This window comes from Danio aesculapii, chromosome 10 (genome assembly GCF_903798145.1).
Source record: "Danio aesculapii chromosome 10, fDanAes4.1, whole genome shotgun sequence".
NCBI classification, from domain to species: Eukaryota; Metazoa; Chordata; class Actinopteri; order Cypriniformes; family Danionidae; genus Danio; species Danio aesculapii.
Window position 1 is genome coordinate 19,180,572 of NC_079444.1, and position 144,179 is coordinate 19,324,750.

General features: G+C 35.7%; 2 protein-coding genes across 3 annotated transcripts; both read right to left on the reverse strand.

Moving 5' to 3' along the window:
* Positions 1–27,152: 27,152 nt before the first annotated feature.
* On the reverse strand, positions 27,153–39,088 carry prkab1a (protein kinase, AMP-activated, beta 1 non-catalytic subunit, a). Its single transcript, XM_056467546.1, has 8 exons — positions 38,966–39,088; positions 33,423–33,627; positions 33,165–33,334; positions 29,924–30,017; positions 29,731–29,845; positions 29,487–29,620; positions 28,338–28,406; positions 27,153–28,245 (listed from the first exon to the last, which is right to left on the reverse strand). The coding sequence occupies exons 2-8, from the start codon at positions 33,567–33,569 to the stop codon at positions 28,168–28,170; spliced, it is 807 nt and encodes a 268-aa protein (XP_056323521.1). The 5' UTR covers positions 33,570–33,627; positions 38,966–39,088; the 3' UTR covers positions 27,153–28,167.
* Positions 39,089–54,908: 15,820 nt separating this feature from the next.
* Positions 54,909–110,974, reverse strand: phf24 (PHD finger protein 24). 2 transcript variants are annotated; one of them, XM_056467320.1, is made up of 9 exons: positions 110,608–110,974; positions 85,205–85,614; positions 77,367–77,552; positions 62,788–62,866; positions 62,419–62,621; positions 60,002–60,168; positions 58,869–58,904; positions 57,856–57,945; positions 54,909–55,585 (listed from the first exon to the last, which is right to left on the reverse strand). In XM_056467320.1, exons 2-9 carry the CDS (start codon positions 85,610–85,612, stop codon positions 55,489–55,491), a joined length of 1,266 nt encoding a protein of 421 aa, XP_056323295.1. In that variant the 5' UTR covers positions 85,613–85,614; positions 110,608–110,974; the 3' UTR covers positions 54,909–55,488. The 2 variants fall into 2 exon arrangements, with proteins under 2 accessions (XP_056323295.1, XP_056323296.1); XM_056467321.1 differs by lacking the exon at positions 58,869–58,904.
* Between the last annotated feature and the right edge of the window lie 33,205 nt (positions 110,975–144,179).

Consider the following 144,179-nt stretch of genomic DNA (forward strand, 5'->3'; position numbering starts at 1 on the left):
AACAATTTTTTTTAATAAAGCCATCATACAACTGCATAGCATTGATAGGGTTAAATGATGATCCCACCACAATGCATGACTTGGCCAGTAGGTGTGTGAGTATGTATATATATATATATATATATATATATATATATATATATATATATATATATATATATATATATATATATATATATAGATAGATAGATAGATAGATAGATAGATAGATAGATAGATAGATAGATAGATAGATAGATAGATAGATAGATAGATAGATAGATAGATAGAAATATATATATTTATATGAAAATGTCTTATATATATACATATATATATATATATAAACATCATCATAGCGCATTCACTATAGTTTAGTAAATGGTAATAAAATATGACAAGTAATCTTCACAATCTTCATAATTTCATGTTTGTCTGGCAATATGTAAATAAATCAATATTTTGTTGTTTCACCATTAGCCTCAATGTCAGCCTGTAGTCTCTGCTGTCAACCAGCTTCATGCAAACCTAAAATTCAGTATTTTCGCAGACTCACTGCAGCAGATTCTACAGCGCCTGTTGGCTTTTAGTCCACTGCATGGAGAATTTGGAGATACAATATGTCACTCATTCCAAAATGATGACATCAGTTCAGTTAATTAGCTATGTAGGAAACATGAGAAGATATTGTTAGATTCATATCTTTATTGTTTTTGGAACAACATGTTAATATATTCATTGCTGTTGGGTTGAGGTCAGAGATTTACACTCACTGAAAGAATGTTGTTAGGGTTAAGGAAAAATCATGTCAAATTTATAGTAAACAACTGGCTGCTGTAGTTGCCATAAAATAAATCAAGATAACTTTTCTGTGGTGGGATGTTACAGTTTTTTTAACTGCATGTAGTTATAACCACATTACTGATACAGAAGCCTGGACGAGACCAGATTTAGTGGGGAGACCGTGATCTGCCAAAGAGAATAAAGGAATTGCTGCAGTTTAATAAACATCTCGATTTTTGTTACTCAGATGTGTATATCTAAATTAATCTCTGCATAAAAGTCTTCCAAATGTTCTAAAGTTGAAATCACTCCTACTGTATATGGTTTTTATTCAATGTGAATCAATGTGGCATCACATCAGTACTTTTTTTGCTCTGAGTTGTATCAAATAAAATAAATGATCTAAAAATAGCAAAAGGCAGTGCCATTATCTCACTTATAGCAACCTCTTGACCTCCTAAGTGCACACCTAAAATAATGGTGCCCCTATAAAAAATGTACAATGTTTATTTAGCTAGCTCAAATTGTTCTTCTTAAAGTGAATAAATCGTACAAGTTAATATACTGAAAAAAAAGTTGCTTTGGTATTCTTTTAAAGTCTGACTATTTGATTCCATATTTGAAATGACGGTCCTTCTGTTGACTTCAACTTGATAGCTCTTATAGCAGCTGTATACTGAAATATATTGAACATTCTGAAATAAAAATCGGTGGAACTTCTGGTTCACACAGGTTTAAAGTTTCCATGAAAACATGTGAACTTTACCATGTGAAATTGCAGCCTTGATCATATAGACCATTTCAATGTGGTCATGTCATTGGCCCATAAAAATTTCCTCCTTGTTATCAAACTATTTCATAACAAGAGGCAATATAATCATAACTTAATGTTGAAACAGCTGTCATTACCTTATTTGTCAATATTTGGCTTTTTTGGGGGGTTTTCAGAAGCTATAGAAATTAAAATTGCAAAACAAGAAGTATATTGGGACCATGTTTTTGTTTATATCCTTCAATACGGTCTATATTGTATATATTGTTTATTTTTTCCCATTTTCTGCATTGATAAATGTTTTAATTATACTGTGATTATACTGTGTTATCCAACATGAGTAAGAACGTGCTTCACCATTTAAACATTTTTAAAATGATCATATTATTTGATCTGCGATGGGTTAATCTCACGACTCCATTTTAACAGAGAGATAAGAGCTAGATTTCAACATGTTAATTCATTAACGTCTCCATAAATACATGAAAGCAAGCAGCTGCACTAAATGGGAGAAGATTACAGTAAACATTCTAGTGACCTAAACAGTGTATATTTAAAGTAAATAAAGCACACCGATTATAGGTAAAATGATTATTATAGCTGTTTCCATGGATTTCAGCATATATTTATGAACCATAAATGTTGTGTCTTTGCAAGTGCTTACATTATGTTTGGAACGTAATCCCTCATCATGTTTTTTTTCTCAATTAGGAGGCATTGACTTTCTATTAATGTGCAATTTCTTAATTAATAAACTTTCTATCAAACTTTCACATTTTCATCAGCAAATGCTTCTGGCTCGGAAACTCAAGCACATTTTCTCACCACACATTTGAAAACTGATACATTCTACATAAGAGTGAATCTTTATTTTTTTTTTAATAATTGGTTCAGTAATGGAGTGATATTCATAGTAATTTATTTACTCTGATTTTACTTTAAGATATACCCTGCCCATATCTAAAAAAGAATTTGATATATTTAGTAAGGCCATCTCTTTCTAGATTTGTATGCTTTTTTAGAAATAATATTAATGTTGATTTTTGCATGTCCCACCAAGCCTAAATCTACTGTTGGATTCATTTGTTTCTCCAATAATAAAAAAAAAAAAACTTTATTAACTTTATTTTTAGATCTTGTCGTCTAAAGTCCCTCTTATCTTTTTTATTGGAACAACCTTTTCGATGATATTAAATGGTCTTATGTTTAGCCACTCCCCACATTTTTTAACAAATAAAATTAAAGAATTTATTTTTATTATTCACAGATTTTATCCTGTTAAACCATTTTTACAGAAATTCTAAAATGACATTGACGTCTCTTGCTCTTTCTGTGAGACTTCTGAGTCTGTTGCTCACTTATTTTGGGATTGTCCCTTTGTTAAAATGTTCTGGTCTGATGTAAATACTCTAATTGTCCAAAATATTTGTGGTAATTTTTCTTTAGCCTATATACATGTTGGTTTTGGGGATTTACATTAAAGAAAAATAATTCCTTATTTCATGTTTTTGCATTACCCTAATATTATTTATTAGAAAGTTTTTTATGCATAAGTGTAAATATACTAAATGTAAACCATTTCAGACCATCATTCAAACCATTTTCTCATATAAAGAAAGCAATTAAAGCTTCAAAAATATGTTCTTTATTTAATATTCTGCATTAATTTGTATTTTTTTTCATGTGCCCTCTCTCTCTCTCTCTCTCTCTCTCTCTCTTATATATTTTTTTCTCTTTGCCATACTATTGTAATACTTCTTTAAAATTGTCATTCTCTTTTTTGTGCAAAAAGTAATATTTGCTTTGTTTGTATTATACTTATTCTATTGTATTTTCATTGTAATTGCCTGTTCTTGCATTAAAAAAACTTACATTGTGTATTTAAATGTCTGAAACCTAAAATTATTTGAATTTTGCAGCTGACAAATTGAACATTCTAGTCATTGGTGTGATCATACACTTTGGGTACCAGACCAGGCTGATCACATCAGTGTGGTTGTGCACATTAAATGTATAAATTATATTAATCCATAAAAGTTTTAAAACCCAGGAATCACTTTAAAGACATTTTTGGCCTGAATGACTTTCCATATTAGGCTGCACGGGGTCGTCTTAAACAATTTGTGTCCTGAGAATACCTCTGCCATGAGTCTGCCCTCAGTCACATTCTTTCCTCACCAGCATGTTCTGTTCTGAGGTAATACCAAGAGATGAAATACCACAAGCACGGGAATTAGAGGTTTCATTAACTGTGCTCAACGCCTTTCTCTGTTCTCCACCTTGACCTCAGCCCCAGCCTTGATATCGTGATCTTGTGTGATTTATCCAGCCCAGAGGGAGTGAGACGAACGCACACACTGGAATGCTGGAGGTGTGATGAGAGTCTGTCATCCAAACCTGTCACTAGTTTATTGTGTCTCTTACATAAAAACCAGGTCACACTCTTAATTATGTAACAAATAAACCGGTGCCATCTGCAATTATTATCTGCCACCTCATTTCACCTCTGAGCACGTCAATGCATACAATAACATTAGACTTATTAAAAATAAAAATGCTTTTCTTAATCAGAGGTTTTTGTCTGTCTAGTCCAAATAATTTGTATTAAATCAAGAAGCATTTTCTAGACAAGAAGATATTGTCTTGTTTTTAGATGTATAATATGTCGAAATTAATTGAGTTTTTTCTAAAAACAAGCTAAATAATCTGCCAGAGGGGTAAGCTAAATAATTTTTTTTCAAAACTAAAACAAGCTTACCCAAACTCACAAGATGCACTCCTTGAAAATATTCTTTTGGCCCACGCTTGCACTGAATAATATACTGACACAACCCAGATAAGCCATTAAAATAATAACGATAGCCTATAGATAAATGATCGACCAGGTGGTTATGATGCTTGTTAAAGGGTTATTTTTTACATTTTATATCTGAAAACAAGACAACATCTTCTACTTGTCTAGAAAATGCTTCTTGATTTAAGAACTTTTAGATATTTGCAGGGCTTAATTTGTGCTGGAACAAGCCGGATTCGCCACCTCTGAAATCTGTTTCAGCACCTCATTTTACCAATTCCCTTTCTCACACGTACCCACGTTCTTCACTTTCTTCAACACTCCCCAACCCTCTTCTTTTTTGCTGTGTAAACTGTAATATAACATAGATCATAACGAGAAAGTTGGAGACAATTCGTCACCTTGGAATTGTAAGGTTCTATCTGTGTTCTGATTTTGAGATATTTGGCTTCATAGCTTTTGCATTCCTTATAGCAAACAATAGATGTGTAAATTTACTTTAAATGTAAACTATCAAAATTCTCTTACATTTCCAAATTTGGGTAAAACAAACAGGGCAAATGCAGATAGAACCATCTTATTCTAAAAAGTCATTCTCCGCTTGAAATTATAAGGTTCTATCTGGCAGATCATTAATTGAAGCATTACTTTTCAAGAAATACAATCAGTCTGTGTTTCTGGGTGACTAGTCCTGGGTGACTGTCCTCCTTGGTGACTAGTATTGACTAGTAAGGCTTTCTATTCAACTGCTTGAACAAGTTGCTGGTCGAGTTAAAAGCATTTGAAAGTTCTTTAGACTGGAGTAACTGGACAAAGACTGACTTTCACAACAATATTTTTGTTTTTATGCTTTATGAAATCAAAGTATTGTCTGTATTTCCACTTGAAGAAGCAACCGCTCTCGACAGTAGCTATTTCAGCTGGCGTTCTACAGCAATTTAAAAGCGCATGCTTATTAACTGACGCTGCAGCAGAAAACATGATTTAAAAGAAGCATTTGTTTCTTCTAAATATTATATTTGTAACGTAAGTAACGCAAGTAACTTATCCACGCAGTTTTACGCAGTGGATGCCCTTCCAGCTGCAACCCATCACTGGGAAACATCCATGCACACCTATTCACACACATACAGACAATTTAGCCTACTCAATTCAGCTGTACTGCATGTCTTTGGACTTGTGGGGGAAACAGGAGCACCCAAAGAAAACCCACGCCAACACGGGGAGAACATGTAAACTCCACACAGAAACACCAACTTGAACCAGCGACCATTTTGCTGTGAAGCGAATGTGCAACCCACTGCGCCACCATGCACCCCTTAAATTACATGTAAAATGTAATTTGTTACATTACTGCGTTCCTCAAAAATGTAATTAGATTGCAATAACGCGTTACTGTGGAACGCATTACACCCAATTCTGTATCTGATATTATCAAGATGAATTTGTTCTGGCCATGTGATACAGTAATGTCCTTTACTCTTCACAATGAGTAGGTCACAGTAAATCTCACTTTCAAATGGGATGTGAGTCATTCCAAGCTAAATTGTGGGCTCTGTCTGCTCAGCCAGTTTTCATGACTGGCAGCAAAACCAGCATTCCTGCCTGCAAACAGTCACCTAATAATGTGAAAGTGAGTTCTTAGAAAGAACATATACATCCAGCCTACAACACGTGACTTACTGGGAGAGTCTTTTAAGACAAGAGAAATAAACTTTAGTCACCATAGTCACCCATTTATTTTGACCAAGTAGAATACAAACATAATTGAATAAATCTTTGAAAGCATGCATTTATTTTCCTTCAGCTTAGTCCATTATTTATCAGGGGTCGCCATATTCTGCTTGAAATTTTGGTTGATACTGATAGTGAATAAAAACAAATCAAGATCAAAGTAAATAATTACCAAGAATTTATTTTCATATTAAACTGATAACCATAACATTATACACATCAAAGCATTAAGAAATATATATATATATATATATATATATATATATATATATATATATATATATATATATATATATATATATATATATATATATATACAAACACACACACAGTTGAAGTCTTTCAGTTGAAAGAATTTCTGTTTAACGGAGAGAAGATTTTTCTTCAACACATTTCTAAACATAATAGTTTTAATAACTCATCTATTAACTGATTTATTTTTATCTTTGCCATGATGACAACTCATAATTTTACTAGATAGTTTTCAAGACACTTCTATACAGCTCAAAGAAAGTGACTTTTAAAGGCTTAACTGGGTCAGTTAGGTTAACTAGGCAGGTTAGGGTAATTAGGCAAGTTATTGTATAACGATGGTTTGTTCTGTAGACTATCGGGGGAAAATTTAGCTTAAAGGGGCTAATAACTTTGACCTTAAAATGGTTTTTAAAAAATTTAAAACTGCTTTTATTCTAGCCAAAATAAAACAAATAAGACTTTCTCCAGAAGAAAAAAATATTATCAGACATACTGTGAAAATTTCCTTGCTCTGCTAAACATAATTTAGGATAAAAAGAAAAAAAACATTCAAAGAGGTGCTAATACTTCTGAATTCAACTATATATATATATATATATATATATATATATATATATATATATATATATATATATATATATATATATATATATATATATATATATATAAATAAATTATGTCAATATTAATATGGTCACCAATGTAATATAATATACCACTTTATTATTGTTCTTGTTGTTGTTACCACTACTACTACGACGATAACGACGGTGATTTTAAAAGTTAGATTTATCTCCATCATAATATATGTCTGTAATTAAATATATCTGAAAAATTGCCAAAAGCTGAGAGCTATTCCTCTTCAATTCACATATGTAAATAAATGGCTATTCATGCTAATCATGTTGACTACCTACTAGCCTTTTTATAAATTAAAAAAAAATCAACCCATAAAAATGTCTTTTACACGAGTCTCTCCTGTTTCCTCTCCTTCACACTATGCACAGAGATATGGCATGAGAGGGCTAGCCCACTCGACTCAATAGCAATATTGCGTAAACAGATACTGCAGGCGTTTGGTGTCTGGTTGGTGTGAATAGAGCTTCAGCGGGGTAAACGGCAGGGAAAGCCTCTATCTGTTGTCAAACACCCACAGATCAGCCTTGATTTCATGCTGAGTTCTTGTGATTCATTCGGTCCGGCGGACTGAGGCCTCCAGGCTGGAATGTGCTTGTCTCTGTGGGAGTTTGTCATTCATACGTCTCCCTTGTCATTGTGATGATTGATGTATTTCAGGGGTGTCTTCCCTACAGCGGGATGTGTGTAATGAAGAACCAACTTGTTTGCTAATACAACACCTGTATCCATAACTGCATCCGTCTGAACTGTCACCCTTGCATGCTTTGTTTGGGTGTCTACCGTTATACTGTGCACATATACGCCCTAAAAAATGTTGGGTTGTTTTAACCCAATGCTGAGCCAAATATGGACATATCCAACTTTATTATATTTGACCCAGAAATACACTGTAAAAATGTGGAAAAACTTTCATGTTGTATCAACATAAATCGATTAAGTTAACTTAATTGTTTTTACAAATGTAAGTGGATTGAATTTAAACAATTAATTTGTTCCCTCAAAAAAAAAGAATTGTGTTGTTTCAGCTCATTTTAAACAAACAGAACAAGCAGCAAAAAACATTTGAGTGTACTGCAGGTTAAAACAACCCAGAATTTTAAAGAATGTACTCTTCAAAAAAGGTGTTTTCTTTAAAAATACAATGGAATCAAATACTGAGTTGCTCTAATCCGATGTTGGATCAAGTGTGAACAAACCTAACCATTAAATTAAAAAGGGTCATTTTAACTGAAACAAAAGTAACGGAACTGAACTAACTGAACTAACTAAAACTGAACTAAACTGAACTTAACTCTGAAAACTGACAGTTTCAATTCACTACAAATATGTTAAATTTACTTGAACTAATCTGCGTTGACACAATCTACATTGTAAAAGCGCTATATAAACAAACATGAATAAATTTTTTAATTGACCCAACTGTTGGGTTTGTTCATGTATGACCCAACATTGGGTTGCACACAAATTTCTAGAGAGAATATTTAACCCAATTTTGGGTCAAATATGAACCAAACCAATGATTCATTCAAAAAAAAAAAAGAATCTATTAAATTTAAATTATCATTTTACCCAACTGTTGGGTCTGTCCACGCCTGATCCAACAATTGATTAAAACAACCCAGCTTTTTTTTTTAGAATTTTAGTGTCAAATATGGGCAAACCACTTGACTTAAAACTATTAAAATATGGTCAAACAAAACAATGAGTTAAAACATCCTAGGCTTTTAAAGAGCATAAGTTTTACCAGAAATTGTCTATATATTGTGATCCAAAGACTTAATGTTTCAAAGGCATTTGTTTATGCTTTCAGATTGCATTACAAAAGTAATCAGAGCTTGTTTTCTGCTCTGATAACCTTTGTTGTTTTGTAACCTGTTAATGTAACTTTTATAAGCTTTATATAGTTTACTATGTTATGTTATGTTATGTTATGTTATGTTATGTTATGTTATGTTATGTTATGTTATGTTATGTTATGTTATGTTATGTTATGTTATGTTGTTATTTGGTTTTGTACAAATAAAATGGATAATAAGCTGCCAATATTTTTTAGAATTAATAATTTTTACTATAGCACAGATGTATTAAATTGATCATGTAATTGATCAACTAAACCATGTCTATTTCAAATTTATTTTGTTTATTCTTTTTTTTTTCAAAATATCTTGAAAAAGTGCATCATGGTTCACATCTTAAACAGAAGAACATTAATACTATCATAAAATGTGTTGGGCTGTTAATGTTTAATTGATTCTCATTGAATAGCTTCTGTTTTTAATGTTAGTAAACAAATAAGCAGAAGAAAAAGAAGAAACAGCCTCTAAAATTCCCATATCTGGACAAATTTGTCCAGAAGCTCAAACCCAAGTCACCTTTGTCTCATTGCTTTCTCTTCCTGTCACGCAGTGTCTGTGAGTTTGATCTGATTCACATGCTAATCATCATGACATGACATGATCCAAGTACATTCCTGCACACGAACACCTCGTCTACTCTCGTCATTGTGTAATTTAATTTTTTGATGGGGATCAGCCAACATTAGGCCTCATGATGAAACATATCCGCTCGTCATTTCATTCCACAACTATGACTAACATGTTGAAATGATATGTGTGGATGAATTAGAATGCAAAATTTGTGGATCCTGTTTTTTTTATGATCAGAAACATTGATAAGGGCCCAAACTGATTGTGATTTCACCCATTCAGAAGAGCAACAATTTTATGTGTAGAGAAACTAGAAAAAAGATCCTGATGAATGATCAGATATGTGTGAGGATTTATTATAGAAGCAAGAGTTGTCAATCTGAACAATCAATCCAATCCAAAGGCTATGTGCTTTAAAACAGTCCCTGAATGGCCTTTACTCATTAGCCCTACTATAGTGGCAGGGAGAGCTCAAACATGCAGCATAAAACACACGCAAATAGAAAACAAACAAATTGAGAAAACACCATCAGACTGACAACATACTGCATGAACACAAAAATTCTGACAACACATGCAAATTTAGAAATGTGCTGCAAATAACACTGAATGAAATGGGGGACCCCAAAAAGTGACGAGCCGGGCTGCTTTCTTTTGTATTTAGAGAGTTGTCTGAGATCTAAGAGGACAGTTGTTTGTCTTAATCTCCTGCTCATAGGATTTCTTGACGTTTGTATATTTTAAGACCTTGATGAATAGTTTGGCACATTTCCCCTGACACATTTACAGTATGTTTCTGTATTTGCATGTGTTGTGAGAAATAAGTGTGTGCTTGTTTTGTTAAACTGATAAAGATGTTTTCTCAATTTGTTAATGTTTTTTAGTTAGTGTTTACATATTTCTATGTTTTCTTAACTTTAGATTTAAGCTCCTTCAGTTACTACCCACTATCCCACACATCATACCAAAGATTCAGTTAGATTCAGTCTAATACAGGGGTCACCAAACTTGTTCCTGGAGGGCCGGTGTCCTGCAGATTTTAGCTCCAACCCTTATCAAACACACCTGAACAAGCTAATCAAGGTCTTACTAGGTATTCTTGAAACAATCAAGCAGGTGTGTTGAGGCAAGTTGGAGCTAAACCCTGCAGGGACAGCGGCCCTCCAGGACCGTGATTGGTGACCCCTGGTCTAATCTATTGATAAGTTGATCCAAATGGGTTCAACAAAAAAGTGCTATTGATTAACAACCTCAGAGTTCACAACATCCCTGTTTGTAATTGTTACGACTTTATAGTTTTGCTCTAGGGTTTAAGAGGTAACATTTCATGTGGTTAAAATTTGTGGTGAGTTGGTGGCAAAATATCAAAACAACAACCAAAATACTGCAAAAATAAGTGAATTTATTTACAATAGTGAAAGAAGTCAAACAGAAAAAAAAATATATATATATGTTACAAGATCTCACAAAAAAGAATAAATCAATGTATATTATTATTGGGGAAACGAGAATTAAAAGGTTTGTAAAGATTTACTAGTTATTGTTAAAAATGTATTTGAAGTTGAGAAAATAAAGTTTTTATCTCCAAAAATAGACTGTGATTGTGCTCTATTCATATAGCGTATTTCACACTCATTACTTTTTTTTTACAAAGGTTTATAAAGAAGATATTACTTAGAAAACCGCTGTAATTTTGGTTTATTTTAAATGTTTCTCCTGGTTTCTCTAAATAAAATTTAATATAAAGAATAAAACTATTAATTTTGAGCTACCAGAATATATTTCTATATTTATAAATACATACGTATAGAAATAAATTAATCATAAGTTGTATGAATTTATAAAAGCTATATAAATATATAATTTAAGTTAAAATGTGTTTTATAGATCATTGATTTATTCATTTTGCTTTAGCTTAGTCCCTTATTTATTACAGGTCACCACAGCAGAATGAACCGCCAATTATTCCAGCACGTTTTATGCAACGAATGCCCTTCCAGCAGCAACCCAGTACTGGGAAACACCCATACACTCTCACATTCACACATACACTACGCCCAATTTTGTTGTTCTATTCACTTATAGCATGTCTTTGGACTGTGGGGGAAACCAGAGCACACGGAGGAAACCCACGAGAACATGAGAACATGCAAACTCCACACAGAAACAGAAACTAGTCCAGCCGGGACTCGAATCAGCGACCTTCTTGCTGTGAGGCGACAGTGCTAACCACTTAGCCACCGTGCCACCCTTTCATAGATCAATGCAACATTATTATACTAATAATAATTATTACTATAGTAGTGGTAGTAGTATTGTTTGCAGTGTTTTCAAAATATTTTATCATCGAATGCTTTATTTTTCAGTCAACTATCATACTGTCATTAGCTTTAGAGTTGTTCTTTTTAACTCTGGTAAAGCTCTCATTCGCCACATTCCTCTCTCACAGTCATTCCTCCACCTCCTCATACTCTGATTTCACCACAGGTTTTTGAGATTTATTCAGTTGAGTGGATGAAGTAAGTGAACAGGAATGTGTGTGTGGTTAGTCATTCATTTCCACATCTGGATTGATTTATATCATTCAGATGTGTCTCCCTTCCAAACCAGCTCACGTTTTAATGTTTAGTCTCTGTGTGGACTGAATTAAACACCTCATTAAATCTTATATGCCTCATGATATGATGCATCTGAGCAACAGCTGCACTGTGCAGATTCTTAGTCAGAAACATCTTGTCTATTCTTTATATGTGTAATGCGTTTCTTAGACAGAGCTTCATTGAATATTGCGTGATGTCTTCTGCACTCAAAAAAAGATATAAATTATTGGTATGACTAAATATAATTAAAACACAGTTCTACATATTCGGATAGTGTTATTTCAACTTTATTTAGGCAAGTGGAACTCAATGGCAAAAACAATTGACTCAATAAGATTAGCTAATAAAATAAGATAAGTTTCATATGAATTATTTTGTGAATTTAACTTGAGCACAGTTTACTATTGAGACAAGTAAACCTATTTACTTAGCATATTAGCATATTTCAGTTCATTTAATAACTGCTTTAATAATGTTTATTGTTTTTACATGTAACATCTGAATCATACAAGAATGGAGGGAACATTTCAAGCATTTTCCTTGAACTGGAATGATATGCAACGAGTAAACAGGTGAACAATTTACAGTAAACAGGAAACATTTTTAATGTAAAATGTAAGAGCAGTAATGGCTAGAGAGTTGAATGGTTAGAGAGTTGGATTTATACCGAAATGTTGGATAAATGTGCCTGCTAAATGTAAAAACTATTTTAAAAATGCTGACATGTGATGGGGAAGATTTTATTCATAATTGTTGTTTAACGTGTTGCTAAACTATTTAAACTACTTATACACTTGACTTCTACCATTTTGTGCATTAGCCTAAAATGCTAACCTCAAACCAAGCCCATGTGGCATGCTTAAAACCAAAACTGATGTAGTTTCATCATCATATTATAAAGTTTTTAAATGAATTCACTGAAATATCACAATAGCAGAGTTGACGAATAATCAATGTATTATTGGTGTATCCTAAAACCTTTTGTGCAAACGAATGAGAGAAGAATAATGACATGCATCAATGCCTACCAGAGTTTCCTGCCAGAGGAAGTGACATCACTTGGAGCAAGTCACATGGTTTTTCTATCATTGCTGCAAAGATTGTTATGCCTTTTTATAAAAAAATGTAACAGGGTTGACCAGAATGTATAGGGTCAGACACAAAATGATTTTTATTTTATTTCTGAAATGACAAATAATACAGAAAATGTATTAAAATGTATGAAAACACATCAAAAAAGATAAAAATTGGACTTAATAATTTTATGATAAGTGAAGTTGAATGCAAGTCAGGGGGCAGAAACAGTTCAACATAGTTATAGTCAGTGTTAAGGGTAATGTGAGTAACACGAGTTACGTAATAATGTGAACTTCAACACTAAAAACTGGACTGACACAATCTACATTGTAAAAGCGCTTTAGAAATAAAGATGAATTGAATTAAATTGAATAATATTAAAAAGTAAAAAGTAAAGTAACGCATTACCTAAAAAATTAAATAATAATATTTTCATTACTTTTTTAAATATGTAACATGAGTTACTTTTTAGCTTAATTCATTCATTCATTTTCTTTCCCACTTTTCGTCCTTTTATTAATCTGGGGTCGCCACAGCGGAATGAACCGTTAACTTATCCAGCATATGTTTTACGCAGCGGATGCCCTTCAAACTGCAATCCATCACTGGGTAACACCCATACATTCTCATTCACACACATACACTATGAACAATTTAGCTTACCCAATTCACCTGTACTTCAAGTGTTTGCACTTGTGGAGGAAACCGGAGCACCCGGAGGAAACCCACACCAACATGGGGAGAACATGCAAACTCCACACAGAAATGCCAACAGACCTAGCCGAGGCTCGAACCAGCGACCTTCTTGCTGTGAGGTAACAGCACACTGCACCACTGCGCTGCCCTTAGCTTAATTAATTAGCTTCGGAAAAAAATTATTAAAATAAAATGAACATAGTCAAAAACAGACAGAAACCAAGATGGAAGAGGCGTACATTTCTGCGATGGTAGTATTCTTATTATTTTGAACACATCAAAGAAAAAGAAAAGGGGATTGTCTCTTTATTTAACTAGAAAGTCAAAAAGTAAAAACTTTCATTAATCTTTACAGCACGTATAGTTCCGATGCCAGGAAGTTCTCAAAAGATAACAATATCTTAAATTATAATTTGTATGTTTATTAATGTAAATGAAGGTATAGGTAATATTGTGTGTTAATTGCAGAGCTCCTCTGTGAATTAAAAAACAAAACCTGCAAGATCTGAAAGAGATCAAGCCTCAGCCAGGTAAGTCATGCAAAAGTAACTCAAAAGTAATGTAACTCATTACTTTTTTGGTAGTGTAACTCAATATTGTATTGCATTATTTTAAAATTAAGCTTGCCCAAAACTGGTTATAGTTAGTTATAGTTTTTTCATGACAAAATGGCCCTGAATACACATACAATCTTTATTTTAAGAGATGACTTGATTTTCCAAAACCACCTTATGAACTGGGAAGGTAAAAAAGAACTGAAATTACCATAGTTATTGCGACTGAATGCTGTTCTTCTACATTTGGTAACTTCAAAACTTTATCTGAAACTCTTCAAAATCTCCAAACTAAATGAAGCTTAAAATTTAAAGACTTGCTCTAACTGTCATTTTTCCCCTCTTAATGCAATTCCACAGTTAGCATGCTGGAAACTATCCATCCATTACTCAGATAGTTATGTGAACTAAACGATTATTGTAGTTCCAACACAAAATAGTTACTTTTTAAAAATTAAATGAGCTGAACATTCATTCGTTCATTTTCCTTTGGCTTAGTCTTTATTTCAGAGGTCACCACAGCGGAATGAACTGCCAACTATTCCAGCATATTTTTTTACGCAGCAGATGCCCTTCCAGCCGCAACCCAGTACTGACAAAGTGAGCTGAACATAATACAAATAAATTGTAAAAATATTTGTTGCTTCAATTCGTTTAAACATGTAATTTGAACAAAAATGTTTTCTTAATTTTAATTGTGTGTGTGTGTGTAGAAACTGAAAATTATTGTCTATTTAATATTCCTTAATTTCTGAAGCAATAGGGCTTATATAGACAAAATTATATATTATCTCGTCTGGAGAGGAGAAAGTACTGCTGACGATTCTCAGGTGCTTTTAGAAGATCACGCGGGGATTTTGACGTTCTCTGGGTTTCATTCAATTCCCCTAAGACTTCTGGCCCAGAGATGAAGCTTCTTTCTTCATCTTGGCAAACGTGATTCCCTGAATGAGGCGTCTCTGTGCTTTAGGAATTTCCGTGAAAAGAAGAGGCTCTCTTACGCGTTCAGAATCAGTAACCTGATCACACGTGGGAATGCAGGGCTTTGTTTTCATAGATGCAAACAAGAAAAAGAGGGGCACGGAAAGGGAAGCTGTCTTTGTTGGTTTGTACACGTGCTCTGAGAATGTACTAGATGACCCTGTTACTATAAAACAGGATCACGTTGTAAGATTTGTTGTTGCTTTGTTTTTAAAGATTTTAAAATTTTATGCAAGAATTGTCTATTCACGGAGCATTTTATTTTTATGCTTGTTAGCACTTTTAATTCTCCAACAGTTCAGACATATAAAAAGAATATCGAAAGAGTGTGTGTGCATCTGTACAATTATTCTATATATTGCTTATGGCATTATTTCAGTTAAAAAAATGATGATGATAATAATCAAAGAGAAAAATGTTGTCATTTTTTTAACTTTTTATTTTTATTGAAAAACATTCATACATACAGTACTGCTTAAATCCTTACAAGAAAGAGATGAACCATACCCCTACTCAAAAAAACAGCTTAAACCAGCCTATGCTGCCTATGCAGCTAAGACCAGGCTGGAAATGGCTGGAAACCAGCCTGGAAATGGACAATACCCCTCTAAAACCAGTCTGGTTTACCAGCTAAAACCAGCCTAGGCTGGTTTAAGCTGTTTTTTTCAGTAGGGACATCAAAGTTCTTTTGGAAGTACTCACAGTAAATGTAACTTACTACAAAAAGAAACTCAAAACCCTCCCTCCCACCAAACCCATCTTACATTGATCCAAATATTTATGGAAGGTTGATAAAAAATTAAATAAAAGGCAAACATGAATAACATTTACAATCATAATATGGAACTGGCTGGGACAAAAATAAAAAAATGTAGCAAGGTGTACATGGACAATGAAACCAAAAGAGACATTATAAAATAATTATAAGATAATTATAAAGGCAGCATGGCGCAGTGGGTAGCGCAATCACCTTACAGCAAGAAGGTAATTGGGTAAGCTAAATTGTTTGTAGTTTATGTGTGTGAATGAGTGTGAATGGATGTTTCCCAGTGATGAAAGTAAGCTGAAAATGAATGAATGAATGAATGAATGATAATTATAAAATAAAAAATGAAATAAAATAAGCTAATTAATTATCATACAATGTATGTTATTGTGTATTGTAAAAATCCATCAGGTCAGTCTATCTGCAAAAATAATATGAATGGTTCCCAAATCTTGTTAAAAATTGACAGTTGGTCATTTAGTGTGAATCTCAGTTCTTCTAAGTGTAATATATTTCCAAGTTCTCCAGCCCACATTTCAAAGGGGGACAGCATCAGATTTCCACATTTGTAAAATTAATTTTTTGTTTGTTTGTTTTTTTGTTTTTTGCTAAATAGAATTGCTTGTGTTTGGTTTCTACTGCAAGAACTGCCCTCTGCTCCTAAAAGTCCAATAGGGTCAGGTAAATTCGTTGAATACACTACAGAAACAAAGGTAATATATTTTTCCAGAATGATTGTAGTTTACTGCATGATCACAAAGAACAAACAAATTCCTGTTGACACGTTGCACTTATTACAACTTTAAGAGATTGTTGGGAATATTTGAAGAGTTTAGATGCAAAAACCTCTAAATGCCATCTGTAATTTTCTTCTAAAATGATCATTTTTATCAGGCTCCTGTGTGTATGTTCAGTAATATCACTTTTATGGCAAAGAATAAGTCATTTTCTTGGTCTTTAAAGTGAAATATCTCAACATAAACAAATGAGGCTGAGAAAAAATGTTCATTTTTGATGGAAATTTCAGATGGCACTTAGAGGTTTTTGCATCTGAATTCTTCATTTTATAAAGTTTTGATTTAAAATAATGGAGCCTATGAAGACATATTAGATAAGATGATGTCCTACATTTACAGAAATTTAGACCTCTTTTAAATTACAAGGAATGTGGCATTTTATATGCATTTTTAGACAACACAATAACTTTGCTGCAATTAAAAAAAATAAAGATACCTGCATTTTTCTCGAATACCCTGACTTTCAAACCATCTGATATTTTAAAGATTTTTTTTCCCTCAGTTTCCTATGTTTATATTCAGATATTTCACTTAGAAAATAAAATAACAATTTTCTTTGCCATAAAAGTGTTCATTTTAGAGAAAAGGCAAATTTTAGACGAGAATTTGAACTCTTCACAAGCACACACACGCACACACACATACACTCTCACTCATTCATTCAACACACTCAAAAAACATTAACCCTATATTGGATTATCTTTTTAATCTTCCTTAGATGATTTTGTTAATTTTAGATAAGAAATAAATGATAAGGATAAAGAAAGAAAAAATACTTCCAGACAATATGATTTAAATTGAGGCTGAGCAGTGGTGCAGTGGGTAGTACGTTCGCCTCACAGCAAGAAGGTTGCTGGTTCAAGACTCGGCTGGGTCAGTTAGCATTTCTGTATGGCGTTTGCATGTTGACATGCGCTATAGGTGAATTGGGTAAGCTAAATTGTCCATAGTGTATAAGTGTGTATGGATGTTTCACAGTGATGGGTTGCCGCCGGAAGGGTATCCGCTGCATAAAACATATGCTGGATAAGTTGACAGTTCATTCCACTGTGGCGACCCCTGATTAATAAAGGGACTAAGACAGAAAATGAATGCTTTAAATTGCTCAATATGTATTTAAAGCATGTATTTTTGTCACACTCACCTCTGGCCAGATTGCAGGAGTCATGAGTCAGACGCTGTTGCTAAGGAACATATTTGTCTGATTTATTTTCTACCTCACCTTTTCCTTTTGTTATGGGACAATATCAATTCTACTTTGAGTCTGTTTCTCTTCTCCACCTTTTTTAATAGAAACTCATAAATTTACCCTCCTCAGGAATGTCACTGACGCAGTTAGAAAGGTTATTCATAAATTCAAATGTTTTATTAAGGTCAGGACATTTATTTCTGAGCAGTAAGCAACGTGACTTCTGACTAAATACAGTATAATGGCTGACGCTGAAGTATGCAAACTCACAACAAATCAAACTAAGTTAATTAATTATTTCATATTATTCGGTTAATTTACTCACTCTTAGACCATCCAAGATGAATGTGACTTTATTTTAGTAGAACGTTAAAGACGTTTTAGTTGAAATGTGGACCTAATATTAAAATATACATTAAATATATATTATATATTAAATATTAGTTGTATGTTAAATGTTCATTTGCTGCTTGCAGACTGGTCGTTTTTTGTTTTCTCAATGCATAATACACTCAAAAATTATGTTTTATTTTTGTTCAAACAACTTATTTTAAATGAGCTGGAACACAATGCTTGATTTTGTGGGGGGACAATTTAATTGTTCAATGTATTTTGATTCTTTGTAAAAACTGATTACAGTAAGTTAACATAACTGCATGTTGTCCCAACACAATTAGTTTCAGTCTGTTAGTTTTAAGGATGTCTATTAGTTGTGCCCCAAAACAGGGACAAATTTTGCATTGAGAAGATATGAAACTGATATAAACATCCAAAGCTTGCAGTTACAGTTACTTCCACCTAAATCGAGCAACGGGATAAAAACAAAGTGCTTTTGGCTGTTTTTTTAAAGAAGAGAAGCTACTCTATGTCCCACCCTCTCTTCATTGTTTGGTTAGTTAGTTTTCTTTATTTGTATATATATATGTCTACTAGCCATCAACTGAGGGAGGAGGTTTAAAGGGAGGAGTTCTAAAAGCTTAATTGTTTGGGGTGTAGTTGAAATTATGCCAGACATCGAATAAAAATTGCACATTTCACAGCACTTCACCGCACTAACTCCGCCCCTAACCCTACCCCTCAAAGTGATGTCACTAGCACCATTGAGTGCCTTGTGTGTGAGATTGCATGTGCAAGTCTGCAGTCAGATACTATTGGGCTCTGAAAATGCCAGTAGAACTGAGTTAATAATATATAAAGTAATCCAAATGATACATAAGTATAAAATCTAATAATGTCTTTGTTTGCAATATTTATCGAGTTTACTTGAATTTATTATTATTATTATTATTATTATTATTATTATTATTAATTAAAATGTTCTTTTAAAATTTGAATATGTTTTGCTTGCATTATCTACATATTTAAATCAATAAGTGATTATAATTAGCACATAAATATTTGAAATGCAAAAGCCACCACCATTTAAGGCAAAAGTATTCCTGCTATTTCTTTCCAAGCCCATGTCTTATGGGCAAATACCTTAGGACAAAGCTAAATAAGTGCATGACATTTTAACCTGAAGTGTGAACTCTTGCATTACTGTAGCTCCTTTCAACATCTCAAGAATGTTGATGACTCGGTAACAGCAAGTGTTTGTTAAAAACAGTTCAACATTATCAAATGTCAGACTGGTTAACTAATGTTTTCTTCGTAACAATCACTTCTTTTCTCATTTTTGGTCAAAGTTTAAACAATAATGTCAGAATAATGTATGTGATTTATTTGATCATAATTTAATTTTGAGTAACTTACCGAATAGCTATGGGAGTACTGTAGGTCAGTGTTTCTCAACCACGTTCCTGGAGGCAAACACTGCATGTTTTGGATGTCTCTTTGGTCTGTCACACCCATCGCAGGCCTTTCAGTCTCTGCTAATGAGCTGATCATCTGAATCAGGTGTGTTTGGTCAAGGAGACCAAGAAAATGTGCAGAGCCGGTGGTCGTCCAGGAATGTGGTTGAGAAACACTGCTGTACTTAAATAATTAATTTTATCCAATCTATTAGGCCACAGGTGTCAAACTCAGTTCCTGGAGGGCCCTAATTAAACACACCTGATCAAACTAATTGAGTCCTTCAGGCTTGTTTGAAACTTACAGGTAAAGCTGCGGTCACACAGTTTTTGCATGCAACATTCTGTAATATAGCGCTGCGAGAAGGGGACAGGATTGAACAAGATGATTAAAAATTTTAAAAAGCGAGTAATTGGTCCATGTTCTAAATTTCTGTCCAGAGAGGTCACGTTTTGATCTTTGATTGGTCTCACGCAATCATGTGATACGATTTCGCAGGTCAGAGTTCACAAAGCTTGAACTTTTCAACACAGCAAAATGCGAATCTTGTCGCATGAGTTTGCGTTTCCGATCCTATGCATTCGCGTGCATATGAATGGAAGTCTATGGGGAGAAAAGTGCAGTGCGCTTAAGTGTGTTGAAGCAGGGTTGAAACTAAACTGTGCAAGGCTGTGGCCCTTCCGGAACTGAGTTTGACACCTTTTTTTTTTCTTTATTGGTTTCAAAAACAATTAACAATAGATTGCAGAAACTTAGAACATTAGAAAAAAAGATGTCGTTACAATCTGCATGATACATTTTAAAGAAGGGAGAAAGAATAAGAAAAAATAAAACAAATTAACATAAATTAAAAATAAAATAAAAACAGAGACCAGAGAGGAAATTATATAAGGTTATGCATTGAAATACATTTTTTATTTTTTTTATTTTTATACAATAGTCAAATAAAAAATAGCATAAATAGGATTTTTTTCCCCAAAAGTTTACACTTGTAAATAAAAACTTTAAATAAAAAAGTAAATAAAAAGATTAACAATGTACTGAATGCAATATTTAGAGTTATAATAAAATAAAATTATGTCAAAAGTATTTAAACAAATATCAACCTTTGTCTTTTCTGAGATAAACACATCGTTCTGTCCAAAATAGTTTCACACAAGTACATTCACTAAAAACATGAACAATGGTTTCTTCCAAGTCACAAAATGTGCATTTGTTTTCAACATCTAGCATATATTTACCAAGTGAACTATCACAATGACAGCTACAGTATGAAATATTTAATGAAGTAATATCTTTTACTTTGTTAGTTAGCAAATACTTATGTGGAAGATTCCAAAACAACGTCCCAATTTAGGTAATATGTGGCCAGCCATTTAAAAGTAAAAGCTGGAATTGGTTTAATGGTTAAAGTTTGACACCCCTGCATCATGCCTAAATATTGCTTGTCTGTGAACCTGTCTTCATATAAATAAAGTTGATAATGGCGTCTCCTAGTGGTGGCATTTGAAACAAACAACATCAGAGAATCTGAGAATGAACTTAAAAAAGATTGCATGGATGTACAATAAAGATATATAATAAACTAAAAATCTAAATTGGATTAAAAAGGAACATTTTTAATAATTCTTATTTTTCTTAAATATTTAGGTTAAGAAAAATACTAAACCTTTTTGAAATAGTTCACCCAAAATGAAAATTATTTCTGTCATCATTTACTCACCTTCCACTTCTTCCAAACATGTACAAGTTTCTTTAAGCACATTTTTTCCTACTATGGATGTAAATGGCTACCTCACAAAGGCTTAGTACCACTTGGCTTTGAGTAAACGGTGAGCACGTGTTTGAGTGAACTATCCCTTTAAATACAGCCATGACTATAATATATTACATTATCTACAGAAACTAATCTAATATGTATCTATTAATAGTTTCTTTAAATCATTAATTAACATTAATGTATTTATTAATTGAATGTGTAAAGTAAACGTGTGAATATATAAATGAACAAATGATTGCACATTTATTAATGGGTCTACACTACACTGATGAAGAAAGTACACTGATTAATATGGATGCTGGCAAATCTGGTATGACTGCTGCAGAAAACTGAACAACACAGCACTGTCTGCAGGACAAATTTAAAAGAACAGATCAAACATCTGTAAAAAAAAGTCTACACAGAAAATTAATTCATATTAATACAGGATAGATTTTACAGTCAGATTTACAAATATGCGTAAGTAATAGATCATTTTGCATGAAACTCATATCTGGATGATCTATCTCTTTAAAGAAGAAACATAACAAGGACTAAAGTTGAGTTCTGACAAATTTCAACATCTAATGTATTTTCTTTCTTTGCCATGCAATGAGTAGAATTTGACACACATATGCAGTTCCTCTATCAACCTACTAACCTGATTTTAACACTAGAAATGAAAAGATTTCCCAAGTTAGATCCCAAACTTTCACTCTCGCCATTTACTGCAAGTACATTGAGTCCTTGGCACAAACTTTGACTTCTGCAAAACTGACGCAAGAGATGTTTAAACAATTAAAAAACAAAAGCTTTTAATGCTCAGGAATCCAAACGTTCCTGCTGATCTTGACTTTGTGAGTGGCTTTTATGTTGTAGATCATTTTAAGACGTCAATTGCATGTCACTGGGCTTTATAAAGCGTTAATTGGGTAATTATGCCTATATTACTGCAGCGACAGCTTCCTCTCTGTCTTTACTTCACTGAAAGCAGAAGACAAGAAAGTCTATAATCAGGTCAAGGTCTGTCCTGTGTTGGTGACAGGAGGTTTGTTCGCACGCTGGAACCCACAATATTGTGTCTGAATCCTGTAATGTGAGGAACACTCTGACATTGTTTTTAAATAAAGGTTGAAAGGCCCTAAAAACATATTTAATAATGCATTTCTTCTTCTTCTTTTTTTGAGTACCATGAGAATTGATCACTATTGATCAATATTGATCACTTAACAGCAAGAAAGGTTTAATAATAATAATTCCTTACATTTATATAGCACTTTCCTGGACAGTTTTGAGGGGAATCTCCTCATCCACATCCAGTGTGCAGCATCCATCTGCATGATGTGATGGCAGCCATATTGCACCAGACTGCACACAACACACCAGTTGATTGGTGGAGAGGAGAAGGAGTGATGAAGCCAATTATAAAGGGGGATGGTTAGGAGGCTATGATGGACTGAGACCACTTGGCAAATTTGGCCAGTATGCCAGTCTTTTTCGAAGGACATCCTGGCACTTTATTGACCACAGAGAGTCAGGACCTCGATTTAAGGTCTCATCTAAAATAGTCCTCATCAATATACTGGGGCGTTAGGAACAGGGTGCAAATTTCAGTGGGGGTTTGGGGGGACTGATCCCCTAATTAACACTTGATCACCCTGAAGGACATCACAACAAGATGTATGGGGGGGTCAGCCCTTTAATAGAAAAAAATAGCTTGCTCTGATATCTGATCTATATCCTAAATATCAATAATAAAAAACTTGTATTATAAATATAAGAGCCGAATGGCAAACTGAAGGTGGGGGGGCAGGGGTTGAAGATGATTGTGAACTGAAAAGTAGGGGGCCAGGGGGGACGAGAGTGATGATTATGATTATGATTATGTTCATGCAAAGTGAAGACCGGGAGGTGGGCGGAGCCAAATGTCGTGGGCCGCAGTTTAAGACCCCAGGTTTGTACCATTGTGAATGCATTAATCAATAGGACAAATATCATTCAACAGTCTGAAGCTGGCAGTTCTAGAGTACCGATAGACTTCTTAAGTATTCAAAAATAAAACGTTTCTGGTAAAATAGGTGTTTATATCGGCATGTAGCCTAAAAAAGGAAACATAATTTGTATAGTTTGACCTACAGTAACCTCTAAAATAGTCTCTAAATATCCCTCAAAACACTAAAAACATATACGTTTTTATTAATAAATTAGATGTAATTTAAATACATTCATAGACCGCAGGTTGAGCGCCCCCTGCTGGTCTCCCTAACACCACTTTCGGCAACAACCTATCTTTCTAGCCTGATCTCACGAGAAAACGTAAGTATTTTACGTTTTGACAGTTTAGTGGCTAATTTATACGAATTCGTAGGAGTTCAGTTGTACGAAATTGTACGATTTTAAAAAGGAGGCGTGGCACCTAACCCCACCCCTAAACCCAACCGTCATTGGGGGATGAGCAAATCATACTAAATTGTACGAATTAGATTGTACGAATTCGTACGAATTAGCCACTAAATCAAAAAGTTACGAATTGCTGTGTGTTGATCTTTCCCTTGTGGTCTCCCATCCAGGTACTGACCGGGTGCAGCTTTAGTGGGCGACCATGTGAGAGTTGCAGAGGGTTAGCTGCCGAAAGTTTACCTTAGCATTTAGATGAAAAGACATGCGAGGCAAATGTTTGCACAACTAGAATGTGCCCTCTTCTGTTTTTTGAGCTAATTATATAGATCTACTGTACATTATATGCCTATATAGTTTGTAACGCACACCCACTAAAATCTAATTCAGTGTAGTTTATATACCAAAAACAAAGCAATCCAGACATAAGAAAAATCATTCATTTTCTTTTCGCCTAAGTCCCCTTAATAATCGCCAACTTATCCAGCATATTTAGCTTATTCAACTCACCTGTACCACATGTCTTTGGACTGTGGGGGAAACTAGAGCCCCCAGAGGAAACATGCGTGAACACGGGGTAAACATGCAAACATCCACACAGACTGACCCTGAAAGGGTTCGAACCAGCGACCTTCTTGCTGTGAGGCGATTGTGCTACACCGTAATGTAATTCACCATGACGCCTGAAAAATCATTATATTATATATTAATTAACTCCCAGTCTAATGTAATCACATACTCGTTTATTTAATCAGTAAAAGATTGAACGGAATATTAATATTGTTATAAATGTTTGTATTATTTTGCTTCATGTGTATACTTTTCTTTATATAATAAACAACACATTTTGCTTAACATATATAACTTCTAAAATTGTTTTACTACACTTTGGAACTTATTGTTTAACAGTATTAATATATTAAATAACAATAATTAGTGCATCTGTTACAGTATTTATTAACCTGTGTTAACATTAATTAATTAATAGAATGCAGTTGTTATTTATTTTTATGTTGCTTTGGGTCTATTTAAGATATCATGCAACTTTTAATTGAATAATTCTGGTGTATTGGGTTAGTTTAATGATATTAAGATTAATAAATGATATAAAAGTATTTTTCATTGATAATTCATGTAATTCGTCTAATGTAGGTAACTTATGCTAACGAGAGGAACCTTATAAATTGTACATTTTATAATATTTATTTATTTATTTATTTATTTATTTATTTATTTATTTATTTATTTATTTATTTATTTATTTATGCCTTGCTTGTGATATGCTTGTCTCTTAAGTTTAAGATTTTATTTACTGGGAAAATGTTCACATATTTCTTTTTTGTCTAAAAAAAAAAAGTCATTTGCGAAATAAAACACAGATTAAACACAATTAATTCCAATTAACAATGCAACATTCCATAGTTTGGAGTTTTGCTTCATGATTATTGATCCCAAATCCTCTTTTTAAACTGTAATTTTCATTTTTGACCTACACCTACATTGCAGAAAGACTTGTCTTCACTGCACAACTTGCGTCACGGGTGACCTAAAAATGAGCAGTTTATGTACATCATCCATGCTAATATCCTAGAACCCATTATGACTGTAATTTACTTAAGCCTTTATATTACTGTTCAATTAGGCAAGTAATTGCTGAGTAATGACAGAGATGCTTCACGTTTTCCTTAAACTAATAACGTAATAAGTAGAGCAAGACACGTTGGTACTTGCTGCAGGTGACCTGAGGACACGTTGGTTGTGTGTGTGTGTGTGTGTGTGTGGTCCGCAATGTATATTGAATTTTATAATATTGTGATAAATTGATGCAATCTGAGGAGAAAATTTGTTGATTTACCAGCAGCATTAACTTGAAAGTCTAGTTGATGCTGGGAGATATGACAATAATCCTTAACATTTTATGAATAAAATTTAGATAAAGTGGTCCAATTGGATAAAAAGGGATCATTTAAAAGTTAAAAAGTGATTTACTCTCCCTCATGTGGTTATAAACCTTTATGGCTTTCTTCTTTTTAGCACAAGAAAGCTGATATCCTAAAAAATACTAAAAACAACTTTAAAAATACTATGGAAGTCAATGGTGTCCATGCATTTTTCAAAATATCTTCTTTTGTTTTCAACAGAAGAGCTCAAATATGTTTTGAACAAGTGAAGGGTGAGAAAATGATGACGTTCGATGATGAGTTTTCTTTTTTGGGTGAACTATATAAAGGAACACTCCACTTCATTTCAAAATGGGCTCATTTTACAACTCGCATATCAAACAGTTGAGAATTTATACATTTTTAAACCCATTCAGCCAATAGTCTGGCACTGGAAAATGAGACCTTATTTTCTAGGCCGATATATCTATATAGGAACTATACTCTCATTCCAGCTAATAATCTGCTGCAGCCATGGTATATCAACAAAGTTCCTTGAGTATTACTCCAGAATGAGAGTATAGTTCCATATCATATAAGTGGAGTGTCCAGTTAAGTATTATTAAGACAGTTAAGTCAGTCAATGAATAGATTTCAGCACATATATAAATAAAATATGGCGTCTGCAAACAAATTATGCTTTACAAAAAATACGCTTTGATGAATTTTAAAGTCTCAAACCTATTTTTAACAGTTCTAAAAGAGAATAGTTTAGTTTAGAATAGAGATAGTTCACTGGAAAATTTAAATTAGCTAAATTTTCAAATATTTGCAAGTGATTTAATTCACTTACCCCGAGGTCATTCAAGATGTAAGTGACTTTAATTCTTCAGTTGAACATTAGAGAAGATTTTTAGCTGAAACTGTGGTCCTTGTTGAGTCAAATTAAAATCAGTCACTACTAAAACTTTTGGGGGGGAAAACATACTAATACTAAAGCAAACAAAATACAAATGGCTCCTGATGATAAATTGAGGTCTTATAAAGTGAAACCAATGAACCAAACAAAGAAATATTCCTACTAACATAATACATGTTTTAAACTAAGTGTATAGTACCTACTATTCAGTATGTTATACTGTGTAATGTACACACTAGGACATTAAGCTTTCATTTCAAATAGTAAAGCTGAAAACCAAGCATAAAAGGCATTTATGATTTAAAAAGCGAGAGATCTTCATCCTAAAAAAATACACATTTATAATTGGGTGAATAATTTATTCAAAGTGATATTTAATATCAGAGAGCATGACAGATTAAAAGTCAACATGTTTGCAATATGTATTTGGTTCTGATTGAATAATATTGCAGAACATCCAAATATTAAATAAAAAAATTATACTATTTTCAAGTAACTAAAAAAAACTGACTTGGTTTCCTAAATGAAACATGTTTTCTTTAACTACATTTTTTACTATATTTGGCCCCCAAATACTGTATATCTGCTGATAACAAAACTGTTTTCTGTTAAATAACAAGAAAAGTCCTGCAATACTTAATAAAATAATATATTAATATCTATCTACACAAGCATAAAATTCAACACAAAATGAAACAAAAATAATCGCTATGCCCTATTTACTCTCATCCCTGCAGGCACAGGATGTCAACATGACGTCATATTGACGTTGTACCCCAACGTAAACCAACATCATGAGGACGTTGGATTTTGTTTGGAAATGAAAATCGTGTTGACGTCAGAACCCAATGTCAAGCTGACGTCAATGTCCAACGTCCAACCAAAAAACAACCTAAAATCAACCAAATATAAATGTCTAATCATATTACACCTTGACGTTGTCTGGACGTTATCACTATGACATCTGTCAGACGTTGGATTTTGATCATTTTCCAACACAACCTAAAATCAACCAAATATCAACGTAACATCAAAATAACGTGGTACTTAGACACTGACTAGATATTGAATTTTGGTCACTTGATGACCTAAATCTAACCTAATATTAACGTCTTATGATGCTGTGTGCCTGCTGGGATTTTTCACATTCAAAAACCACCTCCGCTGGTTCAGATTCTGTCAATTTGTCCCAATCCCACTGATAAATGTGTATCAAAAAAGTTTGCCAGACTAAAACTAAATAAAAACAGATATGTCCTGTACCTCTACGCTATTTCTATCATTCTGCTCTGATTTTTATTTCTCTAAAGTGCATCTCTGTACATCCCTATTTACATCAATACCTACTATATTAACAAAGTAGACAGAAGTGCTGTTTCTCAGATTGGCTTGTAAAGCAGGGTTGTGACATATTTCTTCTTATAGCGATGGGTGGCGCTGAGAACCATGACGCCATCCTGTCAGAAAGCCAGAGATACAGGAAGTCATCAGAACAGGTTTTGGAACAACATGACTTCCTCTGAGAGAGCTCTATAAGATGCCTTCTTACCTTAATGGACAGAGCGTACAGGTGATTGAGCATGACGTGATTGGGCTCAGGGAGCAAAGCTGGATCACACTGGTGGAAAACAAGAACCAATGTCTATTAGCATGAAATTATTTGACTGACAGCTTATTTTGACCTTACATTTAAGTTTAAAACTAAGATGTAGTAGTGTAAACGGAGCAGTGTGCTCTTAGTGTAAAATTAAAATGACTTAATCTACTACTCATTTTAAAAAATATGGGTTTCAATCTGTGTGTATGGGCTATTTTATTGTAAAATGGGCCTAAACATTTTTTTTGACAAGCTCTGTGACTTTTTCACCTAATGTAAAGTAAGCAAAACATGAGCAAGAAAATCCTTTTAAAAAGTGACTAGCACACCAATGGCATTTGTCCATGTTGTATGTACAAAATGCAATGCAATTTTGACCCAGATAAACGTAGAATATATTTAAAGAAATGTTCAGAAAATCATGGATTCTTAAGGTTTAGATAGGGTTACACTGAAATTAAAATTCTGGAATGAAACTGAACATTCTGGATGCACTTGGCTGAATCCGAAATCAAAAAATGCTCTGGAGTATTTACAGACTATTTTGTATGTAAAGTAATTTTGTGAGACTTTTAAAACTTAACTCAAAAACTTTAATTGTACTAGATTTATAAAGCACAATCCAATAAAATAAACACAGTTTGTTGACATTAAACATCGAGCTGTAGAACATATATTTCATAGCGCAGCATTTTCCGCATCAGGTGTGAAAGCCATGCAGTGACTATAGCTGGAGGAAGAGTTTTTCTCTTTAAGATGAAAATGAGCATGATTTTCAGCCAATCTTTTTCAGTAGCCGAAAAATCACTGTTCAGTTATAGAGCTCTTGAATGCATTTGACTACAGTATTCATCAACATGATTATTAATTCCTTTACAAAAAGAAAATAGTAATATATTCCATTCACAATTACTTTAAATTAAACAAACGACATCCAATATTTTGCCGTAAATTGAATTTTTATGAATGAATTCTACAATTCCATCTGCATTTTATATACAAAAGGTCATAGGCCAAATCAAATCGAACTTATTAGAGAATTAAAATAATAATTGTTCTACTGACAGCACTAATGCACATCGTTTTTTTGTAGATACTCACAGAGATGCCTGTGTCCTTATTGAGGATGACCTGAAGGAGGTGAGGGGGCAGAATGGGTGGAGATTTAAATTTCTCCTCCTGTTTGGGTGTGTAAGCGTCCTGATGGTACGGGCCTGGAGGAGAGCTGGACAGATCTGAAATCAGTCAAGACAACTCATGATTGATCATGTTCAAAACCATTCCTGCATATCGCCGTGTTATGAAGCAGATTTAAGGCGAAATTGAGCAGATATTATGCTCATACCAGACATATCAGAGCATTTCTGCGAATCCACCATGAGTGCATCGAACACTTCGAAGTCTGTCTTCTTCACCTGGATGATGTTGTTGACCGTGCCAAGCTGGTTGGTCACCACAGGCTGAGGAGAAGATGTTCAATGTTATGATGGTTTACTAGAAGTAATGTTGATGGTGATTATGATTGAGGTCTCAGTCACCTCTGTTGGGTCGTGTGTCCACAGTCCATCCACGTAGAATTTATACTGATGCTCACCCTCAGGTAAATCCACAATCGCCACAAAATTATTTTGACTATTAAAGAAAGCAGAAGAAAAAAATCTAATGATTCAAATGAGTCAAATGAACTGGATTTGATGTGTATCTTAGGGCATGTGTTGTACACACTGCACCTGTTCGTTCCTTAATTTTGTACAAAGTACAAAGAGTTTCTGCCTTGTTTCTTGCCCAAATAACTAAAAGTTCTTCAATCCAAGCAAAAAATATAGTTTTGCTTTCAGAAATTGCTTTCAGAGTTTTTTTCTTAAAACAAGCTAAATAATCTCCCAATAGGGTAGCAACATAATCTAGTTCTTACTTTAAAATAAGATTATTTTGCTTGTTTAAGGAAAAACTCACTTATTTTTCACATATTTTTGCTTGTTTAGAAAATGCTTCTTGATTTAAGAATAGGGATTTAATGATTCACCGTGAACCAGTTGAAAATTGTTTCAAATATGTGACGATTCAAACTGGTAGAAAAATGTAACGAATCGCAATATATTTTTGAACAGAGGGAGTGCTGTGTTTACAGGCGCAAGCTCGCTTTACCTGCACATCAGCGGCGAGCAAGAGGTGGAGCGGCAGAGTAAAATGACAGCAGTGAAGTGCGCCAGACAAAACAAACTCTGTGTAAATACTGTGAAAAGATGTTTACTTACGCTAACAGAACAACGAATATTATGCACATAAACCTCCAGAACAGTGAAGAACAACTATAACAGATGTCTATACGAAAAAAAATATTAATAAGCCAAAACCACGCAGACCAGATGATTTGCAGCTCTGCTTGCCCAGACGAGTGCTACAGAGATCACACGATGCATCAGTGTTTTCATAGCAAAAGTGTGAAGATGTTTTTCAGACTGGAAAATAAAGTTGTTCTGTTACAGAAGTCGGTATTAGATTATTTTACCCTCTACTTGTCAAATTTGTTTATGCATATTGTAATAATTTGCTTATTATCATTCAATATTTAGAAATGTTTTAGATTATCTCTTCTTAAGCTCATACTTCACGCTGATACTTATACTAATTAATTATACAAGTAATATTAATTATTCAACTTTATATCACTGTTCAACTCAAGTCTCTATCCTACTATATAATTAGTAATATTATAATCCGCTTTCTATGCCAGTGGCCAGTTGCCTGGACCAGAAGTGGATCTATTGACCACCTCTGTACACACTGCTCTCTGGTTTAGGAAAGGCTTTCCTCTTCACACCAGCCATCTCAGTCCCCAGTAAGAGTTTTTTCAGCAGGGGACATTGTAAATGTGCAAAGACCTCAGCTTATGCCTGAAAACAGAGATATGCTGATTTTTGTTTTTTAAATATGTAAAATTGCAGCACAGTCACAGTATTTCTTTGTTTATATCAGGGGTCACCAAACTTGTTCCTGGTGGGCCGGTGTCCTGCAGATTTTTGCTCCAACCCTAATCAAACACACCTGAACAAGTGACCCCTGGTTTGTATTAATGAGTCTTCTTTAGTTTGTATTATTGTCCTTTTTTTGGAATTTATTTGTTTTTAAAATAGCAATTTGGTTATGGCAGAAAAAGTATTATTTTGCAAAAAGTGTGCAGCATTTAAGAAAAGAATGAAAGGGCTAGTTTAGGATTAGTATCGTAAATCACATCATATCGTGGTGAATCGTCACATCCCTATTTAAAAATCTTAAGATATCTGGACTAGAAAAAAGAGAAAGTATGAAAACCATTTTTATAGTGTACTGGGTATATTGGGGTGATTAATGTTGCCAGATCTTGTTAGAAAAAAAAGAAAACAGTAAAAAAAAAAAAGCCTTGAAGTCAACACAAAATTTCACAACCATAAACACAACTCCATACGCTGAAACAACAGCCATAAATATAATTATTAGGGTTGGGTCGATAGACGATGACATCGTCCATCGCCAATGGCCAATAGACATAATGATGCTGAGCCGGCATCGCAATCCTCTGCCCCACCTCTGTCACAAACCCGCTCGCAAAAAACACACATTTAGGCCCCGTTTACACTCCTACATCTTAGTTTTAAAATGGCATTTTAGAACGAAAACGATCCACATACACACTGGCGTTTCATCTATCATTTCTGAAGAGCCCTCCATCCACACTTATACTGCTGAAAATGCACATCCCATGACCATACACACACACACACACACAATGTCATGCGCTTTGAGCACAAAACCCCAGAGAGTAGTGCACGTTGGACAATTTATCAAGGATGTACTGCTGGATCGCGTCTCACTATAGTTGTTAAACATGATATTTAATTCATGTTGTCTCTATATAACGACTCTTCAGTCTTTTGAATCTATCAGGTAACGTGTCACAGCGTCAGTACACTGCTTCAATTCTTCGCTGTCACGCTTGTATTTATTAATTTTGGCGAAAACCTCAGATACTGTTGGTTGGTTGCTGTTGGTTGTGCACCTTTTTTACCAACCAAGTTTGTCAACGCCATTATAACGACACAGATCACTCGGCCTATTCATGCCAGAGTCCTGCAGAAAAAGTGATTGACAGGTGGTAGTTTGTGTGTAACTTATCTTTATTTATTTATGATTTGGTAATGGGTAAAACAAAGACCATGCGGGTCAGGTAGTTGAAACGGTAGGCTACAAATAATTAATTCATCAAACAAATTTTTGTTCCGTTTTTTGTTTTTGTTTAGTTTTGTTCTGCAAACTACTCATGATATTTCTTGTCAATTTAAAATAAAATGTCTGTAGAGTATAAAATGACAATTGTAAAAAATAACAAAAATAAATTGTAGTGTTTATTTGTTTATATGGTTTGTTTTATTGTCTCTTTTATTCTTGTTTATGTAAAGCACTTGAATTGCCACTGTGTATGAAATGTGCTATATTAATAAACTTTCCCTGCCTTGTCTTGCCTTGTTAGAAAATAGATAGAATTTTTGTTTCTATGTAATTTTATTTTACCTAATTTACTGTACATTTTTACTTTATTTTAGTGCATTGTGAAGTGTAGAGCATTTCATACACATCCACATCCAGTATTAGTGAACACAACTAAGATCAGTGGACATTTAAGACAAAATCTTCATCAATTTATACTGATAATTTTGAAAAAAATCAGATTTTTCATCAAATGTTGACATTTTTCTTCATTTAAATGAGCGGAAATGTTTACCATAAACATTCACGTACCTTCTAATCAGAGGAATCTTATTGGTCCAATTATTAAAAGACCCAGAAATATACACTTCCTTTCCAGCTCCTGTCCAGCGAAACACAGTGGGTCGATCTAAAGTGTCAGTCTTTTCGCTGCTCTCCAGGTCGGGTCTCCATTCAATGAATTCTTCCTTTTCCAACGGTGCCTAACAGAAACCAAACACATGATCACCACATCAAAACCACAATTAAATCTCTTCACAAGCAAACCAATAAATGCCATCCAACAGACACCTTCATGTCCTCCCCGTGAAAAATATCAGCATCTTCAGGGCTGTCCATTAGGATTTTTGGACGATCTCCTTCCTTAGTTCCTCGACTGTCCCTTCGGTTGGCCTTTTCCTGGCCCATGCCTGCCCTCTCACTGCTTGTGTTCCCCATAGTGATCTAAACAAGAGGTCACACAGGACGAGCGGCCGCTGTATGGGCTTTAAATGATCTGTAAACAAAAAACAAACATCACAATGCTGTAAGAAACAGTCTTAATTTATTACACAGTTGCATGGAATACTTAATTCTGATTGGGTTAGTCACATTGATTCCAAGATAACATCCTTTGAAACTAATAACACACACTCATCTGGGCACTTCAAATCATCTTGACGGTAAATGAATACAGTCACATCCATAATTATGTAAACCATGGATGGAGGTGGACAAAAGATTAAAATTTGAACAGGAATGTGTCTTGTTTATGATCCGATCGACTAAAACACATCTTATTACCTGGTGTAAACAAGGCAGCAGTACTAGTAACAATTCCTATTTCACTAGCTTTTTTACTCGTCTTATCTTATGACTAGTCCAAATAGAAGAGTAGAGTTCAATTAAACATTTTACTAGTAAAATAAAGTTTTTTACTAGTAACATTTCAAACAAGTACTAGTATCTATTAAATATATACTAGTATCTAATGAATAAGGACTAGCATCAAATACATTTGTACTAGTACTCTAATTTTTAGGAACTATTATCTAATTAATAAGTACTAGTACCTAATGATTATCTACTAGTACATAAAATATGTACTAGTCCCAGCTGGAATACATACTAGTCAAATCGGAATAATTGATATCTCATGACAGATCTCATAAAAATCATTGGAAAAGTTTTAAATTTGTTAGTAGTAACAACAAAAAAGTTACTAGCCACTATTAAAACTCCTAATATCTAACAAATAAGAGCTAGTATCTATTTAATAAGAACTAGTATCTAATGAATAAGTACCAGTACCTATTAAATAGATCCAGGTATCTAATGAATTCGTACTAGTATCTAATGAGTAAGTACTAGTATCATACATAAGTACTAGTATCTATTTGATAGGTACTAGCATCTAATGAATGAGTACTACTTTCTAATAAAAAGAACCAGTGTCTTATGAGTAAGCACTAGTATTTTTTATAAAGCACCAGTCTCTAAAGAATAGACATTAGTATCTAATGAATAAGCACTAGGATCTAATGAACGAGTACTAGTATCTAATGAATAAGCACTAGTATCTAATGAACAAGCACTAGTATCTAATGAACAAGTACTAGTATCTAATGAACAAGTACTAGTATCTAATGAATAAGATAATGAAAAAGATACTAATATCTAAAAAAATGAGTACTAGTAACATGAAAATAGATACTAGAACAAGGTTATTGCTAAAATGTCAAAACGGCTTGCCATACACAGTGCGTGATCAACATGGGTTACAAAATAAAAACTGCGCATTTCTGCACAATTAAGGAAACTGACTGAATCAAAAAGTTATTCAAACTGTGTAATGGCAAGAAACCAAACACATTAAAACAAAAGTAATAAGTCTGCTTCGAAAAGTTAAGAAATAAAAAGTACAGATATTTGTGTCAAAAATGTAATGAGTAAAAGTTGTCAAACAAATAAATAGTGAAGTAAAGTACTGATACCAGAAAAATCCAGTTAAGTACAGTTACAAAGTATGTGTACTTCATTGCTTCCTTCCCATCTATCTCATTATATGCTTGCCTGTCATGCTGCTGTTTTTGCCTGTTTGGCACAATTCTGTTATTGAATAAAACATCATTTAAGAAAAACATATTTGTTTCTGTCAGCTTTTCTTTAAATTGAGAAATTAATCAACTATCACATCTCCGAAGAATGTGTCCCAATTTTAACTTTTTGTGGCAAGTAGCCATGTAATAAGCTACCTACTTTGCTGATAAACCTGTCTGGCTTTATTCTGTGATAACAACCATCTGAATGTACTTTATCCCTAATGTAAAGCATCACTAATTTCCAATAGATGTTGAGTCTCTTTGCAGTTCTGAAAGTTGATCATAGTTTGAACTGTGGATGCCAGTGATTAATTGACAATTAATTCATTTATTGATAAACCTTCTAACTGATACACCTTAAAGATGGTTGATCAATCAAGCTTTTCAATAAAAGATTTGAAAATATAATCTCCTCACTCCTGTCAGGCCCGTAGCCAAGGGGGGGTTCGGGTTGTTCGAAAGATCCACCCCCCACTGACAAAGGTTCAGAATTTGTCCCATACATGAGCTCATTTGTCCTATTTTGAGCATAAATTGTGAAAATAACCCATCGAAGAATGCTTTAAGACCAATTGGATTCCTCTGTTGGCTGTCATGACTTCAGCTTATTAGTTCTGGCCAATGGAAACAATTATTTTTGAGTTCAATATTTGTGAAAGAAAACATAGCCTGCAATCTGACGAAAGCGAACTCATCTTTCACTACTGACCTTCTGTATTGTTGTTAAATAGAGAAAACATTTTACAAGTAACTTTTAATCTAAATCTTGGACCTTAGTCATGAAACAAAACATGATCATTACAAAGGTGTGAAGTACCAAAGGCGGCCCATATTAAAGTTAATTTTAATACTAATCAGGCTATTGTTATCCATGAATTGTCAATTTAACTTTTCTTACAAGAAAAAAAATCTAGAAAAATTGTGAATCTCTACATTAATTTTTGTTTATTTATTTATTTGTTTGTTTGTTTTTTATTCAAATGGCCAAATTCTAACTAAGGAAAGTTGAATGTGCTGCAGAGTTTGTTATTTGCCTAAATAAATGAACATAAGCTACAGTTTTTAACTTAAAATAAATTAACAAATCCTATTTTTTTCTTAATGACAAATCATGTAATAAATTAGTATTTTAAAGTTGTTGTTTTTTTCAAAATCTTTAAGGAAATGTTTTGGTGCATCAAACAAGGCAAAAAAGGTGCCTAATATGTTATTAAAATACAGTATTTAAATCTCATTATTAAAAAAATGAGGCGAATAACTGCAAAAAGGTCCACTTTTTGAGAAAAAAGAACCACCCCTTTCACCAGGCTGGCTACAGGCCAGCCTGTGTCATCCAAAATGTTCAAGTCTTAAAACCTGAAGTTGATATTCTTTTTTAAATAAAAGCTAGTCTTGCGCTAGCTCTGGGACTTTAAGCAAAACTTAATGTCAAAAAGTCATGGGCGCGCATCGCAGGGCTAGAGCAAGATTAGAATTTGCGTTTAAAAAGTATGTCATTTTTCATTTTATTTTAAAAATGACCAATTGTTTCACTAGATCTGACCCTTTATTCATTCTCTTGTTTATAGCCCTAAGCTGCACTGAAACTACAATTTGGACTTTCAACTCTTCATCTGTTTGCTAACATGGATGCACACACCGTCTATTAGTCATTGCATTTAATCATTAAATAGTTCTATTAAAAGATCAATCATTTATTGTTTTTTTAAATCCAAACACCCTTTTGATTAACAGGTAACAGTGCTTGAGTTTTGAAGACAATAACAATGTGAAGCAATCCCATCTAGCATTATTAAGGTTAAAGATTAATCAATTAATTGACTGCGGCAAATCATAGTATTTTGTGGTAATGGCCATGCTTTATTTTTGAACTCACTCACACTGTTTTCAACGCCATTTATTTTGCTGTTTAACCATATTAAAGGGTTATTTTACCTCAAAATGAACATGGTAACATAGTTTACTCATCTTTGTACTTTTGTTCATCTTCAGAACATGAAACAAGATTTCCAAACCTGAGATTTCTCTGCTCACCCAAAAAGTTTTGAGTTTCTAAATGGTTGAGAAAATAATGTAAGATTAAGATGTATGTTTAAAGAAAGAAAAAAGAGCAAAGTAAAACAGTTAACTTATATATAAACAGAATCAGAAACAGAAAACAAAAAATATACTGTAAAAATAAATATGGATATATCAATCAGTCAAAATAAATGCAGAAACAATAAAAGAGATACAAAGGACTAAAAACTATTGCATGTTACAAAACGATTAATTTCACAGTTTCGATGATTATAAAGGAGAGATTTTGCTCTAGATTTAAAAACTTCATGAACCAACATGTTTAGTCTGTTTAGGTCAGGGGTGCACAAATTTTTCGTATGAAGGCCCAAAAACCAAATATCATTGAGAGCTGTGGGTCGAAGGTAAATACACCAAACTACATTACATTAAAGTTGTCATGGGTAATTTCGGAATTTATTTAAGAATATTTCAAAATAAATATAAAACATTATGTACAATGGTATTAACTAATGCAGTATAACTTTTTTAAATAATAACTTATTGCAATAAAAACATAAACAATCACATTCATAACACAGTAAAGTTCAATGCTGAATACACTAGTCAAGCAGAATCTGCCTTTGACTTGACTTCCTCGGCAAAGTCTCTGCATTGGCTGGTGACAGTATGTACATTTTTTAAAAAATCTGATTAATTTACACCATTGCATTGAAACATTTCATTTCAGTTCGCCTTTAAACAATAAAACAAACAAAGGGTTACATTTGACATACTCAAAAGGAATCCCATCCTTCTCCCTCTCTTCTCAGATGGGATGGCTCATCATAAAATGGCTTACCATTAAAGGTTACCATTGGCCAACTTTGGCCAGCGAACCCTAGTTTGGGCATAGTTAGGTTATAACCTCCCATTTCTTTAAACATTTTTATTACTGTATATGTATTCTACTATTCAGCATTAATGGTAAATATAATAGCCATATAATAGCCATCCCCTTATGAAAACAAATGGCTTTATTATAGTAATAGGTCATTCATTGATCACGTATTACTAGAAAACCCATGCTTATTTTATGATTACCTTGGCTTTAAACATTTAAGTTTTTTGTAGTTGTAAAACTATAGATAACTGTGAGGTTCAGGGTACTTTAATATTTCAATAAATTTCCTCATTCAATTATCTGACATAGTTATTTCATAGTTATGGAAATAATTGTCCATACTTGAGAGTGTTGACAGCTCCATTAATTTAACTGCGTATTTCATTGCTGAAGCTTGAGACCTTATAACCTCGAGGCACAGTTTCTATTGCTCTATTTTTCAGTATGCTTTTAGAAAACCCTGTAACGCAGTCACAGGATCTCATAGGAAGTCTGGCAAAAGAGATAAACGACAAGCCTATTCAGCTTCAAACGTCTGAGATCTATCGTCCTGATATTACATGCAAACCATGTTTTCTATGTTTGTTTATAGTGATAGCAAGCCTTCATGTCAATGTTTATTGTGATGTTCAAATTCCGCGACCCCATTCAACGATGCTACTATGCAAACACTATTAATGTGACTCTGACTGAAACTGATACAGCATTCGCTATTGCGCGCTAGGGTGCAACAACACACTGTAATAGAATAAGCCATATCGAGCATTCTTACAGTTGCAAAATATTCACAAATATTTCATTCATTTAATTATGTCGTTTCAGTCGTACAGTTTTAATGCGACAAGACTTACAGGCCCTTTTGCGCAGTACCGTACGAACTGGCGACCGCTACTTGTCCTCGATCACAGTTATTTCGTCATTTTTTTTCTCATTCCCGTTGCTTATCGTCACAAACTCAACATCCTCGCATCCACTCCGCCCACCATATCTACAGCTACAATGCGCATGCGTGTCGTTAACTGCACTATGCACCCACCAGAGGGAGACAAACACGAGGGTTTATTTCCGCAAGAGAGCTTGCGTTGTTTAGTTAGGTATTAGTTAGGTTAGTTAGTTAGGTTAGTTAGTTAGGTATATATATATATATATATATATATATTTATTATTTTTTTTTTTTTTTGTTCGAGAAGTTTTCTAGTCTTTCAGATGCCATGGACCCGATGAGCTACAGTACAATCATCATCATCATGAAACGTCCATCCTAAAAGGAAAGGGTATCTATATATAGTTTCTTGTGTAAACAACAAAATCTTTTTATTTAAACGTGTAACTGTATAATTTTATAATCATTTAATCGTATTTATTTATTTGTTTGTTTGTTGTTTATATGTTCGTTTTCAATCAATATAATATTATTATTGTTTATTATCATCATAATCATTTTTTCCCCAGAATAGATTATTTTTATTTATTGATTCATCTGTTTATTAATTTTACAATATGTCTACTGATATTTATGTATGATATGTATTTGGGAATTGTTTTTTATTGGATAATAAACCTGTATATATTATAAATTATAAACATAACGTTTTAGTCTTGTTTTATCTATCAATTTAATTATTTGTTCATTATTTAGAACATATATATGGAGGACGTAACCTGCAAAAACAATAAATAAATAAGTACGCAAACAAATAAAGGAATGAATAAATAAATCCACAAATGCATAAATAAAACAATAAATAAATAAATAAAAAATGAACAAATAAATAAATCCATTCATTCATTTCTTTTTGGCTTTGGCCGCCAACTTATCCAGCATATGTTTTACGCAGCGGATGCCCTTCCAGCTGCAACCCATCAGTGGGAAACATCCATACACACTCATTCACACACATACACTACGGACAATTTACCTTATACTTATACCACATGTTTAAGGACTAGGGGAAACCAGAGCACACGGAGGAAACCCACACCAGCACTGGGAGAAAATGCAAACTCCACACAGTAATGCCAACTGACCCAGCCAAGGCTCGACCTTCTTAAATAAATAAAACAATAAATAAATAAATACGCAAATAATAAAATATTAATCTACAAATTCCTGCATAAATAAATACATAAATAAATAATAGTGCGGGCAGATTAATAATTAAATAAATTACAAGAATGTTGGGGAATAGTATTTATTTATGCTGGAATTTGTGTTTTTATTTATATTTGCATATTTAATTATTAATTGTTTTATTTATGCAGGAATTTATAGATTTATTTACTAATTCATTTATTTGTGTGAATTTATTTATTTATTGTTTAATTTATGCAGGAATTTATGGATTTATTTACTTATTCATTTATTTGTGTATATATTTATTGTTTAATTTATGCAGGAATTTAGGGGTTTATTTACTTATTTATTTATTTGTGTATTTATTTATTTATTGTTAAATTTATGCAGGAATTTATGTATTTATTTACTTATTCATTTATTTGTGTAAATATTTATTGTTTAATTTATGTAGGAATTTAGGGGTTTATTTACTTATCTATTTGTTTGTGTATTTATTTATTTATTGTTTAATTTATGCAGGAATTTGTGGATTTATTTATTTGCATTTAAACAATAAATAAATAAATACACAAATATATAAATAAATGAGTAAATAAATCCATAAATTCCTGCATAAATAAAACAGTAAATAAATAAATATGCAAATAAATAAATAAATTTATATAAAAATCAAAATGCTATTGTTTAATTATTTACCTGCCTGCACTATTAGTTTTTATGTGTTTATTTATTTATGCAGAAATTAGTGAATTTTTATGTACATTTATTTGTTTGCATATTTATTTATTATTTTGTTTATGCAGAAATTTATGGATTTATTTACTCGTTTATTTATATATTTGCATATTTATTGTTTTGCAGGTTTTGTCCTCCATGCATATAGGCCTTTATTTGGGATAAATAATTTATTTATATAGTTTTGGTTATTAATCCTTGTCGCACTTAATTTGAGGGACGTTTCACTAATTAGACAGACATTTTAGCTCAATAAACTATTAATATCCTGCTTATTAGCGTATGTGTATGATATTATAAAATATACATTGTATGAAAGTATGTGTATTATAATTATATACACTCAAAAAAATTTTTTTTTGCTTGTTCAAACTACTTATTTAAAATGAGCTGAAACAACAATTCTTGAGATTTCATTGAAAAACTTATTTTTTTTATCTTCAATCCACATAAATTTGTTAAAAGTGTTAAGCTAGCTAAATCAATTTGCGTTGGAATAACATGGATGAATTGTGTGGAACCTTGCCATTTTTACAGTGTATTATAGTCTTGTTTTTATCTTAATTCAATGATTTATTTCTTATTTAGTATTTAGCCTATAGTTGGGATAAATTATTTATTTATATGTTTTTATTCATTTATAACTATAATAATATTAGACACATTTTATTTTAAGGTACTAGCCTATTCTCGTTGTTAACAAACCATTAACTAATACTTATAGCTAAATAAACTACAGGTGCAGCTTATATATATGTGCAATATGCATTTACCGCCAGAGGATGGAGACATTTTGCCTTTATTGCACCGCCACTGTTCCAAATAAAACAATACAATAGATGGTAATCTCGGAATTTAAAAAAAAATGAAACTAATTTTACTGCCAATTGACTTGAGATCCCAAAGATCTCAATGTTTTATGTTTAAAAATCGCGAAAGTAGAGTGTGTGTGTAGTTTGCATATAATAGTTTTCGCTTTCAGAGCTTTTCCTCAGTCACAGTGTGTCATCAGATTCATTGTGTGTGTCATGCGAAGTGGAATTACTCCCCCACTGGCTTTCCCTCTGTCACACACACACACATACACACTCACACACACTAATCTTTCTCTCGTTTCTCACCCACCCACTTAAACATTCAGCGATAAAAATGCTGTTCCTAGTGCATTAAAAAGGAACACGTTGCAAAAAAACAAAGAATGTGCTGTATACCTTAACATCTTTCACTTTTACACTTTAGAGGTTGCCTTATAATCTGACAAAGTGTTTTAGGTTTTCAATATTTGAAAATCTGAATTTTCAATCGTGATCCTCTTCAAGTTCATCCTAATAGACGACACAATTTTGTTCATACATGCACGAGGAAAGACTCGGGGAAAGAGTGCTGGATGTGTGTGATCAAACCATCACAGCTACAAGCTTAACACTTTGAAAATTTGCACGTTTGAGCTCCACTGCATAATAATTCCATGCCGATAATTCCCAGAAGCACAGCAAATGTTATTTTAATACTTAACCTTTTACTAAAACGAAAATTGGCTGCTGATTTACTCGCCCTCAGGCCACCCAAGGTGATTATTTTCATTAGAAGAACAAGAACCGTTTTAGCTCAAACTGTGGGTCTTGGTGATTCATAGAAAGTAAAAGGGATAGTTCATCCAAAAATTAAAAATGGTTATCTTCTGCTGGACACAAAAGAGGAAGGGGGTAAAAAGAACAAGAAAAAAGTAACATTTTCATCAACTTCATTTGAGACTTAAGGTCTTTGCACACTGACGTCAGCAATTTTCGTATACATTTTATTTGTATTCATATGTGAATAATTCGTCACGAAAACGTATTAATTAATCCATTATGAAAAATCAATCGGTAAAATTGGTTGGGTTCAGGGAAGGAGGAGGGTGATTGGCCGATTGGCCGGTTGCCCAGTCAACCATTTAGCCAGTTGGACAGACGGTTGTTGGACAGCGGCCTCTGGTGGGTTTACACGAGAACAGCATGGGCGTGGGTGCGAACGGCACTCGCGCGAGACATTTGAGAAGCGAAAAAGCGCACACAGCGGCCTCTCGCGGACTTGCGAAAAAAAAAACTGCAAAAATACGTACCTCCCGGGACGTATTACGCGGTCTCCAGAAACGTCCGCGGGACTATGTTTTCAGAATGAGCCTGGGTTGCTACATAGAGAGGAAGAAGAGTTCTCCTTATCAAAGAGCTGCACTACGATTATCCTGAAATGCAAAGCTTATTTCAGGATATCTGAATGGATGAAAGTTTTGGAGGCAGTGTCAATACGATTCACACAACGTGAGGTCGAATATATTTTTTAACATGCAAAGTTTATGGATGAAATTTTTGCATTTAGTGTGCAACAACCTTAATGCTACAACCTATTTTAAAGAATGTCGGAAACCTGTAACAACTGACATCCATAGTAGGAAAAACAAATATATGGGGGTCAATGGTTACTGGTTCTTGAAATTTTTCAAAATTTCTTCATTTGTGTTCAACCAGCCTGACCTCACAAAGAAACGTAATTATTTTATTTTTTCTCAGTTTAGTGGCTAATTCATTAGAATTCATGAGTTCAGATAAGAAAATCATACTAAATTGTACAACTGAGATCGTACAGATTCGTACAAATTAGCAACTAAATCAAAAAGTCACAAATTGCCATGTGATTATGCTGGTTTAACAGAAAAAAGAACAAGTCTAGAGTGAGTAAATGATGACAGAATTTTCATTTTTGGGTGAACGATCCCTTTAATGGAAAATTTCAACATAAGCTCATTCTGAAAACATAGCCCTATATAAATTTCTGGAGATCATAAATTATGTAGCCAGAGGAATGTATGGCTGCATTTCATCTTTAACACGAATGCTACTGGCGGTATGACGCTGTTCCCTTTTTGCGCTTACCAGCTGACCGCTTACCTTTGTGTGGATTACTTTTCAGCTGTTTCATGATAGGGGTCGAATCTGGTGAAAAACAGTTCCAGAGACGGTTCCAGAAATCTAACGACTCGTCTGTCTTTTGAATCTATCAGGTAACATGTCACAGCGTCAGTACACTGCTTAAATCTTTCGCTTTCATGCTTGTATTTATTCATTTTGGTGAAAACCTCAGATACTGTTGGTTGGTTGCTGTTGGTTGTGCACCTTTTTTACCAACCAAGTTTGTCGTCGCCATTATAACGACACAGATCACTCAGCCTATTCATGCCAGAGTCCTGCAGAAAAAGTGATTGACAGGTAGTAGTTTGTGTGTAACTTATCTTTATTTATTTATGATTTAGTTATGGGTAAAACAAAGACCATGCGGGTCAGGTAGTTGAAACGGAAGGCTACAAATATTTAATTTGTTATGAATTAATTAATTATTCATAAATAATTAATTCATAGATGCCATCGTTCATCATGATGTTTCACATTAGACATACAATGCCAAATTGGTCGACATCGCCCAACCCTAGATTAAAGGTTATAATATATGTTGTGTTTTTTGGTTGTTGGTTTGTTTGTTTATTTCAGACCAATTGTTTCACATCATTATAACTCAATGTTTCATTATATATATTTATCTTATTTTGGTTGTAAATGTTTCGACTTTTACAACTCTGATAGATGTTGACTTGCAGTTTATCATAACCACAGTTTCAGCTGAAAATCTTGTTTAATTCTCTACTGAAAAACAGTCACCTACATCTCGGATTGCCCCAGGGTCAGCAAATGAAGAGCACATTTTCATTTTGGTGAACTAATAGCCAAAAAAGTCTATGTTATTTTTATAGACAGAGCAGACTGTTTATTGTTGATGATGATAATCTATCTTACAATTCTATTTACACAACTGCATCTCTTTGTTTTTGTTGTACATTAGCAAAATCAAATTATAGTGGACTTGACTGAGGAGCTGGGTTTGGTCTGGAAAATGATCTAATGCAACTCCTGAGGTAAAACTGTTATGAAAGAGGTGTCGGATGATTCTGCATAAGGAAGGAAATTATAGACAGATCCCTGCGGCACTGAATTTATGATCAGTATGTGAAGGTGGAGAGCATTTTTTTTCCGGTTACTGCGTCATATACGCTAAAGGGGGTCAGGAGAGTGCATTACAGCTGAAAACACTGAAAGAATTGGTTGAATATTTTATGAAATGTGCTTTTAAAAATAGAGACAAAGATGTGAGGCGAGACCACTAAGACTCCATCAGCAGTGTCTCTGCTCTGTCGGCTTAGTGTATGTGAAACTAAATGTAGTCCTAAAAGAGGAACTGGAATTAAAAATAAAAATCATTGAATGAACAACAGCTTACAAAACAACATTATTTAAAGGGCAGCTATGATGAAAATCAACTTTTGGAAGCTGTTTGGACAGAACTGTGTGTATTGTGTGTTCACAATCATATTGGAGTGAAAGAAGCACAACAAGTCTCTTTTTTAAATTGTACTGACGTTAAAATAGGATCCACTCACTCCCATTTTGAGGCCGACCGCAACATGACGAAGGAGTGCGGTTTCCCCGCCCACCAAATTGATTGACAGGTGCCATGTCTCCATGATAACATGTATACATATGTCCACAGGGCATTTTTTGCAAAGAAACTAAAATTAAAACAATGTTACAAATCTCTATGATCAGAAGCACCTCAATAATTCATTGAACAAGTTTAAAATGTGTGTGTACTGCAAACAGCATTTGTGTGTGACTCCACCAGAAATACATCAAATAAACTTACTTGGTATTTTTGACTAGTGACCTTATTTCAGCTTTATCTGTGTCTGTCTCTGTCACTGACGACAGTTTATCTGATGTAACGCAGGAGAAGCAGACATACACGTTGGAGCGGTGGGTGAGGAGAAGCAGCTCATTTAGATTTAAAGACAGGTTACAAAAACAGCTACACTGAACTCAGACAGCAACATGAGCAGGTTTTGGAGGCTATAATAGATTATCTGATGAGTATTTGAGTTGAAACTTTGCAGAAACATTCTGGAGACACCAAAGTCTTATCTTACATCTTGTAAAAGAGATAAAATAGGAGCCCTTTAAGATCAAAATGAAAATGCTCAATTCAGAAGCAGTTCAGAATGGAATGACACAAAGGTGAAAGTGCTGAACTAGTCAAATATATTTAATATTTTGTATAAACTGCTTTCTTGATAATGACAGCAATTCAAGATTCCTCTTGTATGGAGAATTGAGACGCATGTGTGATTTTTTTTTTCACAGACCTAAAATCTTGATTCTTGATTCTGGCGGTCTCCTCTATCAACTCTTTTCTTTAGTGCTCATTTTCTATTGGATTCAGGTCAAGTGATTGTCTGGGCCATTCTAGCAGCTTTATCTTCTATTCTTTAAAAGTTTCCTTGGCTTTGTTTTGTCTTGCTGAAATGTTCACCCTGGTTTCATCTTCATCACTTCTGTAATACAGGTTTTGGGAATGAAGCAGCTAATATTAATGTACACTGACAAGGGGCAGCACTGCATGTGAATTGTACCCTCACTTTCAAGAACTTAGCTGACAGGAGTGGCTCTTCTGCTGCTGTAGCTCATCTGTTTCAAGGTTTGATGCATTGTGTGTTCAGAAATACCCTTCTGACCTTGATTGTACAAAAAAAATTGCTTAATATTGCCTTTCTAATAGCTTGAACCAGAAGCATTGACATTGTGCTCTGGCATCAACAAAGCATTGTCACCCACATAACATGTTTTCACTTTTTGAGCCATTCTCTGTAAACCCTAGATATAATCAATATAGGCTCATTCTGAAAACGTAGCTCTATATACATTTCTGGAGATCGTGAATTATGTAACCAGAAGTACAGATGGCTGCATTTTGTTTTTAAAATGAATGCTACAGTGCAGTATGACGCCGTTCCTTTTCGCGCTTACCAGCTGACCACGTACCTCCGTATAGACGGCTTTCCGCTGTTAACAGTTTGTCCAGTAGCTCGCCATGTACGTCAGCGGACTTGAGATGCAGAGAGGAGTTGATGTTGACGACGGGTTTCGAGACCAGCTAAGAATGCTTCCCGAAAGCAGGAAAGACAAAAACAGAAGCCAAAAAATAAAATAAACAAGTAAATAACAGGGTGAGAATGTAGTAAAATCTGAAAATGTGGTAAAAATCAGGCAAGGGCTTTCCTTTTTCTGGATTGCTTTTTCGGTGGGTGGGTCAATCTGTGCTTTTAAAAACACTATGGGTTTGGGGAAGGAGGAGGGTGGTTCAGTCGAGTGGTCAGTCAGTCGACAGCGGCCTCTTGTGGATTTACGTGAGAACAGCATGCGCAAATGGCACTCGCGAGAGAAATTTGAGATCTGAAAAAACATACAGTACACAGCGGCCTCTGGTGAATTTGCGAAAACAAACACTGCAAAAAAAGTAGCTCCTGGGATGTATTTGGAGCACTCCAAAAATGTATACAGCAGTAAGTTTTGAGAATGAGCCTGGGATGGATTTGATTGTGGTTGAAAATCATAGAAAATCAGCAAATTCTAGAATACTTCCCAACCAGTCCATCTAGCATCAACAACCTTGCCATGTTTCAGCTGACCTTTCCTCCCCTTTCTAATGCTAAGTTTGAACTTTAGCAGATTGTCTGGATCCCGCCTACAAAATGTGCCTAAATGCATTGAGCAAGCTGTTGATTATTGACACATTTTTTTTGTTTTAAATGAACCCTGTTGGTTTTTGATGCTGTTACTGTATGTTAAAACTTCAGCTACTGATGTGCCAAGATGGACTATAAGTGCATCAGATGAGGGGTGAAGAGACACTGATGTCCAGCCTCACATAATGATGTGGGTCGGCAGTCTGCCAGACGCTCTTCCTCCTCACTGTCAGAGCAGCTGATGAGTGATGGCGTCTACAGTGATACGTCTTTACCTCAATGGATCACCGCTCATGACACAGCCTCTTCTGGGAATCAAAGGAAGGAGCTGTCAGGAACTGCCAGATTCCAGACCAACATCACCAGAAGCACGAGTTCGCAATATTTAATGTGAAAAACTCTGGACACAACAGTGGTTTGGTCAACTTGACCTTGCATCTTGGCTAAATTGGAGGACTAATTTGTAGTCCAGAGCAGCATACCCCATGGATTAGTATTGGGTGAAAGAAAAAAAATAACTTAAAACACCCTAAGCTAAATTTGTTTACTTGGAATGCTTAAACATATCATTCCAAATGGCTGCCTGATATTTCCTAGAGAATGTCAGATGTGGGACAGGCCCCATGGGACAGCAGAGGCAGTGGCACTGCATTCACAGATGTGTAAAAAGCTCCCTGCCAGGGGCCATGTCTGTCACACCTGCTACTGCAACTTCCCCTTAGTGTTCTGAGCTAAAGTTGTGTTAGCTTTATTAAGGCCATCACCATCCCCAGATGTTTAATTCTGGCAAATACTCAGCCACGACAATCACACCTAACAATTTATAATGACATGTCACGTGATCAGAAATGTAAATATGTTTTGAGTTCCCTGTAGGAAAGAGCTTGCAAAAAGCACCACTCATGCCAGCAACCTTTCTTCATTCCCACAGGTCTCGTCCCTGAACTTTCCGCCCCCTCCAGTAATGGAGCAGACGGCACCTGGATTTAAGGACATCTGAGGTGAGAGAAAAGACGAAAGGATGTAGTGAGATATATTTGCGATGCCAAGCGACCCTACTGGACATTCCTTCGTGGACAAGTCCAGACTTATCCACCCCCATTTTGGTCAGTAACGGCTCCTCTGTTTATGGGTGCCAAGAAATGAATCACTCGATTCTCATAAGGCCCTGCTCTACTTCAAGCGAAGTTCTATTTTCTTTGTTTGAGGTCAAAAAGCAGTTAGAAATGGCTGGGTGACATAAACTGTTTAAGAAATTTCCAACACCCCCATGGTGCAGTAGGTATAGTGTAATGTGTGTTTATATAGTGCATTTATTGTGTATGGCCATACACCCAAAGCACTTCACAATCATGAGGGGGCTCTCTCCACGCCACCTCCAGTGTGCAGCATCCACTTGCCAATTCAGTGGATGGGGATGATTGGGAGGCCATTATGGGTAAGGGCCATGGAGGAAATTTGGCCAGGACACCGAGGTTACACTTCAACTCTTAACGAGAAGTGCCATAGGTTTTTTTATGACCACAGAGAGTCAGGACCTCGGTTTAACGTCTTATCCAAAAGGTGGCGCCCACAGACAGTATGGTGTCCCCTTCACTTTAATTGGAGCATTAGTACTCGCACAGACCACAGGTTAAGCGCCCTCACTAACACCACTTCCAACTGCAATCTAGTTTTTCCCATGTGGTCACTCATCCAGGTACTGACAAGGCTCAGCCCTGCTTAGCTTCAGTGAGTAACTGGTCTTGATATGGCTGTGTGGTTGTAAATATGCCACGCCACTCAAGTAGACTCCTAAAAACAACAGTAATGGCAGATGTGAGAGAATAGCAGTTTCAGTCATTCATTCTTTTTCTTTTCAGCTTTTGTCCCTTTATTAATCTAGGGTCGGCCACAGCGGAATGAACCGCCAACTTATCCAACATATGTTTTAAGCAGCGGATGCCCTTCCAGCTGCAACCCATCACTGGGAAAAACCCATTCCCTTCCACTCACACACATACACTACAGACAATTTAGCTTACCCAATTCACCTATAGTGCATGTCTTTGGACTTGTGGGGGAAACCAGAGCACCCGGAGGAAACCCATGCGAACACGGGGAGAACATGCAAACTCCACACAAAAATGCCAACGAACCCAGCCGGGGCTCGAACCAGCGACCTTCTTGCTTTGAGGCGATAGCAGTTTCATATAAGGCCAAAGTGAGAAGCACCCCCCCGGCATGCCACACTGCTTTTGATTTGACACAGACAGACAATAGAACAATGTTTACTATCAGACATGGCAGGATGTAGATGTGCTTATCTTCCAGTTTGAGACTCAGAGTCTTTAAAATATCTCAGCGAGCGATAGTACTGGTGTGAATACAACTGCACCAGCTCTGCTACTTGACCCTCCAGTTCAAGTTGCTTACTTGATGTTGTTGTGCTGGATGTTTTTCTGTTGTCTGACTCTGAACTTCGTGGATATGAAGCACATCAAAAAAAGACTGAGTTTGCAGGACACACTCTCTGTTTGCATGATCAGGCGTTTACAAACTTTAGGATGAGTTAAAACGTGTTAAAACTCAAAAGTAATGTTTGCTTTGGTGAGCTTTTTCAAACTTGTCCCAAATGACCCAAAATGAACTTCATTTTAACTGGATTTTGTTCTAAATTATGTAATTTCATTTTTTTTCTATTTCATTTGAAGCAAATCTGGGCCTTTTATCTGCTCCTCCCCATCACAGCTGACAACAGCAGGTTTTAGCATTATTTTGCTCCATTCATTTTTGAACAACAGCCACTACTTCACAACCTGGTGCCGACAATGAGTGAATCTCCCTCCTGCCATGTGGCTCCAGCATCTCCACCAGCATGTCCTCCCAGGCCTCATGATTCTTCTCAGCAGTGATGGTCTTGTTACAGTATGTTCCATCTTTCTCCTAGGTTTGGCACCAATGTAACACAGTTGAACACTGAGAAAAGAGGCATGAACTGTGAAAATAAGGGTAAAAGGACACCATGGTTTTCTTCATCAATTTCAACTTATCTCGATCTAAGAAAAAAACGTACAGGAGTTTGTACGACAGCAAAGATTTCACCATGTATGGCCACCTTAAAGTACTTCCATTCATAAGCAACAAGGTCACTGGTTCAAGTCTCGGCTGGGTCAGTTGGCATTTCTGTGTGGAGTTTGCATGTTCTCGCCATGTTCGAGTAGGTTTCCTCCGGGTGCTTCGGTTTTCCCTACAATCCAAAGACATGCGGCATAGGAGAACTGGGTAAACTCAGTGTATGAGTGTGTGTTTGAATGTGAGAGTGTATAGGTTCCCAGTGCTGGGTTTCAACTAGAAGGGTATCCGCCACATAAAGCATATGGCAGTGTAATTGTCAGTTCATTCCGCTGTGCCGACTCCTGATAAATCAGGGACTAAGCCAAAAGATAGTGAGTGAGTGAATCGGTTCATGCATTTTTGTAAGAAAAAATATCCATATTTAAAAATTATAGCTGTCTCTCCTCGCATCACTTCCATGTTGATTTAAGCTGTGCATGTGTTTCACATTCAAAAGAAGAAAAAAAGGCAATACTGTCAAGTGGATGGCAATAATGCACCTCAAAAAAGGAGAGAAAAACAGTAGTAGTCAAAGTAGTCACCAGAAGTTACACTAAACAGTTTTATTTTTTTATTTAGACATTTTTCTTACCAAAAAAAAACATGGAGGCTTGTGAGAGACCTTATTTTGTAGAAGTATATGCTTTATTAGACTTCTTTTGGACTGCTGAGCCAACCAATGCTCTGTTTTTTTTAATAACTCAGATTTGATTCAACTGATAGCTGAAAGTCAATTATCCATAGAATGCCTTGAGGATTATTAAATTGTGGTAGAATTTCCATGTTTTGAGCCATCTAAACCTTAAATGGTCCAGACCTGGTTCCTTCTTGACCATCACTGTCATTGATCCTCCTTGTATCCTGCCGAAGCTCATCTGTGGGACTCAAGACAAGAGTGGTATACAGGTAACACTTGTGCCCCCAGCCTTGCTCCAACAGCTCTCGGCAGACAGACAGACAGACAGACAGACAGACAGACAGACAGACAGACAGACAGACAGACAGACAGACAGACAGACAGACAGACAGACAGACAGACAGACAGATAGATAGATAGATAGATAGATAGATAGATAGATAGATAGATAGATAGATAGATAGACAGATAGCAGGGGCAGACTTAGTGATTTGGGGGCCCTAAGCAATTCCAGACAAGGGGCCCTAGCATTAACTTATGTACAGTTAATTAGCCATTGTGATTTAGCCATTTTAATATAAATAATAAAAATAAAAACGTTTAAACAAATTTAGTTCACACTCAAACTAATTTTGTCACCATTTTTCATATTGGATAATATCGGTGGTCGTTGCTTTTCACTGGGAAATTGTATATTATTTGGACAGGCCCTCTCTTAACAAACTCACAGCACTCATCTGACAGGTGTTTCGGCCAGAAAGCAGGATTGTGGAGAGTTTTTCCCCAAAAATGTTCTCAAAATTCTCACTCCTCTACCTACCTAAGCTCTACTCTGATCACTGACAGACTGGCGGTGTCTTTGAACCACTCACACCTCGCACATGTGAGGTACAGAAGGAACCTTTCATTTTCATGGGGGCCTCTGTTTTTGATAAGTAGTAATAATGTTTAAATCTGAATGGCTATTGACAGATTTTATAACATTTGCCAGAAAATTTATAAAAGAGCTATACAATTATTATAGGTTTCTTGGTCAGGAGCCCCTAATTCCCTGGGGCCCTTAGAGGCTGCTTACCTTGCTTATTGGATAAGTCCACCCCTGATAGATGGATGGATGGATGGATGGATGGATGGATGGAGAAATGACTCACACAACCCGGCTGTAGTTTTTGGAGTTAACATCATGCGTTTATTTCCAGCACTATCAGCAAAACTCAGAGTATTGCACGGTCCCTTGAAATAACTGCCTTGAGCAATCCAATACAAACTTTCTATAAGCAAATACAGTGTATATGACCATATAAACCAGTGGATTTGTATTTACCTCTCATACAGTTTGATATAATGAGTGTAAAACCAGACGCCATATTACAGGAGTGTGCGTTGATTTATGCTTAAGAATTAAAAAAAAAAGGTTTTAGATATTAGAAAGTCCTTTCATCTGCACCAGATCTAACAACAATTTCAACATAAATACACTAAAAAACTAAAGGAGGGAAGCAAGTCAGTTTGTTTAGGCAGTACGATTTAAACCTGCTTATGAACATTTTGAGGGCTCTTGCGTTTAAATCAGCATTTCAGTGAGTCTGTTGGAAGATTGTATGTTTGCATCAGCTATTTTAGGTAAACACTGAGCAATGTGACCCCTACAAGTGTTACACTTTTCACAGACCCAGTAAAGCGTAAAAACTCAGACACTAGTCAGTTTTTATAAAAACATAGAATCAAAAATAAAATAACATGTCATGGCACAAGGTAATGAAGGAAGGATTATGGTCCTGCTAAGCCCCATCTGGTTGGATTTTTGAGGGAAGAACAAAACATATTTCTCATGATATCTAATTAGAACTTTATGTTCCACAATGGCCACTTAAAATCACATTTTACATCAACCTAGTGAGCTGCTTTGTTCTATATTGCCAACATAGCTGTTTTAAGACCTGAAACCCTTAAAGTAACCAATTTGATGAACAGTGATGATGCTTTGATGCTAAATCACACAGTATAGGTATATGGTATACTCTAATTGATACACTCTCAAAATTAAAGGTACAGGAGCTGTCATTGGGGTGGTACCTTTTCAAAATATACATATTGTTACCCAAAGAGTCCATAGTGGCATATTAGTTCCCAAATGTACCTAAAAAGTACCTTTGAGGTACCATTATGAATCCTTCAGGTACAAATACGTACCTTTTGAAAAGGTACTGCCCCAGTGACAGTTCCTGTACCTTTATTTCTGAGAGAATATAATAATATAACAAAAAAAGTACCTTTAATTGCAACTTTTACTTTTCTGCAGTTTTAGATTAGATTAGATTAGATTAGATTAGATTAGATTAGATTAGATTCAACTTTATTGTCATTACACATGTACAAGTACAAGGCAACAAGATGCAGTTTAGGTCTAGCCAAGAGTCTACCCAGTACCCAGTTTGTACTTTTAGTACTGTAAAATACAACTCTTAGCATAAAAATGTTTGTGGAGTTGTTGTTGTTGTTGGAAATGTTGTTAAGCTAACAAGGAAAATTATAATAAATAATTTAAAATATTGGGTAAAATAACACATTTTAATGGCAGAATTTATTTGTATAAAACTCAACAGGCTATATGTCAACATGAATAGGCTAGCTTTTAGAATAAGCATGTTGCTAACTTTTGAAGCAATATTTCAATGACCCTAAATATACACTAAAAAGGATACATTTACATTTGAATCATAAGTATTATAAATCAAAACGAGATATCTTAGAATGTATCTTATCATGAGACCATTTATTTCAATATGTTAGCGTTTGGTTTTAGCATGTTGCTGCGCTAACAATGCAATATTCCAAAACTGCAAGGTACCATTCATTCATTTTCCTTCAGCTTAGTCCCTTTATTTATCAAGGGTCGCCACAGCAGAATGAACCGCCAACTTATCCAGCATATGTTTTACGCAGCAGACGCCCTTCCAGCTGCAACCCAGCTCTGGGAAACATCCATACACACTCCTTCACACTCATACACTACGGCAAATTTAGTTTTTTCAATTCACCTATAGTGCATGTCTTTGGACTGTTGGGGAAAACGGAGCACCCGGAGGAAACCCAAAGTGAACATGGGGTGAACATGCAAGCTGCCAATTGACTCAGCAGGGACTCGAACCAGCAACCTTCTTACTGTGCAATATACCAAAACAGACTTTTTTTTTCATTCGATTGCAATTATGTTTTTAACCTCTCAATTCTGATTTGCTAATAACAGCTTTTGCATGAGTAGCACTCCTATGGTCTCTTAAAATACAGCTAAAGTTGGCAGCTCACTAGGTTTTAAATAAACATAAATATCATATTCACAATTCATTCCTCATACAAGAGATAAAATCAAAAACCCTTTTTTTTCTTATGAAATATCCTGTTTCACTCAGAAATTCAACAAGGAAGTAAAAAACTAAGAAATACAACTTCTCTTATTTCTATCTTGTCAGTGCAAGAAAAGATAAATCATTGTAAATCCTTTTATTATAGTATCTTCATTTCAAAGCCCACCTGTTAGTAAAGTGTTAGATTGAGGCAGTCTGGAAGCTCATGTACTGGTCCATAATCCATCCCTGAAGGTATGGGAATAAATACAAGTACAATAATTTGTATATAGGTATATAGACTGTATATAATATCTATATATATATAGCATCTCACATTTGAAGCCTCATTAGGGTGTTTTTGTAATGACGATTCCCGTGTGGCGCCATCGTTGCCCACTATATTTATTGTATATTCATATTTTGTGGTGACTGATTCAACCACTGCCCTCACTTTGATCTCAAAACTAATTCGGCTAGAACCGCAATCCCAAAAAATGGTACGACACATTAACATCAAAAACACTATGCAAATACGGGTGCTGTAATTTTGCTAATGTGTGACAGTGTTTAAATCGCAGCAGGTTCTCTGATCAGAACAGTTACTTGGTCACAAAATACAAGCTCGTCAAAGCTTAACTCTGAAGTGGTGATGGATGTGCAATTGTTCAAGAGCATTGGATTTGTCAGTGTGTTGCTAGACTGTGTTTTTAGAGGAAGGATCCATCAATGGCTTGTACGATCTTTGAGTGTGGTGGGGTACTCATTTGCTTTCGACTTTCGTGTGATTCTCGATTAAGTCCTCACCACCGCTTTCTCGTGAATCTGGACCCGGGAAGCCCCTCTAGAAGTCTCAGGCTGTGTGGCCATGGTTAGAGTGGCAATCGGATGTGCATGGCTGAGCTGTTGGGCCTTGCTGCCAGAATGTAGATAGCACTCTCCCTCAGGAAGTTGTCCCAGGTAACAGGTCTGGATAAGCATAACCGTATGAGAGGGTTAACAGAGACAGCTAAATCACTATTAAGCCAATCATAAAACCAAGAATCAAGTGACCATTGTTGGGAGGAACGCATTACAAGTAATGTAAGTTATGTAATAATATTACTTTTCTATGTAACAAGTAAAGCATTACTTTAAAAAAATTAAGTAATATTTGAGTAACTTTTTTAAAAAATGTAATGCGAGTTACTTTTTTTTTTAATTAATGTATACTAATGTGTACTTATATACAGTGTGCTAAGCACTATCAATGGACAGTTATTTCACTTCACTAATACGACAAAAAGTAGAATTTACTTACCCTGAAAAGTAACTAAGTAAGCAACTAGTTACTTTTTTGGGGAGTAACTCCATATTGTAATGCACTACTTTCAAAAGTAACTTTCCCCGGCATTGCAAGAAACACTACTTAAAAGTTGTTTAAATGTTAGCAAATAATGTTATAAAATAATGTTTTTGGAATGCTGCTTGAAAAATTTCCTTAGAACATTCATACAATGTGGATGGAATGCTATAATAATGTTTATAATAACGTTCTGATGGCATTAATATAACATGAGACTGAAACGTTCTGAAAAAAAAAAATTCAATAACATTATTAGAACCAAAAACATGAAACTTTATTGACAGGAAATTTGTTATGGGTATCACCCTATTGCTGCAGACATTCCATAAAACAAACAATATTGTGTGATAACTCAAGCTGGCATATATAAGGCTTCTCTTTAGGTGTGTAAGCCACTTTATATGCATCATGTGAGATTATTGCAATGCACAGTCAGCCACAGAAACCACAAAACAACACTAGAAATTCCAAAAACATTGCCACAAATTTTGAGACGTAGAACTGCAAAATCAGTCATTTTAGCTTGCAATAATTAGACATTTTCCACAAAATCCAAGAGGCACTGAGCAGAAATAGCCACAAACGTATTTTAACAGGTACAGCCTCATGACTTCATTTGATTGTGGGTTGACAAGGGAAATTAATTTGCCCAGTCTCTTTCTTAATCTGCGGTCACACTGGGCTTTGTGTGTGCGAAATTCGTCCGGCGCCGCGAAAAGGGGCGGGATTAAACAAGATGATTACACATTAAAAAAAGCGAGCGATTGCTCCATGTTTTAAATTTTTGTCCAGAGAGGTCATGTTTTGATCCTCGATTGGTCTCACGCAGTCAAGTGATGTGATTTTGCAGGTTAGAGTTCACCAAGCTTGAACTTTGCACCGCAGCGAACTGTGAAACTTAACGCATGACCCTGCGTTTCCGGTCTGACGCATTCGCGTGCGTATGAAAGGAAGTCTATGGGAGGAAAAGCCCAGTGTGACCATAGCTTTATGGTGGAGTATTGAACACACCCCTCAACCAAAACAAGTGAGGCCTGCAGGACTTTGGATGTTGTTATGGAGTCTTTTGTGAAAATTGCAGTGAAAATAGCCTAAACATAACAATATGAAAATCATGTGAAACAATGTGATAAAAAAATCTGTACAAAAAAATTGCTAAATGGTAAGTAAAATTTTAAATGACAAACGAAACCCCCTATATTCCATGACTTGAACAAAAAGTTTATAAAATTCCCTGACTTTCAATATCTAAAGTAGAATTCCATAATAATCCAGAAATTCCATGACCTGTGGGAACCCAGCTAAGCACATATCTCAAACTTGATTCCTGGAGGGCCGCAGCTCTGCACAGTTTTGCTCCAACCCTAATCAAACACAGCTGATTCAACTAAATAAGGTGTTAAATACTACTAAAGACTATTAAGCAGGTGTGAGTTGAAGGTGGTTGGAGCTAAACTATGCAGAGCTGCGGCTGTCCAGGAATCGAGTTTGAGACCACTGCTGTTAAGACTCTTATTATTAGTACATTAAGTGTACATATTAATACCTAAAAAGTTACCACTTCAATGATAGCTTCATACCTTTATTTTAGATAGAGTGTATATGTGTACAGTATCCACATAACTTTTTCCACCATTGTCTCACAATTGGAATATTATTGTTATTCCACATTATTATCATCATAACTTGTGGAGAGAAAAAGCATGTACACTGTACACTGCACACATCAACTGCTATGTTACAGCACACCGTCAAATATAGGACACTTTAAAGTGACAGAGCACAAATGCTAACACATGTGTAAACAGATGCTAACATTTGTGTAAACAAAAAAAAAAAGAATACTTTTGAACTTTACACAACCTGAAATCGAAACTAACACACATATACCCACCTGTTGTCATTCTCCACGGCTTTATCCCTGCTTCTCTCACTGCTGGAGCTGGCAGGACTGCTTTCAGATATTGGCCCAACATGGCTGATACTGCAGGTGAAGAAAGCAAGCTGAAAGACATGCTGTTTCATTCAATCTCTCCCACACAGACACGCACATCACCGGACAGCTCACAGCAGGCGGCACTTTTACAGCCTCTGGGTTTTCAAACTCTAATTTGTTGTTCTCATGACACCTCAGAGCCCAGAGAGACAATACCCAGCCACCGGCAAGACACAACTAGTTCACTCATGTGCAGAAACATGCATTCAGGACTTGAATTGGAATCGCAATGCATTCTCAATTCAATTCTGAATGGCCCGCAATAATTGCACGTATGGAAGTCTCACAAACTCCAGACTTTGCACGCCATTCAGAACACGAGAAATGATTTGACAAACTCCGTTGACTAAAAAAAATTCATTTGAAACCAAAACATCCTGTAGTTAATTTCAATGACTAGCGTATGCAACCATGACCAGAGCAACCCAAACATCTCCTGCAGAACTGGGACGGCTCAGAGTCGAGACTGTCGGCTTTGATCTCAAGCCCTCAGTTGATTTTAATGAGCGTAAATTAGGATGCAAGCTTAGTCATGCCATGAATGTGCCAAACACACACGCAAACACCCACAACCCCATGCACCCGCACACTCAAGCAATCGTTTAACCTGCTGTGCCCCTTAATACTGATGAAAAATGTCCTTAAGGGTTTCTCTGAGGGGAACAAGAGCCTCTTTTTTGATCCCGATAATGGGAGAGCAAGGTCTCATCTAATAAAGCCATAGTGGCAGACCGAATGAAACAGCCAGATACTACCCAGTTTAGCTTTGATATATTTAGCCACTGATATCTCAGCCTGCATTACAGAATACTTATTTAGGTGATAATGATTATCATGAGTATAATGATGGAGATGACAGGGAACGGTGTATGGTGATTTCAGGGGAGGCCCATGCAGATCGAGTGACTTACCCCATACTGAACAAAGGGGAACACAATCCCATGAGTCTGCAGGGCAAATGGACATTCAAGTGGTGAAAATGATGGGATGAATGGTTTGGGGAAAAAACAATAAGGCATGTAGGATGATGTCAAAACAGAGTGTCCCATATACTACATACACAGATTCAACTGAATTGTTCAAAATATACATATTCGAAACTCGAAGGGCCAGTGTCCGAGAGTTTAGCTCCAACCCTAATCACACCTAAACACACCTAAACCAGCTAATCAAGCTCTTACTAGATATACTAGAAACCTCCTGGCAGGTGTGTTGAAGCAAGTTGGAGTTAAACTCCGAAGGACACCGGCCCTCTAGGATCGAGTTCGGACATCCCTGACATTTTGCATGATGCCACTCCAAAGGTTTGGGATTAGTATGATTTTTTTATTCAACATGAATGTTTTAAACTGATCAAAAGTGAGAGTAAATACATTTATAATGCGTCTATTTCAAATAAACGCTGTTCAGTTGTGCTTGACGAATTCAGGATTTAAAAGGAGAAATGATCCAAGCACCTAGCTTCATTTTACCCCAGAATTCACAGCAAATACTCATCATTCTGACTTCTGGGTTTAAAGCGAGGTTTGAATTATGATGCGACTGGCACGGTGTGCTCTGTCAAAGTCAGTCTGCATCCCTGATCTTAGCCTGTCATTGAGAAACTTTTTCCGCTTTCCTTCCACAGACGACTTACTCTGACGGTTATATCATCTAATTTACGCTATAAACATTAATCCCAATGTCAGAACTGTCAGCATGTGCACTACTTAAATGATTCAAATTCTCTCGGCAGAGTTCCTGAATGCAAAGTTAGCCCGTAATTCCTGAGAAGAGATGAGGGGATACATGCTAATAAAGTGAGAGCAGTTAGCATTGGCTAGCAGCTCGTGCAGGGACTGGCAGCATGACATCGCTATAAAAACTGCCAAGATTGATCTGATTTGTTGCTCACCTAGGCCAGGCAAATTGGACGAGTCACCGAAATGATTTTCAAGTGTTTGTCCGATGCTTATTGTTGATTATGTAAGTGGTCGTGATTGAGAATCGTTTAGGAATATCACGCTAACTGTGATTAGCCTCAATGACTATATAATTGGCTCACCTGACATTGCAGGACTGTGATTCTTTGTTAGTCTTTTGAAACCAGGAGGTTTGAGCTTTTCTGGCTTCTCCGGCAGTAATGATGGCATCTTTGTCCTGATCTATACTCTGGAATAGAGCCCGGGCTCGGTCCCTCTCCTTTGCTGTGAGGATTCGCACCAGTGAATTCTGGATTGCAAAAGAAAAACAGAATAATGTGTTTTGATTGTTCAATACAATTTACCCATTATTACTTATTACTAATACTACAAATGGAAAATACTTGCAAAACCAATTTTGTGATAAGTAAAGCCATATTCAAAGCTGTTTGACTTTACATTTTTATACCTTTTTTATATAGACTTTATGTTTTATAAACATTTATACTGTCACATGTGGAATCGTCACATGCTGAAATATTTATTTACCTATGTAAATGTGTAAATATAAATTTATTCAGTTTTTTTCTATTAATTTCAGTAATATTATTGAACAACATGCACATGTTTGCATCATGTATGTAGAATACAAGTTTTGAAGTAATATTTTCTGTCTTTTAGTAGATGTATTACATTAGAGATCTGCTGTAGATTTAATTCCCAAACATTACTTGTTGGATTTTTAATTGTAAACCAAAACAAAACAAAATAAAACTACAATAAAAGTAAAATTATATGATAGGATTTCAGCATTTACACTCAAAATCATTCTGCAAAAATAGCAGAAACATCAAAAAAATAAGTCTGTTAAGTGGTTTTAAACAATAAACTTGGGTTGAATTTAAACAAACAAATTAATTTGAACATTTCTAAATTTAATTTGTCCATTCAAACACATATAACACATATAAATTGTTTACAACTATTTTGCAGATATCATTTTTTCAGTGCATAGTGAATAAATAAATAGCGAATAAGTGCAAAGTGTATAGTGACAATAACTAAAGCAATCAAACGTAAAAAGTCTTTAAATGTCGTATGAAATTTCCTTCTAAAATTATCATTTTCTCAGGCTCCTATGTTCATCTTCTGTTGTTTCACTTTAAATATGAAGTTTAAAACCTATTATGAGCCATAAATGTGAAATTACTGAACTTACACACAGGAGTCTGAAAAAATCTAAATTACAAAGGAAAATTCCAGATGGCATTTGGAGGCTTTTGGATCAGAACTCTTCAATTTTATTCTTTTGAAAAAATGTTTCATACTTCTTTAAATAATAGCTTTATTGTCTCCTAGTAAGCACCGAAGACATCATGTGCATGCATGTTTCATGTTCAGACTATACCAAGCAAGAGTGTTTGACTACAAGACTTCACTGTAGGTGCATCCCAAACTATTCTACACCATTTTGTAGTATAAATATTAGTGCGTTTACACTAAAAACTCAAAAAAATAATAAGTGCACTTTAAATACCCAGATGATGCACTTCACGAGTTCACACTTGCAATAGTTTCAGAATAAAGCGTATTTGGCGTGCTGTCCGGGGAGAGAGCTCTGAGCTCGGGGAAGACACCCAAACTCGAGTTATTCCTCTTATCAGGAAACAGAGAGGAATTGGGATTCGAGCGAAGTATCTAGCCCGGCCCCAGAACGCTACCCCCGGGATTGTAATGCTTAAGAGGTGAGGTGACGGGGTGGTGGAAGGATGCTAAAGTCGTAAGATGCTGCAGGTAAGACAGCTTTGGTATATATAGGGGTTTGGTCAAGAACTGATTGGATAATAGAATAATTGTCAATGACGTATTTGATACTGAAACTTCAGCGCGTGCTCCTCCCGAAATTTGTTTATAAAACATCACTTATTCAACCGTTAAAATGAAGTGTGCAATGATGCACTCAACGACCACAGCTTTGCTCACGTAGCTTGTGAGCGCTCATGTTAGATTACATTTATCTATTTTGGACTGTGAAAGCAAAATTCTCCTATGAGATTGATTATACCGCCTCCCGATGGTGAATGCGGTTATACTCATGACAGGTTTTATTTGGTAGTTTGGTCATTTATTACACTAATTTGGCAAAAGTCAAACGTCATCAGGAAAATCGTTTGAATTTCCGCTTAGTAAAAAAACGTTAGTGCTCCATTTGGGACGACACTACATACATATACTATGCCGCTGATTGTGTAAGTGCATATGTACATAGTGCATAGTGTGCCATATGCACATACATAATGCAAGTGTTTTGTTTCTTTATAAACTGACATCGCTAACTACTGGCCTGGCAAAGATAATGCAGCTATGTTAGTCATTTTCATGGATCTATCTGAATGACGTTCGTTCTGACAACACTATCTTAGTATGCAACACTTTGCAAAAATACAAATGACACACTTTTTTCTTTCAGTATATCCCTGTTGTGTAAACATACACTCGGATACAGTTTCAAGGGTGCCCTTTCTAATAACACACAGCTAAATTTGTTGTCCCACATTACCTCAGTCCGGAACTTCTGCAGCACTGAAAGTGTCTCATGGTAGAGAAAGTCAGACCACTCAATCTGACCCTTCTTTTCAGGATCCAGAGCTGCAAACTGGGCCAGAACCTCCTCTTCCTCCTCATCGGTCAAGTCTCTTTCAAAGAGTTGCTTGGTCACAAAGTGCCTGTACTGCAGGAGTTCATCTGACACCAGACACGACTCTGAGCAGAAAGTAGGTGAAAGGGAAGTTACTGCATCATCAATCAATGAAAACAGGTCAGGCCTAATTACAGTACTGATGTGATAAATTAGAGAAGCTTTAATTAGCTTCCTAAAGGCACATATTTAAACCACATCTCTGTTTTAAAAAAGCACTGGGAGAAACACCTGGAATGATCTTGCACTGCTTGAAGGTTTCCATCAGACTGTACATCTCTTCTTCAGTGAGCAGCAGGTTCACATTATCCTGAGGGATGTAGAAAAAGAGTCCTTCAGTCTCTGGAAGAGCAGCCACTTCACTTTAAAGAGAATATTACATTACACTGCTTCCTTGCTTCCTGTTTCAACAGGAAATTCAATTTCAATAATTGAGCTAATACAGTACAATGAAAACTATTATTTATTTATGAAACGGGCTGTAAGTAGAATTCAGAAACTCTTGTTATCAGTGACATTTGTGCATTATATACTCATTCATTTCATGTGTCACAATAAATTATTGTTATTGTTTGTACTTGTGTAACACGGGGAGTGACAGAGACAACTGAAGTTTAGGATCCACGTGCAGGTTTATTCAAAGTCAGGGAAGCAATGGTCAACACAGGTGCAAACACATGTATAAAGGCAGTCCAGAATCGTAGTAAAACACAGGCGAGAGGTCGGTAGACAGGCGGCAGACAAGAAGAAAGGGAAAACAGGCAAAGATCAAAAAGGAACAAGACTAAGGGAAACACGTTGTAATGTCACTTTACAGCTAACAAAACTCGGCAATGGAAATGAGAGTGTGTGCTGTTAAGTAGTGTCTGTAATCAGTCTTTGACAATGCTCAGGTGGTGCGAGTGTAATCAGTAGAGACTTGGAGCAGGTGTGAGTACGTGTGTGGCATGACTGAATATGTAGTCCATTAATGGAGGAATTGTAGTCCATGTGTGTGAGATCCAGCGATCTGGGAGTTATGATCGCTGATGATCGTGACAACTTGCATAAACATCTTAAGGCTTATAGCTAATGCTATAATTTGCTATAACTGATAATGCAGTAAATACCATAAAATAGCAACAAGCAATATTTAACCATATTTATTGATCCTTGTTTGTTAATGAAATACAATTCACAGTTCATTAAGTAATCTAAGCAGATACAAATATTAAGAATTAATTTGGTAAATGGCACACTGTAAAACCGAAAACGTTAAGGGAACTTAAACAGTTTGAGGAAACCAATTGCAACAAACCATCTAAGTTCAAAAACGAATCCTAATAAGTACTGTGAACTTAATCCATTTGAGTAAATGAAGCAATTTGAGCACAGTAAAACCCAATAAATGAAGAGAACTCAAACCAACTGAGCACTGTAAAACCCAATTAAGGCAACTCAAACCATTTGAGGAAACTAATTGCAACAAATCATTTGAGTTTAAAAATTAATTTATATTTTAATTAACTTATTACCTTCAACACGGAGTTCAAAACTCTTTTCAAATGAGTAGAATTAACTTTCAGTGAATTCTGAGTTAACTACACTCCTTTCATTTCATAAAGTTTACTGTTGGGTTTTACAGTGCATATTAGGTAACTAAAAAGTGCTCCGTAAGCAGAGATGGGAATTAACGAAGTACAAATACATCGTTGCTGTACTTCAGTAAAATCTTTCTGGTATCAGTAGCCCACTTTAATCCACTATTTATTTTTTTGACAACATTTTCCATTTACTCCTTACAATTTTAAACAAATATCTGTACTTTCTACTCCGAACAATTTTAAACCAGGGTCGTTACTTTCATCTTTATGTGTTTGGTTGCGCGATCTGTAATTTATTTTTTCATTGCGCAATTTGAAAACCTTTTTGATGCAATCAATCTTTTTTTTGTCATTGTGTGCCCGCGTGACATTTTCAACTAAGGCTATCATGCACCATATGTAGGCTAGTTTATGAAGATTACAATGTAAAAGGCAAGGATGACTAAGCAAATGAGACAGAGGGAGTCAACAAATTTAACATGACTGATGCTACCCTGTGTACACAGTAATAAGACACATATCGGATCACAGATAAACAAGAGACAATATTTGGCAATATTGCAGGGTTTAATGCTGCTTGGCTATTCTCATAAATATGGAAACAAACATTTTACACAAAAATTTGAAATGTAAGTTAGTTTATATCAATGGGCAACGCAGTGGGTATTGGGTGGGCTAAATTGTCTGTAGTGTATGTGTGTGTGTGAATAAGTGTGTATGTGTTTCCCAGTGATGGGTTGCAGCTGGAAGGGCATCCGCTGCATAAAACAAATGCTGGATAGGTTGGCGGTTCATTCCGCTGTGGCGACCCCAGATTAATAAAGGGACTAAGCCGAAAAGAAAATAAGTGAATGAATGAGTTTATATTAATCTATCAACAGAATGTGAGGTCTAGTTATCTACCTATCCTTACTCACTATCCTTCAGCTTTGTCCCTGATTTATCAGGGGTCGCCACAGCGGAATGTACCGCCAATTATTCCAGCATATGTTTTACACAGCGGATGCCAGCTGCAACCCAGTACTGGGAAACAAACATACACACATGCACGTATCCATTCATTCATTTTCTTTTCGGCTTAGTTCCTTTATTAATCTGGGGTCGCCACAGCGGAATTAACCGCCAACTTATCCAGCATATGTTTTACACAGCAGATGTATGATAATCCAGCCACAACCCAACACTGGGAAACACCCACACACTCTCATTCACACACATACACTACGGCCAATTTAGCTTATTCAACTCACCTATACCACATGTTTTTGGAATGTGGGGGAAAACGTAGCACTCAGAGAAAACCCACACGAACACGGGGAGAACATGCAAACTCAATACAGAAATGACCCAGCCGGGGCTCAAACCAGCAACCTTCTTGCTGTGAGGTGATCGTGCTACCCACTGCGCCACCGTGACGCCATCATGCACGTATACACTACGGTCAATTTAGTTTGTCTATTCATCCATAATGCATGTCTTTGGACTGTGGGGGAAACCAAATATTTACCTAGCGAAACTAAAACATTTAGTAGTAATGAGTACTTTTTACTTAAGTACATTTTTGAGGCTGTACTTCTTTACTTTTACTTGAGTAAAAGTGTACTTACAGTACTTCAACTTTTACCAGAGTCATTTTAACACGAGTAACTGTACTTCTACTTGCGTGAAGGATGTGTATACTTTTGCCAACTCTGTCTGTAAGTATTGTTTACTGCTAGTCCACATGTTTCCAACATGTTTCAAAATACCTTCTTTTGTGCTTAACAGAAAAAAGAAACACATAAAGGTTCGAAATAAGTAAAGGGTGAGTAAATGGATTTTTATTTTTGGGTGAACTATTCCTTTAATTAATGTAAAAGAAGCGTATTGCAATGTAGAAATTGGAAATATTTTAAAAATTGTTTTTCAAAATATGAATAACTCTGTAATAAGTGAAGATTTTTTTTCGAGAGGATCATATGCTTATGGTTGCTTGCAGCCGGTCCCACATTATTTAGTTTATGATTCTCCAATCAGACGATTCCTAAGCCACTATAAATACCCTAAGTTCCATATAACAGCCATCTTCGTTTTGAAGAATCCCCCCTTCCACCCCTACTCCTCCTCATTTCCTAGATGGCTGGCATGGTGGCCCAGTACTTAGCACTGTTGAGTTTACATGTTTTCCCCGTGCTCACATGGGTTTCCCCCGGGTTCCCTGGTTTCCTCCCACTGTCCAAAAACATGCAAATTAAGTTAATTGACTAATCGAAATCGGCACCATAGACATGCTCCTAGTAAGTAGTTATCTCTTAAGAGCAATCACTATCTGTTCATTAGCTACTACAGCAGGGGAGTTCTCGAGATCTACCTAAGCTCAAACTCCCCTCTTGTCTTGCAAACAGGAGGGAGTCCCGGACTCGAGGATTTCATAATCAATCATCAGCTACTGTAAGTGTGAACTCTTGAATGATAATTTAAAAAAACCCTGACTTATTATTAGTAAATGGATCTTACAAATAGTGGATCCTAAAAGTGCTCTAAATTAACACATCAAACTGACAACCCTGGTATAAAAATGTAAGACAAAATGCTTTAATGAGAAAAAACATCCCGCACAAAGCCTCTGGGCCCTTCAGACTGAGCCTTAAAACACTGCTCCTAATTATCTTCGGCAGCAGGTGTTTCAATCTCTCTCCTTTTATCTTTCTAAAAAGGCTAACAATCTCTGAACTTAGGGTAATGAATGACCAGACTAACTCGGCTCTTAGGAAACCTAATGAGTTTGAGGTGTAAGAGGTGCAGAAAGAAGCTGCCTGAGATCAAATGATGGCATGTCTTTTCATATCATATTCAGAAGGAGATTTTCTTTCCTGGCTCAAGCTCTGCCTTCAAACAAATGCTGTCAGAGCCCAGTAGCGCTGGGAGTAGCTGTATGTTCAGTCAGCTTTTGCCAGCCTGATGAGAACTCATCTGAACAATGGCACAAGAGCAGATGGGAAGGGTGAATCTCAGAGGTTCCTCCATTTCCCGTTAGCGGAGACTGTGGGGTATGATTTGTCCCCATCTGAGAATGATCATTGAAATGAGATTGGATTTTATGTCCGTTTAGTTATCTGTAGCCCATTCTCAACAGACACCGGTCAGAGACCTCAAAATGAAGAACAGATGTTGCAAACAATGCTCAGCGAGAGGTGGGATTCATAGTGATCTCTGAGGGCGGAAATATACTCTGTGCGGGTATACAGATGCGAATGTTTGGCAGTACTGTTAATCACATCTTAGTGGTAGTGTCTGTGATACTGGAAGTATCTCCTGTGATTTCTCATGGAAAGCAATTTTATGGATGCTTTTAGGTTACCAGATAATCCAAAAGTGGATAAAAATGTACATATTTCAGCACTGATTGTCACCACTTTGTTTATATTAGGGTTAGTTCACAATTCTCTTAGTTAAAAATTCTCGTATTATTTACTCACCGTTATTTCGGTGCAAAATGTTCCAATCGTTCATCTTTGGAAGGCAAATTAAGATATTTTAAAAACTTTTTATTGAATAATTTTCAATATTTTTTTAGAACCCCTTCCCCAACAATTTAACCCCTTAACTGCCTAGTTAACCTAATTAACCTAGTTAAGCCTTTAAATGTCACTTTAAGCTGAATATTATGTCTTGAAAAATACCTAGTAAATATTATGTACTGTCATCATGGCAAAGATCAAATAAATCAGTTATTAGAGATGGGTTATTAAAACTATTATGTATAATAGAAATTGGGGAAAAAAATAAACAGGAGGGCTAATAATTCTGACTGCAACTGTATATACATCAGATAGCTCTTGGATTAAATCTAAAATATTTAAATACAGTTAAAGTCAAAATTATTATACCTATATTTATAATATTTTTAAATATTTATATAGCCCAAAGTATACTACATTTTCAAGTCATGTATGTATAGTCAAACAGCATTGACTGTTCTTCTTATCTCCAACTGTTATAAGCAATAAAAAAAATCTCCTGGTTCACGCTAGTGCTCGTAAACACAAATGACTATTGTTTCAGCCATCTTCAGTATTTTGTTGTTGTACTTGTTTCAACTAAGCTGTTACATTTCACTGAATAGCCAAGTTCAACGTTGACACCCTGAGGACAAACTAATTAACAATTTGAATAACATATGCAAGCTGCACAAAACAGTTGCCAGCAAGTAGGAGCTGTCTGAGTAAAATTTACTCCCCTTGCCTCAAGAGGCTCACTAGCAAGTGACATTGAGGCTGCAGGCTATAGTGACCTAGTTGGTGTGCCCACTTCCCATAGCGAAGTCATGAGTTCAAATGTTTTTTGTAGTACTGCAAGCAGAACTGGAGGAAATGGGGTAAGTGTAACAGAGGCCAGCTAGAAACAGCAACCTTGCTTCGTGCTCACAAAATGGTACAACTAAAGCATCTCCAAGCAAACTGATGATGCTAAATAACGAAAATTTTACTCCGGCTGAAATCTTGATCGTTGGGTTTTGTGTACTTTACTATTAACTGACCTAGTTAAGTTTTATCAGATTTTATTGTAGAAATATTTAAATGACATATCACAAAACTGGTCAACAAGCACATTTGCATAACCAATCTGAACCATATAAAAACTGTGCAGGAAAATCTTTCACTCTTGTTTTCAAGTCTCAACCTTTCGAATTCTCACTGGAATGACCTGACAGCAGAATTTTACCAAATAAAAGTCAATGTTGCCACATACCATTATGGTGTTCACAACAGAATAGCTATGTTTTTGATTATTTTTACTCATTTTAAGTAAATATTACACACCAATTTATTTCAAGCTAGTAATTCATTCATTCATATTTTCATTTATTACCAAAACCACAATCACGGTGGCTTACAGAACAAATCATTAACTGTCCTTTATTTAACAATAGAGGATAATAAAGTCATGCACAATCACAGTAAATAGCTTAATTTCATTCATTCATTAACTTTTCTTCAGCTTAGGCCCTATTCATTTATGGGTCGCTGCAGTGGAATAAACCGCCAACTTATTCAGCATGTTTTACACAGTTGATGCCCTTCCAGTCACAACCCAGTACTAGGAAACACCCATACACTCTCACATTTACACTTATTTACTATGGCCAATTTTAGTTCATCAAATTCACCTAAAGCGCATTTCAGGAATTCACTTAGCTCATGATTTATACATAGCTTGTTTGGCATGCTGTTCCGTGACAGAGCCCTGAGCTCAAGGGATCCTCAGGACCAGGTCTCCCTCACTTTCGCAGGGCGAGGGAAGATTGAGCTCAGGTCGATCTCGAAACTCCCCCGCTGCTGAGGCTAAGGTGAACTTCCTGAGAGTAAGACATTTAGAAAAAGACTTGGGCTTATTTTGTCTATAACATAGAGCATATTTGGACGGTGGGAGGAAACCGGGGAACCCAGGGAAAGCCCACGCGGACACTGGGAGAACATGCAAACTCCGCACAGAAATACCAGATGGCCCAGCAAGGACCTGGAGCCATTGGTATTCTTGCTGTGAGGCAACTGTGCTAGTCACTGGGCCACCATGCCATCCATTCTGGATATAGGTGGATGAAGGGGAGGAGGGGGGTTCCTTCCAGACGAAGATAGTTGTAGAAAGGAAATGAGAATATGTATAGTGACTTGGAATCCTTTGATTGGAGGATCGAGATTAGCTAATGTAGACCATCTGGGTCAATCTGAGCACATGCTCCTCTCGAGATTAGTTTAATATTAAACTTCACATCTTTGGACTGTGGGCACCTAGAGGAACACGGGGAGAACATGCAAACTCCACACAGAAATGCCAACTGGTCCAACCGGGACTCGAACCAGCAACCTACTTGTTGTGAGGCAACAGTGCTAACCACTGAGCCATCATGGCGCCCATAGTTTAATTTGCTTATTCATTTTCAATTGATATTTTCCCCATAGTTCCCTTTTGTGGCAAAGATAAGAATGCAACACACGTTCTAATGCAAAATGTCAATATAGTGTAGCTAAAATCTATCCTGTTCCTGGACTTGAACGTTTTGATAGCCAGTTTGCTTTACTTTTGTATTCCATGTAAGAAAGTAATACTGGATGAGTATGTTTATTTGTGGATGAACCAATTTTTATGCCTTTATATTCACTGAAATGACGAGATTCAAGGTCCACAGGAAGTCCAAAGGATGAAACCAGCATAAAGAACACAAGCACAGTTGGACGAGCCACAGAGAAAAACAGAAAAGCAACACAGCAGTTTCAGCACAATGCACCACTGCCGGGTGACATTTTCAAACCACAGACGTCAGAACAACACCAGGAAAGAATCACCTAATTATATCCATGCAAACGCTACAGCTAGCAAGCAGGAGGATGCACGGCTTATTTTAGTGATTTCTCCCATTCTCATTGTTGAAGTTCCTCACAATCTATTGCTTTCAAAGTTTTTAATAAGCATATCCCCACACCAGGTGTGTGTCATATTAGTTTGAGCTCTTTTATTGTTGTTTTTGAATCAGAAAGGGCTGTAATTACCTAAACTGTCGCACGGCTAATCACAGTGTTTAATCCATTGAAGGGTGAACCCCACGTTTGACGCCAAGTGCCAAAATCAGTTTGACAACCTAGCCTGGACACTTAATTAATTTTCCACCACGGTCTTCTCACTAACACTTACTGTGCGATGCTAAATTTTCATGCTAACTGTTCACCATAATGCTATCATTTTTCATTAAGGCCTAGTTTACACTGAAAACACACTTGAAATTACTGATGAAACCAAGCATCTGTGTCCCTTGAAAGCTCTACAACAGCGTAATCCCCAGTTTCAACATCAACACTCACACACACATGTGGATTAGGTTGTAGCGAGGGCAGAGTGAGAAAATCAGACACATAAGCTGTGAATCAGTCCTCCAAGGAAATACGTGCCAGACATTTCAGCAACAACACAGCCCTTCACATATTGTTTTGAGGGATGTGTCCACAGCTGCTAATGTTTGCAGTGCAGCATGGGATACAGCCCATCTGAGGGTGTGAGTCTGGTTGGGAACCAGTAAGTCTAGAGCTTCAGAGTGCTGCAAAAATGTCTTACACTCTCAACAAATGATTTAAGCATCAGCAGCCTGCACGACAGAGATAAGCGCTCTACTTCACTTTGAAGGACGCTCGCACGCTTTGACAGCCCACTCTGTAATTTTAGTGCCAGACGCTGGGAGAAAGAGCACTTTGAACAGAGCCCAGCCTCTCCAGCATAACACAATCATCTTGACATGCTCATCTCCACGCTGACCTTTTGGAGGAGAGTAACAGGGTAGGGATCAGGGGATCTATGCCTGGTAACTGGTGGTCTATATGTGTTTGATCACCTTATCAGCACTTTTTGAAGGATATTGATATTCTAAAGAAAAGTAAAAATGGTCAAAAAAAAGGCCTAGGATATGTATTTTCACATTATAAACAATAAGCGGCGCGGTGGCACAGTGAGTAGCACTGTTGCCTCACAGCAAGAAGCTCGCAGGTTCGAGCCTGGGTCAGTTGGCATTTCTGTGTGGAGTTTGTATGTTCTCTGTGTGGTTTCGCCCACAAGTCTAGAGACATGCGCTATAGATGAATTGGGTAAGCTAAATTGTTTGTAGTGAATGAAAGTGTATGGGAGTTTTCCAGTGATAGATTGCAGCTGGAAAGGCATCCGCTGCATAAAACATATACTGGATAAGTTGGATAAGGTCATTCCGCTAGCGACCCCCAATTAATAAAGGGACTACAGTAAGCTGAAAAGAAAATGAATGAATGAATGAATGAATGAATGAATGAATGAATGAATGAAATGGTCCACAGTAAACACCCTTATTGTCTCTCCCAACTTTGCTCTTCTGTTGAGTATATATGGGGGTTTATCCAAGTTGTGTTCTAGTTAATCAGATCACAAGTAGATAAGGGAGACGTATTCATGTTTACAACTGGTGTTTAAATTTAAAGTCGTTTTTTTTTTCCTTTGACCACTTTCCGCATTTTTTTTGGAGGGAATAGTATATAAGATCATGCATGCATGCTTGAAATCCTAATATGTCATTTTTTTGCGTAAAATTATGTGATCAATAAGTTATTTAAAGTATCGTGGTCGCGGATAGAAAAATTATAACGCTCAAAAGTGAAAACTAAACAAAAACAACAAGGTCGCTTACTAAAATGATAATGAGACTATGGGCCGCAAGATGTGTTTGGCTCAATTTATTGCTATTTGAAGACCAACGCAACCCTAATTTTGCCGTTTTGCGACACATTGTTTAAATAGTAAATTCATTTTTGCCACTTTGAGGACTCATAGGTGTTTTGGTCTAGAAAGGAGGTGTGTTAAGGCGCATTGTTGGTGCATTGCTATTTTGAGGAACTAAAATAGACTGCACAATAGACCAACTGAAAGCAGTCCAGCGCAGAGCATGTTAGTTGTTAGAGCCTTAAATGCATACACATTGCTTAAAACACACAGGATGGACAGCAATACACAAATATCTTAACAAATAATATAAAAACTATTATTTTCTGCATAAATATAAAAACCACTGCCTCCATGTCTTCTTTATCTCGGGGGGCTTTTTCAGTTTATTCATGACAATTTGCATTTGTATAATGTTATTATTATCAGCAGTATTATTTATTATATACATATTTATATTTGTTTTATTAAAAAATAAAGCTTAGATGTGTCCACCTGTCGGGTTTTGGACCATATGGGGAATAGGACGTGTGTTAGGATATAACTCAGTTTTTTGATCACACTTCGTTATTATTGTTTATTTATTAGTTTGCTGGAAATTAGAACAGAATTTAGAAATAGTTTTGAAACAAATCTTTGCGCTTGACAAACTAAATTAAATACATAGGCTAATGGATGTCTTCAGTGGAGTGTGTACTACATCATTTACTTGTCCACAAAATTAAAGTAAAAGTAAAGAGGCCAAATGGAGGCTCATTTCTCATCCACGTGCTGCAGTTTGTCCATTCAGTTTTTCCATTTAGAAAGTCCGCCATGTAAACAGCAAAAGCGTCTTGGCACGATGCAACTGACTCTTAAAGGAAATGAGAGATGAAACTCATAGCTCATAGCTCATTAAGAGAATATACACAACCCTGTTAGACCGTTTTTTTTCCACCTTTAAAATAGCAAAAGTTGATTCGGACACGCCCATAATGCTTTTCTTTGTGCACCTAAATCTTTAAAATAGAGCCCCACGAGTCCGATTTCTATATGGGTGGAGGGCAGCAGGTTTAATTTCTACACTTATTGCTGCAAAGCTGCTCCAAAAGCTGTGGGTTTGTTTTAGAATCTGGACTGGTAAGAGAATTGTTGCTTTATTTTAAACGTGTTTGCTTTCAACAGTATAGTTTCAATCCCATCTGCCTGGCACTCTTCAAAATCCTGTGGACATGATCAAACATTTCAAACCCTATTAATGCTGTCCCTGTGTTTAGTGTTGTCCACTTGACATTATAATAGCAGGTAATATAGTTCTTAAAATATTCAGCTTATCTCTAAATTCTCTAATGTTTTTTTTTAATTGCAGGTAAAGACCACCTCATGGGGGTGTAAAAACATTTTTTGCTACGTTTAGGTTTTTTTAATTAGATTTATTTACAGTTTGCACTGTTTGTTTAATAGAAATTCAGCTGCTATCAAGATTTATGGGTCAGATGTCACCAAAGTCACTTTCTTCAATAAACGACAGAACAACAATGGAGAAGACATTATGATGGCTTCCAAGTATCCATGTCTGTAGCAGATGGTATCTCTGGACTATAATAAAATTAATGTGAGAAATAATGTTCAGATAAACATTTTATTTTCCACATGTCTCTAAAGCCTGCACCATCGAAATACAATCAAGTGCTCTCAAATCTGGGCATTTTAAGAAGAGCGGCTGGCAAAATTAGCTGGCAGGAGAAGCTTTGGTGGCACAGACTCACTGTTGCTTTTGTGGTCAGAATTAAGATACTTTAATTAACAGATCATACTTCCAGGAATCATGTTCACAGATTGCCAATATGTTCATAACTTCTGTAAGAGAGATGGTTTGTACCGTACATCACTACACTACTGACGAAAGATCTGAAGTCATTTGCCCACAATTTTGTTTACAAAAATATGACAGCACTTTGTGGCTTTTTACACCAGAACAGACATGTTATAAACAGCCATTTCTATGTTTCCATTTTTACCATAGTGCATGATTTATAATACTTTGTTATGTTTGCAGCACACATCTGTCTCCATATGTATGGCTTTTCCAACATAGTGAACTTGCTTGGTAACTCATCTGGTGGAGAATTATGCATTTGAGCGTTTGGAAATCAGTCCTGTGAAATAGCATGGCAAAAAACTCAAATCAGTGTAAAAACATAGTAAATGGTTTGATTGCTTTAGCAAATGTATTTTGTATCACACTTTTTTCTTTAACACTATCTCGTTAGAGACGCAATAATGAAATATCTTTATAGCACTACTTATTTGCAATTGTATTTCTGAACTGCCATCATACTATGTATGAACAAACAAGAACATTTCAACAAAGACATGTTTATCTCATTCTGAGAAAACATAATATGCTTTTTTTTAGTGCCACTCAAGGGACATTTCACTTCAAAATTGGTGCAAGACATGCAAGAAGCAGCATATTATAATATTTTTGCTAAAGCATCAACTCAGACACAAATCTAGGACAGCCACACAAATAAATACACTGATTCACTGACTCCTGAGTGAAATCGGTGGATCATAGTTACTAGAAACCATTCTGTACAATAAAAAATTAAATACACATCTTTTCCATTTAATTTGCAAGAATTAGATGCTTTGTTTTCAGTGACTACGTTTACATGGACATCAGTAATCGAATTATTTGCCTGAATCTAATTAAGACAATCATAAGATTAAGGTGTTTACATGAGTTGCTTTTTGAATGTTCCTTTCATGATCTCGTTTTACATGTTATAACACATAATTCGATTAATGTCATCTCGTCATCGCGCTATTCACATTTCCTCCGGAGTTTCATGTAATTTAAGGTGTTTCACTTTTAGTTTGTCGACTTTAACTGCAGTTTGGCACTTTCACTGACTACTTTTACATGTACACCAATAGTTCTATTTTAATGCGATTTAGACAATACTCTGATTAAGAGTTAATCATGTTAACGGTGTTTTTTTATTATTCATTTAATCAGATTAAAGTCATAATAGAACTAAAAAGAAATCGAATTAAGACATGTGGAGTATGCCGATTTTAGTCGCATTATTGAAGTGCAGTACAGGCATGTAAACACCTTAATCGAATTATTATCATGTAGGAATTTTCTCCGCGTTTTGTGACAGGATAGTCCACACAAACACACCCACACTCAGCTGTTTAACACAATACGGTTTGACACTCTTTGGATCTACCCAGTCAGTGCAGACCACAGACACCTGCATCGAGAAATGTGGTTTTTTTCTTCCATTCAGCATGAGGTATGAACTTCAATTGAAACAAGTCTTCCAGCAGTTCATAGTTGCATACAATATCTCGTTTGTCATGGAGGGCGTGCATGAAATGTTCGTGAATGAAAGTGAAAGTGCCAAACTGCAGTTAAAGTCGACAAATTAAAAATAAAACACCTGAAATTGCATGAAACTCCAGAGGAAATGCGAGTAGCGTGGTGACGCAATGACGTTAATCGAATGCTATAACATGTAAAACAGGATCATGAAAGTAACACTCAAAAAGCAACTCAAACATCTTAGTCTTATTATTCTCATAATTAGATTAAAGCAATTAATTTTATTACTGATGTCCATGTAAACGTAGTCACTTTCATTCAGAATCATTTTATGCATGCCCCCGAGACAAACGAGATATTGGATGCAACTATGAACTGCTGGAAGAGTTGTTTTAATGAAAGTTTATAACGCATGCTGAATGGGGAAAAAAAAAACTCCACATTTCACGACGCAGGTGTCAGTAGTCTGCACTGATTCGGTAGGTGCAGAGAGTGTCAAACAGCCATGTGTGTGTGTGCGGGTGTGTGTGTGTGTGTGGACTATCCTGTCACAAGATGCAGCGAAAAGTCCTATCATGACAGTAATAGTTTGATTAAGGTGTTTACATGTCTGTTGTGCACTTCAATAATGCAGCATACTCCACACATCGTAAATCAATTTCTCTTTAGTTCAACTAAGACCTCAATCTGATTAAATTAATCAAAAATAGCAGTTTACATGGTAGACTCTTAATCAGAGTATTGTCATAATCGCATTAAAATCTAATTATTGGTGTCCATGTAAACATACTCAGTGAGAAACTTGTTCATGCTTTTATCAGCAGCAGGGTGGATTACTGTAACGGACTCCTCATCTGCCTTCCCAAAAAGACAGTTAGACAGTTGCAGCTCATCCAGAATGCTGCGGCCAGGATTCTGACCAGAACCAGAAAATCAGAGCACATCACACCTGTCCTCAGGTCTTTACACTGGCTCCCAGTTACATTCAGAATAGATTTTAAAGTATTATTACTTGTCTATAAATAATAATACATACTTAACAGATCCCTCTGAACATTAGGATCAAGTAAATTAAAAATTCCAAGAGTTCAGTCAAAGCAGGGTGAATCTGCCTTCAGCTATTACGCCCCCCACTGCTGGAATCAACTTCCAGAAATGATCAGATGTGCTCCAACATTAGGCACATTCAAATCAAGACTGAAAACACATCTGTTTAGCTGTGCCTTTACTGAATGAGCACTGTGATACTTACGACAGATCACACTATTATGTCTTTCTTTTCTTTTACAATCTTTTATAACCTATTTTAACACATTTTAAGCTGTTTTTGTCTGTTTTAATCACTTTTATTATTTGTTTTTATTTTATTATACTTTTATTCCCGTTTAAGAAGGGCACATGTGCTATATAAATAAACTTGCCTTGCATGATCCATGAACTTCAAAAAAAAATGTAATTTCTTAATCCTTACTTACTCTAGCTTTTATTTTACTAACAAAATCAGAGGGTTTCTAGTACTAGCACTTCATGAGAGTACTGTCTCTAGAATGAATCACTTTACCACCTTTTTCGATGGTAGTCACTTTGGATAAAAGCATCTCCTGAATGATGGTAAATCATGTTTTTTTTTTTCTTCATATGCACAATACCAGCTCCACACAGCTAGTGTATGGTTTTATGTGTATGAGTGAACTCACGCAGTAGTAGCAGCTCCAGCCGGTGGTGGTGTGGGCTGTTTCTCTCATCTCCTGCAGGGCTTCAGTGCTCAGGTAGCCCATCTCCCGTAGACAGCCATCATGGAAGACCCGCGTACACGTCCGGCAGGGGAACAGATCGTCAGCCGTCCAAACTTCACACACTTCACACATCTCATCGTTCACAGGCTGAACGTAAAACAGCGGGACACAAAACAGATAAATCAGTCGCTACTTAGCAACGAGACTGATATTAAAAACATTTCCATGCACAGCAATTTATTAATAACATACTTGATTTATTTGCTAAAAGTTACATCCAAACATACTAATATGTCAATGTATTTTATTTGTTATGTCGGTTGTCATGTGAAACATCTTTGTTTTGTTGACCCCCAAACGTCTTTGACATCTTTCAAAGGGATCAAGTGTTGATTAGGGGGGTTTAGACCCCCCTGTAATTCGCACCCTGCCCATAAGGAAGACAAACTGGTATGTGAAATTATGAAGGAGATGCCAGATGGCATTGTGTGGGGACATAATGGTGTTTGCCATTAATCCATCTATGTACGATAACATATAAAATGCAATGTTTCGTAAAAGGTAAACACTTTAATGACAATCCAGTCTGATTAAGAAGATAAATAATTAGATAACAGATGTCCATGTAAGTTTACCGTCGTCAGATGTAAAGAATGCACATGTAAACACACTCACTTTAAAGGCCATTGAAAGTGCATAATAACACATGGCAGCAAGTATAGTGACTCATCAATAAAGGAACACTTTCATAATCAAACTACTATACCTCCTGCCATTAGTTTCTTTCCATTAAAGGTCACCAGATATAGAAGTAATCTCACTTGACATTCCCTGCTCATTTAAAGTCTCCTGTGGTGCACAGGGCTACAGCATCTGAAACTGCATGTGGTTTACTTTCATGTCATGATATGTGGACATCATGCTGGTTTGATGAATGCAGCCGAACGTTTTACTGATCCCGGGAGGGAAATTTATTTAAAGTGTTTGAAATGCTAAACTTTGACAGAATGGAAACATTTTGCTTTTGTAAAACGTTTGTCGTTTTATATGTTGTGCAACCTATTGGGAAATTTCATCTTGCTATAAATATGAGATTCTATTAATTTCTCTATATGAATAATAGCTCTTCTACAAAAAGTAATTCTGTAAAATATTTTAATATTAATGTGAAGTACAAAGGTCGTTTAAAATTATTTTATTTGTTATATTTTTTGTAATTTCACCAAGTGTCCCCAATAGCGCAGAAACAACATTCACATCCACAAGTGCTACTTGTAGTTAGACTGCGAAACATGTAAAAACACAACTCAATTCCTATTGTTGTAACAAATTTTGTATTTTAAACTCAAGTTTTACATATACTTCTGAAATTAAAGTAACCAATTGCTTCGACTATCATTAGCTGAAACAAAGCTGAACTTTTCTTTCCTGCCAATAAACCAAATGAAGTATTTTACACCACCCGACAATGAGTGTTTACAAAAAAGGTGGTCGATGGCTGATGAAGTCTACATCTAATCATCTGGATCTTATATAAAATATATATTTCATGCTGATATATTAGTTTTCTTCTGTTTTAATCCTCCCTCTTCAATGTTTCTTCCTTGCTGTAGCGTCATCCATGCAGAGACAGACAAGACATAACTATTGACAATCTGTCTCATTAATGCAACTCAGGGTCAGACATTTTAAATCCTCGTAAACGTGTAGAGACACAATTGTAGTTCAAAGTTTATATCATTTTAATACAGAACCGAATATCTCTACAGAAGTTTGGATGGTTTAAAAAGCTGCTTCCACAATGAGTCACTGCTCAGTTACAGCACTTCTGATGCTAGTTCTGGAGGTGAGATGACGCAAACCCACAAACAGAGCTAAATATTGCAATGTGAAAAGAGACCTGCAGGGGAAAGAGTTGGAACTGATCTCTTGTTCATTCCAAGAAACAAAAAACAAGCAAGAAAATAACAAAATTTGCATTTCTTGAAACACTTCCCCAGAACTAAAGATGCACTAGCACTATTGATCATTTAAATATTGCAGTTTTAATTGTATCAGCCACACAATTAAATACTATTTTAAAAAACTGTCAACAAAGGCACAATCACAGCGAACATTAAGATTTGTGAATGTGTGTCCACTGATTATACGGTTTATACATTGATGAAAAAGGTTTTACCAACAAAATATTACAAATTTCCAAATGACAAATTTCATACTGGGGGAAAATATGGAAGTCATTCATTCAATCATTCATTTCCTTTTCGGCTTAGTCCCTATATTAATCGAGGGTCGTCACAGCAGAATGAACCGCCAACTTATCCAGCATATGTTTAACACAGCGGGTGCCCTTCCAGCTGCAACCCATCACTCTGGGAAAAAAAAATATGGAAGTGTGTATATAAATACTGATGTCTACATTCAAATAAAGATTGCTTTAATTACATTGTTATGCCAGTAGGTGGCAACTTGTGACTATTCAAAAATGTATATGTTGTTGAATTATTCGTTTAAGAGATTTTTTCGAAATGTTGATTCATCCAGCAATGAAACTACAAATTAAGTCTTTATGAGTGAGTCATTGAATCATATTTCAATATTCAAATGTAACTAAAAGAGTCATATGCTGCCACTTTTGACCATATCTAATATACGCGCACCTGACACTTTATTAGGTATACCTTACTAGTACCGGGTTGGACCTCCATTTGCCTTCAGAACTGCCTTAATCTTTTGTGGCATAGATTCAACAAGGTACTGGAAATATTCCTCAGGGATTTGGTCCATATTGACATGATAGCATCACGCAGTTACTGCAGATTTGTCGGCTGCACATCCATTATGCGAATCTCCCGTTCCACCACATCCCAAAGGTGCTCTATTAAATTGAGCTCTTGTGACTGTGGAGGCCTTTTAAGTACAGTGAGCACACTGTCATGTTCAAGAAACCAGTCTGACGTAATTCGCGCTTTATGGCATGGCACGTTATCCTGCTGGAAGTAGCCATCAGAAGATGGGTACACTGTGGTCATAAAGCAATGCACATGGTCAGCAACAATACCCGGGTAGACTGTGGAGTTGACACATTGCTCAGTTGGTACTTGTGCATGAAAATCTCAGTAGATCAGCAGTTTCTGAAATACTCAGATCAGCCCGTCTGCCACCAACAATCATGCCAAAGTCACTTAAATCACTTTTCTTCCCCATTCTGATGCTTTTTAACTGCAGTAGATCGTCTTGACTATGTCTAAATGATTAGAAATTTGCGTTAACAAGCAGTTGGACAGGTGTACCTATTAAAGTGGCCGGTGAGTGTGTGTTTAAATATGTGTCTTCAGAAAGTTTCAGCTCAGTTTAACCACAGCTGCTTTTTGTGTAGCAATTTGGGTAGCATTATGAATTTTTTTCAAATAGAGAAGTAAATATGTACGAATTTATTCAATGTCTTGGTTTTGGCAGATCTAGAGAAGTTTTTTCTTTTTTTAGAAATCTCTTTGTGAACTTTGTTTCTTTGAGCATCATACACAAACAGCTAACACAATGTAGAAAAAGTCAAAAATAATCATCATATGACCCTTCACATCATATAAACATTTTGTTCAGAGCCTCCAGCCAATTACTTGTTATTTTTATTTTGTTCAGTCTGTTCAGAATCATGGGATAAGTTGCCAATTAATCAAAAATAAAATATGAGCTTTCCAAAAATGTGTAGCTATTGTGCCACTAGTACAGAAGGGATCGGATATTTCTCAGACATTCCAGATGCAAAATGTATCGTACTCTTGCATAGGCACCTGACACCCTTTATCTTTGTTCTTCAAATTGTGACATGTGTCTCTGAGGGAAGTGAGGACTGTGATATGAGCGCGGGGGAGAGAGTCTGAGGTGCTGGATTTAGAAACAGGGCGATCAGAAGAGCCAAAGGACGTCACCTTGCCAGTGAATCTGACTCAAGCTCTGCTTCAGTACTCTGAGCTTCATTACATTTGACTGGCATTTAACTACTGGAATAGTGAAACTCTACTGACCCCATGTTTATTAAATATTTCAAAAATAATACAAATTTTCACAGGCTAATAATTTTGACTTCAATTACATCTACACTCACCGGCCACTTTATTAGGTACATCTGTCCAACTGCTCAATAACGCAAATTTCTAATCAGCCAATCACATGGCAGCAACTCAATGCATTTTAGGCATGTAGACATGGTCAAAACAATTTACTGCAGTTTAAACTGAGCATCAGAATTGGGAAGAAAGCTGATTTAAGTGACTTTGAACATGCCATGGTTGTTGGTGGCAGACGGGCTGGTCTGAGTATTTCAGAAATTGCTGATCTACTGGGATTTTCACGCACAACCATCTCTAGGGTTTACAGAGAATGGTCAGAAAAAGAGAAAATATCTAGTGAGGGGCAGTTCTGTAGATTGGTTTAGGTGGTGGTGTAATTGTGTGGGGGATGTTTTCCTGGCACACTTTGGGCCCAATAGTACCAACTGAGCATTACCTGAGTACTGTTGCTAACCATGTCCATCCCTTTATGACCACCTTCTTCTGATGGCTACTTCCGGCAGGATAACACACCATGCCATAAAGCGCGAATCATGTCAGACTGGTTTCTTAAACATGACAATGAGTTCACTGTACTCAAATGGCCTCCACAGTCACCAGAACTCCATCCAATAGAGCGACTTTGGGTCATGGTGGAACGGGAGATTCACATCATGGATGTGCAGCCAACAAATCTGCAGCAACTGAGTGATGCTATAATGTCAATATGAACCAAAATATCTGAGGAATATTTCCAGTACCTTGTTGAATCTGTGCCATGAAGGATTAAGGCAGTTCTGAAGCAAAGGGGGCCCAACCCGGTACAAGTAAGGTGTACCTAATAAAGTGGCCAGTAAGTGTATATATTCCCTTGCTCTGTTAAACATCACATGAGAAACAGGAAATATTTGAAAAAAAAGAGAAACATTCACAGGTAGACTGTATTTAGGATCTATTTAGGATTTACAGTGTTTATTCAGTAATATCTCAAGTAAAATGCAAATATTTTTTTATTATAAATCTGATAACATTTATTCCAAATTTAAATTTAATTAAAATTTCAAATATTGCCATTTAGAGTGTTGTTTTATTATTAATATTTTTTATTATTTGTGCAAACAAAACATAACAGTTATATATAGTAAATGTCTTCATTTATTGTGATTGAAAATCAGGGTTATTTCATAAAATGTTGATTCCTTAACTATTCTGAAATCAAAAACAATGTTTTTCTGTTTTATTTAATAAATAAATAAATGACAAAGTAAATTCTAATCTGAAAAAAAAACATGAGTGGTTGCTGCCATACGATTGCCTGATTAGACATTTGCATTAATGAGGACTCAATACCTAATAATACTTGTACATTTTCACCAAAAAAAATAATTTATGGTAGAGAAGCAGCATATTGCTAAAGTAAAATACATTTTTCATATTCACCAGCTGTTCTATTTTTCATTCGTGCCAGTGCTCTCTGTTTATTTATGCATTTTCTAGAACCATATTTCAACATCAGCAAATGCATCTAGACAAACCTCACTAAGATGAGCCAAATTGCATCTCATTCCGCCTGCTCTTATGTCTTTTCTATCTGCTGAGAGACAGTGGGAAAACAAAAGCGCTCTGTTGAGTGGAGTTGTGTGGAGGGGCTCTTCTCTGGCCCCATCGCCGCAAGCTTCACTGACCCCAATTAATTTCAGACTGATCCCAGACGCCAGCGCAGCTCACCCAGCCTGGTTCTTCCAGCACAGCCTATACCCGCTGCCCACGTACTGTCAACAAACCTGAGCTGCCATTTAGGCTGAGCTGAGATCAGCTTTCCCAACTTACAGTCTTGCCATTTACACACTTAAGAGCATCACAGAGCCGCTGTAGCTCCCAATGAGAGGATAACCTCCACCAACAGTTTGGAAATATATATCAAGTGTGCATATATTTTACTTCAGTTATTTTTTCTCATTGTAATCGGGGCATTTTCATGGTGTAAGTAACCAGATATGGAGGTCAAGAGAGGCTGGGCTAAAGTTTGCTCTCATTTTAACAGCATAGTTTAGATATTGATCATACAGTAGTTGAATTGTGATTCATAGACCACATTTCAGAATTTGGGATGCATGTGATTTGGTAGAAATAATACTAATTACAACGTTTAACCACCAAACTGCAGACAATTATTGTCTCATAGCTCTTTCATTCATTCATTCATTCATTCATTCATTCATTCATTTTCTTTTCAGCTTAGTCCCTTTGTTAATCCGGGGTTTTCCCAGCAGAATGAACCGCCAGCTTATCCAGCACATGTTTTACGCAGCGGATGCCCTTCCAGTTGCAACCCATCTCTGGGAAACATCCATACACACTCATTCACTACGGATAATTTAGCCTACCCAATTCACCTGTACCACATGTCTTTGGACTGTGGGGGAAACTGGAGCACCCTGATGAAACCCACGCGAATTCAGGGAGAACCTGCAAACTCCACACAGAAATGCCAACTAAACCTGCCGAGGCTCAAACCAGCAACCTTCTTGCTGTGAGGCGACAGCATTACCTACTGCGCCACTGCGTCGCCATCATAGCTCATATCTACCATTGTCTTACATCCTACTGTATGATGCGTTGTGTGAATTATGGGAGTAACTTTAGTGTAGTGTTTTTTTTTTAATTGCAGGTACAACTAGAAAAGTAAACTTCGTAGACAAACTTCATGGTGGCTTGAGAAAGTCTCGTCTGAAAGTTTGAAGTAGCTTTTAAGTTTTAATAATTGAAGTAGTTTGAAGAATTTAAAACAGCATTTGGTAGGGGGTTCTGAGTGGTTGCTAAGGTGTTGCTAAATGGTTGCTAAGATGTTCTGAGTGGTTGTTAGGCGGTTGCTAGGGTGGTCCAGGTAGTTGTTACGGTGTTGCTAGGTGGTTGCTAAGGTGTTGCTAGACGGTTATAAGGGTGTTCTGGGTAGTTGTTAAGGCATTGCTAGGTCATTGTTAAGGTGTTGCTAGGGTGTTCTGAGTAGTTGCTAAGGCGTTGCTACACCTATATTATATAGTATATTATATATAGTATTATATAGTATATTATAGTTAGTCATGATATTTTGTTCCTCACTTGTTGATATTGTGTGTTTGCTTATGTGTTTCACCCAAAATTTATGTTACTCTCCTTCCCCTTTACTTACCATATGCTATAGCTGTTTTGTCTTTTTTTTCTTTGCACTGATTAATCCAGTCCCGCACTCATGTATTGTAATATGATCCAAACCATAAAACAATCCAATCCAAACTATTAATAGTTTTAATGTGCTCTATTTTTATTGTTAGATTTATTTATGTGTGTAAATTCTAGTTTTAGTAATTTTTTTGTTTGTTTTTAACATGCTTATAACATTTTATGAGTCCTTTAGTAAATGCTACATCAAAACTCACTAAGATAAATATATTTTGGAAAAATTTTTCATTGGTCTTCCGAAGGGGTGTAGCGGACATTTTAAAAGTAGGGGGGGGGCAGCAGTATGAGATCATACATTCATATAATTATTAATCACCTGTTTCTAAATTGTCTGTCTCTAAAAGTGAGGGGGACGTATCCCCCCTGTCTTCCCCCCCACCCCCCGGTTGCTATGCCCATGGTCTTCCATCTTTCATGTAATTATTTAATATAAACAAATAAAAGCTCATTATAGAGTAGTTAAATATATTCATTTCTCATAAAAAAAGAATCATTTAGAATTTAAAATGCTTTCAGCCCTTTTACCTGCTCTCTCTGTCCGAGCATCACATCCACTGGCTTGTCGTCATTGACGTCTCTCTTTGGCCGCACAAACGCTGGAGGAATGAGCTGATGAGCCTTCTTTAAGTCCTCAGGCTCCACCCCCTTACCATCACGGAGACGTCCCCAAGCCTCCTGATTGGCCCTCTGCTCCTCTGTGGGAGGAGCCTGCTGATTTGGTCTGCTGTCCTTGTCTTTCAGTTCAGGGTGCTCTGTATCAGTCTGCTGGGCTCCTTCAGCAGATCCGTCCCCATTTTCGGTGATCACATCTTCAGTCTGATCCGCAGCCGCTGGAGCCGCTCGATCCTTCAGACCGTCTTTAAACGCTGACACCACCACACTGCACTTCTGCACCTTCTCCACCTGCTGCTTCTTGGACATCAGCACACCCATGACTGTAATACAGCAAAACAACACAAGGCATTTTCAATATGAGATTATTATGTCATTACAGGCTATGGTATAAGCTATTTTTAAGCAAAGTAAACTTCAACTGTATATGTGAAGCTTACTCTATTTGAAGTCTGAATTACTAGCCCTCCTGAAATATTAGCCAAACTGTATATTTTCCCCTACTTCTGTTTAAATGAGAGAAGATTTTTTTCAACACATTTTTAAACATAGTTTTAATAACTCATTTGTAATTAACTGGTTTTGTTTTTGCTTTGATTGCAGTACATAGTTTTCTACTAAATATTTTCAGATACTACTATTCAGCTTAAAGTGTAAATTAAAGGCTTAACTAATTAGGTAAGTTAAAATAATTAGGCTAATCAGTGTATAATGAAAAAAATTAAATCTCGTGTAATTCTAGCTGAAAGAAAACAAATAAGACTTTCTCCAGAAGAAAAAATAATTAATATATATATATATATATATATATATATATATATATATATATATATATTCATTCATTTATTATTAACTAAAAGGAATTAATTTGTTTAATTTAACTTATGTATTTAACATTTTTAGTTAGAAACAAACATATCTAGTTTTTAATTATTATACTAACCCTGTTACAATAAGCATTTTTAAATACATTTACACAACAGTTCTGTCTGGTTCTTGAATCTTAAATCTGATTGGCTGATAGCCGTGTGATATTCTGCAAAAAACATCATTCGTCCAGCCTCTTCACCCTTCACCCTTGTGTATTACTCTGCCCACATACAGCAACAAGCAGAGGTCGCTCTACAGTTTGAGAAATATTGCTGCTGTTGGACAACATAAATGTACTTGAAGCTTGTAATGAGGCTTTTTTAGTCGAGAATGTAGTTGTTTAGATTGCAACTATGCAGTTTATTTATAAGGATAGTGCCTATTTTAAATATATAAAATTTCTGAGAGACGGCCATTATGCTTTCATTGAGCAGAGCAAAGACGGTTGACATTGTCTATCCACAAGATGGCTACATTGACCACATATTAAGCCCTCAGAGGAGGAAAAACTGTGTAATTTTCAAGCAATATTAAACATTCAAGTGACATTCTAAGTTGATCTCTCTCTTTTTTATGTTGTATTGCTTTTTTCATACCATATAATTGTAGTGTATTGAGTGTGAGATGGGACTCAGATATCAGGAATGTATGTTTTTTCTGTTGGCCTCTTTATATCTAACCCTGAGTTACTTTTTGGTTGTCCATCTGTTCGTTTCTAGTGTGTCTCCTGTTTTCGTTACAGCAGACTAGTTCAGTAAAAAATAAAGAAGAGAAGCCTGCATGTGTTTAGCATTTTTCCTTATAGCAAACACAACAGTAATCTGGTAGTGTTTGCTTTGCTTTGGCTTTTTTTGGGGATAATTATTGTGTTCTCCTGATTGCAACAGAGAAATACTGGGAAATATCTCTTTAGACTGATGACATTTCATGCTGTTCAGCCTCAAAATCTTAAAATGTCAGCATAATCACCTGTTTTGTCATCACTTTAGACATTACGCTAGAGAATCATTCAAATACTAGCTCTAAAGTGACGTTTGTGAAGTAGCAACGGTTTTTGCTGTTCTGACGTCAGCTGCAGATGTGAATGAATGGCGGAAGAAAGTAGTTCCTCATACAAAAGGGTTTTTAGACTCTCGTGTTTGATTTTCTTTTTTTACACACAGGATTATGCCGTCGAACTGTTGTATAAACACAATGTCTCACTCGTAGCAGTGTGATATGGCTGTATATCATCACTAGAGGGACACTAGTGCGGCCTCATGCCAATGCATGCCTCACACCAGTGCCGATATACAGCCACATCGCACTGTTACTCACGTGATATTGCTCATACAATGTACAGCTACATCAATATAATATGTTTGCCTCCTCCAAAACTAAGTTTAATTAATCCTTCTAAAAAAGCTAAATATTTGATTTAATTTTCCATCTATTTTCCAAACTACTTTCCATATGTAGGATGAAAGGGAGAAAATAATATAAAGCTATGAATACTATTTTCATTTTACCATAAAAAGCAATTATTGTATCATATCAGGCTACGCAATCACCTGTGCTGGTCCTTTCAGCAGAGTAAGCTTCATATCCTATTACTATAGTAAACAGAGACAGCGCGCTCATGCTTGCTGCATCGGTGTTCGCACCCTGTTGCATAACAAATATTAAGGTTGAAAACAAGACATGTTCTATCGACTTTGTCTCTAAATCACTGCTGTGGCAAAATACGCCCACATGCTGGATCAAGCAGATTTTGTGCAGCACAGTGAATGCGCTGTTAAGCGCCTCGCTGGCGTTTTCTTCACACAAATCTCTCGGATGATTGATCACTGGAAGGCTGCTTGTATTGGTGCACTGCAATCACGGATCATCAATCTTAACTAATGGCAACCCGTGGCGATTTGTGATTGCAGTGTGAGCAGGGAGCCAAAATGAAAAGATTTTGTGAATGGGGGTATGTTTACACAACAATGATGCTCTAAAAATGAAAGTGTAACAACAACAAACTATATTGTGCCGTTCACACAGATTGGCGAAAATGACTAAAAAGAACTATTAGCCCCTCTTTGAATTTTTTTTTCTTTTTTAAAATATTTCCCAAATGATGTTTAACAGAGCAAGGACATTTTCACAGTATGTCTGATAATATTTTTTGTCTTATTTGTTTTATTTCGGCTACAATGAAAGCAGTTTTTAATTTTTTAAAACCTTTTTAGGGTCAAAATTATTAGCCCCTTTAAGCTATATTTTTTTAGATAGTCTACAGAACAAACCATCATTATACAATAACTTGCCTAATTACACTAACCTGCCTAGTTGACCTAATTAACCTAGTTAAGCCTTTAAATGTTACTTTAAAATATCTAGTCAAATATTATTTACTGCCATCGTGGCAAAGATAAAATAAATTAGTTATTAGAAATGAGTTATTAAAACTATTATGTTTAGAAATGTGTTGGGAAAAAATCTGCTTTCAGTTAAACAGTAATCGGGGGAAAAATAAGCAGGGGGCTAATAATTCAGGGGGGCTAATAATTCTGACTTCAAGTGTATATATACACTGAAAAAAATTACGTCTGCAAAATTGTTGCAAACAATTTATGAATTAAATTTAAACAAACAAATTACATTTAGTAATGTTCAACTTAATTTGTTTGTTTAAATTCAGCCCAAATAAATTGTTTAAAATCACTTTAAAAATTTGTAAGTCCAAGGAATCAACTTTGAATAATTGTTTTCAGTGTATTATCCATAAATTCATTTCTAATATTCTTGTATTCTTCAGAAATTAACCAACCTGATTCTGAGCTGTTTGAAAGACTCTGAATTTTATTAAGTATGAAATATATAATTGAGTATCATCTGTATAGCAGTGAAAGCTGATCCCATGTCTTCTAATAATATCTCCCAGGGGTAGCATGTATATTGTAAACAGCAAAGGGCCTAAAACTGATCCTTGAGGCACCCCATACTTTACTGGGCTGACTTGTGAAGGCTGTCCATTAATATTCACAAATTGGTAACGGTCAGCTAAGTATGACTTAAATCGTTGTAGAGCCTGTCCCTGGACACCTGTAGACTTTAAGCGATTTATGGGGATATTGTGGTCAATGGTGTCAAATGCTGCACTAAGATCGAGTAAAACTAATAGCGAGATGCATCTTTGGTCAGCAGCTAAGAGTAGATCATTGGTTATTTTCACTAATGCGGTTTCTGTACTGTGATGAGCTCTGAAACCTGACTGAAACACTTAAAGAACATTGTTCGTCTGCAGAAAGGAGCATAATTGGGCAGAAACAACTTTTTCTAGCATTTTAGATATAAATGGAAGATTTGAAATGGGCCTATAATTAGCTAAGTTGCTGGGGTCCAGTTGTGGTTTCACAAATGGCTTAAATGTTTTCAAAGTGCACTACGTAGGGAACGCAATTGTCAATATGAAAATCGCTAAAACTGAATTGTAAAACATACTTTGAAAGCAAATTACACCTAAAAGACTTAATGTTTATTTTTTTTATCGTTCCAAGTTTAAATGTTAGAATGTTACAAATGAATAGAGCATAGGGTGATAACTGGGAATAAAACACAGCCAGGAACTATGCTTCTAACTACAGCTCTAGAGGTGTAGTTGCAAGCGTACAAGTTTGCGATGCAGTTTGCAAATGTTCATTGGAACAATGGATTTGGGAAATGATAAATCAACTAACTATGTTTGTAATGACAGAACTTGCGACCTTAGTTAGCTAACAATGGTTTTCAGAAAAGCACCCCTGATTGGCTATCAGTGCTTTAATCATTCAGCAATCCAATCCAGCAATACTGTTCATTTGTGTCATTGTTAATGTGGTGTGTTTTGGTTATTATTTTACATATGAAATGTTTTTGTTGGTGTTGTTGTCTTTTTTGGGTGGGGGGGTATCATTAAATTTCTCTAGCTATGCACCTTGTTGTGAACAGCCCTTAATGGTCTAAAAATGAATATGAAGTGCTTTGCTTGGTCCATTTGTTTCTTGCGTTGGACAATGAGCTGTGATTTAGCTCGTCCAGAGCAGACATCAAATAATCTTGAACGCCTTTTCAGCCTTTAATCAGGGTAATGGTGTGAAACTGCTTCAGTTGCTATTCTCCCTCTCTAAATGCTAAGCACTGCAAGCTGGTGAATTTCAATGGGTTCTGCCTTCTTGGTAAAAGGGATAGTTCATCCAAAAAAATGAAGATTTGTTCTAAAAATCGCTTGAAACGATTCCGAATGTCCTCGGAAGTGTTTGCAGAGGCTCCAAGAAGTCAAAACTAATCATATGATTTTGTTAGCTCACATTGCTAGTTTTGTGGTGAACAATTCATCTGTGCGTGTCATTAAAAAAAATGTTTGTCCTTCCAATCTTTAATTGAAATCTGAAAATTTATATCTTAGGAATTGGGCATGGTTAACATAATTAACTACGCTGCTCCAACTGTCAGTTTTGACAACAAACAAAATAGTGAGGATGAGGAGTTACTTTTAGGTTGTAATAATGCTCCTCGAACCCTTTTTCCAATCTTTCTGAATAAAATGCCTACTTTACTACATCCAATCAGCTTGCAGTAGAAAAAACAAGCCACACCCACTGTTTTTTCATTTAATATTCAATTTCTCTAGAACTGCATACGAAAAAAATTACGGTCGCAGCTTCCGGTTCATGGAGACTTTAAGACAAGACACTGCAGGCGAATAGGGTAATAAATGAGCCAGTTATCAGTAAACTACCCTAGTTTATTGATACATTAAGAAAAAAAATATTTTAATTATTTCATTTAATAATTTGAAAAAGTTTTGTAAGTAGGTGTGTTGAAATATGCAAATGAGTCATTATTTAATTACGCTCTAATTTGAATGCTCTTAGCACAAAACGAAGCCCAACATTAGGTGGTTACTTTTTTCAGTTTAATTTAAATTTTATTTTTAACCCAATAGTTGTATTTGTCTATATTTGACCCAACGTTGGGTTATGACAGCATTTTTAGAGTGAAAGAATTGCTGTACACACAAAATGCATTTTGATCATATTAGTCAAAGGTTTTATCAAGGAGATTAAGAAAAAATATTTTATCACTGCATAATCCTGAAAGTAAAGTCAAGAGAAAGAAACAAATGCATTCATTTAAAAAATGTAGAATAAAATGCTGTATATAATCCAACATATTATGTATAAACATTTTCTCCTGTAAAAAATATGTTAGAATATAGATTTTGTGTGAAGTTTGGTGTGCTGTGAAGTGATGCATTAGAGATTTATGGCTCAGCTCAAGAGGGGAAAACATTTTGAGAAATCAGTGTTTAAAATATGTTTCGATTAATATGTTTCGTAAAATATGATTGATTTATACAGACACTAATTGATAAAGTGCATTAAAAAACAATTCAAAGTGTGTTTTGCCTGTTTTCCTAATAACAGATGGAAAAAGCTATGTTTTTGTCTACCTCAGAATTAAAAAAAAAATGCTTCATGATGGGCATGTAGCACTGAGAGCAGAGGGAGGAGTGGGCGTGGACGGCAGAGCAAGGGAAAAAGGGGGTAGCGACAAGCTGTTGTCAGTTGCCTCATAAAATAAGGCACAAACCGTGAGGAGACTCATGATTTTATAGTTTACAAAGATAAAATTCAAAGAAATAAACAGCAAGTAATTTAATGCCCTGCTATATTTGTCATTCGTAATTTTGTATACACATAACCCCAATTTGTTATATCATTATAAAGATAATTGTGTTTATATAACCACTATAAATGAGGAGGACTTCACTTCTCCTGAATCCCCAGGTCTGAATGGTCTCTTGCCCTACAGTATCTATTCCAACCATTAGCCCTGCAGGTAATCTGGAGAATTAAAAAAAAAGCAATATGCAACAAAAAATAGGCAATGTGTCTGAATGGTAACAAACTCAACTCATGAAAGTCCGCCATTCTCCAATTCTTGTACAGCTCTCCCAACAAAAATGCTTGCTACAAACCAACAGCTTTGCTGTATCGGCCCTGACAGCATTGCGGGGAAAAACATACAACAAACCTTGTGGATCATGAAAACAAACACACACAAGCTTTCATAAACAGCTAAATACTGTGTGCCATGCGCAGACGCGGTCTCACCCAAGCAATGGGTCTCACAGGTTGGCACGTCTGCCTTGCCTTCAGAAAGCACATGCTCTCATGAATAATTAAGAAGCAGAGTCTTCTCATAGGATAAGAAAACTCTGCTATGAGTAGTAATGAGAAACCGCACTAGCAGATGTGTGCTACGTGACCGCTTTTGATACCGCCCCAAAAATTATTTTAAACCTGAAAGATCTAGTTTTCCCCACAATTGAAGCTAACAGTGGCTAACATTGTCTTAACTGATGCTCAACACACACAAATCTGTTTAAAAAATTAAAAGTACTCAATGGTTTCTTGAACCTTTAAAGGAAATAATATTGGAAATAATGTTTAGTTTCTTACACACACAGATCAGATCAAAGTATCATAGAAGCCAGTTGTTGTTGTTGGTGTGGTTTGCCTGTATGCTGTTTTTTGTTTTTTTTTAAGTGCCAGAAGACTTTTATTTTATGAATCATCAAGGACCACAGTTTGAGCTGAAATATTATTCAACGTTCAGCTGAAGAAAAGCAGACACCTACATATCGGATGGTCTGAGGGTGAGTAAATTAACAGCACATTTTCTTTTTTAAATGTCTACCCAAGCACTGACCCATTGCATTTTAATATCGCTGTTGTCCCTATAGGCACCACTGTGAGAATGAACTTTAATTATAAGGTGTTCCTGGGAGTGACAGAGATGAATTTTGCAGTAATTACCCCTGACTGTATGATGTATATAACCCTGTTACAGCTCAGTGTGATCTGACGGATGCCACATCATTTGGCCGAGCAAACGTGTGCTTTAACATCTCGTCAGAGAATTAATTAATGTGTATCTTTTAGGCACAGTCTCAAAGCTGGCAACTAACAGCATATATTACTGTCTGAGAATAACATTATTTCTCTATTAAGCCAGTAAAATGAAATTACAGTCCATTTAACCGTGTTGTTGTGCAAGCTACTTTAACAGTGTGACCTGTCAAGCAAATAGTCATTTTAAGAGTCTAACTTACAGTCAAACAGTCGTTCAGAAAACAATCAGTATCCCCTGCTAGAACAGAAGAGTATTTAGACATATTGATTTACAAGTAATGACAGCATTTAATTTATACAGCTTGCTTGGTAGACGCAGGATTCAGTGGTTTAATTTCAGGAAACACATCATGTCCTTTAATAAAATGTGTTCATTGAATGCAATATAAATCACTTTCTTTTACTTTATTTTTTTCACCATCCGCTTGTTATGTATGACGTCTCACAAAGCAGCTTCTAGGTCCAAGCACTCTATCAAACTGTATGGGGAGGCTCAACAAATGGTTGAAAAAAAACGTTTACAAAGCTGTAATACTTTTGAAAATCATGATGGCAATATACACTCACCGGCCACTTTATTAGGTACACCTCACTAGTACTAGGTTGGACCTTTTACCTTCTGAACTGCCTTAACCTTTTGTGGCATAAATTCAACAAGGTACTGAAAATATTCCTCAGATATTTTGGTCCATATTGACATGATAGCATCATGCAGTTGATGCAGATTTGTCAGGTGCACATCCATGATGTGAATCTTTTATTCCACCACATCCCAAAGGTGCTCTTTTGGATTGAGCTCTGGGGATCCAAGGCAGGATGGATCCATGCTTTTATGTTGTTGACAACAAATTCTGACCCATCCATCTGAATGTCGCAGCAGAAAGCGAGACTCATCAGACCAGGCAACGTTTTTCCTATCTTCTATTGTTCAATTTTGTTGAGTGTGTGCAAATTGTAGCCTTTTTTTGTTCTTAGCTGACAGGAGTGGCACCTGGTGTGCTGTAGCCCATCTGCCTCAAGGTTCGATCTGTTGTGCATTCATAGATGCTCTTCTGCATGCCTCGGTTGTAACGAGTGGTTATTTGAGTTACTGTTGCCTTTGTCAGCTCAAACCAGTCTAACCATTCTCCTCTGATCTCTGGCATCAACAAGGCATTTGCACCTACAGAACTGCTGCTCACTGGATATTTTCTCTTTCAGACAACTCTCTGTAAAACCTAGACATGGTTGTGTGTGAAAATCCCAGTAAATCAGCAGTTTCTGAAATACTCAGACCAGCCCGTCTGCCACCAACAACCATGCCACGTTCAAAGCCACTTAAATCACCTTTCCTCCCCATTTTTTCGGTTTGAACTGCAGCAGATCATCTTGACCGTGTCTACATGCCTAAATGCATTGAGTTCCTGCAATGGCTGATTAGAAATTTGCATTAACAAGCAGTTGGACAGGTGTACCTAATAAAGTGGCCGATAAGTGTATATCTCAATGCTTAATATCATGGATCAGAATATTAAATAAATAAAATATTGGTGTCTATGATGCAGCAAGTTCAGAGATTGTCGTGTACAAGCATGATTTTGTAAGAAAGTCATTGTAATATGACTAAAAAACTACAATCTCAATTCAAATGAATAGCGGCTTGGACCCCGAAACAGTTCCATACATCATGACTTAACAAGCAGATAAACCATACATAACCAATATAATTGTAGTTAAAATTATTGAATTAATTTTGTTGTGTATTTTGTAATTTATTTATTTTATATTAAATGTTTGAAAGTACATTTTTTCTCATTTTTATCAAGTTAAGATTTATGCTAACTAATATTACTCTGGTGAATTCAATGAATGTTTCCCTAATACTGATGTTTGATTTTTCAACCATGACAGATCATATTACACTGCATAACCTAATTTGACAGTTAATGAAACAAAATGAACTGCAGCCTAATTCTGATGCCGTTCATACAGCATGTGCATAATTCTGGATTCCTTTCTTTCTAGGAAGTGCTTATTGCATCAGTGTGGAAAAGCGAAAATGCAATTTTGTTTCCCAGCAGACCCGCACAGCCCAACGGGTGGAAATTGCACAGAAGCCAGACAATCAGTCCATGCAGCTGATGATTTGAGCTGGCAATATGCATGAGACTGAGACTGCGAGATGGATTCAGTGACTGTATGGTGATGGAGAAGAAGAGTCTTGAGAGACAGCAGACAGAGGAAGAGAGAGGTCACTGCGGGTCGTCTCTAGAAGAATAAAAGATGAGGATCTCTAGGGCAGCAGAGCTGCTGTAATAAAGTGTGACTCAATCCCTTTGTGAAACCCTTATGAAAATGACTTCGGGCTTGAGATCCCAATACATCCAAACCCTCAGCACAGATTATAACATGTTCATTTTAGAGAAGACGGCTGGGCTTTCACACGCAGGGGAAGTGATTACTACTAAACAGGCAAATTTCTCATCAGAAATAATTGACCAGACTCAGGGTTTTTTTTTTGTTCTTTACAGTATTTACACATGGCAACAGCCCATAAATATTTATTTATTTATTTATTTTCATTGTAAGTAGTGAAATTATTCTGAATTTGGCAAAATGTTAGCAATTAAAAACATGTACATGCGTGCTAATACATGCAAATATATGGTATCTATCTATCTATCTATCTATCTATCTATCTATCTATCTATCTATCTATCTATCTATCTATCTATCTATCTATCTATCTATCTATCTTAAACTTATTTAAACTTATGTATTCCAAAAAAGAAATCCGTAATAATTTTTTTTCATTGTTTATAAATAGTTCTATATTATTAATAATCTTTTGTATCAACATGTATAGGCATTTTTCAATCTGACTTCTCATCTTCCTCCTTTATTTCATTAATAAAAGTTTTAATTGGAAAAACAGTTTTTATTTTCTTGTCTTACCAAGACAAAATGATTCAACATGACACAACAGACAAGAAATAACAACAAAATGCCTACTGACATCATCACTATTACAATGCATAATGGTAAAGCAAACTAGCAATGTGCTAAAACATGTTAGCATAGTATCAAATAATGCTAGAAATGTGCTAGAAGCCAGACAGAACATGATCATTGTTTTAAACCCACCCCCCGCACAATTTGCATGTATTTCTTATTTGACACACAAGAATCAGTTCATGGATCTCTGTTAACGCGATGATGATCTGAATCAGGTGTCTTAAGTAAGGAAGACAAAAAAATGTGCAGGGGGGGTCGCAAGGACTGGAATTGGGAACCACTGTTTTAAATAAGCTCATGTGGGTGAAATGTGCTATAAAAACAAAAGTTGCCTTGCCTGTTTAAATGATAGAATTATGAATGTTAAGTGTGTCATGACAGACAACAACTACAACAAAAAATGTCAATGATCTCCTTAAAGTTTGTGTGAACCAGAGTTTGCAGAGATTTTTATTTCAGTATGCGGATGTACCTCCAACTAATTATATGCATGTGTTTTTTTAGTGTTCTTTTAGCCACCGATAAACTTCCAGACTTTTTTAATTTTGATAAGGCTCATTTTGCAGCATCAATAATGTAATTTAAACAAAAAATAGACTTAGGCATTCATTTAGTTCTTCAAGCATAAAATTGTATGAAAGGACTGCAAGGAGGAGCAGCAGGCGAGTGCAGAAAACCATTGAAAAACTGTGGTAATATAAATGTTCATATTTTAAACACATGCCGTGAAACAAGGGAATTTAATGCAGTGCTTCTTGTTCACTATTAGACACACATCCATCAGGCAGTGAAGATTACTGGTTTTAAACAAACTAGATATTAAGCACCGCAAGTTTATAATGGCATGACAGTTACTTAAGATTAAGGGCTCTATTTTAACAATCAGGCGCTTAACAATCTATGGTGCAAAAGAATTAAGTGCGTGTCCGAATCCACTTTTGCTATTTTAAGGATGTAAAAATACGGCGCAGGGTTGTGTTTATTCTCTTAATGAGTTATGAGTGTGTTTTGAGCTTAACATGCATTAAACCAATCAGAGTCTCATCTCCCATTCCCTTTAAGAGTCAGATGTGTCACACCATGGCACATTTGCTATTTACATGACAGACTTTGTAAGAGGAAAAACTGAACCCTTCACTAGCTAGTAAACAATTAAACAGACCATCTGCGCAAGGATAAAGAACGATCCTCTTCCATTCGGTCACTTTACTTTCTCTTTACTTCACTTTTACCCTTTACTCCTTTACTTTCGTATATAAGGAAACAATGCACTCCACTGAAGGCAAAAAACTGAGTTATGTCCAAACACACTTCCTATTGCCCTATGTGTTTATGCGTACATCTCCCAAACCCAACAGGGGGACAAATCTAAACTTGTTTTTATCAAAGCGATGATAGAGCCCTAAAAGTCCCCGCGCATAAAGTCCAATGAAACAGAATATGGGGCAGGGCTCTCTTTTTATGCATCATTTCCTCATAGCAAACTAACGGTGTGGTGTGGTTAAGAATATTGTGTCTGCAGTTGTAAAACTGACATCCACAGAAAAAGACCACCAGTCCAAACGCTGTCAGATTTGATTGAAGAAAACCATTGAAGTTTTTTTCAATAGTTTAACTTGCATACAGTAGATTACTTGTTCAGCTAATAAATAGCAATGTCATACAGACTTTAGAATATTTTACTATTATAGTGCATGACTGATTCATAACTGATTGCTACAGTATTTCAAGGAAAAACTAAATGTCTTACTTCAGACACATGGAATTTATTTCCTTTTTTATCTGTCTCCAACATAATTGGATGGGTAAAATTAAGTCTGACCATCTTTTTTACGTTCTGTTTGGTTCGAAAGCACAGCAGTTTACATGGTTTGCAAAGCAACATATCCAGAAAACAGATTCTCAAATCTCTGCATGGATGTTGCCTCTGGAAATGGACAAGAAAAGACAGCATTTGTATTCAGAGCCACACTCTGAATTTTAAATGAAAGATTCGCTAATGTTCTTTTTTGTGGTGACTCCACACCAGAGATGTAAGCACTTATTCCGGATTGGGAAGGACTAAATGTAATAATTTGAGAATCAGCCATTGAAAAAACGCATACTGGCCGACTGCTCATTTGAATATGGAGATTACGTTTTTTTCCTTCAATGTCGGAGATGATTGACACCTGAGAAAGTACTTCGTCTGTAACAGATGGGCTTCGGTATGTAATTCGGCAAATGAATTTCATTAAATAGACCTAAACGTTTCTCTATATTCAGTATAGCAATTTTAAACACATCTGCTGAATATTAGGATGCTTTCCACTAGCAAATAATGCATAGCTGAGGCAGGCCAGATCTAATTAAAACCACTTAATCACTAAAAGAGTGAAGTTTGATGTTTGAGAAAATATAAGGGGACTTATCAATTCAACTGAACTGTACCTTGTGGTGTGACATAGCAAAATAAATTAAGAAAAACAGTTCTTGGTAATATACAAATAATGTGAGAGTGATTTATTGTTGTTATCTTCATTTAGGCTATTTATTTTACATGAAATGATACTTGGTGGACATTTTAAATAAATGGGGTGTCACACCAAGGGTCAACAAAATGTAATAATTTTAAAGTGGTTCAAAAAAAATTAAATATGTGAAAATAAAAACAAGGCAAGGCAAGTTTATTTATATAGCACATTTCATACACAGTGGCAATTCAAAGTGCTTTACATAAACAGAAATAAGAGAGACAAGTATATAAATGAATGAAAAAGAAGAGAAAAACATAATAGTGCGATCTGTCAGACGTATCACAGTGCTCATTCAGTAAAGGCACAGCTAAACAGATGTGTTTTCAGTCTTGATTTGAATGTGCCTAATGTTGGAGCACATCTGATCATTTCTGGAAGCTGATTGCAGCAGCAAGTGGCATTGTAGCTGAACGCCGATTCACCCTGCTTTGACTGAACTCTTGGAATTTCTACTTTATATGATCCCAGTTTTCCAGCCTATCCAGAAATATGCTGTGATCGACAGTGTAAATGCAGCACTGTTAATTTGCCTGAATCTGTATTTAGGCGTATATCATTGATTATCTTTATAAGAGCGCTCTCTGTACTGTGATGTGGTCTGAAACCAGATTGAAAATTGTCTAAACACCCCTTGAAGTTTAAGAACTTGTTAACCTGGTTAAAAACAACTTTCAATGATTTTGCAAATAAAAGGCAGATTTGAGATGGGCCTGTAATTGCTCAATAGGGTGTTATCTTTTTCAAGAGGGGTTTAACAACTGCAGTTTTAAGTGAGTTTGGAAAGATCCCTGAGAGAGAAGTGAAGCATTTACCACTTTTAGAAGATCCATATCTAAACAGGTAAACACCGATTTGAAGAATGATGTAGGGAGTGTGTCAAGACTACAGGTTGATGTTTTCATAATTTGCACGGTCTTTTCTAAGATTTTACCATTAACTGCTATAAAATCAGACATAATGTCTGATTTCTTAAAATGTGGTTGAGCTTGTCTGATGTCGACACAACTTGGCTGATTGGATGAGCTGATTGCCTTTCTGATATTATTTATCTTGTCAGTAAAGAAATTAGCAAACTCATTACATTTGCTTTCAGAGAGTAGTTCACTGGGAATCCGACTGGGGGAGGTTGTAAGTCTCTCTATCGTTGCGAAGAGGGTGCAAGCATTATTTATGTTGCTGTTTATAAGGCTTAAAAAGAAAGTCAGCCTAGTAGTGTTTAGTTCCGTATTAAAAGCATGAAGACTGTCTTTATAGATATTATAATGGACTACTAGTTTCGTCTTCCTCCACATACGCTCAGCTTTTCATCAGTCTTTTCATCATTTGAACTGCTGTTGATTTTCTCCAAGGTCCTTTTTGGCTCCCAGTCCTCTTCCAGACTTTAATAGGAGCAATGTCATCTATGACATTCTTAACTTTAGAGTTAAACAAATCAAGGAGACAATCAACAGAGTCTGCAGATATGCTTGCTGCTAGCGATATGGCCTTCATAAACACTCATTAGTGTTCTCATTTATGCATCTCTTTCTGACAGAGACAGATCTATCTTTAATGGCTGGAGTGATCAAGACAGGGACATGTCAAGTCACATTGTCTTAAATAGGGTCCTAAGTAATGTTTTCAGTAGAATTGCTGATTTAAAATTAGCATTAGTGCCACACCAGAGGAAATATGTTTTTCATCGATAGAAATATATAGATGGAAAAATACATTGCATTTGGTAAAATAGCTACTCAAAAAATTAGGCCTGATAAATTTATTAATGATTTTATTATCTTCTTTTTAATTTATAAGAGCAGTAATTTATCGAACTATGCTTGAGACTTTCACACCATAGGACAGTTCTGATATTTGGCTCAAAATTGTAAAAAAAACTAATTGATAACGAAGCAGTTTTTATAACAAGAGCTACATAGAAGCCAAAGAACATTTTCACCATTCACTGCATTGTAAATGCTACAATACTAATTAAATTCATTTTTGTCATGTGTAACAGTGAAAATTCAACGTCACATCAACAACCCATAAACAGGAACAGGGACTACTACACTACCTGACAAAAGTTTTGTCGCCCATCCAAGTTTTAGAAACAATAAATATTAACTTGCCTTCTACATAGTTGATCATTTGGTATCAGAGGTGGCTTATATGAAAGGCAAAGGCCCCTAGATTATGCTTATTTTACCTAAATAAAATATGATCATGCCTCGATTTAAATCCTTTAATTGGGACAGTAAGATCTGACTTCGCTTAGAGAAAAGTCTTGTCACTTAACAGAAATAATCTACAGTATAGAAAATAAGAATTAATATTGTGTATGACTCCCATAAGCATGGACGACTACATACATAGATCTCTCAAATAACTCAAATACCTTTATAAAGTTATAAAGGCAAAGAAAGCGCTCAAAGAAAGAACTCCCGGACTTCATCAAGATCCTTTGGATTCATCTTCAATGCCTCCTCCTTCATCTTACCCCAGACAAGCTCAATAATGTTCATGTCTGGTAACTGGGCTGGCCAATCCTGGAGCACCTTGACCTTCTTTGCTTCGACACTGAAGTATGAGAAGGAGCACTATCCTGCTGAAGAATTTGCCGTCACCTGTGATTTGTAATTTAATGGAGAGCACAAATGTCTTGATACCTCAGGCTGTTGATGTTGCCTTCCAATCTGCAGATCTCTCACACGCCCCCATACTGAATGGAACCCCAAACCATGATTTTTCCTTCACCAAGCTAATTTCTGTGAGAATCTTGGGTCCATGCAGGTTCCAATAGGTCGTCTGCAGTATTTCTGATGATTGGGATGCAGTTTAACAGATGATTCATCAGAAAATCTACCTTCTGCCACTTTTCCAAACGATCGACTAAAAGACAAGTTATTATATTTTGCACTTACAACTGGGATCGACGACAAGACTTTTTTCAGGTAGTGTAAATGACATCTCAAGAAAACATTTGTATATACACTGTCAAAAATGCTAGGTTCCACACAATTCCTACCTGTTAACTCAAGACAAATTAATTAAGTTAGCTTTGTTTTTTACAAATGTAAGTGGACTAAACATAAAACAATTAAGTTGTCCCAAAAAACTCAAGAAATGTGATGTTTTAACTCATTTTAAATAAGTAGTTTGAACAAGGTGCAAAAGTCATTTTTAAAATGTTAGTAAAATCCCTGCACAAGAAAATACAATAATTATTGATGTGTAATTAATTTACAAGCTAGAACATTGCTTATTGCTGAGTGGTTTCAGGGAATTTGAAGATGAGTCTTTGAACTTAAAGATGCACCAAGTCAGCTATTTCTCAGAAATAGAATCTGAATATTTTTCCCATAAGCTCAGAGGATGCAGTGTGGTTTTTGGCAACAGCTGTCTCACCAACGCAGCTCACTAACAGACCAGCTAGACTTCCCTGAAAAATTTAGATGAATGCACTGAAAAAGATATGAAGTTGGGGGCGATGGGGAGACATGCATGTAAACTCATAGGAGCAAAGCCATATGTGCACAGCCTCTATCTCTCCCGATGAGACTTTTGACACAGATTCATTTGGCTACTGCTCACCTGAACTTAAGGAGCAATTTGTTTCACTTCAAAACATAATGGTAGAGGGTTATATATTAATCATTTGAGTTATAAAAATATATATGTATATACTGTACATATATAATACCTACATATTCTCTATCCCGTCATAGAAGAGACATGATTGTTTTACTGTTGTTACACTATATTTATAGAAAAATAGACAGGAAGAGAAAATAGAGATGGATGGATTAAATGAACAGAACGGACAGACAGAATGACCATGGATGAATGGAACAATGAATACACAGAATGAAGGATTGACTGGATGGATGGATGGATGGATGGATGGATGGATGGATGGATGGATGGATGGATGGATGGATGGATGGATGGATGGATGGATGGATGGATGGAAGGATGAATGGATGGATGGATGGATGGATGGATGGATGGATGGATGGATGGATGGATGGATGGATGGATGGATGGATGGATGGATGGATGGATGGATGGATGGGTGGATAGAACAAATGAAGACAATGGATGAATGGAACAATGTATGAATAGACAGATAAATTAATCGACAGAATGAAGGATTGACTGAATGGTAGATGGTTGGATGGATGGATGGATGGATGGATGGATGGATCAAATTAACTGGATGGATGGATATATCAAGAGAAGAATAGATTGATACAAAGTATAGACTGAGAGAAAGTGTGGATGGATAGATATAACAATGGAAAGCTGAATGGATAGAAAATATGAACAGATGGAAAGATGGATGGATGGATGGATGGATGGATGGATGGATGGATGGATGGATGGATGGATGGATGGATGGATGGATGGATGGATGGATGGATGGATGGATAAAGTGTTGAATGAAAAGATGGATGGTTGGAACAACAGACAGGTAGAAGTAATGTGTGGATGGAAAGATGGAAAGGTAGATGAAAAGATAGGAGCAACATATTGCCAAACAGACAGATGGCTCCTTTATGCTAATCAAATCACATTCATGTCTAGAAGCATTGTTATTATATTGCTTTCAATATCATGTTGACACGTGTGTACTGTGTGAGATCATATCTCATAAAGTGTAGCTGTGAATGGGAGTTTATAGGCAATTCATTTGAGGGCACCCGGGACATCTCCGTGTCTAATTATCATTCTGCGTGAGGTGTCTATCTGCACAGATGTTCAGCGCTGATTATTGTTTGGTACATTAAATTCATAAAGAGCCAAGGCTTGTTTCTTCTGCTGAGCATTTAATTAAATTACTTTTTTCTACCAATACATATTCTTTCTTTCTCTGTTCAAATATGCTTGGCTTTACAAGAAAGTAAACTGTGGCAATAATCAAACATACTCACCTGACACTCGCTTTCTTATTAAACTTGATTCATTTTAGTCAACTTGTTCACTCATTTAAAAGAGGCAAATTTGTAGAAAGGTACTTATTGTTTTCACAAAAATTTCCATTACATTGTAGTCAATTTCCAATATGCAGGAGAAAGAATTATAGGTATAGCATAGTTAGATTTTTATTAGCAATTGATTTCTTTCAAAATGTTATTGTCAATTCATGAAAAAAACAATTCTGGTTTTCGCTGGAGCCAGCAATGGACAGACTGGAGCAAACAATGAATGGATGGATGGATGGATGGATGGATGGATGGAGGGAAGGGTCAGGATGGAGGGAGGGAAGAATAGATGGATGGATTCATGAATGGATTCATGGATGACAGATGGACGGAATGATTGAAAGGAGTGATAGAAGGAAGGAATAAAAATAAAAGTGATGAATGGATGGATCCATTGTTAAGAGTGATGGATGGATGGATGGATAGATGGATGGTTGGATGGATGGATGGATGGATGGACAGGCAGATGGACAAATGAAAGGATGAGAGTGATGGAAGGATAGAATAATATATACGAGTGATGGATGGATGGATGGATGGATGGATGGATGGATGGATGGACAAGAGTAATGGAAGGAATGATAGATAATGGATGGATGAATTGATAGATAACAGTGATGGATGGATGGATGGATGGATGAAGGTATGGATAAGAGTGATAGGTGGATGGAATGATAGATAAGATGGATGGTTGGATGGATTGATGGATGGATAAATAAGAGTGATAGATGAATGGAATGATAGTTAAGAGGGATGGATAGACGGACGGATGGATGGATGGATGGATAAAATGATAAATAAGAGTGATGGATGGATGGATGGGTGGATGGACGGATGGATGGATGGATGGATGGATGGATGGATGGATAAAATGATAAATAAGAGTGATGGATGGATGGGTGGATGGACGGATGGATGGATGGATGGATGGATGGATGGATGGATGGATAAATAAGAGTGATAGATGAATGGAATGATAGTTAAGAGTGATGGATGGATGGATGGATGGATGGATGGATGGATGGATGGATGGATGGATGGATAAAATGATAAATAAGAGTGATGGATGGATGGATGGATGGATGGGTGGATGGATGGATGGATGGATGGATGGATAAATAAGAGTGATAGATGAATGGAATGATAGTTAAGAGTGATGGATGGATGGATGGATGGATGGATAAGAGTGATGGATGGAATTATATGGATGGATGGATGCAATAATAGATAAGAGTGATTAATGGATGGATAGATGAATGAATGGATGGATGGGTGGATGGATGGATAAGAGTGATGGATGGAATGAGATGGATGGATGGATGGATGGATGGATGGATGGATGGATGGATGGATGGATGGATGGATGGATGGATGGATGGATGGATGGAATGATAGATAAGAGTGATGGATGGATGGAAGGATGGATGGATGGATGGACGGATAGGAGTGATGGATGGAGTAATAGATAAGCATGATGGATGAATGGATGGATGGATAGAATGATAGATAAGAGTAATGGATGGATGGATGGATGGATGGGAAAAAAAAACTTTTCATTTCTTTATTCAAGCAAAACATCCCAGTCTGTCTGAAATGCTGAAATGTCACTATTTGAGATGCATCGCACCTAAATATTCAGCAGCCTTTGTTTTTCCCCCTAATATTATTGTAATACCATGTTCCACAAATCGGCTTCGCACTGTCAACTCGTCTCTGACTTGAATCCCAACAAACCCTGCCTTTCATGCACTGCTCCAGTGGGGAACAGATCTGTGAATAGGACAGCGACAAAGCTTTCTCTTTTTTTCCATGGGAATGCTTCCCATTGATGTGAATATCCCATCCCCAAAGGCCTGGAACTAATCTCACTAACGAGTTCACTAAGGCCACCTTCTGCCAGTGATCAGAATCACAAACACCCACCGAAAAACAAAAAAAACACAGCAGCCAAATGTAATTCCATCTCCGACTAGCATAACAGCTAGAGAGTAAGACATGTAATCACGTCTATCTGTGTAAATGTGGGCTCGTGAAAATTTGTCAACCCATAATGCCCGACCTTGGACACTCGGTGACCCGAAAGCAAAGTATGCTGGCCAAATTTTCAGTCCGGGGAGTTGAAATTCCACTCGCGCGCTTCCCTATGGGCACGGAGGCGTCGCAATGTGGAGGAATTTGAATGTAAATGCCTCTAGAGAGAGGAGCCCCCATGTTGGCATTCAGTTGCTGTCGGGTACAGAGTCTGTGCCAGTCCGTCTTCTGAGAGGAGCTGACAATGAGTACTGTGAGGGAGATGAGGGGACCTTGAGTGTCTGCAGGGCTCCAGAACTGACACTCAAGGTGCATTGTGGGAAGACTTGAGCAAACAGAGTTCCAAACGGTGGTGGAACCCTGGAGTTTTAGTGCTCAGTGTTGAAATGAACTAATGCTAATACTGAATTAATACAACTGAATACTGAATTAGACATACGCAGATAGTCATTAATACAATGTATCATGATAATGAACATGCATAATATTGTAAATAACTATTAATGTTGTCATAATTTAAATGGCCTGTTATTTTAACACTGTACAATGAGGCTTCATTTAACATCAGTTTATTTAAACTCACAATGAAAAAAAGCATTTGCTGGTTCGAGCCTTGGCTGGGTCAGTTGGCATTTCTGTGTGGAGTTTGCATGTTCTCCCAGTGATCGCGTGGGTTTCCTCCGGGTGCTCCAGTTTCCCCCACAGTCCAAAGACATATGTGGTATAGGTGAACAGGGTAAGCATAAATTGTAGTGTAGGTGCATGTGTAAATGAGTGTGTATGGGTGTTTCCCAGTGATGAGTTGTAGCTGGAAGGGCATCCGCTGCGTAAAACATATGCTGGATAAGTTGGCGTTTCATTCCGCTGTGGCGACCCCAGATTAGTTATATTAGACCCCTAACTTAGTTATATTCTTAGTTAATGCTTTAGTCATTAAGTCTTAATTGATCTATTAAATTGTAATAAATACTTTAATTAATTAGCAATTTTTATTAATGTGATCTAATAAATGTGTTTATTTCTCCCTGTTGATTTTAATTCATTAACTTTACATTCATGTTCACTATTGAGTCCTTAATGTAAAGTCTTACTTATTGTACTTTACACTCACCGTCCACTTTATTAGGTACATCTGTGCAACGCAAATTTCTAATCAGCCAATCACATGGCAGCAACTTAATTAAGGCATGTAGACATGGTGAAGACGATCTGCTGCAGTTCAAACCGAGTATCAGAATTAGGAAGAAAGGTGATTTAGGTGACTTTGAACGTGGCATGGTTGTTGGTGCCAGATGGACTGGTCTGAGTATTTCAGAAACTGCTGATCTTTTAAGATTTTCAAGCACAATCATCTCTAGGGTTTACAGAGAATGGTCCAAAAAAGAGAAAATATCCAGTGAGCGGCAGCTCTGTGAGTGCAAATGCCTTGTTGATGCCAGAGGTCTGAGGAGAATGGCCAGACTGGTTCCAGCCGATAGAAAGGAAACAGTAAATCAAATAACCACTCGTTACAACCGAGGTATGCAGAAGAGCATCTCTGAAAGCACAACACGTCCAACCTTGAGGCGGAAGGGCTACAGCATCAGAAGACCACACCGGGTGCCACTCCTGTCAGCTAAGAACAGGAAACTGAGGCTACAATTCGCACAGGGTCACCACAATAGAAAATTGGAAATACATTATCTGGTCTTATGAGACTCAATTTCTGCAGCGACAATCGAATGGTGGCGTCAGATTTGGTGTCAACAACATGAAAGCATGGATCCATCCTGCCTTGTATCAACGGTTCAGGCTGGTGGTGGTGGTGTAGTGGTGTGGGGGTTCAAAATTTTCTTGCCACACTTTGGGTCCATTAGTAGCAGTTGAGCACCAGGTCAGTGCCACAGCCTACATGAGTACTGTTGCTGACCATGTCCATCCCTCTATGACCCGAGTTTACCCATCTTCTGATGGCTACTTCCAGCAGGATAACACACCACGTCATAAAGCGCGAATCATCTCAGACTGGTTTCTTAAACATGACAATAAGTTCGCTGTACTCAAATGGCTTCCACAGTCCCCAGATCTCAATCCAATAGAGCACCTTTGGGATGTGGTGGAACGGGAGATTCGCATCATGAATATGCAGCTGACAAATCTGCTGGAACTGCATAATGCTATCATGTCAATATGGACCAAAATCTCTGAGGAATATTTTCAGTACCTGTCATGTCTCTACTGAACTAGTATAAACTCACAACTAGAAAGGCCAAGAAGAGAACAGAATGATTTTATTTGGTTTAGAGTAGATAAACTTTATTTTTATCACATTCTCTATTATTAGTAGTACAGCAGTAATTAGAACTATGCATTATATGATGTAATAAAATGTAAAACTAACTTACTGTTTATTTATTCTGAATTACTGTAATGTTTAGAATTTGTAATTAATTCTTACAATAACAGTTATTGAGTTTATAACAGTTATTGAGCAAATATTGAGCTTATAATTTTTTTAAATGACAATTTTACATAAGAGAAAAATCACAATATTTTTCTCAGTATAATTCTCTATATTTTTCCCAATTTCTGTTTAACAAAGAGAAAAGAAGATTTTTTTCAACACATTTCTAAACTTAATAGTTTTAAGAAATAATTTATATTATACAACTGATTTATTTTATCTTTGTCATGATGACAGTACATATTATTTTACTAGATATTTTTTCAAAATACTAGTATTCAGCTTAAAGTGACATTTAAAGGCTTAACTAGGTTAATTAGGTTAACTAGGCAGGTTAGGGTAATGAGTTAATTAGAATTGGTTATTTTATAATGATGGTTTGTTCTGTAGACAATCAAAAAAAAATTATATTGCCTAAAGAGGCTAATAATATTGACCTTAAAAGGGTTATTTAAAATCTGCTTTTATTCTTGCTGAAATAAAACAAATAAGACATATTATATTATAGGAAATACTGTAAAAAATCCCTTTCTCTGTTAAATATCATTTGAGAAATATTTGAAAAAGAAAAGAAGAATTTTGACTATATATAAGTATAATGTATATATATAATATTTTTTTCCCAAATGATGTTTAACAGATCAAGGAAATTTTCACAGTATGTTTGATAATATTTTTTTCTTCCGGAGAAAGTCTTATTCATTTTATTTCGGCTAGAATAAAAGCAGTTTTAAATTTTTTTAAGGTCAAAATTATTAGCCCCTTTTAAGCTTTTTTTTCAACAGTCTACAGAACAACCATTGTTATACAATAACTTGCCTAATTACCCTAACCTGACTAGTTAACCTAATTAACCTAGTGACGCCTTTAAATGTCATTTTAAGCTGTATAGAAGTGTCTTGAAAAATATATTAAAAAAAATATTATTTACTGTCATCATGGCAAAGATTAAAAAAAAAATCAGTTATTAGACATGAGTTATTAAAACTATTATGTTAAGAGATGTGTTGAAAAAATCTTCTCTCCGTTAAACAGAAATTGGAGGAAAAATAAACAGGGGGGCTAATAATTCAGATTTCAAGAGTGTATGTATACATACATACATACATATATATATATATATATATATATATATATATATATATATATATATATATATATATATATATACATATATATATATACATATATATATATACATATATACATATATATATATATATATATATATATATATATATATATATATATATATATATATATATATATATATATATATATACATATATACATATATATATATATATATATATATATATATATATATATATATATATATATATATATATACATATACATATACATATATATATATATATATATGTATATGTATACGTATATACGTATGTATATATATATGTATATGTATATATATATATATATGTATATATATATATATATATATATATATATATATATATATATATATATATATATATATATATATATATATATATATATGTATATATATATATATATATGTATATATATATATATATATGTATATATATATGTATATATATATATGTATATATATATATGTATATATATATATATATATATATATATATATATATATATATATATATATATATATATATATATATATATATATATATATATGCAAACAAAAACGATTAATACATTTTTATCATCTTCTTCAAATGTATCTCAACTTTATTTTCATATAAAACTACTATTTAAATAATCATCATAATAATATTATTTTCTGTTGTGTTACAATTGAAATATTGCATTGAAAGGAATAACACTGTATTTTCTGAAACGATAAATAATAATTTAAAAATTATATAACCGCCTTTACTACTTAATTCTAAAATAATTATGTAAAATCTTTAAAATATTCTTACGTAAACATACTTATTGAAACCAAATACACTTAATGAATGAATAAAAAAACAAACTTGGCAATCAGTTGATATTTTGCAACGAGATCTTTGAAAAATAAAGTGTGTATCAGCCATAATTGTGAGCCCATCGAAGATGCTTTCTGAATGCCCCTCACTTCATCTCCTCAATGACTACATAACAGGCGGCTCACTCCCGGACCGTGACGTCAGAGGTGATGCACAAGGGTCTTACAAAGAGACTGCAATTGATCCAGCAAACTTACCCCTGCAGTGCCGCTCAAATGAGCACAAATACACAAGTTATACCAAGAGCAGCGAAATCTCCATCCCTGTCCAGTAAATACATAACGTGCAACACCCAGGACGTCAGCGTACCAAAAGTTATTGCGTAAAGTCTGACAATGCAAGTAGCTTCATCCTAAATGATGCAATAAAATACATCCACACCCGTCTATCATCTCTGACCTACATCGCATGCTATAAACAGGCTATTCATTTTACTAAACCCAATTCATTAATGATCTGTCTTGTGATATCTACAATTTGAACATTTAGCAATGCACATAAGGCACGTCCTGTAAGATTTAATAACATGCGTTAAATGTGGACTGTGAAAATCGTGGAGCAAAAAAATGACTGAGACTAACCTGAAGGAAATGGGACGGCGCTCCGGTACTTGGGACTGGATTTCTTTCTTCTGCGCCTCTCAAACGCTGCCAGCAGTCATTTCAAGGCTTGCTTTCGTCAGTGAAGGTTGCGCGTGTGTAACCGCGTCGGTCAGTGTGTGTGTGTGTGTGTGTTTGTGTAAACCTATGGTGTAAACCCGTCAAACAAATATTCCGCAGCCGAGGAAACAGCGCTGTTTGTGGGGCGCGGAGGCTGGACAGCGCCAGTGCTGAATTCTGGAGTGTAACTTCGCTCCGGAGACGGCGTAGCCCGTGCACCAGTGGAAAATAAACACAGCCCGGGTAAAAGTTGTGTGTGCTGCTTCGGCTGACGAGCCCACAGACTCACGAGGGTCCAGTGTTTCTTCCAGGCTCTTCGGGGAACTTGTTTTCAGCCCGCGCACGGAGGCGTTTCATTGGTCTGTTCAAATGACGTTGGCACCGGGATATGAGATGATGAGCCAATATGGATGCAAAAGATGCTTAATGATAAATTGATACATACACATGTAATCATATTATTATTATTATTATTATTATTATTATTATTATTATTATTATTATTATTATTATTATCATTATCTTTATTGTTTTATTAGTATTATTACTATTATTAATAATAATATTATTATTATTATTATTTATTATCATTATTATCTTTATTATTATTATTACTATTATTTATTGCTGTTGTTATTATTAGTAGTAGTAGTAGTAGTAGTAGTATCTTTATTATTATTTTTTCATTATTAATATCTTTGTTGTTGTTGTTGTTGATGATGTTGTTGTTGTTGTTGTTGTTATTATTATTATTATTATTATTATTATTGTTATTATTATTATCATCATCATCATCATTATTATCTTTACTGTTGTTGTTGTTATTATTATTATTATTATTATTATTATTATTATTATTATTATCTTTATTGTTGTTATTATTATTATTATTATTATTATCATCATTATTATTATCTTTGTTGTTGTTGTTGTTATCTTTGTTGCTGTTGTTATTATTTTTATCTTTGTTGTTGTTGTTATTATTATTATTATCTTTAATGTTATTATTATTATTATTTTATTTTTATTATTTTTATTTTTATTATTATTATTATTATTATTATTATTATTATTATTATTATTATTATTATTATTATTATTATTATTATCTGCACCATTACACCAAAGATATTATATCATATCATATCAGATCATATCAGTTACAGTATATCATATAAATGCCAACATGTCCTAATGTAATATAAAGTTTAATTTTAAAATATATATTATTATTATTATTATTATTATTATTATTATTATTATTATTATTTATTTATTTATTTATTTATTTATTTATTTATTTATTTATTTATATTATTTTCAGAACCCAAGTATCAAAAAGTTTATTGGATTTTGTATTGTATTTTGGAAATCCATTATCATTCATTCATTTTCATTTCGGCTCAGTCCCTTTATTAATCTGGGGTCGCCACAGCGGATTGAACCGCCATCTTATCCAGCATATGTTTTATGCAGTGGATGCCTTTCCAGCTGCAACCCATCTCTGGGAAACATCGATACACACTGATTCACACACAAACACTACGGACAATTTAGCCTCCGCAATTCACCTGTACCGCATGTCTTTGGACTGTGGAGGAAACCCACACGAATGCAGGGAGAACATGCAAACTCCACACATAATCGCCAACTGACCCAGCCGAGGCTCGAACCAGCGACCTTCTTGCTGTGAGGCGACAGCACTACCTACTGCGCCACTGCGTCGCCCGGAAAATCCATTACTTTAACTAAAAATAAATATTAATTAATTTAATGGACTACATAATTTTAGTTCATTTAACACACTTGCAGATAAATACAGAGAAGTTGTGTTAAGGGAAATTCTACCAGAAACATACATTATCTGTCCCTGAAATAAATGCATAAATACATTGAATAAAAAGTATTTCATGCTAAAAAATTAAAAAATGGTTGATTTTCTGTTCTGTTAAGGAATATGTCATTCATTTGGTTCTCAGATTATTATTTTTTTCTTTATTAAAAACACTTTGTAATTGTACAAACCCTGTTTTTGTCCTTGTCCTCAGCCCAATTGAACCTACAGCTTTTATAGTTTTGTTATGCTAAAAACTGTTATTTGGGGGGGGGGGTCATCAGAAATAGCAAGCTTAAGTTGTTTTCATTCACATCAGTTGATTAAAAACATGAAATTTTAAATAAATTCTACAACTAAATACTACAAATATATAATACAAATAAATTTACAATTGTCCCCATGCTTCTGTCAGTCACGTTTGCATTAAATTGAACATAAAATGTGTTTAATACACGTTTAAGACTTTGACTCAGAAGTGACATCATTTGATTGAGAAGAAGCTGACAGTGATCAAGGATGCGTTCTATCATTGAATTGTATGATTTTACGCTTGTTTTGGATGATTTATTTGAGGATGACAAGCTTATGTCAGGCCCTGTCACATTATTTATAAGTGAAAATGTATGTTTCTGGTAGAATGTCCCTTAAAAGTAAGTAGGCTAAGAAAGTAAGTAAATAAATTAATGGAGGAATAAACCATTTTCCAATTAAATTAATTGAAATCCAATTAAATTAACCAACTAAATAATTAATTTCGAGCCTCGGCTGGGTCGGTTGGTGTTTCTGTGTAAAGTTTGCATGTTCTTTCCGCACTCGCGTGGGTTTCCTCTGGGGGCTTCGGTTTCCCCCACAGTCCACAGACATGCGGTACAGGTGAGTTGGGTAAGCTAAATTGACCATGTATGAGTGTGAATGAGTGTGTATGGATGTTTCCCAGAGATGGGTTGCAGCTGAAAGGGCATCCGCTGTGTAAAACATATGCTGGATAAGTTGGCGGTTCATTCCGCTGTGGTGACCCCAGATTAATAAAGGAACTAAGCCAAAAAGAAAATGAATTTGACAAATAAAATGGATAACTTATCCCACTCTTAATGAACTATTCCAGCATATGTTTTACGCAGCGGATGCCCTTCCAGCTGCAACCCAGTACTGGAAAACACCCAATACACTCTCAAAGTCATACTCACTCATAAACTAAGACCTTTTGTTTAATTTTATTAATGTAAATAATATTATTAATGATACTTTTTTACATTAAAAGTTAGTTGTGTTGTTGTTGCTGTTGTTGTTAAAAGCATAATAAAAATTAAGAGATTTATAATAATAATTGTCACGATCACCAACGATCTAACCTTCGTAGATCGCTGGAGAACAATCACATTTACTTAGACTACAATCCTGTCTCGTATGAACTACAAGTCCTGTCATACAACACACACACCTGCTCCAAGTCTCCATTGATTAGACTCACCATCTGATGCTGCTCATGGACTGATAACCCTACTCATATATACGGCTCACTTTGAGACTCTCATTGCTGAGTCTTGTTATACTGTAAGTGAACATTACGATGTGCTTTCTTTGCCTTGCTTTGCCGTGTTTTTGACTCTAGCCTTGTTTGTTTGTTTATGTTGTCTGCTTCCTGTACTGACCATTCACCTGCTTATTGACCACGGCTCTGGATTGCACTTATCTGTTTGCTCCTGTGTTGACTGTTGCTTGCCTGACCTCTCTAATAAACCTGCATTTGGATCCGCACTTCTTTCAGCGCCCCGTTCACATTACAAATTATTATTACATAAGTGAAATGTACATATTAAGAGATGTAACTGATCACCATAAACATTTAAATTTAATTACCATTTAAGCTAACATCGACACATTTAATTTGCAAAGCAATTTTGTCCACTGAGGTCATTCAGTTACTGTAAAATAATTATTAAACACATATTAATCTAACACATAATTGTCATAAACACAATTAGTAAAAGACTTTACTAAATGAAACTTGAATAATTCATGATCCAAAGACCCCAATGTGCCACATTTCATTCTTGTAAATCAGGTAGCAACCATCAGCACCATTAGTTTCTTTCTGAATCAATAAATGTTTCCAAACATCATCATCAAGACCTCAAATGCCTATAGACGTGTGGATGTGATCCTGCATATGCAGTTCTGTTCAACACTTCCCAGTATGTGGTCCCAGTGCATGCTGGGTCAAATGGAGACACATTCATAATTAATGCTGAGGTAAATGCACATTGAACAATGGTTCCCCCAGGGAGCTCTACACCTTACTGTCAAAACGGAAATGAAGGAGAAGATTGTGTGCTTATAAATTGGACCCTGTAGCGAGTCCAAACTCATGTTCAGATGAATATTGTTTTATTGATATAAGAGGTGATGTGGAGAGGCTAATGATGCTGATGAGGCATTGTGTTGTGGTATTTTATGATAATTAAATGGGATTTGAAGTTGCTTTTGAGGCGAGAAAAAAAAACAATAATGAATTTTTTAGTTGATGGAATATTCTGAAATCAATAATAGTTATGCTTAGTCAACGGCGTCCATGATGTGATGTTGATTACCACAAAGTTTGAATGAGGCTTTATTTTCTTACCAGAAAATGAGGCACATTTTACTTTGAAAAGTTTGGAAGGATTTAAAAGCAATATTGTGGAGTTCATAGTGTTTTTGAGCACTTTTATTATGATAAAATATGCAATTTTTTTTTAAAGAAAAGTCGATGCTAATTGTCCAGTAGCTGAGCTTTATATTGATAAAGCACTGTAATGATGATGTGCTACCATGCAACACCCTTAAACTTAAAATTGTGTCAGTGCAGTTGTATGTTTCAGTTATGTTTACATATTATAATTTTAATTTTTAACAAATGTTTATTTTGGATATTAGCTTAAAATTATTAATTATGTGATGGATTTTCTCAAAATTTGTGATTACATTATTAATAACATTATTTGCTTCAATTCTGGTGTTTTGCTGTGAAAATACACCAAAATCTTGTTTTCTTACTGTTTTTGGTTTTTATCTTAGGATCTATTGGACTCACAAAATCCCACAAGAACTGTATTCGTTCAGATGACGATGTTGCCATTTTTGCTACTGTTATTTATAAAGAAATAGAACAGAAACTCAAAAGGGGATTGATAGTGTTGTAGGACGTCAAAGCATAGATAGATCCAACCATAGGTCTAACCCATAAGAGCAAGATTTTAACTATAAAAATGAATAAGAGTGTAAGTTTTACAAGGTTAGATCATTTTTACAAGTATATTTTTATAATCAATGTTATGAATTGTTTTAATTTTTACTCTTGTTATTGTTAAATTGCTTATATATTGTGTATGATATGGATATATAGTTGAAGTCAGAATTATTAGCCCCCCTTTGAATTTTTAGTTTTTCTTTTTTAAATATTTCCCAAATGATGTTTAACAGAGCAAGGAAATTTTCACAGTATGTCTGATAATATTGTTTCTTCTGGAGAAAGTCTTATTTGTTTTATTTTGGCTAGAATAAAAGCAGTTTTACATTTTTAAAAACCACTTTAAGGTCAATATTATTAGCCCCTTTAAGCTATATTTTTTTCTAGATAGTCTACAGAACAAACCATCGTCATACGATAACTTGCCTAATTAACCTACCCTGCCTAGTTAACCCAATTAACCTAGTTAAGCCTTTAAATGTCACTTAAGGCTGTATAGAAGTGCCTTGAAAAATATCTAGTCATATTATGTACTGTCATCATGACAAAGATAATAAAATAAATCAGTTATTAGAGATGAGTTATTAAAACTATTATGTTTAGAAATGTGCTGAAAAAAATCTTCTTTCCATAAAACAGAAATTGGGGGGAAAACAGGGGCTAAAAATTCAGGGGGGCTAATAATTCAGGGGGGCTAATAATTCTGACTTCAACTGTATAGGCTATATTAAATGAAAAGTATTAATTAGTCTTTCATAATTGTATTTTGTAAAGACGTGGTGGTATGCAATGTTATGATGTTACTGTGTTAGATTTACAAAAATATTAGTAGTAAGTTGACAGATTTTGTTGTCAAATAATTGAATGGTTTTATATTGTTGATAAGAGCCCTGCCTTATAAATACTTATTGAGTCATAATACAGTTACTACCCCTTATAAATGTATCACTGATGGCTTTAAGTAAAGTGAAAACTAGATAAAACACTATTTTTCTAGGCAGCTGGGCTCTTATTAATTTAAAACCTTTCACTCATTTGAAAAAGAAAAAAAAAAAAGAGTTAATTTACTGAAGAGTCTTGCAATCTGCATCTTCATAAATACAATCATGATCGACTGATTAATTCTAGAATATGAATATGTGCATTGGAAAATGAAAAGCATCACTAGTATGTATTGATAACACTATTGTAAATGTACCTAAAACTGTTATTATAATACAGTAAGGTTTTGTTGAGTCATTATAGATATATTCATGGGATTGTTATGATTGATTATAAGTATTTATAAACATTTATAATTCATTACAAGCAAAGGTTTCATAGAAAGTGTTACCGTACATTCTAGTTAAAAGTTAAAGAAAAAAATCATGCAGAGGCATTTTTGCACCCTAATCTTAAATTTATAGTGCATTTCAACCATCAGCCCTCATTAAAATCCAACCCTGGGTAGCAGTGACATCTTTTGACCCCTCAGCTTCTTGTCATTTTAATGGTAGATTTAGGGGGTTAAAGGGATATGTGTGTTGTCATGGCAGCAGAATTGTAGAAATTAAAGAGCCCTTATAATGCATTATAAAAGGTCATATTTTGGTTTTGGGGGTCTCCAACAACAGGCTGATATGCATGTAAGGTCAAAAAACACTTTCATTGTCTTACAGTATGCATTTATTTTTACTTAATTATCCCAACAACTACCATATGATTTGTTCAGTGATTCAATGTCTTCCAAACCCCTCCTTCGCGTGAGGCTAATCTGCTGTGATTGGTCCAATGACCCAGCCTGTTGTGATTGGTCAACTGGGTTAAGCGCAAGAAAGAGAAAAACGTCCACCATGGCTATAAAGTAGCACAGAATATGTGATAGCCCAATGCAGGAATGTGATAAAGCAATGCAGTTAAACACCAGTATAGAAATGCATTTAAATCAGTAAAGGAAGAAGCATGCGTTGCATTTTCAGTGTGGTTTTGGACGCAATAAATGAACAGCCCCATATAGATTAAACCTGAGAGATACAGTACAAGTACTGATCTATTATAGATAAGTGATTACAAGCCGTGCAGGGGTGCGTTTCCCAAACAATGACGTAACTCGCGACTGAACGATCATAGTACGATGCATCGTTTGGGAAAAGTATGATGTAGTGAAGAGTGTTTCCCAAAACCCGTAGTTTCTCTGTCGCAGATTCATCGTTTGAACCACGTTAGTTATAACTAGACCCACACGGAATCTTCGCACACAGAATTCCACAGATTTCCGCAGATTTTGATTTTGATTTTGACCATTGATTCTGTTTATTTACTTGTGTAAATGTGTGTAAATTTATATTTATTCAGTTTTTTAATTAATTACAGTTATATTTTTGACTAATATGAAAATATTCATATGATTTATTTACAATACAGTTTGTAAAGTAATATTTTCTGTCTTTTAGTAGATATATTATAAGAGAGACTTGCTTTGTTTGTATCTAATTGGATTTTTTTTAGATTAGATTAGATTCAACTTTATTGTCATTACACATGTACAAGTACAAGGCAACGAAATGAAGTTTAGGTCTAACCAGCAGTGCAATAGCAGCAAGTGCAGGATATAGGTATAAGTTATAAAGTGCAGTTATAGAAAACTATGGTGATATTTACAGATGGATGTACTATCAACATTATATACAGGTTGTATTAGCTATGAACAGATTTACAATAAATGAATATATGTACAGGATGCTATTAATAGCAGAAGTGTGCAGATAGATAAACATAATTACAAATGTCCATGTGCAGTGGGTATGTCCAGTTCAGATAAGTGAATCAGTGCAATAAATATGTGCAAACTTTAAATGTGCAAATGTTAAATAGTGCAGTGATTGTGAGGAGTATAAGTTAGAGGAGTGTGGGGGGTGTATTGGGGGGGCAAAAGAGTCAGTGAGGGGCAGAGTTCAAAAGGGAGACAGCTGCAAATGTAAAAAAAAAAAAAAGTTTAAAAAGTATTACTTTTTATTTCATTTATTAAGGTTTTAGTTATGATACTCCCAAAATAATTCCACTTAAATCCGCAGATTTTTAATACACTTCTCCGCAGAAATAGCAAAAAATGTCCGCAGATTCCATCTGGCCCTAATGATAACGTAAAACGCCCATAATAATGCTCTAAAACTGAACTGAAAAAATACTTTGAAAGCAAATTACACCTAAGAGAGATGACTTTAATGCTTAAAAAAAATTGCAAGTGTAAATGTTAGAATGTTCTAAACGAATAGGGCATAAGGGGGGATAACGGGGAATAGAACAGCCAGGAGCTATGTTTCTAACTACAGCTCCAGAGGAGCAGTTGCAAGTATAGAAGTTTGCGACGCAGTTTCCAAATGTTCGTTGGAACAACAGATTTCAGAAACACCAAATCAACAAACTACGGTATGTTTGTAACGACACAACTTGCAACCTTAGTTGGCTAACGATGGTTTTCAGAAACACACCCCAGAGCGATTACAAGTTACAACATACTATTAAATACATATTTTGCAAACTACCGAAAACAAGGCAACAATTCTAATCACACTTACATGTTATGTTCCGGAGGAAGAAACTGGCCAATATGAACTGTAACAGTTACTGACAAAACCTGTCAAAGTATAACAAAGTATAATAAAGTATAAGTCCCATACATAATAGTCTCTGTTGCTCTTTCGTCAAACGGCCGGCGAATCCTTCGTTGCAGCGTAGGTTATTGTATCAAAAATCAGGAAAATGACCGGAACAAATACAGCACTAGATTGGCTATACTGTGGTGTTGTTGTGAAAATAAACTTTAACCATTTATTCTCTGCATCTTCACGTCATGATCAGTCCCGTGATCCCGCACGCTCCGCTAGTGTCTGAAAGGAAAGGTGCGTTCACGTTTTACCGGATCCGACACTTCATATTTGGTGATGCATCGTATTAACGTCGACACGTTCAAGCAAAAGATCTGAACCAAACATGATTCATTTATTAATCTCTGAGTTGACTATTTTGTTAAAGAATCAATAGTTTTAAACACGGTGCACTTTCAGATTTAAACCTCAGTTGGATGTTTTCATTCACTTAGTGCTGTGTTACACTCTGCATGGAAGGTCATTTTCAAAAACCCATAGAAGGGGCTCTTTAATAAATGCTAGCTTTAGGGAGTGGTCATCAGTCATCAGTGCTCTGCAAAATGTCATATACAAAGTCCATGTTGCGTCCACGTCATGTTGTAATTACTGTAATGGATTTTGTACAAGAAAAGTTGCTGAAACTTCACCAAAAAGTGGAAGTTATTTTTATTATAATCTTGCTAAGAGTGTTATCCATTGAGTTTTAAAGGTGTAATTTAAAATATAACCAATTTTCATCATCTACACCACGGGCCAAAGTTGGAGCTTGGTAACCTTTGATTTGGCCATTCCATCTGAGAAGAGATTTAGAATGATGGGAAGGTTGGGGCGATTGCCTTTAAGAGAGATCATCATTATAATGTAACGTAACCTTTTGTTTGTTTGTTTGTTTGTTTAATTGTTGAACTACAAAAAGCCAACTGAAATGAAATGTTTTAGTTGAATGTTGTGCATGAATCAGATGTTTAAAAATGTAAACAGTTATATTAAGATAGAGGAAAATACACAAGGTGGTGCAGTTTGACTCGTGTAATAAATGTGTTTGTTTATGTGTTTATTGTAAAAAAATTCATTATGAAATGTAAAAAAATATATAATTATTAGTACAATAATTTTTTTCTATTTATTTTTAAACATTAATACATTAGGAAATTGCCATTGCAGCTTTAATGGTACTGTAAATTTACCTTCGGCCCACCACCCTCAATCAGCCTTGGTTGTTGGCCCTTCATAAGCAAAAGTTTGGGCATCCCTGATCTACAGCATATACACTATACCGTTTCGCTTATTTGCTCAAAGTCACACTTGTTTTATCAATTAGCTTTACATTCCTTCATAATTTAAAACACAACACAAGATAAATAGCTGCTTATTTTTCAGCCAGTGTTTTTATTTCATCCGGTGCAAAACGCTGCATCATTGTCACGCTCAAACTAAGAGAAAAAGACATTAAAAAATTCTTCAAGGGCAGCCAAACTTTGGTCTTTTTCAACAAGTGCTTCATAGGCCCTTTAATACAGACAAATATTCCTGACAGGCGCACAGGCACACTGGAGCCAGACTCTCGCAACACAGACAGCAGTTGCACGAGCTCCATCACCATTAGCAGCCCATCCGCAGCGCGATCTTTCGGCCATTAGAGCTCATTTAGCGGGACTCTGGGGAGGAGCTCCATCAGCCTCTGCTAACAGTCAGATGAATGAGAAAACAGCGCTGACAGACACTAGTAATGGAGACTTCACTTCGCTTTGCAAGGCTGGATGTATATGCCACGGTTTTGACTCAAAGGAAAGGAGGAATAATAGGGCACGCTGTGATGTGTGAGGCGCTAGGATAATAAAAGCATGTTTTGTTTTCTGTGAGGTTTAATGAGGGTAGAACGCAAAGGGCATGTTCTGTCAGCTTTAAAACAAATTAGTTTAACATTATTTATAAAACCTGCTTGTTAAATGTCATTTTTAATGTAATATTCTAATAATCTATCATTTACTCTTGGTCTGGTGAGTTGATGGCTTTTTTCAAGAAACTTAAGTTTATTAAGCAAGGATGCATTAGATACATGAGAAGTTATGTTACAAATATTCAACTATATACGTTTACATTCCAAACCAATACATTTCAAATAAATAATATCAATAAATGATTAAAAAAAATTTTTTTAAGTTAAAAAAAGTGAAAATATCTTAAACTATTTTGAAAAAATCTGAAATTCTTCTTAAAGCTATGAAAATTGCTAATATAAATGAAAATGTAAAACAAGCATTCACACGCATTCTTCCTGAAAAGCATTTTCACCATAATATTCTAAAGGTATATAGGCTCATTCTAAAAACGTAGCCCTACAGTATATACGTACATTTCCGGAGATCGCAAATTATGTATACAGAAGGACGTATGGCCGCATTTCATCTTGAAAACGAATACTATGGGGCGGTATGCCGGCGTTCCTTTTCACGCTTACCAGCTGACCGCTTACCTCCGTATGGACAGCTATCCTGCTGTTACCATTTTGTCCAGTAGCTCGCCATGAGATGCAGGACGGACTTGAGTTGCAGAATGGAGTTGACCGCAATAACGGGGTTCAAGTCTGGTGAAGAACGGTTCCAGAAAGCAGGTAAGACAAAAAAAAGCCAAAAAATAAAATAAACAAGTAAATAACAGAGTGAGAATGTGGTAAAATCTGAAAACGTGGTTTTCTGGATTGCTTTTTAAAACTGTCAGTTGGGTTTAGGGAAATGGGTGGGCGGGTCAATCGGTGCTTTTAAAAAAAAACATTATTGGTTGGGTTGAGGGATGCGGGTGGGTCAATCGATCGGTCAGTCAGTCGGTTGACAGCGGTCTCTAGTGGATCTCAAAAAAACGTACACAGTGGCCTCTGGTGGATTCGCGAAAGCAAAAACTGAAAAAAATCGTAGCTCCTGGGACATATTTTGCTCTCTCAAGAAATGTATATATGGGTATGTAATCAGAATAAGCCTGGATTGGAATATTACCATAAAAACATTAAATAAGTTTAGTTTTTATTTAGTTTTTATTTTGTTTGATTGTTTGTTTGTTTGTTTGTTTGTTTGTTTGTTTGTTTGTTTGTTTGTTTGTTTGTTTGTTTGTTTAAATTGCTCTAGTCAAAAGAAGAAAAAATCTGAAATTTCAGCAATAATAGCTACAGCATGCATAGATACAGTTGAAGTCAGAATTATAAGTCCCTCTGAATTATTAGCCCCCCTGTTTATTTTTTCTCCTCATTTCTGTATAACAGAAAGAAGAAAATTTTCAACACATTTCTAAACATAATAGTTTTAAATGATTTGTTTTATCTTTGTCATGATTACAGAACATATTATTTAACTAGATATTTTTCAAAACACTAGTTTTCAGCCTAGAGTGACATTTAAAGGCTTAACTAGGTTAATTAGGTTAACTAGGCAGGTTAGGGTAATTAGGCCAGTTATTGTATCACGATGGTTTGTTCTGTAGACAATCGGGGGGGAAATTTAGCATAAAGGGGCTAATAATTTTGACTTTAAAATGGTTTCTAAAATATTAAAACCTGCTTTTATTCTAGCCAAAATAAAACAAATAAGACTTTGTCCAGAAGAAAAAATATTATCAGACATACTGTGAAAGTTTCCTTGCTCTGTTAAACATCATTTGGGAAATATAAATAAAAAAAAGAAAACAAAATTCAAAAGGGGGCTTATGATTCTGACTATTCTAACTATATACTCAAATTATTGCTGTAGGTTTATGAAACACTGAAGACTGAATCAAAATAGACAATTCATAAAATGAACTCTATTTTCAAATAAAAGCTTTGGTGAGCACAAATCTGAAGGGACAAAGCAAAGTATCACATTTTCCACCCATGAGTTGTATTACATCAATCCCACAGGTTGTAAATCACCATAAAGAATCAATAGGTATTTTGTGACATTTCTTTTTCACTGTATGGCTTGTACATGCATAATTAAAATATTGATGTTAAATGCTGCAGCACGGCACCACAAAACAGTAAAGGAGGTTTCAGGCAAAATACCATATTATTCATTCATTATCTTGTGTACTACAGTATATTTGTGCAGTTATCACTTCTAGCCTCAGGCAGTATGAAATATGTATACTCTGCAAGTCTGGCCCAACACGAATGATATCCTATAATTACTACATAAGGGAATTGTGTAGATCGTGTAGTGTTCTGAGTACTGAAAATACAGGCCTGAAAATACAGGAAACTCTTTCCTAACCAGCTGTGATGGGTTAAAGCCTATTTCAGTTCACTGCTCAGTCTTTTTATCGATTTAACACAAAAAAAAAAATCACAAATTGAGGAACACCTATCTGAAAAGCACAGCTCCACTGTTTCTTTAAATATTTTAGTGTGTGGTTGAACTGTACTTATCCTACTTTTGCTCTTTTTTAGGTCTCAGCTGAGCCAATTCCACCTTGCATTAATTTATCTCCAGCAGAAGACTGATGTAAGGGTTTAAGTCTACCACCACAAGGAAAACGGCAAAACTGTAACGAGAAATGAATGAATTCAGATCTGGCACAGTGTGAGGTACTGCTGCTGCAAAAGAAAAAATGATTTTGATGCCAAGTTTGTTGCCTAGCAACTCTCTCTCTCTTTCTGTCTCCCTTGCTCTCTCTCTCTTCTTCCTCTTTCTCACTATCTCTCTCTCTGCCTGGGTTTAGTTCTGTCCGATTTGTGAAAATAAAAATGACAATACCAAAAATTTAATACCAATGGCTCCATATGGTTTCTCATAATTTACATTAGAGGGTGAGTTGAAAAAGCTTGTACACTGTTAAAAACCAACTTACAAATTGTTGACTTAAATTTTAAAATTGTTAGGTGGACATATTTTAGAGGTCAGAGTTGAATTTGCACTAAACCCCGCTATTGTCATTAAAACTTAAACAGCATCAACAAGTGTGTTTAACTTACTCTTTAGGCAGCAAAAAACTTAATTAATATTTTAAGTTCTCTGAAATTCTTTAAATGATTCACCATGTCTCTGTTTAAAATGATTTTTTTTTTCGATTTAACTGCATGCTTGGAGCTGTTTGTTCAATGAAAGTAAATAAAATCAGTTGAGAAGTAAATTTTGATTTCTTTATTTGAGCGTTTACAACAGCAAAATTCATACTGTTACCGATTTCATTTTTATTAATCATGAAAATAATGCTATTTATTTAATGTTATGTATTTAAGCATGACATTAGTATCAAATCAATAAATGTGGAAAGAGTTATTTTGGGTTTAATGTATTTTGTTGCTCCATATTAAAGAAAAGTACAGTATATTAATATTAAATATCTCTATAAAAATTGTCATGTAAAGACTGGTTTTGTATTTAGGGGTTTATTGGTGGTCTGCAGGAACTGTAAGGAGGATAAAGCCACTATTAATGATTTCATTTTACATCTTTACGGATTATTTACAGTTTAAGGGGAGTTATTTCCATATTACACACAAACCATCATGCGCTGTAGAAAAAAGGTAGCTAGAAAATAAATACAATAACGTCCAAAACTTAAACACAGCGAAACTTAATAAATGTGCTATTTCATCCATCAAACCTCAGTAGACTCCTGACATATTTAATACCTCAGTACTACTTGCAGAATGTGTCTCTTACTAGTATCAAATATGCTAACACTTTACAATAAGGTTGAATTAGTTAATGTTAGTAAATGCATTGTTGCAAAAAGGCTCAATCTGTAAAACGTAGCTCTATATACATTTCTGGAGATCACGAATTATGTAGCCAGAGCTACATATGGCTGCATTTCATCTTTAAAACGAACACTACCAGGCGATATGATGCCGTTCCTTTTCACGTTTATCAGCTGACCGCTTACCTCCATGTGGACGGCTTTCCCGCTGTTATCTGTTTGTCCAGTTAGCTCACCATGTGCGTTGGAGAACTTGAGATGGAGAACTTGGGATGAGTTGACTGCGAAGACTGGGTTTGAGTCCAGTGAAAACCGGTTCTAGAAAGCAGGTAAAACAAAAACAGAAGCCAAAAAATAAAATAAACAAGTAAATAAAATGGTGAGAATGTAGTAAAATCTGAAAACGTGATAAAAATCAGGCCAGGGCTTTTCTTTTTCTGGATTGCTTTTGAATCCTGTTGGTTGGGTTTAGGGAGGAGGGTGGAGGGTGAGTCATTCGATCAGTCGGTGAGTCAGTCAGTCGACAGCAGCCTCTGGTAGATTTACGTGAGAACAGCAGGCGCGAATGGCACTCTTTGAGATGTGAAAATGCGTACACAGCGGCCTCTTGTGGATTTGGGAATTGGATTGCGAATCCACAAGGATTTGCGAAAACAAAAACTGCACCAAAAAAAAAAAACGTACCTCCTGGAACGTATTTGAGACTCTCCAGAAATGTATATAGTGGTACATTTTCACTTACTAACATGAACAAACAATGAACAATACATTTATTACAGTGTTTGTTCAGGTTAGTTAATGTTAGATAATGAGAATACAGTTGTTCATTGTTAGTTCATGTTAACCCACAGTGCATTACCTAATGTTAACAAACATGGACTTGGATGTTAATAATGCATTAGTAAGTGCTGAACTATGATAAATAAATGCTGTACAAGTATTGTTCTTAAGTATTGTTCTTAATTAATTAATTAATCGATGTTAGAAAATACATTAACTAATTAGACCTTATTATTGAAGCGTGACTTCAAATAAATACTGCAAGTACTAGTGTCTATTTCAAAGGTACTATTTAATGATCAGTTAGTATTTAATAAATACAAAAAGCTAAGGATTGGGCCATGGTTTAATGTTGCATGTTAATATTTATCTCACTCCATCCTCAGTGTTTTGCCTTCACCAATGAAAGTTCAAGTAAAAATGTTATTTATTAGCTAGTACTGCATGTAACAGGCAGCAAAGTTTCCCTGCATTTTCAGAAGCAGGCTGTGCCTCCCTGCTTGGCATAATCAAATACAATCCTAATAGTATTACAGCAGCATTGGCGAAATTTGATAGAGACAATGGCAATATTTCCTCCTCTTCCCCTTCATCCTGATTCCTGCCACAGCAGAGCAGGGAAAAACTCTTGAGCAGCTTTGGTGAGGCCTCAGATTTTCCATTTAGAGTTTTATAATCAGAGGTAAGTTGTTTGGATCACGTCAGCACAGACATGAATCAGATTATGCTCCTGTTATTATCAGCAGATATTTCCACTACAGGCAGGGCAAGGGAACACGTGTTTTAATGAGCACAGATTTAGAAAACAGACATTTGACAATAAATATGAGTTTAAATATGGTTTTGAAAACGTCAAAATATGTTAAATATGAAAATGTTAAAGGCAGCACAGTGGCTCAGTGGTTATCACTGTCAGAATCAGAATCAGAAAGAGCTTTATTGCCAGGTATGTTCACACATACGAGGAATTTGTTTTCATGACAGAGCTTCTACAGTGTAACAGGATAACAGAGACAGGACAAAAAACAGATAATAAATAGAAGTAAGTAGTGAGTGCAAATATACAAATTGACAAGTGTATGTACAGCTATATTACTATATACAACGTTATATGTGCAGCTGTTATGTGCAAATTGGCATGTAAAGTGTGTTGTTAAATAAGTGTATATGTGTATAAAAGTGTATAGCAAGTAGTGATGTTGGTTCCACAATTATTATCATCAAGTGTTCATGAGATGGATTGCCTGAGGGAAGAAACTGTTTCTGTGTCGGGCTGTTCTAGTGCGCAGTGCTCTGTAGCGTCGACCAGAAGGTAAAAGTTCAAAGAGGCAGTGTGCTGGGTGTGAGGGGTCCAGAGTGATTTTGGCAGCCCTTCTGCTCGCTCTGGATAAGTGCAGTTCTTGGGGAGTAGGAAGGGTTGTACCAGTGATTCGCTCAGCAGTCCGAACTATTCAACGTAGTCTTTGGAGATCGAATTTAGTAGCTGAGCTAAACCAGACAGTTATTGATGTGCAGATGACTGATTCAATGATGGAGGTGTAGAACTGTTTCTGCAGCTCCTTTGGGAGGTTAAACTTCCTCAGCTGATGAAAAAAGTACAGCCTCTGTTGAGCTTTTTTGACAATGGAGTCAATGTGAGTGTCCCACTTCAGGTCCTGAGAGATGGTGGTGTCGCTCGCCTCATAGCAAGAAGGTCACTTGTTCGAGTCCTGGCTGGACTAGTTGCCATTTCTGTATGGAGTTTGCAGGTTCTCCCTGTGTTTGCGTGAGTTTCTTCCGGGTGCTCCACAGTCTAAAGACATGCGGTCTAGGTGAATTGTCCATAGTGCATGAGTGTGTGTGTGAATGTGAGAGTGTATGGGTGTTTCCCAGTACAGGGTTGCGGATAGAAGGACATCCGCTATGTAAAACATTTGCTGGAATAGTTGGCGGTTCATTCCGCTGTGGCGATCTCTGAAATAAATACTAATTTGAAGGAAAATTAATAAATGAATGAATGAAAATGTTAAATATGTTTTTAAAAATTAACATTTCATACATAATACAATATTATGATTAATAAATGAGCGGGAAAAAACATAAATGGGTCATAAGATCTTTTGACATTTAAGAGGTGTTTGTTCTATTAAAACAAAGCACTGATTTAATCAAGCTGTAAAAACGACTCGTTTGTCAAAGAGGTAGCATATGACATCAAAGACGTACACATTTGCATATAGACCGCCTCCAGGGCCTAGGCTCTTTCACACAAGTTAATAAATTCATAATTCTGTGTCTGTCAATGACAGTTTAATATCTTTCATATTTAATAGCCCAGCCCATTGGTTATTTGCTGACAAAAAGGCCAGGATGAGAGTATGATGAAATAGTATATAATTGTGTGTGTGTGTGTGTGTGTGTGTGTGTGTGTGTGTGTGTGTGTGTGTACGCAAGTGAAACTCAAGAACATAAAAAAAAAATTGTAAATCCATGTTATGATGACCCCTTTGAAAGCGTTTAAATTACAAAACATCCCTGAAAGCTTTGCTCTTACTTCCACCGTCAACATTTTTAGTCTCAGACATCATGGCAACACATAATACTATCATGTTTCTCAAGGAAGTTTTCCAACAGTTAATTCAAAGACTGTCTTGGGAGCGAAAACCAAAGTTGCTCTGCGAGTGGGCGTTTGTCAGTGACTCATTTCAGAGATAACAACCAGAACAACCTTTAACAGTTATTTATTTATTTAAAAACACTGTTGGCTGTGTTTATGAGGCATTATGTGGCACATTATTTTTCTTCTGGATAATTGGAGTAACAGGGTTGCATTGGAATAAATTTACAAGTCCAGTCTCTAATTAAGACCTTCCCATACTGTTTAAAATAATGTGTTTACAAGACCTCAGACATGATATCGATTGGCTGATTGATTCAAGAAGGTGAAAATGAAAACAAATATCTGTTTGTTGAGCTGCTAGACGTCTCCATGTGTATTTTCTCCCTAGTTCAATCTGACAAAGTGTTTTATTTGCACCTTTGGAGGTGGAAAGCTGTTTACAAACGTCTGCCTCTCCTCCACCATCTGCTATAGATCAAAACCGATGGATCTTTCTGCTGTGATTTGATTGGGATGGTGACATAAGCTGGATTCGAGAATGTATGACCTTGACAGAATTGTAGGCAGAGTTTGAATGCGAGACCGGTTGGCAAAGATGACCCGACATTGAGCCCGTGTGGAGCACAGATGTCCATTAGAGGTGTTGGAAAGGCTCTGACAGCAGCTTCCATCTCTTCCTTCTTTTAATTAATTGTCTGTGATGGCCTCATAGTTACATTACTGTTTTTAGTTTGAATCAAAGATACATTAAGCATTATATAACATTAAGCAATATATAAGTAATGTGTAAGCGTGTGTGTGTGTGTGAACTGGTTTACGTGGTTTAAGAGGACACAACATTGTATAATTACATGGGTATGACCTAGATGTACTCAATTAAGCTGGTTTATGAGGACATGCATTGTGTCCTCATAATTCAAAATGATTAAAAATAATACTTAATGAGGTCTTTTGGCATTCACAATTTTACCACAGGTTTCCTGTCGTGCTTATGGAAAGTCCTCGTATAACACATACTGTACAAGTGTGTGTTTGTCTATACAGTGCCCAGGATAAATGAGCAAACCCAAAAATGAAATATCTATCATTATTCATGGTGTTCATGTCCATCATGTGTTCCAAACCTGTGAGACCTTCCTTTGTCTTCAGAACACAAATGAAGAGATTTTAGATGAGCTCTCTCATTCTCCATAGACAGCAAAAATCCTGAAAGATTCAAAGTGCAGAAAGGTACAAAAAGTCCATGTGTCATTTATGGTTATAATTGTTCTTCTCTTCAGTGTCAGTTTAGGATGGACCACTGTGCTCTGTATGCGTGTCCCACAGCTTATACCCGCACACAAATTCCTCTGATTGAAACAAATATCTTAATTTGTGTTATGTAGATCAATGAAGGTCTTAAATGGGTTTGGAATGACATGAGGGTGAGCTATTCTGCCCTAAGGCAAAATGCAGTGTCTATGAAGACATTGAAACTACACAAACTGTTAAAGTTTGTACCCCAACTTCCATTTTGACAATCTTGCTTTTTTGAAATGGGACAGAATTGAACCAGTAGGCTTTTTCACAAGACAGAACAGAAGTCGCAAAGACTATTTTAGGCTTTAACTCAATATTGACGAAATATTTGGTTGCGTTTTGCCTTTGTAGAGCAGTATAAACTTTAGAATTTCCATTTGTGTGTAAACTATCCCTTTAATAACTTCAACGGTATCTTATAGTGAGGTATATATTTGTTTTCTTTTTTGGTTAAACTATTCTAGCAAATAATTTAAGATCATGGTGAAAAAATAATGAATATATTAAATGTAAAATAAAATAATTGACATAAACAAAAAAATTAAGCAGGCCATACAAAATATATGTGCTTAAATTTATTTGTGGGTTGTAATAATTTTGGAAACACTGCATGTATTATTTGTTTCTTATGGGACATTTAGGTGACAACACTCTTATGTGATAATATGTAATATAACTGTTTAGAAAAACTGTATTGTACAAAAAAAAGCAATATATATTTTCTATATTGAGTGAAAATCTTATTTTAAAATTTGATCAAATCAATGAATACAACATTGTTCTCTTGAGAGAAGTTTTAAAAACATGACTTAAATACTACTAATAGTTATAATGAAAAATCTAAAATAGTTAAATGTAAAAAGTAGAATGAATGAATGTGTGAATGTTAAATGTAGTTGTATGCATCTAAATCGTTAAATGTAAAATTGAAATGAAAAACATTTTAGAAACTGTCTGTAAATAGTGGACAAATTTACAGCTGCTAAAACACAGTTTACACAAGACTCTCTCATTACCAAGCCTCTCCAAAGCAATCGCAAGGCTATTTATAACAGAATCAATAAAAGCTAATATGGAAATAAAATTGCCCAATTTCAGCTTTCTCTGCAAATTGATTCCAATCATTAAAGACAGCACATCTGACAGTAGAACAGGCGCATACAGATTTTTATAAAAAAAAATGTAAATAGCTGTAACTGGCTGGATGATGTAGGATTAACATGTGACAATATGTGGAATATATAGTATAGGATGTGTGTGTGTGAGTTGTGTTTGTGTGTACACAGTAGAGATCAAATACATTTACATTACAATACAAATACATTTATATAACTTTTACGCTCTTTTTCTAAAAAATAGATTACTCGACTTTCACAGAGGGGGTCACATATTTTAAAGTACAGCGAATGTTACAAAGCGAACGTAAGGAAGACATCCTCAGAGTGACCTGCAGCAAAATTTAAATAGACAAAGTATGTGGACCTTTAGAGCATTTATGCAACATTCAGGGTCATTCCCTGCTTGCTGGTTATGTTCATCACCAAACTAAATGCAAAGTCTGATACAGAAGTCAACGAAAGGTGGAGGTAACAGTGTAACAGTAACTTTATTAATCCCTTTGGAGAAATGTCATGGTTTGGTGTCAGGGTTTCTGCAGGAGTAGTTTAACCTGCAATAAAATCACATGCCCCAACGAATCTTGAAGCTTCGTCAACATGTTCTGCCTTGCCTTGCTAGTACACAGCACTACTTTTTGTAAACAGTTAGTGTGCTTTGTTTATCCAATCAATGACAGTGAAATATAAAATTAAGGCTGTCAATCCAGCGTTTAGGATACAGTGTAAAACAGCACTGTATGAATAGTCAAGACTGAATGTTAACTCCAGATGAATTACGGGCAATGTGAAAAGTGAAGCAAGATAACCCAGGAGTTTATGGATCATAATTTGTCTGAAATTAATAGTCAGTAGGCGACACGGCAGCTCAGTGGTTAGCACTGTCACCTCATAGTAAGAAGGTTGCAAGTTTGAGTCCCGGCTGGGCCAGTTGGCATTTCTGTATGGAGTATGTATCTTTTTCCCCTGTTCGCTTGGGTTTCCTCTATGTGTTCCGGTTTCCCCCCAGAGTCCAAAAACATGTGCTACAGGTGAATTGGATAAACTAAATTGGCCGTAGTTTGTTAGTGCGAGAGTGCGTTGGTGTTTCCCACTACTGGGTTGCAGCAGGAAAGGCATGCCCTGCGCAAAAACAAAAACATGTGGAGGAATAGTTGGCGGTTCATTCTGCTGTGGCGACCCCTGATAAATAACTCTGGACGCCTCACACCCAGCACACTACCTGTTCGAACTGTTACCGTCTGGTCGGCGATTCAGAGCACCAAGCACAAAAACAGCCAGACACAGGAAAAGTTTCTTTCCTCAGGCTGTCTACCTTATGAACAGTTAAATATTCCCCTACTGTGCAATAAATATGTGCAATACTTTATCATACGCACTTGTACACAGCACCTTATATCAATATACAATGCAATACCTTCTACATTCGCACTTGTACACAGCACCTTATAACCTGTATATTTATAACAATCTGTACATACAACTCAACATCCAGGTTTCTTGACTAACCACATTTGTTTAATGTTTATCTTTTTTTTTTCATATTTATTTTGTGTTGTCACTTGTCACTTTATGTACACTGGAAGCTTCTGTAGCCAAAACAAATTCCTTGTGTGTGTGAAGCACACTTGGCAATAAAACTGATTCTGATTCTGATTCTGATTCTGATAAGGGACTAAGCCAAAGCATCCATGGACTACAATTTATGCATCCTCAATTTACCGTCCACTGAATACATTTCTTATTTTTGTCCCCTCAAAAGCTGAAACATGCAGCTGAACAACATGTGGCGTTTCTGTCCAAAACGTGAATTTAAGGCACCTGACTGGCTGTTGGTTGCTCACCATTAAGATGTACAGTAAGAGTTTGTCATGATTTGTACCACAATACACTGCAAGAAATATAAACAATTTTTTAGTAGTCAATCCGCGGAAAATGTCTTAACCCTTGTGTGGTGTTCGGGTCTGTGAGACCCGTTTTCAGTTTTTTTCAAAGTAAAAGTTAAACAATGAATTATTTTTTCAACCTGAAATTAATTGGCTTTGGCTTATTTTCTGTGAAGAACATAAATCCAAACAAATTTTCAATGACCACATAATGTACCTCCCCCCACACATTTACATTACATACAAGGTGTTCGGGTCCACTGGACCCAGGTCTAATAAAAGTCTTGAAATTGTAGGTCCAGTCTTCCTACACTCTTTTCTTCCCCGCCTGCTCCTGCACAAAGTTGCAACATTGTTGAAAATTCAACTATCAACACTGTCTACTCTTACATTACCGCACATTTTGCCCTCTCTCTTGCGGGAATCAAGCTTTATTTTCTCACACCCTTTCCCATCTGCGCATTAGGGGCATAATATTATAAATAAGACTTTGCCAGTGTGGTTTCTTATCACAACTGATCAAGACAGCCAAAAGATTATCTGCTGCGAGGGCCTTGCAATTGATTGTGGAAGAGAGAGGAGATTCTGATGACGATGTCTAAGACCATGGTGGGAACAATACGAAAAAACAAATCTGTGGGTTTTATTTTTTCCATAACACTAATAAAAAAAAATAAAAAAACAAGAAGCACATTAATTCATCAATATGATCTAACAAAGGTAAAAGGGAAAAATTAACCATGTTTACTGTTCATATGGCTTGTAATTGGGATGAAGTAAACATTTGTTGAGTAATTTAACATAAAATTGTTTGATAGTGTTAATTTGGAAAGCTAAAACACTAGTGGTTCCACCAGACCCATGAACACTGGCTGAGTAACAAAAATACGAACACCACACAAGGGTTAATATATAGAGATACAAATATAATGAATGGTCAACATATCCAATCATGTCTTAGATGTCTCCACAGTTTTTTCAGAGGATGGCGGTGTTGGGGGTGTATCAAAGCATTTCTGCAGGATTTTAGATTACTGCCTCAGGCTCACACTACATCAAACATAGTCATGCTCTGGATGTTTTCACAATCCTTACTTAAAGGCAGATATGTGGTTTTCAGCTCATTTTAAAATGCATGGGCTTTTAAATATATTTCTGGTTTCACTCACTTGCCACTGAAATCAGATACAGGAGAGAGGGCAAGATGTGCCAGCATAATTTTGGCCACATGACCTTATATTTAGAAATGGCCCAACCTTTTTGCTGAGAAATTCCAAAAGATTTTTTATGCATACTTCCAAATGTTCAAGATAATGTCGAAAGAGCTACCCGGCAATGTGTCATGCAAAGAAAAGAGGTTAATAATTCAATATAATGTATATTCAATAATTCAGATCCTGTAAAATGTAAAATAGAATACAACTAGTATAACTACCTGTTGACACAATCTGGTGAATACAAAACTATTTACATTTCTATGATCACATGCTTTCTTAACTGTTGGTTTCTCAACACTTTCTTTTTATATGTATATTTTCTTACTGTCATGTGATGGACGCTGACAACGGAGTTGAGGATCCACATGCAGTTTATTACTTGAATGGTCAGGCAGGCAATGGTCAACTGGGTCAAACAGGTACATGCAGAGCAATCCAAATTCAAGGTCAAAGAACAGGTGAGTGGTCGGCATACAGGCAGCAAAGTATTAATAATAACCAGAAGACAATGCGAGGATCAAAACACAGGATAGAGTAGGGATGTTGACATGAAACTGACATTTCGATACAGTGTCGAGATCCTGAAGTGCATGTTTTGTCGAAATACTGCAGGTTTTGCTTGGCCCACATGCCACAGTGAATTACATGACTGGAGCAAGTCTGGCTTCCAGACAAGGGCCAAACATGGACCATCTCTGAGCTAAGTCTCAGCCAAGTTAATAACTCATAACTGGGACAGATAGGTTTGTGTTTCACAATTGCAAACAAATTGATGAACCCATGATGTATTGCACTTCAAGCACACTATGGGCATGCTTTTTCAAAAAGCGACCTGATTGGTAGAATTGTTTTCTTTACTCGAAAATATTTCATGTATTTTAAATGTGAGTCAAGACAGGCCAAACCAAAGTGGCCCACATATCCATTTTTAACATCTAGGCCAAATATCATATTTTACATCTGGCCCAAATCTTGTGTGCCACCTTAAAGACGGTGCTACCGCTGCCAAACTCGGGCCATGGTTGGCCCACATGCTGCATGCCAGTGCTGGATGAATGCCTGCTGTGCCAGCATTATGCTAAATCTAAGTCAGAATTATTTGCTACCTGGGAAGCATCGATCATTTCAGAAGCTTTTCGAGACCTGGCGAATGTGTGTTTGACTGATATGTATACTTGTGGACCAAACGTGTGCAAAGAGAAACTGTGCTACTGATGGCCTGACTTCAAATCCTGACTTATTACTTGATTTATTTTAATAATATTGCTTTTTACTGACCAAAACAAGACATATTTATTCACAAAGTGTTCATTCAGATGTTAAAACAAAACTCTCATCGCACTAAATCACTTGAAGGCTCAACTCTACGTGGGGTTTAATACGTCAACTTGCTCAACTGATTCTTTACTGAAGCTGCTCCAGAGCAATACATAAATGACCACTAGGTGTCACTGTAAAGACAGGTTTTGAAACGTTTTGAACCTTCGACATGTTTGATTTGATTGTTTCAGTGTTATATGAAACCTCGTTTTGCCCACCACTAGGATAGACTAAACAAAGAACGCTGAGAAATGTTACACTAACAGATAAACAAGATTCTGCCAAGATGTGTGTGTGTGCACGCTGCTTATATAATCTTTGAATCAGTCCATGAAAAGTTTCAGCTGTGTATGTTTGCAATCAGCAGAAAACCGTATCAGGTGTGAATGTGTGGTGCATGACAGGATTTGTAGTTCTCCATCTGTATAGAGTAGATCGCTGGTGATTGTGACACTTACCGAAGGAAAAATCACAGGCAATATTCACATAGTCTTCAAAATATTGGTTTAATCAGCCTGGATGTTCATTATCAGTACATCGCTCCAACAGCATTTCCAACTGAAATGTAGTTCTACTTCGTTTTTCAGTCACCACACTCTTCTATATGAAAAAGCCTCTTCTGTGTTGATATGTGCCTTTGCTCAAAAGGTGTGTTTTAGCAGTGCAGGAATAGAAGACTGAAATCAAAACACTGTCATAACCTACTTGTGCATCCCAGGCCTCTGAAGACCTGCACGAGCTGATTAATTAGAAATGAACTGACAAGGTAGACGAATCCACTCTTATGCGTGTGTGTGTGTCTGCGTATAGGACAAAGGAAAGGCTCACATTTTGTCTCTGGTGGAATGGAACTGAAGCTTGTGCATAAATCAAAACTCTATCAACGTTTTAATCTCTGAGAAATATGAATTGTAAAACACCCCTCAATAACGCCAAGGTGCCTTTCTGGTGCTTTTGGGTGTTTTGCATAAAAATGATGCCGTCTGCATGTTTAATTTATCATGACAGCGCTTCACGAAGGTTATGGTTTTAAAACAGGAGACGCTCTTAAAACTTTAAGTGCATAATCGAGGGAAATGCAGGAGTGGAGGGAGGGAAATGGAACGAGAAATGAGGAGAGGCATCAACAATCATAAGTTGATGTCAATAGCTCAGACAGTTTACAGTAAGACGCATCCCTATCATAGTTCAGCTAAAAGCATATCTGTAATACTCATATTAAGAGCTTTCTTTCAATCCTATTAGACTACTTACCTAACACAGACACAACCTTACAATAAAATGAAAGATTACTACTACACAACAATGTTTCAGACATTACCAACATCTCAATGTGCCCTTATTATGTTTTTTAAGATATTTTCTTGATATTATAACAGTGTATGATATTGTTTTTGTTTATACAGTAAATGTGGAGCCATTCACACAGATCAGTTTTTCGATGCTCTACTTTTACATAGTTGGTCTATGTAAACACTTTTAACAGACGTGCATGACTTTTAAGGCCTCAATATACTCAAAATAATTTTGTATGCTTTGTTTGAGGTCATAAATAAGTTTAAAAAGGCTGATTGAGGGTCTACTGTTTTCAAACACTTCAACACCCCTGAGCTGAAGTATGCAGGGATCTAAATGTCTCACGCTACTTGCGTATACCCCTAAACTGCATCAATGGCGGCTGAGAGAGAAGAACAATTTTGTAAACTTCTGGCAAACAGCTTTCTGCAGCCTGTCACACAGCGGATGAGAAGAGTCACATCTTTACGTTGTTTTCTATTTGCCGTGGACAGACACCAGACAGATACAATGGCACAACCGGTGAGCACAAGCTTATAGAAAAGACATGATGTGACGAGGTTGACTTGTCATCTGGTGTTTGATCCTCTCTGAGTATTTTAAGTCTTTCTTAAAGCGATCATACAGGTGCAGATATCTCTGTACTGTCTCTGTTAATCAACCTTCCAGTGTATTAGTGTGGCTAATGTTATTGTTAGTATGTTATTCTCCTGTCTGACCCTCATGGAATGAGAAACAAATCGGCGGTAAGAATTGCACGTCAAAGAAGGTGGAGTTCCAGAATACATCCATCGTACTCGTCACTGACCAATGGTAACTCAAAGGTGTTTAGGAGTCAAAACAAACTCCTCCAAAAAGCTTTGGTGAGCTGTTTTACACTTTTGAACATAGCAAACATTGTTTTGGCTGGATTTTGTTCGAAATTATGCTATATTCGGTCTTTGGTTTCATTTCGATTTTCACATGAGTAGAAAATCTAATAGACATCTAAGAACAGCCTAAAACTAGACTAGTCGTCAAATAGACAGATTACACAGACTTTATAAGTGTAGTCATTCATTTGTGTTTATTTGATGACTAGTCTAGCTTTAGCCAGTTCCCAGACGTCTATCAGATTTTTCACTGACAGCCCAAATTTAGCCTTGTTTTAGCCAAGACGACTATGTTTAGACATAAAAAATGCTTAATGTTTAAAACCATGTTTAAAACCATGTTTAAAACCAAAAAAAATGCTTGCTGGGCTTAAGATGTTGTGCCTAGTTAAAAGAATTTCAACATTTTTACGCACAGCACTGCTCATCGATGTCAGATCCATCACAGTGGACCAACCTTTAATGCTAACAAGATGGAGGATAGTTCCTGAGTGCTGCATCTCACGTTTTTATATGCAAAGATGCTTTCCGAGTGAATGTCTTCTAAAAAAAGACCCAATTGTGGATTGCCTGAAATGAGTCGTGAGTAATTCCTCTCTTACTTCTTACACAAACCCACATGTGTAAGCTTGTAACAAATTTGCATAATGGCAGTCTGTGGTCTTCTGTAGGTGACATCTACTTTGACCCTCAAACACTAAAGCTGAGACTTGAAAAGGTTTTATTTTGCATTGTCCTGCATATTAAAAAGATGTTGTTTTCTGCGTTGTGAAAGCGACGTTCACTTTGCATCCACTTACTAAGCATTAGGACTTGAATTTAAAGCACAAAACCGATTCCTGTTGATTTCATGTTTACAAATGTTGAGCAGAACCTGAAGTTCAGATTTGGCATGGAAAGACAGTTAATTGGTTTCTGAGATGCGTAAGGGAGTCGTGATGATTTGTACATCACAACAGCCGTTCGAGCTGAAAGAACTGATTGTTTTTTCTCATGTAGTGTCATAATGAACAACAACCTCTGCCATGTCTGCAATGCTTCACGATGTCCTGATAAACATGTGTTTAACTTGGCAACCATCTATGAAAAGCATCAGGCAGACATTTTTTACCAAAAAGTAATTGTCTCTTTTGCTTAGAAAACAGGACTATTCTGCTATACTACACATTCATTTTCTGTCATTCATAAGTGTTTGCATGTATCTTTGTCAATCACAAGTCCTTGATTGCTAGTTCTTCTCAGTGACATCATGAATGTAAAAAATGCAAGTAATGATTGGCTGAGAAGCTACTTGTACTTTGCCATGTTTTTTTATCCACAAGAACTCAAACAGCTTAATTTGTCACATTGACTATTGACAGTAAGAGTAAATATTGTTTGGTATAAAAACTGTTTGATTAGCCACAAATGACTGATCCATCTGACCAATCAGAGCAGAGTAGACCCTCAAATGATGGGTCTGACTGCTTTTAGAGTCAGTTTTTTAGGCAGAATGTGAATCCAGAAATCATGCTCAGATCTGCACCAAACAATAAGTCCAAAATAAGTGGTTTCAGACTGCTTGAAAATGAACTCTAGGGCAACCTGACCCAACAGAACGATAAACGAGGCTTTTTAAGAATGTATGATGAACTATTAAATGTATTTTCTGAGTTCTTGGAAAATGGTTTAATGTTATTTATGGTTAATTATTTCAATGTTTAACTTGAAGTTAAGATAAAGAGAGTTTAAACTGAATTCATTTGATTCATATTTCAGAACAACTGTCCAAAACACTGGGAGGAAACTGGGGAACCCGGGGGAAACCCAAGCAAACACAGGGAGAACAAGTCAACTCTACTCAAAAACATCGGCTGGCCTGGTAAGGACTTGAACCAGTGATGTTCTTGCTGTGATACAACAGTGCTAACCACTGGGGGTGAAAGGGGGGATTCTTCAAAATGAAGATACTGCTGGTTATTTATATGGTGAGTTAGAAATTGACTGACTGGTGGATCGTGTATTAGCTAATGCTCCCTGCAGGCACAGGACATCAGCATGATGTCATATTATTGTATTTTGTTTGGAAATGAAAATCTCGTTGACATCAAAACCCAACGTCAGGCCAACATCAATGTCCAACATCCAACCTAAAATCAATCAAATATCAACCTTAAATCAACCAAATATCAACCGCTAATCATATTAAACCTTGACGTTGTGTGGACTTGAACAAGTGACATTCTTGCTGTGAGGCAACAGTGCTAACCACTAGGCTGCCATGCCGCCCTGTCTAGAAAGGGAAGGGGGTGGAAGGTGGAATTCTTCAAAATGAAGATACTGCTGGTTATTTATGGTGAGTTAGAAATTGATTGATTGGTGGATCGTGTATTAGCTAATGCTCCCTGCAGGCACAGGGCATCAGCATGATGTCATATTATTGTATTTTGTTTGAAAATGAAAATCTCGTTGACATCAAAGCCCAACGTCAGGCCGATATCAACGTCCAACATCCAACCTAAAATCAATCAAATATCAACCTTAAATCAACCAAATATCAACGTTTAATCATATTAAACCTTGACGTTGTGTGGACGTTACCACTATGACATCTATCAGACATTGGATATTGGTCACTTTCTTCAACACAACCTAAAATCAACCAAGTATCAATGTAATTTGACGTTGTCATTGGACGTCAAAATAACGCTGTCCTAAGACTGTCGTTTGGTCACCTGTCTCATGATCTAAATCTAACCAAATATAGACGTCATATGATGTTGTGTGCCTGCACTGCAAAAAATGCTTTTCTTACTAAGATATTTTGTCTTGTTTCTAGTCCAAATATCTAAAAATTCTTAAATCAAGAAGAATTTTCTAGGTAAGCAAAGCATAATGTCTTGTTTTGAGAAATAATATATGAAAGAATATGCTCCCCGCGTTCACGTGGGTTTCCTCCAGGTGCTCTGGTTTCCCCCACAGCCCAAAGACATGCGGTACAGGTGAATTGGGCAAGCTAAATTGTGTGTATGGATGTTTCCCAGAGATGGGTTGCAGCTGGAAGGGCATACAGTGCGTAAAACATGTGCTGGATAAGTTGGCGGTTCATTCCGCTGTGGCGACCCCGAATTAATAAAGGGACTAAGCCGAAAAGAAAATGAATGAATGAATGAAATAATGTCAAAATGAAGTGACTTTTCCTTAAAACAAGCAAAATAATCTGCCAATGGGGTAAGCAAAATAATCGTGTTTTTCCTTTTGACATAAGATTATTTTGCTTACCCCATTGGCAGATTATTTTGCTTGTTTTAGGGAAAACTTGCAAGTATTGATTATTTATTATGGCATAAGGCCAGAATAATTATTGAGGTGCAGTGCAGACATGTAAACGTCTTAAACTATTACCATCATGTAGGTTTTCGTTGCATTTTGCGACAGAATAGTTTATACACACACAGCTGTTTAACACCATTCTCTGCACCTACCGAGTCAGTGAAGGACCACAGACACATGCATGGCGAAACGCGGAGGGCTTTTTTCCCATATGGCATGCGGTATCAAATCTCAAAAAAAAACTACACTCTTCCAGCAGTTCCTCGCATCGCGTTTGTCACGTGTGAGCATGCATGAACCCTGATTGAAAGTGCCAAACTGCAGTAAAAGTTAAAAATGAAACCAAAATTACATGAAACTCCAGAGGAAATATGGGTACCATCTTTTTATTTTTATTATTCGTCTTGTTTTTATGGCGAGTTTAGAGGTGCATATCTCCACCTACTGTAATGGTATTCCCAAATTCTATTGTATAATCCACTATTCTTAATGAATCTTATAATTGCCTTTTGTTTTTCTGCCTATATTTAGACCATCTTTTAATAAACATATAGTAAACAATTCCTATTTAAGATTTCTCCTTTAAAACATGCTCCACTGTCTCCTCTGTTAAACATATGTTACATAAACTAATATCTCATGTTTCCCCATTATGTACAATGTTTGATTTAAATGTGTATGTCCTGTTCTTAAACCTGTTAAAATAACGTTCTCTTCGACTAAGATCATGAGTTATTTAGCTTTTCTTTATTGTTTTTAATTATTCTTTTATTGTTAATCAAATTATGTGCTAGCCTATAACATGTAAAACGTGATCATGAAAGGAACGTTCAAAAAGCAGCTCATGTAAACACCTTAATAATATTATTGTCTTATTCAGATTAAAGCAAATAATTCAATAACTGATGTCAATATAAACGTAGTCATTGTAACAAATTTGATCCCTGTTTTAGAACCAACCAAACAATCTGCAGGAGTGAAAACGCCCTTAGAGAGGCCTTGAATTAGAGAGACCTTGAAACAGATTCTTGCCTGAACAGTTTTAGTCAGTTTTTTTTTAACCTTGGATGCATGTAAACCTATTGCAGAATAAAATCAGGAGCCTGCAAAATAACATAATAAGGGCACCTGATTGATGACTCTGTATACACACCTACATGCATCACTTTAGCTATAATGGTGTGTTATTAAATATCCATGCGATTATAAATCATCCTTTTCGAAAGGTCACCGAGAAAACTTCCTCTGCTTTTCTTTTAAAAGTGGAAAAATACCTGGTGGTGCTCTTCCAGTGGAAGCGGCGGCTATAATGCTGGCTCAAACAAGCGGAAAATACACAATTAAGCTGATCTCATTTCCACCTCCGCACATCCTCAACAATTAGGCTACACAGCGGATGTCCCTGGAGATGACTCTACGCTACTGCAGTCATCATATAGTTCACCATGGCAAAGTGATGGAAAACTGGAAAAACCCTGAGCGGATTGAGCTTTAACAGCACATTAGAACAGTACTGGAGGCAAATTTGTTGTGATGGAGGTACAGTAAGCAGACACGCTTAGTGCTTGAGACTTGCTGAAACAACAGTTATAATAAATGGTGAGACATCAAATGGAAAGCAAAGGGCTGTGGTGCACTTCAGCTGGAATGACTGCATGTATAATTCATTAGTCTTATTCATGAATGAGACTTGGGTGTGTTGCTGATGAGTGTATAAAAGATGGAAGGAGGAAATGCTGATAGGTCCTTGTAAAAAAAGAGGATATGGCAGCTAGTTATAAGCACTAATAGGTTTCTCACCTGACGAGCATTAAAAATAGATGATAATAATATAATGGGAACGGCTTTGAGAGGTTGAAGTTTGGAGATTTACTCAGAAAGCTAAACTGAACTTTTTAGTCTACTAATTTGGTGAGTTTTTGGCAAGCACATCTTACAGAACTGGTAACACTTTACAATAACAGTACATATAAAATGATCAGTGGTGGAAAGAGTGCTGAAAGATCATACTTAAGTAAAAGTACCATTGCTTGCCTAAAAATGTAGTGCAAGTAAAAGTATGTGTTTTAAATATTACTAAAAGTATGAGTAAAAAGTAGACCTTTTAAAAGTACTCATGAGTAGAGAGTATTACGCTGTGAAAAGCTAATGCATTTACATGTAATTTGTGGATGTGTTTGAATGTAACATTCTGTAGTACATATAGTTATTGCCCAGCAAGCACACAATGTCATAAGATGTTAATATTAGGTTAGATTTAGGTTGTTAGATTTAGGTTGTGAGTTGGCCAAAATTCAATGTCTAGCCAGCATCTAAGGGCAATCTTATTCTGATGTCCAAAAACGACGTCAATTAAGTTGATATTTGGTTGATTTTAGGTTGTGTTGGAAAGTGACCAAAATCTAAAAGAGCCAACATCTTAAACCAACATCATATTAACGTCAAATACTGACATTTATTCATCAGGTATCCAACATCTAAGATCCTAACATCTGATAGATGTCATATTGGTAATGTTCACACAACATCAAGCTGTAACATCATTAGACGTTGATATTTGGTTGATTTTAGGTTGGATGTTGGTCATTGACTTCGACCTGACGTTGTGTTCTGACATCAACCTGGTTTTCATTTTCAAACAAAATGCAATGTGGACTTCTTGTGCCTGCTGGGTGTTTAAGGCCATTTCGGTTATTATACAGTGAACATCTGTCATCTTCTCATCAGTAACATGCATCTAAACAGTCTTTGGGTCAATGTGTGTAAAGATTTTGGACATCTTCTTGGACACTTTTAATGCTTTCAAACAGTTTGCTGCAATTATAAATCGCCCATGTCTTGAGGTATTTCATTATGATGCGATTTATCTTGTATGTGTGATTTGATTGGACAGGAATCACGGGACTGATTTTTCTAATCCCCATAGACAAGAAAAAATAAAGTAGTGAATGCAGACTGAAGGAAAGTAGTGGAGTAAAACTACCAATACTGCACTAAAAACGTACTCAAGAGAAAGTAAAAGTACTCATTTTTGAAACTACTCAGTAAATGAGAAAAACTACTCAATTACAGTAAGTTTGAGTATTTGTAATTAGTTACTTTACACAACTGATGATGATGTACTAATATTTTAACTAAATGTTACTTATTATGAACTAATGTTGAGTTAAGGCATGCACTAATCAAGAACTAACATTAACTACACAAGAGTCACATCAGTTTAACACATGAGTTGTTATGAGTTAATAATAACGTGCTCCTCCAAGTAAAGTCATCATGGCATAATGATACATTAACAGGTCGTGAGTTCATGTTTGTCATGTTGCACTGTTTAAAACCTTTTTATTGTAAAAAAGGCTCATGAAATTTAACATGAAATTACACCTTACAATTTCACTTCTTTTTATACTGTTTCAAGGTTTTTTTTACA

Coding starts and splice junctions, on each gene's coding strand:
- prkab1a (XM_056467546.1), bottom strand. CDS start 33,569: ATGGGGAACACAAGCAGTGAGAGGGCAGGCATGGGCCAGGAAAAGGCC. Junction 29,621..29,730: donor GAAATGCTCTGATATGTCTG/GTATGAGCATAA, acceptor GACTGATTTCAG/ATCTGTCCAGCTCTCCTCCA. Junction 28,246..28,337: donor TGTACGCTCTGTCCATTAAG/GTAAGAAGGCAT, acceptor GCTTTCTGACAG/GATGGCGTCATGGTTCTCAG.
- phf24 (XM_056467320.1), bottom strand. CDS start 85,612: ATGGGTGTGCTGATGTCCAAGAAGCAGCAGGTGGAGAAGGTGCAGAAG. Junction 62,867..77,366: donor GCTGGAGCTGCTACTACTGC/GTGAGTTCACTC, acceptor TACATCCCTCAG/GATAATGTGAACCTGCTGCT. Junction 58,905..60,001: donor TCACAGTCCTGCAATGTCAG/GTGAGCCAATTA, acceptor TTTGCCCTGCAG/ACTCATGGGATTGTGTTCCC.